The sequence below is a fragment of the Pseudorca crassidens genome, chromosome 1 (assembly GCF_039906515.1).
Source record: "Pseudorca crassidens isolate mPseCra1 chromosome 1, mPseCra1.hap1, whole genome shotgun sequence".
NCBI classification, from domain to species: domain Eukaryota; kingdom Metazoa; phylum Chordata; class Mammalia; order Artiodactyla; family Delphinidae; genus Pseudorca; species Pseudorca crassidens.
The window spans coordinates 146232119-146359982 of record NC_090296.1 but is presented as its reverse complement, the minus strand read 5'-3'; the positions used below and the strand labels follow the sequence as shown (position 1 = coordinate 146359982).

The 127864-nt window shown below is 48.2% G+C and overlaps 2 protein-coding genes across 4 annotated transcripts; both read right to left on the bottom strand.

Moving 5' to 3' along the window:
• Positions 1-20728: 20728 nt before the first annotated feature.
• Positions 20729-73506, bottom strand: SLC28A1 (solute carrier family 28 member 1). The gene is given in 24 exon segments (XM_067729977.1): positions 20729-20801; positions 21076-21169; positions 21172-21186; positions 21348-21446; positions 22189-22253; positions 25151-25161; positions 25368-25416; positions 25418-25525; positions 25646-25819; positions 26883-27001; positions 33330-33455; positions 36067-36147; positions 37546-37626; positions 47727-47795; positions 49420-49533; positions 50198-50351; positions 57571-57698; positions 57700-57761; positions 60531-60622; positions 61339-61341; positions 62787-62854; positions 62857-62877; positions 63443-63544; positions 73435-73506. Coding segments are annotated over 24 exon segments (1980 nt in total).
• ALPK3 (alpha kinase 3) lies at positions 71384-124887 on the bottom strand. Of its 3 annotated transcripts, XM_067697818.1 has the most exons (14): positions 124673-124882; positions 119488-119526; positions 115839-115960; positions 105403-105520; positions 103589-104816; positions 86425-88516; positions 85626-85773; positions 85123-85250; positions 84938-84973; positions 82443-82723; positions 81796-81884; positions 80768-80991; positions 78353-78401; positions 71384-77746 (listed from the first exon to the last, which is right to left on the bottom strand). In XM_067697818.1, exons 1-14 carry the CDS (start codon positions 124813-124815, stop codon positions 77410-77412), a joined length of 5034 nt encoding a protein of 1677 aa, XP_067553919.1. In that variant the 5' UTR covers positions 124816-124882; the 3' UTR covers positions 71384-77409. The 3 variants fall into 3 exon arrangements, with proteins under 3 accessions (XP_067553919.1, XP_067553910.1, XP_067553927.1); XM_067697809.1 differs by lacking the exon at positions 119488-119526 and having other exon boundaries at positions 124673-124887; XM_067697826.1 differs by lacking the exon at positions 80768-80991 and having other exon boundaries at positions 77655-77746; positions 124673-124887.
• Between the last annotated feature and the right edge of the window lie 2977 nt (positions 124888-127864).

The following is a 127864-nucleotide window of genomic DNA, read 5'->3' as shown; positions in this document are numbered from 1 at the left end:
ACTATGCTGGGACTTTTCGGCTTTAACCACTTCCGCTTTTTTTTTTTTTTTTTTTTTTTTTGTGGTACGCGGACCTCTCACTGCTGTGGCCTCTCCCGTTGCGGAGCACAGGCTCCGGACGCGCAGGCTCAGCGGCCATGGCTCACGGGCCCAGCCGCTCCGCAGCACATGGGATCCTCCCAGACCGGGGCACGAACCCGCGTCCCCTGCATCAGCAGGCGGACTCTCAACCACTGCGCCACCAGAGAAGCCCCACTCCTGCTTTTGATTAAGCCTCTTTGGGTCTAAATTTTGGTCTCTTGCAATTAAAAATGTCCTATCTGGGCTACAAAGTAATAACATTAAAAAGTATATAGGAAGGAACATTCCAGGCAGAGGTAAGAGAAAGCACAGAGTACAAAGGCCCTGAAGTGAGAGGCAGGAGCAGGGTAGGTTCAGGAACTAGCCCCTTCTAAGCTGTTGGCCACTTTTCTGAAGCTCCTTACGATCATTTCCTTTTGAGCCTTCACAAGCACTCTGAGATGAGTATTACCATTCCTATTTTATAGATGAGGAAACTAAAACTCACACAGGGGAGGTGACCTGCTCCAGGTCACAGAATAAGGACACCAACCCAGGCCTCTCTGACTGAGATCCATGCTGTTGACCTTCATCTCACGTGTTTCTGTCCCAAATACGATCTAACGGGACCTCCGTCCCTTCTTTTCCATCCCACTCCTCTGACCAGCTGGTTTCTAGTTGGGTTCAGCCCATGGAGGCACAGAAGAGGTTAGAATGCAGGAGGAAGGGGAAAGCCAGTCTGGCTCTGGCAGCATCACGGCAGTGGCTGCAGCTGGGTTGGTGGCAACAGTAGCTGGCGGTGAGCATCGGGGCGGCACCTCTAGCAGCTCAGCAGCAAGGTGTGTGTCCTCCTGGGCCTGGCAGCTTCCTGATCCCTTTGGAAACACCCTCGTCATGCTTCTGTGTCTCCCGCTCTTCCAACACCTTTTAGCCAATTCCTCTCATCAACACTGCTTTGCCTGAGATATCTCAAGTGGTTTGTATTTTGCTGGCTGGCCATGGATTGATGTAATCATTGATGGGGTGACTGTTATGAACAGTCTCACTGGCAGAAGGTGTTACTGCCAGCTGCTGCCGGGGTAGTCCGCTGGGCTCAACAAACAGCAGATAAGGCAGGGATGGCAGGGATGGGGTCTGATCTTGCTCTGCCTGCCTTCAGAGCTTTTAACTACCAAGCCATAGCAACTTCTCATTAAGGCAGGGAAGCCTGTCTGCCTCCTACTGAGCCAAACATCAAGGGCTTGAGTTAACTCTGGAGAATTATGTCCCAGGCTGGCCATGGACTTAAGGTGACTCTAGAGAGAAAAGTTTTCAGAGAGAATCAGAATTTTAGTTCCAGACTCAAGATCACCTAGGCCAGGACCAACAGGTTGTGATGAAATAGCCTGCCCAAGAGTCAGAACTGCATTCACCCCTGACTGCCACCAGCTCCTGTGTGACCTGACTTGAGAAAGTCCCCCTCCCCCTCCAGTCCCCACCTATGAAAGGAGGAGCTGAGCCATGGCAGACACGGTGTGTTTCCTCCCCAACACACCGTGAAGGGCCTGGGGAGCCGTTCTCCTCTCACCTGCTTCCCAGGCCCTTCCCAGCCCATGGCGTGATGCTTGATGGGTTCCAGCCAATCGCAGTCACTCCTTTCCCCGTGTCAGGGATTGGTTTAGTCATGAGCACGCGACACACCCCTGGTCAATGGGATGTAGGGGGTCTCTGGGGGATGGTGCGGAGAGGGGTTTCTGGGAAGGTTTTCCTCACTCTGAAAATAAAGATACGAGAGAGACACCTGACTGCTTTCTGCCTACAGAATGGGTGGGCAAGAAAGGGATGCCTGGTGCTGTTTCAGCAACCTGACCACCGTGAGGGAGAGCTGCCAACACCTGAGGGTGGCAGAGTGGAAAGATGGACAGAACCTGTGTCCTCGCTATCCTGAGTGTAATCCCATAACCGCCCAACATCTGAACTCCTTGTTAGGTGGCGTAAAACAGTTTCGTTGTGTAAGCTATTTTTAGTTGGGCCTTCTGTTATCTGCAGCCCAAAGCCTTCCACCTGACATATGAGGCCACCCGATGAACTTCCCTGTCCTTTTTAGATCTAACATTTTGTGATCCAGCTCCTCTTTTCAAAGGGGCAAGAGGGGACTTGTCCAAGGCCACACCATGCGTGTGGTGGAGCCAGGACCCCAAGCTGCTGCATTCTCTCCTACCATATACCCCTTTACCCCTTTGCATGAGCCCTTCACGCAGTGATGGACATCAGTTCTTGTTTCAAAGAAATGCTTCATTGTGTCACTCATAACTTCTCTGAGTTGAAGGGGAGTATGGGACTGGATAAAGATGACCCTAGAGGACTTCCCTGGTGGCGCAGTGGTTAAGAATCTGCCTGCCAATGCAGGGGACATGGGTTTGAGCCCTGGTCCGGGAAGATCCCACATGCCGCGGAGCAGCTCAGCCCGTGCGCCACAACTACTGAGCCTGTGCTCTATAGCCTGCGAGCCACAACTACTGAGCCCACATGCCACAACTACTGAAGCTCGCACACCTAGAGCCTGTGCTCCACAACAAGAGAAGCCACCACAATGAGAAGCCTGCATACCGCAATGAAGAATAGCCCCAGCCTGCGGCAACTAGAGAAAGCCCAAGTGCAGCAACGAAGACCCAACACAGCCAAAAATAAATAAATAATAAATAAATTAAAATAAATTAAAAAAACAAAACAAAAAGGAATGGAGGGCCCAGAGACAACACAGATGGACAGAGAAAAATGCCTTAGAATGATTAATATCCTCAGAGACATAGGGAATGGTATTACACCCATGAAACAGAAACAAGATGTTAAAAACAAAGAAAATCTAATCATAAGGAAGAAATTTGAAAATTAAAATCATAGCAGCAGGAAAAAAGTTGAGAGAGAAGTTGGAAGATAAGTTTAAGGACAATTTCCAGAAAACAAACAAAATCACAAACAAAGAGACCACAGAAGAAAGGTAAGAAAAGTAGACGATAAATCCAGAGGGTCCAACAGTCAAATAATAGTTCCAGAAAAAAGAATAGAGGAAGTGAAAGAAAATTATCAAGGAATGATTTAAAAAAACTTCCCAGAGGACTTCCCTGGTGGCACTGTGGTTAAGAACCCGCCTGCCAATGCAAGGGACATGGGTTCGATCTCTGGTCCGGGAAGATCCCACATGCTGCAGAGCAACCAAGCCTGTGCGCCACAACTACTGAACCCGTGCTCTAGAGCCCGTGAGCCACAACTACTGAAGCCCATGTGCCTAGAGCCCGTGCTTGGCGACGAGAGAAGCCACCGCAATGAGAAGTCGGCGCACCGCAATGAAGAGTAGCCCCCGCTCACCTCAATTAGAGAACACCCGCAGCAACAAAGACCCAATGCAGCCAAAAATAAATAAATAAATTTAAAAACAAAACAAAACAAAACTTCCCAGAGCTTAATGACACAAAATTGCAGATTGAAAGGCCCACCTTGAAAAGATACACATACCCCCAATGTTCATAGCAGCATTATTTACAATTGCCAAGATATGGAAGTACCCTTATCAATAAATGAATGGATAAGGAAGATGTGAGACCTAGTATTCCACTGTGTGTGACGCACACACAGTGGAATACTAGTCAGCCATAAACAAGAATGACATTTTGCCATTTGCAGCAAAATGGATGGAGTTGGAGGGTATGATGCTAAGTGAAATAAGTCAGACAAAGACAAATACTGTGTGATATCACTTATATGTGGAACCTAAAAAATACAACAAACTAGTGAATATAACAAAAAAGCAGACACAAATATAGAGAACAAACTAGTGGTTACCAGTGGAGAGAGGGAAGGGGGGAAGGGCAATATAGGGGTAGGGGAATTAGAGATATAAATTCTTAGGTATAAAATAAGCTACAAGGATATATTGCACAATACAGGGAATATAGCCAATATTTTATAATAATTATAAATGGAGTATAACCTTTAAAAATTGTGAATCACTATATTGTACACATGTAACTTATATAATATTATATATCAATTAAAAAAAGGCCCACCTAATTCCCAGCACAATGAATGGAAAAAGATTCATTATGACATTAGAACACCAAGGATAAAGAAATGATTCTAAAAGCCTCCAGGAAGGAAAAAGCCATTCATATAGAGATGATCAAAAATCAGCATGAATGGCATCAGCTTTCTCAGCCTCAACACTGGGAGCCAGAATACAGCTGGATAAAGTCTTCAAAACTGTAAGAGAAAATTATTTCCAAACTTAAATTCCATTCCCTGCCAAACTAGCAACCTAGCGTAATGATAGAAGAGAGACATTTTCAGGTAAGCGATGTCTCAGAAAATGTTATCTCCTGTGTATGCATTCTCCACCAAAATGAGAAAGACAAGAAAATAGTTGATCCACACCAGAGGGAGGTGTAGGAAAGTCCCAGGTGACGGCTGTACAGCAGGCTGGAGTCAGTGGATGGAAGGCTCCAAAAGGAATATCTCCAGGAAAAAAGTGAATCAGGGACTTCCCTGGTGGCACAGTGGTTAAGAACCCACCTGCCAATGCAGGGGACATGGGCTCGAGCCCTGGTCCGGGAAGATCCCACATGCTGCAGAGCAACTAAGCCTCTGTGCTGCAACTACAGAGCCTGTGCTCTAGAGCCCAAGAGCCACACCTACTGAGTCCGCATGCTGCAACTACTGAAGCCCGCGAGCCTAGGGCCTGTGCTCCGCAACAAGAGAAGCCACCACAATGAGAAACCCGCGCACCACAACGAAGAGTAGCTCCCGCTCGTGGCAACCAGAGAAAGCCCATGTGCAGCAATGAAGACCCAACGCAGCCAAAAATAAAATTAATTAATTTAAAATAAAAGGTGAATCAGATATAGTGTCTGATGTTTGACCCTACAGAAACTAGGTCTCAAGGTCTTTGGCTTAAAAAAAAAAGTATTCTTTAAAAATTTAGGAAGAATTAATGATAACTGCAAAGAAAACTCAGCAACAAAGAGGAGGCAAACATTGTATTATATGAACTTGAAAATGTACACATTATAACATTTCTGATACTGAGATGCATCCTGCAAACTATGGAGTGTCACAGTTTAGTTTCTTCGTGGTACATAAATAATGGTGCATCTTACAATATTAGATTAGGAGAATTATAGTGATATCTCCAGAAGGATAAAAAGATGTGCAAGGAAGGAAATGTAATTATAGTGGTTCATGAATGAACAAGACATACAGCCATAATGAGGTAAATAAGCATTAATGGAATATGGTCTTTACCAAAAATTGTGATATTACCATATTGGGAGGATGAAAGAAGGAAAAGTAGGGCATGAGTGGTATAAAATAGTCAATGATTCATCCTCCATAACGGGGAGTAAAAATACAGCATCTAAAATCAATACTTCAAAAAAAAAAAGCAATATGAGTACATTATTTAAAAATATGTAGGTAACTACCAGAAGAAGCAACTGAGAGTCTGAAGGAGGGATTCAGGGATGGGGAAAGTGGGGTAGGGAATTGCTGGAATTTCTTTTCTGTTGTTGTTATAAACCTTATGGTACTGTCTGGCATTTAAATCATGTATATGGAGTACTCTGGTTTGGATGGAATGAAAAAAGGAAATGAGGGAAGGAGGGAATAAATCGGGAATTCTCCATGGATCCCGGCCTCGAATCAGGATGGCTGGGGACGATGCCCCTTTATGAAATCCGATTGATGGGAGGGGAAACTGAGCAATTGGAAGGGGCTCCCATTATGGGGAGATTGAACCCTCCTGTAGTGGGATGGTAGATCCTGCCAGGAGAATTTTGTTTTCAGGTCCTGCACTCCTTTAGAGGCGCTGACTTCCTCAAAAGAAGGAGGTGGCTCCCAGCAGCGGCTTCACCCAGGCCCTCCTGGGGTTCTGCTCTCTGCAGCCTTGGAGCCAGGGATCCAGGCTGGGGTGGGGTCATCACAGTCTGGCAGCACCGACCTGTTCTCTTACAGTGCCTTGGGCACCGGCCGGGAGGGAACAGCAGATGCACCCACTCCACCTGGTGGAGGAAGGGAGATTGCAGCCCGGAGTCCTGGATTTTTGCAAAAGTTTCCCTGTTGGGAAGAAGCACTACTTTGCTACTTGGTTGTTACAAACTAGTCCTCAATTTCATCTTCCTCTTAATTTAAACACTCTGTGACCAAACATCTTTGATTCCTACTCCGGAGCTGCTCCAGCTATCCACTACTGTATAATAAACCCTCCCAAACCTAGTCACACCAAACAACCACTGTCTGTTATGCTCTAGGATTCAGTGAGTCAGGAATTTGGATGGGGTTCCACAGGGTTGGCTTGTCTCTCTATTCCATGATGTCTGAGGCCTCAGCTGGGAAGATGCAAATGGATGGGGGCTGGAACCACCTGGAGGCTCCTTCACTTATATCTAGCGTTTTCGGCTGGATGACTTGAAGGCTGGGCTCAGCTGGGATGGCTGGCTTAGTGCCCCCATGTGACCCCTCTTTGTGGGTTGGGCTTCCTCAAGGCATGGTAGTCTCAGAGTCGTGAAACCTCTTACCTGGTAGATCAGGGTGCTAGGAGTGGATATCCCAGTGAACAAGGCCAAAGCTGCCTGTCCTTTTATGACCCAGTGCTATGGACTGAACGTTTGTGTCCCTTCGAAGTTCGTTTGTTGAAATCCTGATCTCCAATGTGATGGTATTTAGATGTGGGGCCTTTGGGAGGTAATTAGGTTTAGATGAGGTCATGAGAGTAGAATCCCATGATGGGTTTAGTGACCTTATAAGAAGACAAATGAGCGACCAGAGCATGCCCCCCAGCCTCAGTCAAGGGAGGACACTGCCAGAATGTGGCCATCTGTAAACAAGGAAGAGGGCTCTCACCATACGCCAGATCTGCCAGCACCTTGATCTTGAACTTCCCAGCCTCCAGAACTGTGAGAAATAAATGTGTGTTGCTTACGCCATCCAGTCTGTGCTATTTTGTTATAGCAGCCCAAGCTGACTGAGACACCCAGCCTCCGAAGTCCCACAGCATTGTTTCCCCCAGACTCTATTGGTCAAAGTGGTCACAAGCCTGCCCAGATGAAAGGAGAGGGGACATAGAGTGGCCTCTGAAAGGGAATGTGCAGCCATCTTTGTAAGCCGCCACAGAAGTCCAATACTATTAACCAGAACGAGAATAATTTAAAGTATTTTACACATATATCTGTTCATTGGGTAGATTAACGAGGAAGCCAAAGCATTACGATAGTTAAGAGTCTGGGATTAAAGTCAAACAGAACTGAGTTCAAAAAATTGAGCTGCGGGACACCACCTCACTCCTCTACACCTCAGTTCCCTCGCTGGCCAAATGGGGAGAGTAATATCTCCTTCATAGGTTGTGTTCGTTTTTGGTTTTGTTTTTGAGGATTACACAGGATGGCATATGCAAATAACTTATGCCACAGTAAGCATTCAGAAAAGGTTAGTCCCTTTTCTCTAGGTGATTTCAAAAGCTGAATTTCCATTATTTCTATTATCTCAAAACTTTTAAAAGATGTGCTACCATTGCAAGTCTTTACAGATATATAGAAAAAAATAGCTGCCTTTCCTCAGGGGACAACACCTCCATTCTTTGAGGGAATTGTCCAACCCCTTGTCTCCAACCATGCTGTCCAACAGGAGCTACCATCTTCTGCCTCCTGGGTCACAGTGATAGATCGGGGAGCGGACCAAAGAGCCAGACTGGACCCACCATTACACCCCCACCTTCCAGGCCTTAGTGGTTGCTCTGGAAGAGGGCCTATGACCCCAGAGGATCAAGCACACTCTTGAAGATTTGCCCTTTTTTTTCCCAACTAGCTATCAGGGAAGTGAGCTCCCATGTGAATCCATGATTTTCTGATGGCCAGGATCCCAGCCTTAGGGAGAAAGCCAGGTCAACAGCAGGAGGTCACTGTGTACACAGGAAGAAACAAATCCAAAGAAAAGCAGGGACTGAGAGGTACAGAGAGAGGCCTGGACCCACCCCTGAGCCCCGTGGCCTGGAGCTGTCCCCCTGCAACTTCCTGGTTAGAGAGCCCCTCATTTCCTTTTCTCCTAAACTATTTGATTTGTTTTCTGTCATTTACAACCAAAAGAATTCTGAGTAAAATACCACTCTGACTTATATAGTTTTTATTAAAAAGTTAAATTGTTCATAAACTCCAGTATTTTCGCTGCTATAGGGAAACAAATAAATGACTGTGACACACCTCCCAAGTGATAAAGCCCACGGGTGTGTTGAGAGCTGCTGGATTGAGCTTCCTGCAATCCATTCCAGTTTAGACAGATGAAATTGATTCACTGAGTGATGAAACTTTTCAGTTGGAGGGCCACCTCCCTTCCCAAACGAGCCACCAGATTTTCTCACCTATGGGTTCTGTTCTCACCAGTATGACCCTGGTCCCTGCCTCCGGCATTGGCCACACTCTGGCTCAGAGCAGCTGACACTGCAAAACCCAGCTTGCCCCAGGCCCCAACAAAGGAGATTAGAGGAGATTAGAGATATTTGCCCTCCGGGCACTGGTAAGAAAAGATCCCTTGAGAGCTGTGTGCTTTGATACAGTTTATTTCTCCTCTAATTGAGGAGTTGGCTTTGAAAAAAAAACAGTTCCGGTTAGAATATAAATAAGTGATGCCTCTAAAAGTAGAAAAGAATCTTATTGAGAAACTAACTTTCAGGAGATAAAAGCAATCTTTAGTTTACAAAGTGAGTTTCCCATCCCAACCCTAAATGACTTATCTTTTTTTCTTGGAAAGAAAAACAAAATTTTTGCTTGGGAAAACATGTGTCCTTTGTCAGTTGGAGCTGAATGACAGAAGCAGTCCGTGTGGTAGCTTCCCAAGCCTCGTCAGACTCACTCACATTGGTTTAAGCACATGCAGTCACTGGATGCAAAGTGTGTACTGACCTCTGGGAGAGCTGTAGCATTCTGGGTGCCGGTCGGGATCCGTCAGTTATTACCTATCTTACTTACAGATGAGAAATGAGTCCCATTTTGGGAATTCCCTGCTGGTCCAGTGGTTAGGACTCAGTGCTTTCACTGCCGGGCCAGGTTTAATCCCTCGTTGGGGAACTAAGATGCCCGCAAGCCACGAGGTGTGGCCAAGAAAAAAAGAAAAGAAAAAAGAGCCCCACCTTGAAAAGACATGGAAGGTGACTGTTTGGAGAGAAGTCAGATGGCAGCATAAACTTGTATGAGAATTTAAAATCTCTTCCAAACAGTCCTTGTGAGTTTACCTCTTCCTTGTTCTTTTAAGCTCTATACACAATTTGCAACACTTGGCGGGCAGGAGGGGAGCTGGTTGAGGAGTGGGGAGAAATGCCCTTCTTCTAGCTCCATCCTGCTATTCTCCAAGAGGAGGGAATGCAGGTCTATTTGGTTTGAGTCTACCTTATGGATCAGGCCACGTTTACTAGTGGGCTAGGTCACTGTACAGTCACAGGTTCTGTACAGCTGATTGGCCTCTTTTCCACTGCCTGCTTCCCAAAGCCTGAGGCGCAGAGTTGGTATGACCCTACCACGACCCTTTCTTTCTTTCTTTCTTTTTCTTTCTTTCTCTCTCTTCCTTCCTTCCCTCCCTCCTTCCTTCCTTCTTTCTTTTTTCTTTCTTTCTTTCTTCCTTCCTTTCTGTCTTTCCTTTCTCTCTTTCTCTTTCTTTCTTTCTTCCTTCCTTCCTTCCTCCTTCCCTCCCTCCCTTCTTCCTTCCTTCCTTCCTTCCTTTCTCTCTCTCTCTCTCTCTCTCTCTCTCTCTCTCGTGCTCTCCTGTCATGAAGCTGAATTGGAAAACTTTACAGTAGTTTGGCCACGTAGCTCTCTCTCCATTTCCTCTCACATGTGTATCAGGACTCTCTCTTTCTTCTTTTCTCTCTTTCTTCTTTTAAGTCTTGGTGGCCAGTGAGCGTTATATTTCAGACTTGGACTTTATTGGTGGGAGTGGTCATTTTTCAGGCTCCAGTGGACTGCACCCACCCCACACTGCCAGAGAACCAGCCAGGGTTGATGGCTGGTTCTCATTCGTTGTTTCCCATTTGTTCATCAAGAAGCCCACAGAGCAGGAAACCTGCTCTTTCTACCTGCCTGTCTTGCTCTTCTTGTCCATTGGCAGGGTGTGTGTGACAGAGATCCCACATAATATGTACAAGATAGATAGACATTCTTCTTCACTCACATAAAGTCTGCATTGTCACGGCAGCCTTGCTCTACAAAGACCTCTGGGGCTCAAGCTCCTTCTAACTGCTGAGTGCCCTGTCCCTAGAGTGTTGCCTTTGTCTCCATTGCCTAAGTGGGCTCACCTTCCCATCTGTGTTCCAGCTGGCATGGAGCAAAATTATGAAATGTACCAGGGATATGGAGGATGCGTCCCTTCATCTAAGGCAGTGCTCAGCAAACTACAGACTGCACGTAGGCCATGTTTCTGAAAACCCAGTTTTATTGGAACATAGCCACTCTCATTTGTTTAATATTGTCGAATGACTGCTTTCAAACTACAAGGGCAGAGTTGAGTAGTTGCAAAAGATATAATATGGGCCAAAATATTTACTATCTGGCCCTTTAAGAAAAATTTTGCTGGCCCCTTCTCTAAGGGCATGATCTGGAAGCTGCCTGCTGGACTTCTCACACTCCATTGATTAGACCTTAGTCACATGGCCACACCTAGCTGCAAGGAAGACTGAGAAATGTAGTCTTTAAGGTAGGCCATTGGCTCAGTTAGATATGTAGTTATTACTAAAGGGAAAAAGGGGAGAATGACTATTGGAGGACAACCAACCATCTTTCCTACGCTGGGTCACGTGTCCTTCGGTCAGATTTTGGTGCCTGTTATTTTGAAAGTCTTGTAAGCCGGGTTCCTGATATTCACTTATAACCGTGCTGATTTCTTCTGTCATCTCTGCCTTCTCTTCCTCATTGGGATATTTTACTACAGCAGAACTAGAGTTCCATTCTGACTTTCCACTCAGAGCCATCTTCTTGAATGCCTGTACTTTCAAGTGTGGAATAAGTGCCTGGCTATGTCAGCCCCTCCTTCACTTCCACTCACATAGTCCCTGTTGGCATGGTTACTCCCACTTCACCATTCCACATCTTCATCAGAACTTGGTCCAAAGCAGCAATTTCCCTCCACTGTCTGGAATGGAAATCACTTCCCAGGCAAGTCAGGAACTTGTTGTACCCTTGATTGTGGGTAAGTAGGAGTTATAATAGATGTCCCAATAGATGAGGTCCCATCCACACCATTCTTATCCTATCTCTGGTCCCCTTTGCGATCTAGGCCAAGACTTTCTTCCATTCTCTCCATCCATGACAACTCCTCCTGGTGTTTCACTCTCAACATGTAAGCCATCAGCTTTGAGGATTTCTGAAGCAGGCATGTAGCTTCTTAACACTCTTCCTTCCTAATAGGTCTGCCTCTTTTAAATACCTCCCCAAGGCTACATCTAGTCTTTAGTCCCAACACACCATCTTGGTTACACCCATATTTACCACCCTGTGCTCTGGCTTCAACCTTGGATTTGCTCGTGACTCATGAACTGTCTGTATATGAGTACAGAACAACTACGGATCAGATCTGGGGCAATTTTTGAAACTATTATATGCTGTGTGAGTAACAACTAAAAGAACTCAGGGTTCCCAGCTCACAGAAAGGAAGACTGGATGGTTGCCATCTTCTAACAGTTGAAGGGGCTGTCTTGTGGAAGAGGAAGTAGAACATTTCCACAAGGTTTCTATAAAATTTGACTATTTTTTTAATGCTATTTTATTTTATTATTGTTTTGTTTTTGTTTGTTTGGTTTTTGGCCATACCACACGGCATTCAGGATCTTAATTTCCTGGCCAAGGATTGAACCCATGCCCCCTGCAGTGGAAGCACGGAGTCTTAACCACTGGACCGACAGGGAAGTCCCAAAATTTGACTTTTTAAAACCAATGAGCGGGCTTCCCTGGTGGTACAGTGGTTAAGAATCCGCCTGCCAATGCAGGGGACACGGGTTTGAGCCCTGGTCCGGGAAGATCCCACATGCCACGGAACAACTAAGCCCATGCATCACAACCACTGAGCCTGAGCTCTAGAGCCCACAAGCCACAACTACTGAGTCCACGTGCCACAACTACTGAGCCCACGTGCCACAACTACTGAAGCCCGCGTGCCTAGAGCCTGTGCTCTGCAACAAGAGAAGCCACGACAATGAGAGGTCCGTGCACCACAACGAAGAGTAGCCCCTACTCGCCGCAACTGGAAAACGCCCACACACAGCAACGAAGACCCAACACAGCCAAAAATAAAAACAAATAAATAAATTTATATAAATAAATAAATAAATAAAACCAATGAGCAAGTATTACTTTGGTAAAAAAAAAAAAAAAAAAAGACGCACACACGAGATTGGACTTGTTCTGAGTATCCGAGAATGGCAAAACTGGGATCAAAAGCAAACCCTTTTTGATGCAAAATCAAAAAGAACCTTCTAAGAAGTGGAGCTGTCCAGTATGAAATGGGTTGCACAGAGAGGTAATGAGATTCTTGTTTGGATGGTATTCAAGGAAATGATGATGACCACTTGATTCCAAGCAGAATGGGGAGTTTGACAATGTGGTTCTCCTAGGCAGCATTCTCTTGCTTGCAGAGTAAAAGGAACCTTCTCACATTAGCTCAGGTTAGAGGGGATTCTGGAAAGAATTCAGCTCTCATTGAATCAGAGGAAAAATTGAGCAACTAGGCTGTAGGAAGGGTGGGAATGAGATCAGCTCCAAGCCAGGCCCACTGTGGTGACTCAGCTTTCAGCTCTGTTTCTTTTCCTTTCTTTTTCTTTTTTTTTTCAGTTTGAACTCTTTCCCAAGAATCTGAAAGACCATTGGCAAGACTGTAGCTTTGCTTCTCCTGAGTCAGGTATTCAGTACTTGTTCAATCAACGATAGTCATGGGGGTGGAGTCTTGTGATTCAAACATAAAAGCATGATGACAGAGATCATCCATGCAGTGGGTATAAAAATTCTCAGAAAAGTTGGGAGGGGCAAACACCCTCAAAATGATATATAGGGTCCTGTCCAAACTCAGGGCTCACTAATTCTGAGTCAAAAGTAATTTCAAGCAGATGATGTTCTTCATGGGGTTGTAAAGAGGCCAGGACTAATTCATATTCAGCTGAAGGCACATTATTGAAATAAAGTGAGGGGTCGGGAGAGATGAGATCAGCGCCGTGGGAAGAATTGGTGGAAAGGGAGTAAATGTGGCTCATTGATCAACTCACAGACTTGGTGGGCTGCCTACCGGGACGTGCATTGTCTAGGACAGAGCTACACACAGGCTGACTTACAAGTTACAGAGCACTTGTGTCAAGGCAGGGTTTTTTCCCCATGTACTTTTAAAAATATACTTGTAACTTTTAGAATAGTTTTAGATTTACTGAAGGGCTGCATAAATAATACAGAGCTCTTATAAATCCCTCACCCATTTACCATGGTATACTGTCACAGCTAATGGACCGCTATTAATATGTTTTTAACTACACTCCATACTATATTTGGATTTCATTAGTTTTTCCCTAATGTCATTTTTCCATTCCAGGATCACATCCAAGATACCTGTATTCGTTTCTTAGGGCTTCTGGAACAAATTACCACAAATTTGGTAGCTTAAAACAACAGAAATGTATTCTCTCCAGAGTTCTGGAGGCCAGAAGTCCTAAGCGTGTAGGCCACACTCCCTCTAAGGGCTCCAAGGAAGAAGCCTTCCTGCCTCTTCCAGCTTCTGGTGTCCCCAGGTGCTCCTTGGCTTGTCACCATGGGGTGGGCTACATCTTGGAGCTGATAGTGCTGATCTCTGCCTCCATCTTTATATGGCCTTATTTGTGCATCTCCGTGCCTGTGTGGCTCAAATTTCCCTCTCCTTTCTCTTATAAAGACACCCAGTCATTGAATTTAGGGCTCACACTAAATCCAGGATAATCTCATCTTGAGATCCTTAACCTAATTACATCTGTAAAATCCTATTGCCAACTAAGGTTACATTCACAGGTACTGGGGGCTCGCACTTGGACATAGCTTTTTTTTTTTTTAACGTCTTTATTGGAGTATAATTGCTTTACAATGGTGTGTTAGTCTCTGCTGTATAACAAAGTGAATCAGCTATACATATACATATATCCCCATATCTCCTCCCTCTTGCATCTCCCTCCCACCCTCCCTATCCCACACCTCTAGGTGGTCACAAAGCACTGAGCTGATCTCCCTGTGCTATGCGGCTGCTTCCCACTAGCTATCTATTTTACATTTGGTATTATATATAAGTACATGCCACTCTCTCACTTCATCCCAGTTTACCCTTCCCCCTCCCTGTGTCCTCAAGTCCATTCTCTATGGACATAGCTTTGGGGGGGACAAAATTCAACCCACTACGATACACATTTTTTAAAATTTATTTTATTTATTTTTGGCTGCGTTGGGTCTTCGTTGCTGCCTGCGGGCTTTCCCTAGTTGTGGCGAGCGGGGGCTACTCTTCGTTGGGGTGCGCGGGCTTCTCATTGCAGTGGCTTCTTTTGTTGCGGAGCATGGGCTCTAGAGTGCAGCCTCAGTAGTTGTGGCGCATGGGCTTAGTTGCTTCGCGGCATGTGGGATCTTCCTGGACCAGGGCTCGAACCCGTGTTCCTTGTATCTGCAGGCAGATTCTTAACCACTGCGCCATCAGGGAAGCCCTACAATACACATTTAGTCATCATGTCTCCTTAGGCTTCTTGGGGTTGTGACAGTTTCTCAAACCTTCCTTGCTTCTAATGACCCTGCCGGTTTTGAAAATTATTGAGGATCAATATTTTGTAGACTGTCTCAATTTGTCTGCCTGATGTTTTTCTCATGGTTAGACTGGGGTTATGGGCTTCAGGGAGGAGGACCACAGAGGTGAAGTCCCCTTCTCAACACAACATATCAAGGGTATGTGTTATCAACTGGACTTACCACTGATGAGGTTAACCATGGCCACCTGGCTAAGGAAGTGTTTACCAGACTTCTCTACAGCAAAGTTCCTTTCTTGTTCCCCCATTTCCATACTGTACTCTTTGGAAGAAAGTTACTAAGCACAGCACACACTTACGAGATGGGGAGTTATGCTTCACTCCTTGAGTGGGGAGCATTTGCATAAATTATTTGGAATTCTGCTATTGTCCTTGCAATTTTGTATGCATTCTTTCATATGAAAGGCAGGTTTCATAGATTCCAACCAGAGTTCCATGGCCTTTTCCCAATTCCCCTTAGAGAATCTGAAATGCAGGACAAATCATCTGAGGAAACAATTCTCTGAAGAGTTTTCATTAACAGAAAATGCTATAGGACAGAGCTATTCACAGCATGGACTGGTGTGGTCCACATCTGCTTCTAGATCTATAATAATGTAAATATCAATATTGAAAGTGACATGCAGAAACTGCATAGCAATTTGACAGAGTAATCTTATGTGTGTTGAATGTAACAATAAAGATGCCTTTATTATTATTTTCCCAGTAATTCACTTGTATTGTCCTTTATACAAGTATTGGTCCAGGACGAATTGGGGGGGAAACAGTCTTCAGCACAGAGTGGACCCCACTGGGTGTGGCCTAACACAGGCTCTGGTGTTCTGGGCTGCTCCCTTCTTCACACCCGCTCTGCATGTACCCATCACTCCCAGACATCAGAATGAAGCCCGGACCCACCAATGGGCTCCTGTCTGGGCCTCATCCCACTGAGCTTATGACAGTGACCTTCCCTACAGGGCATATTGTTCTTACCTCCCCGCATCGCCCCGGCAGGACAGCCCCTCTGCGGTGCCCCCAGGGGCAGCATCTCTGGTTGCTCTGAGCCTGTCTGTGGTCAGCTCCGTGGGCAGCCACAGCCAGCCCTGCCTGGGAAAGAGCCAGCCCTGCTCTCACCATGCTCTGGGCATCCAGCCCTTTCCATGAGTGAAGCCCTTTCAATTCCTTTTGCTCATGGTCAGGCACATGCAGGGGGCAGCAGAGGGCAGCAGGAGGGGGACAGGAGTCTCCAATCCAGAAAGGGCTTCCAATGTAGACTTTTACTAATCTCTCCAAATGAGGTCATTCATATAGTCATGTGACTGAAAGGAGTCCATGACCAGGCCATCCCGCCAGGGCTTAATTTAAAATGATAAATACAGATGGCCGATAGGCACATGAAAAGATGCTCAACATCACTAATTATTAGAGAAATGCAAATCAAAACTACAATGAAGTACCACCACACACCAGTCAGAATGGCCATCATTAAAAAGTCTACAAACAGTCTTCCCTGGTGGCGCAGTGGTTAAGAATCCACCTGCCAATGCAGGGGACACGGGTTCGAGCCCTGGTCTGGGAAGATCCCACATGCCGCGCAGCAACTAAGCCCATGCGCCACAACTACTGAGACTGTGCTCTAGAGCCTGCGAGCCACAACTGCTGAGCCCGCGTGCCACAACTACTGAAGCCCGTACACCTAGAGCCTGTGCTCCACAACAAGAGAAGCCACCGCAATGAGAAGCCCATGCACTGCAATGAAGAGTAGCCCCCACTCGCCGCAACTAGAGAAAGCCCACATGCAGCAGCGAAGACCCAACACAGCCAAAAATAAAAATAAAATAAAATAAAATAAATAAATTTGTTTTTAAAAAAAAGTCTACAAACAGCAAATTCTGGAGAGGGTGTGGAGAAAAGGGAACCTTCTTACACTGTTGGTGGGGATGTAAATTGGTAGAACCACTATGGAGAACAGTATGGAGGTTCCTCAAAAAAACTAAAAATAGAGCTACCATATGATCCTGCAATTCTACTCCTGGGCATAAACCCAGACAAAACTATAATTCGAAAAGATACATGTACCCCTATGTTCACTGCAGCACTATTTACAATAACCACACATGGAAACAACCTAAATGTCCATCAACAGATGAATGGATAAAGAAGAGGTGGCATATATATACAATGGAATACTATTCAGCCATAAAATATAAAGAAATAATGCCATTCGCAGCAACATGGATGGACCTAGAGATTATCATAGTGAGTGAAGTCAGAAAGAGTAAAACAAAAAGTACGTCACAAATACCATGATATCACCTATATGTGGAATCTAAAATATGACACAAATGAACTTATTTATGAAACAGAAACAGACTCACAGACATAGAAAACAAGGGAGAGGAGGAGTAGGGGAAGGATGGATTGGGAGTTTGGGATTAGCAGATGCAAACTATTATATATATATGTAGAGCTGAATCACTATGCTGTACACCAGAAACTAACACAACATTGTAAATCAACTATACTTCAATAAAATAATTTTTTTAAAAATGATGAATATATCTTTTATGTTGATGGTTATTACACTAAATATAGAACAACACAGAATCTATGTATTTCAAGAAAACTAATTTATGTAAAAACACACAGTCACATTCAAATATTTGATATATCCCTGGTGGTCTAGTGACTAGGATTTGGCGCTTTCAAATATGAAATAAAAATATTCAAATATGAATAAAAATGGCTGTTTAAACGATTGAACTGGGCTTTCCTTGAAAAAAACATCTTTTCATTATCTAGTGGATAACCTGATACTACAGTGTATTCTGTGTTAATATATACAACAGTTTAAATGGCAATTTGTATAATCCTATTCTGGCATTATTTTCACTTTCTAATCTACTAAGAGCCTCAAAAAATCCATTGGTCAGGCCACATATGGGTGCCCCACAAGCCCTGCTGGAGTCATTTTCCCCTTCCCTCCTCTCAAGCAATCCTTGCCAGGAGCCACCTCCATCCAGTCTTTGTTGGGGCTTCCCTCCCAAGTTGACCCTCTTTTTTTTTTTTTTTTTTTTTTCAGTACTTGGGCCTTTTCAGTACTGTTGTGGCCTCTTCCGTTGCGGAGCACAGGCTCTGGACGCGTAGGCTCAGCGGCCATGGCTCACGGGCCCAGCCGCTCCGAGGCATGTGGGATCCTCCCAGACCGGGGCACGAACCAGTGTCCCCTGCATCGGCAGGCGGACTCTCCACCACTGCGCCACCAGGGAAGCCTTGACCCTCTTCCTGAAGGAAGTTTCCAGTTCTTTAGCTCATTACAGAGTCTGGTTCACTGCTTGTCCCCTTGCCTAGCTCAGAGTCCAGCACATAGTAGGTGTTACAGACTGAATTGTGTGCCCCCTAAATTCATATGTTAAAGCCCTAATCCCCAATGTGACAGTATTTGGAGATGGGGCCTTTGGGATGTAAGTAGGATTAGAAGAAGTCAGGAGGGTGGTGGGATTATTGCCTTTATAAAAAGAAACACCAGGGCTTCCCTGGTGGCACAGTGGTTGAGAGTCCGCCTGCCAACGCAGGGGACACGGGTTTGTGCCCCGTTCCGGGAGGATCCCACATGCCGCGGAGCGGCTGGGCCCGTGAGCTATGGCCGCTGAGCCTGCACATCTGGAGCCTGTGCTCCGCAACGGGAGAGGCCACAACAGTGAGAGGCCCGCGTACCACAAAAAAAAAAAAAGAAACACCAAGAGAGCTGCTTTCTCTTTTTGCCATATAAAAGGACACAGTGAGAGGGTGGCCTTCTGTAAGCCAGGAAGAGAGACCTCACCAGAAACCGACCATACTGGCACCCTAATCTTGGACTTCCAGCCTCCAAAACTGTGACAAAATAAATTTCTGTTGTTTAAGCTGCCCGGTCTGTGGTACTTTGTTATGGTGGCCCAAGCCAAGTAATAAAGTAGGTACTCAATATATATCCCTTGATTGAATAAATAAACAATACATAAACCCGGAGTGGACAAACCACTTACACAGGATTCATTCTTTGCAAGGATCCCTCTTTGCTCCAACCCCCTTTGATTTCTAGTCTTTGACAAAAACCTTAGACCTTCACAGGCCAGCGAGACAAAATCAATGGCAGTTCGGGTTCTTAGGGTCTGTTTCTTAGCACAGGAGCGGCAAATAGTGTGCCACCTAGAAAAGGCACCTAGAATTACTTGGAGGTGGGCTCATCCAGCACTGAGCTGATATGGATTCTGAAGCCCCTTCTGGATTCAGTGCAAGGAGTCCTGTGATTGATTAGCAATGCCTGTCACGGCTGTGGGTGGGGTGAGTGGCGGTATCTGGGCCAATCCCGACTCAGAAGCTACAAGGCAAGAGCCTAGCGATGGGGTATGGGAGTCAGGCCAAGACTCTGCTGTGCAGAGCTAAGGGCAAGGACTCGGGCCCTGAGGAAGGGACCCGGGGCTAGCCTGTGGGGGTCACAAGGAGCAAGACCAGTGCCCAGTAGAGCCCAGATCCTTGACCGAGCAGGGTAACTGCTGACCAGGCTCCATATTCCCTCTGCCTCAGGCCCCAGCTGAGAAGCATTATCCAACAGAGGTGGGTGAGGGAACAGGGGCCCTGTGGCCTCAGGGACAGGTGCACTGCAGTTCCCCGCAGCCAAAGCTGCTGGGGAAATGAGGATAGAGGTGGGAGGAGCATAGGGCAGGATGTGCTGGGTGACAGGAACTCCAGAAACAAAGGCTTACAGGCAGGGAAAACACATCAGATGCCTGACCTACTGGAGCAGAGGGATTGGGCTGGGGAGAAAAGGCAAGCAGAGGGGGTCAGAGCAAGTCACACAACCGAGCTCCTTGAACGTTAGCAGCCTAGCAGAGAGATGAAACACCACAGCTTGTGGAACTGGATGGCGAGGATTCTGCCTCTTCCTCTTCCCAGCTGTGCCACTTTAGGCAAGTTACTTAACCTCTCTGGGACTCTGGTTCCTCAACTAGGGATAATAATAGTATCTGACTCACAGGGTTGTTGTAGGGACTGAGTTACAAAGTATGAAGCACTGAGAACAGTGCACTGACACACAGTGCTCTGTTACATTTGCAAGTGTTACAGTTATGTAGAGTAAAGCAGTCTGAACATTAACCAATATTTCCCCAATTGTTTTCCATGGAATCCTCAACTAAGAGATACTTCTATCAACAAGATTCTTATAGCCAAATTTGAAAAATGTCTCCTATTATACCCACGTCAAACTGATGAGTCCACAGTAAACAAAAAACAAACAAACAATAAACCCCTAACTTTCTTTAGCTTAGTGTTTCCCAAACGCAGTGGATCATGGAAACTTCTGCATACCTTGTGGGACAGTGTTCCACAGGACACCAGTGTGGGAAGTGCTATGGAGGAAGGCCGTGGGGAGTCTCTGGACGTAGAGGAAGGGGTCTCCAGGAGAAGCTGCCTGGCAGGGGCTAAACCACAGCAAGATTCCAGCGCCTAGAGAGGAGGAGGAAGGAATCAGCTGAAATGCCAGGGCTGAAGGCCCTGGAGCAGAAGGGAAGGGTGAATGGGGGAGACCCAGGGCAGGGGGTATAGGGAAGAGCAGGGAGCTGTTTGGATATAGAGAGGAGAGAAGAGGCAGAGGTGACCCTGAGAATTCCACTTGGGGAGGTAGGAAATGGGAGAGCAGAAAGGTGGTGACGAGTGGGGGGGCAACCCTCATTTACTTATGTACTCACTCTGCCCACTCACCCTGTCACCCTTCCCAATTTATGACTGAGGTGGGTCTAAGCCCTGCGGCTTCCCCAAGGGGGTGGGCCTGGAGAGAGAGAGATGGGGACAGCTGCTTCCTGGGGAAGAATAGCCTCCAGAAGACATAGAGATGTTCTGTCCCCGCTATGCACAGATGGTGTGATTATAAAATCAACAGCAGTTGTCCAGGGCCTCTAGGGTGGACTCCGGGTCGGTGCTGAAAAGAAGTAAAGGCTGCAGTCTGAGCTCTAGGCCTGGCTCTGCTAGCCACTAAAGGCTGTGCAACTTTGGGGAAGTTGCTCCATGTCTCTGGTCCAAACTTCATCTCTAAGTTTGGTCCTCAAGCCCCACTTCCTCCTCCCTGGGTCACATCAGCCACAGCCATGACATTTCTATCCCTTGCCCTGGTGCCAAAGGCCTCCGCCGGGAAATCAGGCCTCCTGCACCCCATCACTGTCAGGGTCCCTCTGCCCCACGGCCCAGGTTCTCACCTCTGGAAGTCCTGGCGGCAGCACCGGTACACCTCAAAACTGCTGCTGCTGAGGGTCGTGTTCAGGAGGGACACACAGTCGACCTCAGCCCCCCGGGCATGTACAGGATCCCTGTGCAGGGAAAGCAGCTGGTGGGAAGGCCCAGCCCCTCACTACCCTCCAACCTCACCCAAGGACTTCCAGAGAGGCCAGAGCCCCAGTGCCTGGCCCTGGACCAGGGCCAGCTGGAGAATCAGGGCTCTGAGTCCTGAGCCCACCAGGCCTGCACTCACCTGCCACGCAGGCATTCACCAGAGACACACAGGCCCCCGTGCAGAGCACCCGGAGCATGATCTGGGAGAAGTTGCTCTTCTGCTGGGGGGCCATGGAGGCTGCAAGAGGACAGGAGTGCTCAGGGCCAGGACTCAGCATGCCCCTCTGCCTGTATCTGTGCCTCCGGCTGCATCTGCTGACACCCCTTTCTCTTCTGGGTGGCCAGAGGGACAGACGCTGTCCTCCTGACGCTTTTGAGTTTGGGAGTCCTCCTTGGCCTGAGTCGGGCCCCTAGGTAGCACTCCACGCCCCCCCACATGCCATCAGTGGCAACTGTAGGAAGAGAACGTGAGTTTGGAGTCAGGCAGACCTGGGATTAAACACAGGTTCAGCCACTTATTAGCTGAGTGACTTGGGCCATCATTCACTTTTGCAAGACTCAGCAAAACGGGATGGTTACACCACCAGGCAGGGAACTGCAGGGGGTGGAAATGTTTTTTGTAAAGAGCTGAGAGCTGTGCAGAGCCTTCTCCCCTAGGCCCCTCCAGGCCTGCCTGTCCCTTGTGGGTACGGGAACTAAAGCCTCAGAGGGCAGGTCACCACCGCACCTCCCGACCCTCCCCAGAGCTCTGAGCCAGGCTTGGCCTACAAGGCCAAGGTGCTAACCTCCTGGGCTACCCCAGCAGCAGAGAAATCATGAAATGCCAGGGCTGGGAGGAAGCTCCACGGCCGCCTTGTTCAGGCTCTGCCTTAGACTAATGGGAGAACTGAGGCCTACAGATCCCCAAGAAATATCTCAGAGCCAGGACTAGTGTCCATCCCCGACTGTCCAGGATACCGAGAGGCCCCTATAGGACTCACTCAGGCCTCCCAGCGTGATCCCAATGGAGCTGAAGTTGGCAAATCCACAGAGGGCAGACGTATCTCTGCTCTGACCTGAGAAGACAGAAGATGAGCGGGGAGGGGCTTCCCTTAGATGGGACGGGAGTTTGCTCAAACCACCCCGTACCCTGGCCTTAATTTCACCCTCTGCCTATGTGCCTTTGACCTTTGAAACACTCGGTGCTGCCCTCTCCCAGCCATCCACACCTACCTCTAAGTCAACTCAAGCTGCACAACCTCACAAACATAGCCCCCTCCTCATCTGCCCTTGAATCTCCTTAATTACCAGCCTTTCTGGGTATGATTCAGCCTGGCCCAGTCTTCTCACTTTGGCCCTACTAAGCTCTGTACCCAGGAACAGTGGGCGAACGGCCCTTCCCGACATGCTGCAGCCCCGCACCTTTGTTTACGGAGAATGCGCTCAGGCTGAGGTCCTTTGAGGTGCGGTGATGCCCGAAGAGCAGGATGGTGGCCCAGTGGAGAGAGGGAGGGATTCAGAGCCCAGTCGGCTTGGATTCCAGGCTTGTCACGGCCTATTTCAGGTTGAGCAAGTCGATAGCCTCCTAAGTTTTAGTTTCTCCATCAGGAATGTAGGAGTAATAGTAGCTGCCTGGAGAGACTGTCATAAAGATCATCTAATGTACAGGAAGTACCAGGCACAGGGGAGGTATTTAAGCAAGGTAATTCTCCTTCCCTTTTGCTCTGAACAGTTGTGTAATTCCTTAGAAGTGTTAAGAGCCAAAACGGAACAATTTGGAAAAAAAGATTGGCTTAGACCCATACCTCACACCATATAAAAAATTAATTCTAAATCACAGAAGCAGATTAATATTTTAAACATCAAATAATAGGAAATACAGAATAATTATTATTGTTACAAAATAATATTATTACTCTCATTTTGGAGAGGAGCAAACTGAGGCTCACAGAAGTGACTGAGGAACTTCACACAGCAAAAATGCAGCTGTGTCAGAATTTGAACTCAGTTTTGTCTGACTCCAAAGCTCATGATTTTAACTACTTCACCATATTGTTTCAGGAATTTAACCCTTGCCAGATTTTTGGAATGGAGATAACTTTCTAAATTTAGATATTATAGCAGAAATGCAAAGATTTGGTGTAAATTTTGTGTTTAAAAAAATCTCTGAACACAGAATGAAGGGGAGAAAAAAAGACTAGGAAAAATATATGTAGAAAATGTAACAGAAAAGGGTTAATATCTTTATAACACACAGAGTTTATACAAATTGATGAAAAAATATTAAGGTACCTGCATTCTGCTTACTCACTTACAATCACCCCCCCAATCTGCCCAAGTAATCTTAAAATGTCAAAAGTCAAATCTTCAGTAACTTCCTACTGCTCCTCGGCCTGTGTCACTCTCTTTTACAATTACCACCTGTTCTAACCTCACTGCTCTCCTCTCAGTTCTCCAAACAAGTGCTTTTCAACCTCAAGGCCTTTGCACGTGCCTCTTTCTTTGCCTGGAATGCTCTTCCCAATTTCTCCTGGCCCCTCCTCCTCCCTGCAATTCTTGGCCTAATAACCACATCTCAGGGAGGCCTTTTCTGACCAGCTCAGTCAAGGAAGACCCCCTCCCTGTTTCCTCTTATTGTTTCCATCAGAGAACTTACCACAAATTGTGGTTTTAAAATTTTTTATTCCTTTGCTTTCTTGCGTTTTGCTCGTGTCTTTCACTACGTGTAAGTTCCATGTCACCAGGGACCATGTCTGTCGAATTCCCCTTTTTATCCCTGGTACCCAGCAGAGGGCCTGGCACTTCAGAGGTCTCAACAAATACTTGCTGAAGGAATGAAGTTCATTTAAAAAGATCCCGAAGGCACATACCACCCACTATCTCTAGAGAAGGGAGTGATACTGGAGCTGAAAATGAGGAGTGAGGGGAAACCTGGGCTTTTTACTCCATACAAACTTTTTTTTTTTAAACTAAAGAGTACATTCCTTTACAATTAAAAAAAAATTTAAAAGGCAAGAGAACATTTTTTATTAAAAGTTCCTAGTAACCCAGTAACAAATGAAAACAATGAACTATTATTTGCCCCTTAACGTATCAAAACTTTTTTTTTTTTTTTTAAGAGGCTACTCAGCCCTGTTCAGTGTGTGGTAAAATCAATGATCACAGGCACAGCTGGGGCGGTTTCAGTTGTTACAACGCCTCGGGAAAGATACTGGCAGCAACCACACGAGGATCCGTGCCATGTGATTCAGTCATCCCACATCTGGGAAAGCTCCTGAGGAAATGCTCGGAGAGGAGGGAGAAGTCCTGTGCAAAAAGCTATTCATTTCAGCGTTGTGTATAATAGCCAAATAATGGAATTATATATTATATTGTTATATTTATTATAATATAATTAATTATAATTATATTATATATTATAATAGCTGTAATTTTGGGATGATAAGATGATGGGTAATTTTGTCATTCTCAATCATGTTACATACAGCTGTTATTATTTTAGAGAGTTTCATTTTAGAAAGCTTTTATAGTTTTTTTCTTTTTTTTAATGTCTTAACATGGACTTCCCTGGTGGTCCAGTGGCTAAGACTCCGCACTCCCAATGCAGGGGACCCAGTTTGATCCCTGGTCCGGGAACTAGATCCCACATGCCTCAACTAAGACTTTGCATGCTAATTCGCATGCCACAACTAAAAGATCCCACATGCTGCAACTAAAGAAAAAGATCCCGCGTGCTGCAACTAAATAAATAAATAGATAGATAAACAAATAAGTCTTAACAGAAGAAACAAACCCCTGAACTGAATCCAATATATTGAAGATGAATGTGGTGGTGAGGTCTCCCCGTTTTACTCTCTTAGCTCATGAGATGCTGCCATCCATTCCTTCGGGGTAGGTGTGGCAGGTTCTACACTTGTTTTCCAACAGAAGAGGCAAGGTGCAGCGGCTGGCCCAGGGCCGCACAGGATGGTGGCCTGTCTACAGCTGGAGCTCAGATACCTCCAACGGGGCTCTTTCTCAACCTCAGCCTCCTAAGAGGCCTTGAGAAAGATGGCCTCTGAAGCTGTCTTGTTGCCCAGGGCAACGGGATGTGGGAGGTTGAGCAGCCCCTCAGTGTGTCTCAGCCGGGCCCACGGGGGAGCCGCTGCATCACGCCCTGCCCCAGGGAGGGGACAGGGACACTCACAGAGATCCACTGCTTCCTGGAACCGGCCCACTCCTTGGCGCCCGTCGTTCAGAAACAGCTTCATTCCCAGCAGCTCAGCCACCACCGGGCAGCCCTCCCAGGCCACTCCCATCAAGAAGGCCACTGACCACAGGATGTAGGAGCAGATGAGCCTAGGTATGAGGCAAGAGGAGTGGCTGGGACTGGGGTTGGCCTGGGCTCTGTGGGTGTCCACCCACCATCACCCACCGACCAGGACCACCACCTCCACAGGCTGCGGGGGTGGCCGGAACTGTACCTGGAAGCTGAGCCCCTGGACGTCCATCACGTCTCCCAGCCAGGAGAGGGCAGCATTGATGAAGGCCAGCACAGCCAGAAAACCAATCAGGTTGGCTGCGATGTTGGTCACGACCCTCACGGACATGGCAGCCCCACTGCTAGCTGCTTCTAAGAGGTTTTGAGCATCTCTGTTGATGGGATCAAGAGCCATCATTATTGGCCTATCTCCACAAACAGCAGGGCTCCCCACCCTACAGGCTCAAAGAGGAACCTTGGACAGAGCATTTCAGAGCCAGTGGTCCTTGTTTTCCCTCTGAGGCCAGAGACAGAAAGAGCCTGGCCCAAGCACTAGGATAAGACCCAGACTCCTAGCCCAGATGCTGTCCGAGACAGAAACCACTAGCCACGTGTGACTTTTGAGCACTTGAAAGGAGGCTGATCTGAATTGAAATGTGTTGCAAATATACACACCAGATTTCAGAGATTGAGTCCAAAAAAAAAGAAAGAATATGAAATACCTCATTAATAATTTTTATATTGATTACATGTTAAAATGACAATACTTAGGATATATTTAGTTAAATAAAACATTTTATTAAAATCACCTGCTTCTTTTTTACTTATTAAAAGATGACTACTAGAAGATTTTAATTATAGATGTGACTCATATTTCTCTAGGGCAGTGCTGCTCTAGACCTTCAGGAAGTTGTGCGGTTGGGGATGCCCGTTGTATCCACAAGCACATTTGTCAAAAGTCGTGTCTTTCAACATTTTTTAAGAATTAAATGTTACACAAAGGTTGCTAAGACTATGATAAAGAGATGTTAGGAGGTGAGAGAAATCAAGGACAGTGCTCAACACATCAATGCGATTGACACTGGGGATCAGACCTCAAGGCATGTAGAGAAAGTGGTGTGGAACTTTTTAACGACCCTCCTCAACACACACACACACACACACACACACACACACACACCAGGCACATCCCCAAGAACCAGGTCACTTGCCCATGCCTTGACTAGTCCATGTTTCCTGCTGGTCAGAGACTGGAAAATAAGAAGCGAGAACTGGAGTCTATATCTTCACAAGTGAAGCTGCGACCAGGGCAGTGAGAGAGAGAGGAAGTGGGCTGCGCTTGGTGAAAGACAGAGATGGGCAGAGAAAATAGGACCTGCTGCTGCCCCCACCTCTGCTCCTGTCTCTGCCCCTCCCCCCCACTCCCCTCTCTGCAGACCCTCCTGCTGTGCTCACCTGTAGGTCAGTTTCACTCCTTCCTCACCCCTGAACTTGGACTCCTCCACCTCTGTGTAGAGGGCTAAGGCACAAGGGGCAGCCTTCACAGAGGCAGCAATTAAGGAGGCAGCATCGATCTGCAAGAGTGAGAATGAGGGTTATAGAGAGATGTCAGGAAAATGTGGAGGTCAAGAAGTGTGGCCCAGGGCAGCAGGAGGACATGGTACTCTACCCTGCTGGTATATCACCATCATCAGTACTGCTGTCACTGTCACTGTTAATAGTAATACATTTTATGTGTAGAGGGTTACAGGCTGTATGCACAGAAACTTCTATTCCCACACCTCCCCCAGGACTTCAGGAAGTTAGGCAGGGCAAGTACTGTTATCTCACTTGACAGACAAGGAAACTGAGGCCCCAAAGGGTTAAATATGACTTGCCCAAAATAAAGGAAGGGAAGGAATTAGACCCGTTGTGTCTTTCGGCTCCGAGTTCAAGGTTCTTCCTCCCTTTCTAGGCTGTCTCTCTTTGACCACTGATCTGAGGGCTGGTTCATCATTGGCTGAGGGGTTTGTGATGGTTTCAGACAAAGCTCACAGAACCTGAGAGTTGGAATGGATCCAAGATGTGACCTAACTTGACCTCATAGTAAAGGAAAGCCTTCCCTCTAGAGGATGCTTCCTGTCACTTACTGTGGCAGGGAACTCACCACCTCAAGGCAGCCCATCACCTCTACTCCTGCGGTCCGAGAGCTGTTTCTAAGGAAATCTGCCCCTACAACATACAACACCCACCCTTTGACCCTGGGTCGGTCTCCTGGAGCCACGCTATAGAAGCCCTCACAGCAAGATGCTGGAGCTGCCAGACCCCCGGGATTCTCCCTTCCTGAATTTTCATTCTCACTGTGGTCCCAAACCCCCTGCTTCCCTGTTCTCTTCACAGAGATGGAACACGTTTTCACCACTGTGTTATTTACCAAATGGGAGAATTAGAACCAACCCAAACATCTGACAATGGGGCGATGGCTATGCATTGTCAAGCTGCCATCAAAAACAATGGTTACCAAGGCTTCACAATACCGTGGAGAAATGCCTGCATACTTGCATATAGAGCATACCCACAATGATAGGGAAAAAACAAACTCCACAACTATGCATAAAAAGAAGACCAGAAAGAAATACACTGAAATGCCAACCAGTTGTCTGTCCCTGGCTAGTGGGGCCAGAGTGATTTTCTTTTCTTTCAGCTTTTCTGTATATCTCTAAATGTCCACATGATATATACTGTCTTTATAAGCAAAAAAGTAAAATAGACTTCTCCTTAAAGTTTGTAATAAATCAACTGCAGTTTTAAAATTTTAAATAAAAAGGAACTAAAGGAGGGGAGGTAAGTTTAAGCTACATGTTCAGGCGAATAAAACAGACGGCCAATGAAGCCCAAGGAAGTACCAGGAACTACTGATGAGGAACCAGGCCTCAGAGACCCTCTGAGGCTCTGAAAGCCTTGTAATATCCTCCTCCTTCTTCTTTTAAAGCCCCTTTGTTTCCTTTCAGCGGTAAGCAGAAACCACTTAAGATGTGTACCAGGTCCAGCACCCACCTGCCACGTGCCCCCATCACAGCCACTGGGTGTGCAGGCCTTGCTCCTCATGGAAATAGCCAGCCCCAGGCAGGTGTCCTCTCTGGACCTTCCAGGCCAAGCTTTGGGACTTTGCTGGCCTCCTCCTCAGCCACCCAGCTCCAGCGGGCACAATACCACATCTGGAATCTTGGGAATTTCCCTTCCACCAGCCAGGACCCTCCCCTTTCCTCCAGCTTGGAGGCTGCATCTGGTTTGTCAACTCGAGTCTCAGTGGGGAGCACACCTTGCACATTCATGGACACTGTCCTTTGAATGGACCAGTCGTGGCCACTGCCTCAAATGCCCCAGGCAGTCATTTCCTGCTCATCTTGGAAAGGGCTGAGTCCTGCACTGGCAGGGCTCCCGGGGGCACTGGGTCAGCCCACACACGGCCTCTCTGCTGCCAGTTATGCCTCAGGGCCATGACATTCTCCAGCGCTGCCTCCAGACACCAGGTCAGGAATGCCTTCTGTCCCAGCATGACAGGGCCCACTCCTGCCCAAGGCCCTCCTTCCTCTACCTAAAGGTGTCCTATGTGAAGAGGGATAGAGGGTAGGAGCCATCCATCTGAACTTTCAAAAAGGTCTTTACTGAGAAAAGAAATAAATCCAGACACTCCAAAGCATAAAATGGGCCAGTTTTAGAAGGCTGGACTTCTGACCCTAATATGTCAGAGAAAGAACAACCACTTTTTCAACACCATGTCAGGTGTTTTTCTGTTTTTTGTTTTTAAGATTTTTTTTGATGTGGACCGTTTTTAAAGTCTTTATTGAATTTGTTACAATATTGCTTCTGTTTTATGTTTTGGTTTTTTGGCCGTGAGGCATGTGGGATCTTAGCTCCCAGACCAGGGATCGAACTCTCACCCCCTGCATTGGAAGGCAAAGTCGTAACAACTGGACCACCAGGGAAGTCCCTTGCCAGGTATTTTCTGTTTATTATGGCATTTAATTCTTAGACTGCTGTGAGGTGGGCAGTAATTCCACCCATTTTACAGGTGTAGAAACTAAGCATGTGGTTGACTCTTACTTGGCCCTGCTTGGGCCTCCCAGACCCTGCCCCAGGGGCTCCCACTCTCGCACAATTGATTGAGAAACATCAGTGGCCATCCCCTCAACCCATCCTGTGTTCACAGCCCAAGGCACACATCTGGATCTCTACTCACAATGATCCCGAGCCAAAGGGGTGGGTAGGGAGACCAGTTTCTGGGGTTTTAGCAGAGAGGGCTCGTGCCTACCTTAGAGTGTTTGGGAAACACACTGAAAAGGGACATGTATGTGGAGGTCACAGTGAAAGGATTCAGTCAAGTAACACTTGGGACCTCAGACCAGGGAGAAGGTCTAGACCAGTGTCATCTGATACAAATATAGCACAACTGTGATTTAAGTTTTCTAGGAGCCAATTAAAAAAGTAAAAAGAAACAGATGAAATTAATTTCATTAATGTATTTAATTTAACCCAATATACCTAACATATTGTTTTCTACCCTTGTAATCAATGTAAAACTTATCAATAAAATATATTAATTGATTTTTTCCATACTAAGTTTCACAGCAGATCTCATTTCAGACCGACCACATTTCAAGGGCTTAATAGCCACTTAATAGCTAGTGGCTGCTGTGTTGGACAGCACAGGTCTAGAAATATCCACATTTTAGCAATAGGAGGGGTGCAGGGAAGAGCCAGCCAGAAGCTGAGCATCAAAGAGAAAGGAGGAGAGAGAAAGGGGGGATTCTCTTTGGAATTCAGGGTCTAAGGGCAGAGCCCAAAATACAGTGAGGAACTGCCTGCAAGAGGGCATGAAAAGAGAGAGGGGAGAGGGTGGGAAGGGCTGTGGGAGGAAGCCCCGGGGGCTGCTGTAGTGGCGGCCAAGAGCCAGGCGGGGGCAGAAGAGAGCTTCTCTGTGACCAGCCTGGAGGCTGATCCAGACGCCGAGGGAAGGAAGGTGGACTAGGTGCCTTTCACCAGGCCAGCTATGGTGGTAGCCTGGGGCTTCCGTACCAGAGGCTGTGGATGGAGACCCGCGACCACTAGGCTGATCCTGGTGGCCTCTGCACATTCTGTAGAGCTAAAGGGAAGTGGGTACCAGGCCCCTTCAGTGGGAAGGCCCGCCTGCCTGGGGCTGGGCCTGGACTCTGGCCTGGGACAGGGAAGGAAAGGAGGCTGAGCTGTAAGGCGATTGTGGAAAAGGGAGAGAGTTCTTCCAGTACTTTAGTCTTAAGTAATGGCAACGACGCTTATGCGATAGAAAGAATACCATTCTTTTAACTGGCTTGTGGAACCCAAAGCAAGGTTAAGACATTTAAAGGCTCTAAGTCCCGAAGATAGGAGGGCAACCCCTCCCCCAATACACCACCATGAAAAAAGTTTCAGGAACAAAGTTTCAAGTTTTCATTTTTGAAATATCAAATTCCTTCCAAAATCAATTGGTGGTGAGGTATGGGGGAGGGGTGTGGCATGCATCAGCTCTGATGGGCCCTTCCTAGGCCTTGGTAAGAAAAGGTGCAAACCAGATGACCTCTAAAATTCTAGGTGGAGGGTGCTGGGCGGAGAAGACAAAGCCTCAGAGTGCAAGGGGCCTTCTTGAAAAGTCACGAGGCAGCAGCCATCCTGCCCAGACAGCTCTGTGGGTATGCGGAGCTGAGCCTCCTGGTGTGGCCCAGGTGTCCTGAGGGAAGGAGGGACTGAGGGGCAGGTTAGCTCATCCCCTTGGCCATCCTCAAACACAGAGATGAGAAAGACAGGTGGAATTTGAGACCAATACTGGTCATTCTTTCATCCCCCGACCCATTCACACACAGCATCAGGAGAGCCTGGGCCCTGGGAGAGGCAGGCTGTCCTTCTCCAAACCAGTGCACGGAGGCCCACCTCACCCTAGGGACTGTGACCGTGCATTGCACGGATGAACTTACCCAGCTCATTCCCTTACTGCTCTACATTTATGTTTCTTGGGTTGTTTGCTATTACAAATAATGTTGGAATTTTGCATCTTTTGACCACTTGTGAAAATATTTCTGTATCATAATATTCCTAACTAGATCAAAGAGGAATATTTTTAAATTGACTGATAGGTGTTTTCCAAAAAGGTTAGAGCAAATTACACTCGAATAAAGAGTATGTGGGGCTTCCCTGGTGGCACAGTGGTTAAGAATCTGCCTGCCAATGCAGGGGACACGGGTTCGAGGCCTGGTCCGGGAAGATCCCACATGCCGCGGAACTAAGCCCGTGCGCCACAGCTACTGAGCCTGCGCTCTAGAGCCCACAAGCCACAACTACTGATCCCGAGTGCCACAACTACTGAAGCCCGCGTGCCTAGAGCCCGTGCTCTGCAACAAGAGAAGCCACTGTAATGAGAAGCCCGCGCACTGCAATGAAGAGTAGCCCCCGCTCGCCGCAACCGGAGAAAAGCCTGCACACAGTAACAAAGACCCAACGCAGCCAAAAAAAAAAAAAAGAGTATATGAATGCCCCTCAGCCTTGCCGTTTAGAGGCATGTAAAATTTTGCATATCCTTGAGAAGAAACATAAGTTATTATTGTTTTAATTTATCAGTGAGCTTGAATATCTGTTTATCATTTATGAACTTTTCTTTCTTGATCAATCATTAAACTTTTAAAAAATTGTGATTTTTTTCCTTTCAGAGGTTTTTCATTTTTATTAGTTAGCTCTGTCAACTTTTTCCTTTACACTTTCAGATTTCATGTCATGCTCAGAATTTTATAAGAAAAAGGCAAGTTGCAGAAAACTGAATTACCTCACCTTTAGTAAAAAAAAAAAAAAAGCAAGTATATTCAGTTATATGTACTTAAATGACTTTTTACACAGAAATATCTGGAATGACATATTTTAAGTCAGTGGTTCCCAAATTGAGCGAGTATCAGAATCACCTGGAAGGCTTGTTACAATACGGGACACTGGGCCCCATCCCCAGCATTCCTGATTCAGCAGGTCTACAGAGGGGCCCAAGAATTTGTATTCCTAACAAGTTCCCAGGTGAAGGTGTCGCTGCTGGCCCACTGAGGACACTTTGAGCGCTGCTGTTCTCATCTAGTAAGAGCAGTTATCCATGGGAAGTGGGAGTGAAGTGTTTTGTTTTTTCTACTTTATTCACTTCTGTAAGAAGCAAGAATTTCTTCGATATCTAAGGGGGAAAAATAAGATCTTGAAAGACTTGCATGTGAAAACACAAACAAGTACAGTGTTTTACACAAATGTAATGCATTATTACCAGGCACTTTGTAGGGGACACACTGAAGATTCATCTCTGCTTGCCATGCACTAGTGTTGTGATTGGTTTAAGGGCCTGATTCATACCACTGGAATTTGATTTAGAAACATACTGTGCTCAGAAAGCTACACAAGTAATCATTGAGGAGTAGAGGAAGGACTTGTGCCCAGAGAGGGTATAAAGGAGAGGAGGTGCGAGGACGGGGTACAGGAAGGGTAGGACAAAGCTCCAGGGGTGGCCTAGGTGGGGGACTGTGTGTCTGAGTTTTGGAGTCAGACAGGTCTGGGCTCAAATCCTGCCTTTGGGCATCTCACTTACTCTCTGAGTCTCAATTTCCTCATCCTTGAAATGTGGATATTAAAACACTTAGCGCTTTGCCTCAGTGAATACTGGAAACCTTTGTTGCCACTAGCCACTTAGAAGCCCAAACGGTCCAGCCCACCTGGCCTGCCTTACTCACGTGAAGCTTCTCCTCCCACCATCACAGCAGCCCTGGTTTAGGACGTAGCCCATGAGAGAAGACCCCAGATCGCTCTGGCCAGGAGCTGTGTGGGGCTCCCACAAAGGTGGGTTTCAGGTTCTTGGTTTTCAGCAAGCAGAAGGAGGGCTCTACATACCCCAAAGGAGATGCAGGCGTCCCGCAGGCTGCCGGCAATGGTGGCGTAGCCTCTGGTCATGACAACGTGGATTTCAGAGAGTGTCATGTCTGCCAAGTAGGGCCGGATCAGTAGAGGAGCCTCAGTCTGCAAACGGGAAAGAGGTCAAACAAGCAGCGCTGGTCAGGCTAGCACGGGCACTTGGGGCGTACCCCCTCCACCTGGGAGTGAGCAGGTCACAGCGAGGGCTGGGGACCCCAGGGGAAGAGACAGCAGGGTGGGGTGAGGACCAGAGTCCGTACTTGGCTGAGCCTCTCTGAACCTCAGCATCAGCCCAGCTCTGTGGAAGGACCCCCAGCCCTTCCTGTGGGCCTGATAACGCTCCCCTGTGTCAAGTGCCTCCCACGTCCAGGCACCCAGCTAAGCCCCTCACACACATCACTTACAACCTTCTAGGAAAGAAGTGGTCGTCTCCACATTCCAGGAGAGCAGAAGGTCAGAGAGGTTCAAAGAATTACCTCTGTTCGTGCAAAAGACCAGAAGCAGATGTAACTCCAAGCCTGACGTTTAGTGAAGCCATGGGAGTTGCCAGAGAGAAAGGAACTGGGGCATTCGATGGCATGTTTAGTTCAGGGCACGTGGGGAAGCCTGTAGCCATTCGTTTATTCATTCAATAAATAATTATAGTATATACTATGTTCCAGACTGTGCTATGGAATAGGGATAGAGATGGGGGAGGTGGAGGGCAGATGGACAAGGCAGGGTAAGCAGTGGACCTCAGCAGGCAGAGGCATGATCTGACTTGGGTTTTTAAAGGGCCACTCCAGGGGACTTCCCTGTCTGTCCAGTGGTTAAGACTCTGCGCTTCCAATGCAGGGGCGCAGGTTCGAACCCTAGCTGGGGAATTAAGATCTCACGTGCTGGGCTTCTCTGGTGGTGCAGTGGTTAAGAAACCGCCTGCCAATGCAGGGGACACGGGTTCGAGCCCTGGTCCAGGAAGATCCCACATGCCACAGAGCAACTAAGCCCATGTGCCACAACTACGGAGCCTGTGCTCTAGAGCCCATGAGCCACAACTACTGAAGCCCACATGCCTACAGCCCATGCTCTGCAGCAAGAGAAGCTACCACAATGAGAAGCTCACGCACTGCACCAAAGAGTAGACCCTGCTTGCTGCAACTAGAGAAAGCCGCGCACAGCAATGAAGACCCAAAGTAGCCAAAAATAAATAAATGTTAAAAAAAAAGATCCCACATGCCACACGGCCAATAAATAAATAAATTTTTTAAAAAATAGATAAATAAAGGGCTACTCCAGCCTGTGTGTGAAGGATGGGTAGGGGCAGCAATGGTGGCAGGGAGAACAGAGAGGAGGTTGTTGTCGTGTCCAGGTGAGAGACAAGTGTGGCTCACAGCAAAAAAAAAGCAAAAGGGCAGCAGGGCAGGTCTGGGATGTGATGTGGGGCAGAGCTGTCAGGACTTGCTGATGGACTGGATGCAGCTGGGAGCAAGGGAAGCAAAGGAAGGAAGGATGACTCCTCGATTTTTGTCTAACAACCTCATTGAAGACGTTGCCATTTACTGAGAAGGGAAAATCTTGGAGACGTGCATGCGTGTTGAGGGAGGGAATTAAGGGTTCTGCTTGTTTGGACTTGCCTAGTAAATTATCTAAGGATATCCAAGTGGAGGGTCAAGGGGGCAGTTATATATATATCAGACTGGAGTTTAGGGGAGAGGAAGTATTTAAGCCATGGGGCTGGGGCAATCCCCTGGGGACAGACTGTGGCCAGAGAAGAGAATAGGGCCCAGGCCTGCCAACACTGAGCTTGAAATGATACCACTAATCCTTGAAGGTTCCCCGTCCCCGTGAAAGTTAATTCACCTTTGGAGCTCTTTCGGTTATCGTGTCATATTCACCTAAGATTTGTCTTTTCTCAGCAAAAACCATTGATTAAATTTGCAGCATTTTATATAAAATAAATGCTGATACTGAAATATCTTTTTCTCTTTTGCCTCATTTTGAACAACTAAGGGATTTTGGACTATTTATCTCAGAGCACATCTGTCTTAATTGGCTTAAAAAAAAAAAAACCTTTGAAATCTACACATTTGCATTATAGCAAAAAAGATGCAAATATCCTCCAAAGTTTCCTAAACTGCCCAGTGAAATATGGCATACTTTGGCAAGTATGTTTTTTTGGTGACTTACATGTTGGGCAGATGGGCCGGGATTCTGGAACAGTCACCAGAGTCTTACCCCTAGGAGGGTCCGGCCTTCTGCAAGGGACTCAGGACTGATAGTCCCTTCAGAGTCACACTTAGATTGGAAAATACATTTTCAGAAAGAGGGAGGGGGAAAAAAAGACAAACTGATGTTGTGGAAGGAACCCTGTCCAGGAAGAAGAAGACTTGGATTCTAAGTTCTGGCTTATGTTGTGGGATCTTGGCAAGGCATTCCCAGCCCCGAGCCTCAGTTTCTGCCTGTATTAAGAGGAGAACATTGGACTCCATCTGTAGGACTTGTGAGTCTCTAAGCTGATGAAGACAGCCTAGACCTAGGGTGGGAAGAGGTACCAGGGAGATACTATCCTCCTTGGCACAACCCAGGCAAGGAGTGTATCCCCAAATGGAGCATCCCTAGGGCAGCAGCCTTTGGTGACCCTGGGAGAAGGTTTGATTGGCTCTTCTGCTGACTGAATCAGAGCTCTAGGGACCCAGGGCACCCGCCCTCCTTGAGGGAAGGAGGCTGCAATACTGACCTGGCTCACAAAGATGGTTCAAGCCACACTCAGGGTCTTCGTGGCCATGGGGCCCATGGTGGCCTGCATCAGCCAGGAGATCTAGAAGGAAGCAGGGTGCTCTTTGTGGATTGGTATCAGCAAGCCCCAGGGACAGAGAGAGTCAGGGGTGGAAGTACCTTAAAAGTCTTCCTTCCAACTCCCAACCCAGGTAGAACTCCCTTACCTACATTTCCCCAAAGGTCCATTCATCTTCTCCTTCCACACCTCCATTGATGGGGGCTTATCATCCATGAAAAAAGGATTCTCTGGTCAAATATATTTGAGAATTGCTGTACACACACACCTTGGAGATGACCAATACTTACCAGTTTATTAAAGGCTCTGAGAAGTCCTGCACAAAACTTGTTTAAATTTGTTTAGCCTGGTGTCTAGCTTAGCTTCATAAAATTATTTGACCAAGGGACTTCCCTAGCGGTCCAGTGGTTAAGACTCTGCGCTTCCACTGTAGGGGGCGCAGGTTTGATACCTGGTTGGGCCATATGGCGCGGCCAAAAATAAAATAAAATAAATAATTTGACCATGGGATCCCTTTACCTAGTAGCATTTATTAACTTGCTGTGAAACTAGAGTTTTGTGAAAGGCTTTGGGAAACACTGTATTAAAAAGTTCTTTCTTTTAATCAACATGAAATCTGCTTCCCTGGAATTTCTCTCCACTGCAGGTACCTCTCAGGCTGCCTTTTCCCTAACCTTCTATAAGTGTTTAGAATCCTACCCGTAACCTTCTTCACCCTGGCCTTCTCTTTTTTGGCCCTTCATCCCTACTTCCTTCAGCCATTCTACGGAATGTATGGTCTCAGGCCCTTTCAAACTGAACCCACTGATAGTTCAGTTTGTCATAGCCCCTTGGTTGAACACATTCTCCAGATTTGGGGATAATTGTCTCCCTTAGGCCATGCACTGTGCACTCTTAACATAACCACAGGCTGCACTTCTGGCAGCTGCCTGACGATACTGGTTTATTCTGAGCTCAATCAGCTAAAAACCTCAGAATCTCTTGTCCAATGCTGTCTGTCTCCTGCATCCTGGTTTTGTGCAGCAGATTTTATGAACATAAGCACAGGATTTGACATTTATATCAGCTAAGTCTGGCCCACGTGACCCACTGCTCTCAAGATCTTTTTGGTATAAATTATTTTTTCCCCTAACACTTCTCTTCAATGCAGCCCCAGTTCTGTAAACTTCCCTCCCCCAAAGACCCCACTGGATTTTGGTGCCATTTCTCCTTAGTAGCATGACAAGAGACTCTGTGAAAAGTTGTTTTGTTGGTAGTAGACTCTGAGAGAAGGCTGGGGAGCAGGGGATGCTGGAAGGTCCAGGCCCTCAGAGCAGGGGATTTGGGGAGGGTGTGGGCTTGGGAGCAAGGCATTCTGGGAGAGTGTGGTTCCTGTCAGCCTGTGATTCTGGGAGGGCCCAGGCTGGGACCTTGAGAACTCACCTTCAGGATCACCCACTGCATGAGGCTCACATAGTAGAGAACGGACATGGCACAGATGAAGAAAACAATGATGGGCAAAACCTGCCAGCAAAGAGCACAGACCCTGGGGTTAGAGGCAGAGAGGTGGCAGGGTACCACGCAGGGCCTCGGAGGCCCCAGACAGCCACTTCATCCAAGGGCTTGCCACTCAGAGCCCCAATGGGGTCAGGGAAGAAGCTCTGAATTCAGTGCATGAAATCGCATATGGCGCCTCTCTGGAGGCAGCTGTCCTCTCTGTTCCCCTCTAAACATTAACCATCCACCCAGGCACCCCTTGGGCTGTGGTAGAGAAGCAGGACTTGAGTCCACCACTTTTTATCACCTGCTTCTTTGTCTGTAAAGTGGGGAGGAAGTGACTACCTCTCAGGTTGTTGTGAGGGTTTTGGGAGCTGGCTCAGGGCCCAGCACCTTCCTAGCACAGGGTCCGTCCTCCACCCTGAGCTCAATCCTTGGCCCATGACGCTGGCCTTAACATCCCTCCTGTGCTTCGGGCCTGAATCAGAGGCCCTCATCTTTCTAGTGTTCTACTTCCACTCGGTGCCAGTGAGCTCCGAACGACACTCACTGTGGACCAGCCATCTGCATTTCCTCCTGTCACCCTCTTTCCTATTACCAGGCTTATGACTGCTTTTCACTTACTCCAAGCCTCTTCAATTTCTCCTTCAAAGCTTCCTCATGTCCATTTCCTTCTCCCCAGGGCCTCCCCTTCCCTGCCCCGCACTTCCTTGTTACAGTCTGACTTAGAATAACAAGGACTGGCAACAACTTAAATGTCCCTCAGTGGAGGACTAGTTTGATAACCTATGGTGTGGCTGTGCAGTGGTGCACTCAAAGTCAGGAAACAAGAGTGAGGAAACTCACTAGGAGTAGTTTGGGGATGATTTTCAAGATAGATTGTTAATGAAAAAAGAGGGCTTCCCTGGTGGCACAGTGGTTGAGAATCCGCCTGCCAACGCAGGGGACACGGGTTTGAGCTCTGGTCCAGGAAAATCCCACATGCTGCGGAGCAGTTAAGCCCACGCGCCACAACTACTTAGCCTGCACTCTAGAGCCCGTGAGCCACAACTACTGAGCCGGCACTCTAGAGCCCGTGAGCCACAACTACTGAGCCGGCACTCTAGAGCCCACAAGCCACAACTACTGAGCCCACATGCCACAACTACTGAAACCCGCACGCCTAGAGCCCGTGCTCCGCAACAAGAGAAACCACCATAATGAGAAGCCCACACACCGCAACGAAGAGTAGCCCCTGCTCGCCACAACTAGAGAAAGCCCGCGTGCAGCAACGAAGACCCAACTCAGCCAAGTAAATAAATAAATAAATAAATTTATTAAAAAATTTTAAAAATAAATGAAAAAAGAGAAGGTGTAGAACAGGGTGCATGGTGTGCTACTTTATGAGTAAAAAAGGTACAGGTAGCATTGCAGGTGCTCTTGTGTGGGCACAGACATCCTTAGACAGATACGCAAATGACCAGGAATGGCAGCTACCTTGGGGAAGGAACTGGATGACTTGGGGGTCAGGGGTGGGAGGGAGATTTACTTTTTACCAAATCCCCTTTTGTACAGTTGGAATGTGCTATCTGTTCCAAATAGCTTTAAAATAATAAGTTATGCAGAATTAGTAATAACATGGGAGCATTCTTATGCTAGAATGTTAAGTGGGGAAAATGGAATATTAAAAGCACAGAAGGAAGGCTGGGACGCATACACCCAAATAGTCAAGGTAGTTGCTTCTGTGTGCTGGGACTGTGGAAACTTTGTTTTCTTCTTTCTCCATTTCTAATTTCTCATCTGCTCCTATAATTTTCTATAAGAGGTGGACACTTCTCAAGGGAGGAGCACAGGCACAGGAGAGCTTTGGGGGCACCTCATCAGTGCAGTTTTGGACTTGCTGGGTTTGAGATGCCTGTGGGTTTGAGTGGACTGTGGACTGGGAAGGTGGGCAGAAGGGCCGGCAGCTCTGAGGAGAGTTCTGGGCCAGGGCTCGGTTGAGGGCAGGTTGAAGCCACGGGGCAGATGCAGTTCACTGAGGAAACTGCCCTGGAAGAGAAGAGCAGTGGCTGAGGACAGGGCCCTGGGGTGAGCATCCCTGAAGGGTGAGAGAAGGAGGAGGAGCACGTGGTGGAGACAAAGAAGAAACCGAGTGGTTGAAGGACTTCCAGGAAGGGGTGCGATGGAAATTGAGGGCAGCTTTTCTAGAAGGGATGGTCCATCAGCTGTGCCAGATGCATCAGAGAACTCAGTAAGGACTGAGATGGATGCTTGGCTCCTAGCGATTCAGGGCTCCCTGGTGACCTAGGTGAGAGCAGTGTCAGGAGGGATGGGCACAGAGGCCGGGTATCAGCGAACCAAGGAGGGAGTGGGACCCGAGGAAGTATAGAGACAACAGGAGAAGCTTAGCTGTGCTGGAAGGAAGAGGGGCTGCCGAGAGGGGTGAGGGGTGGAGGAAGAGGTGTTTTCATTGTTCAGAAGGAGGGTGTAGAGCAATCAAGTTCAAGCTCTGGTTCAAAATGAATCGGGACTACAGAGTGGTCCCTGATGAGAACAGAGACTCTGCCTAGGCAGCTCCCCTGGAGAAGAGAAACAAGCCCTGCTGAGGTTGTTTTCCCTTTCCCGTCCCAGATGAATGCCGCGGGTTCTGTCTGGATCTGCTCCACTTGACATCCCTGTCACCAGCTTCACTTCATGGGAGTGTCACCTGACAGGGAATGCAGGCACTGGGTGGAGCAACTCTCTTCCTGCCCTGTGACTCCCCAGGCCGCCTGGTGCTGGACACACCCCCCAACACAAGGGTGGTGACAGCATCCTGCTCTCCCTGGGAGAAAAATGCAGAGAGGATCACGTACTGTCTAGACTGCCTGTTCAATTTATCACGCGAGGGACCGCTCGGCAGCCTGGCAGGTTAGCACAGATGGCTCAGGCCAGCAAGGAGAGGGCCCGGGGCAGCAGAACCCGACTGCAGAATCGGGACTTTCTCCTGGCAGCAACCAAGAGACATTTTCTAGCTGGGAGATGGGGATCTTTGGTGGAAGAGAAGCTGGGACATTTAATACTAAATAAGGGCCCTGAGGCCAATATGATCTGACAGTCCAGGAAATTCCCTTGGGCCCTGTAGCATGTGAGATGGCGGAAGACAGGGCAGGCAGCTGGCTGTGGGAAGGGGGAGGAAAGTGCCCTTAATTCCTACCACTCGTGCACTATGCAGTCCTGCTAGGAGCCAGGTACGCAACGTGTGGTGCCTCACGGATCCTCAAAGCAACTGAGGTCGACGTCAATCCACTTCACAGTGGGGACACTGAGGCTGTGAGATGTTGGTTACCTGCCCAAGGTTACACACCTGCAAAGAGACAACCACTAAGCAGGTTGCCAAGGACCTACCATGACCCTGAGGAGGTTTGCCCTAGTGCCAGTCCTGGAACCTCCTTTCTTTGTCTTCAGGAGAGGCATCCCCTCCCAGGCAGAGCCTCAGCCCAGGGTGTAGCAGCCTCGAGTAAGTCCTGACCACCACTTTGTGGAAACTCAGAGCAGGCCGGTCCTGCTAGTACCAGCACTCACCCTTACTCAAGGGAAAAGGAAAGCATAGCGCCTCTAAGCCAGTGGTTCCCAAAGGGTGGTCCCTGACCAGCAGCATCACTTGGGAATTTGTCAGAAATGCACATTCTGAGCCCCACCCCCAGAGTTTCAGATTCAGTAGATCTGGGGTGCACCTGAGAGTTTGTCCTTTCCCGTGGACACCACACTCTAAGAACCACTGCTGTAGAGTGTAGAGCAGACTCTCCGAGCAGACGCCATCTTCTTCCCAGGAAACAGGCTCTGAAGGCAGGGCTAAACCCACTCAGGGCCTGGTCCTGCCGCTTCCTCTCTATGGAGGGAGTTGAGCCAGGGCTGCTGACGCCCTCCTAAGGCTGTCCCAACAGCTCCCAAACCCCCAGCCCCCAAGGCCTAAGCCCTGTCACTAGCCCCAGGCCACAGTAAACCAAAAATACCCAAAGCTGGAAAATTCCTCGGAGGACACTGCTGCAATGTCCACCGACCTTGCAGAAGGAGGAAGGGACTTACTCCAAGGCCACAGAAGCTCCGCATGCCTCCTGATTTCCTGCTTATGCCATTCCCTTCACCCAGAGTGACCTCACCAGTCTGCCCCCATGCCTGTCTATCTCTGCCTGTCAAAGTCTCCTTCAGAGACCTCTGCAGATGCCACATTCTCATAAGATCTCTCCAGTTCCATCATCCCGTCCCCCTCCTTTCAGCACCCACCCCTTCTCCACTTCCCTTCCATTCCCTCCTCTGGAAATCACGCTCACTACGGTTACCAGTGACCCCTTAATGACTAAATCCAAGGGTACCTGTCAGTTCTTATCTTACTTGATGTGTTTTTTTTCTGGCCACATTTGGCGCTGATGACCACTGGGGACTGCAGAGGCTGCATCAGGCAGACACCCCGAAACCCTTGGGAGATGAAAACACTTTCTGCCTAGGGGTTCCTCGGGGAGAACATTTCATCAGCACTGCTGAGCTTCGTGAGTGGGTGTGTGTTCCAGAGGCTGGAGTGATAGTGAAGGAACGAGTGAGTGAGTGAGCATGTGCTCCCAGGTCGGCCAGACCCAGGAAGGTGTGGGAGTGGGGGGGGGGGGTGGGAGGCGATCGTGTGGGTGGAAAGTTACTAGAAGGGAGATGGAGCCAAGGTGGAATGACTAATCGAGACCATACAGCCAGGAGGTGGCTGCCACGTCGACCGTGCCAGAGGACATTGAGGGCTGAAGGAGTCCCAGGGAGATTCGGCTTCCTGGAGGAGCAATGAGCTGGACCGTGGCCCAGCAGGAAGCAGCTTGGATTCTGAAAATCTGAGTGAGCTCAGAGATTTCCCCAGGCTGACATGGGCCAAAGACCTTGGACTAGGGCCACATGATTCATGGAAAGGACGGAAAGAAAACTCTTGAGTCTTCCATTCGACTCAGCACTAACAAAGTTACCCCCAGCTTGAGGATAAGCCCCAAGCTCGGCAAGTGTGTGCGTGTGTGTGTGTGTGTGTGTGTGTGTGTGAGAGAGAGAGAGAGAGAGATAGGCAGGGGTGCAGGGTGTGAATGAAACTTTGTGATTAGTAAATCTTGTTGAGAAAGGGAGTTCTGTGGCCATGAGCATTTGTCTTAAGTCCTCCCTCATTCCGGCATGCCTTTGCTAAGGAGACCACTGGCTAATAATACACTGGCCAGGAATTTGTGCAGAGGAGGACAGGGCCTCCCCGGGGCCAGGGAATAGTTGGCGTTCGACTAGGAAATGCTAAGCCTGGTTAATGATAAACTCACCTCTCCTGTTTTTATTCTCTTGACTGAACATCCAATCTCAAAGTCTTTAGCAGCTATTCACTGGTTTTAAATTTATCATTGTTATTATTAGGGATGCTTTTTGTATTTGGAAGGGATACCTGATGTCACTGACTTCTACTTAGAGTATGAGGAAGAAAACATCACTTAATTGAAGTCCAACAACCTGGTTCTAGCCCTGCCTCTACCTTAACTCACTGCGCAGTTATGCCCAGGTCACTGCTCCTCTCTGGGGCATGGTTTGACCATCTGTAATATCAACAGGAGGCCCAAAGATCAATGAGCTCCCTCCTAGCCCAACGGTCTATGAATCCATGGTTCTGAAGGGTGATTCGGGGAGAGATGCAAGTAGCAGGTGTGTACATATTCTTCTAGAAAGGGAGGAGAGACACACAGCTAACACTGGCGAGGGGATGGACAGAGCAGCAAGCCAGGTGATACTTTCTTTGCTGAACTGGGAGAGAAGTTGAGTGGTGGCTCTGGTGGACGGCAGCTGCTTGGATGCCCCTTCCCTCACTTCTTTCGGTAAAAAATTTGACTTTCCTTTAGGAAACCACCCCTCCTCTACTCTCAGCCCAGAGGCTCCAGGTTTGGCCCATCAAAGTGAGGTATCTTCCCTGGCTACAGTTCAAGGATGGCATATACCCCAAGCCAGGCTAAAAAGAGCCTACTTTTGGATTTCCTGCTGGAGCTAGTGGAAAACAGGCTCTCTCTCTCTCTGCTAGGGTTGCTAAGTTGGTTGGATGTAAGCCTGGTACCTCTTTATCACAACCTCAAGAGAGCCTATCCAATACTAAGACTAAGACTAAAGCCAAGTCTAAGAACACAGAACCAAGATATAAGCAAGGCAAATCCCAGGTGATGTTGCATACCTGGATCCAGCAGGACCTGAAGCCTCTGGATTTCTCAGTTATCAGAATTAATCTTTCTGTTTGTTTGTTTTCTGTTTAATCTTTTCGTTTAAATCAATTTGAGCCGTGTTTCTGTCATTTACGACCAATGAACTCAGGAGCTAAGCACCCCGATCAGGAAGTATAGCCTAGACTCCCAAAGGCGGCCCCACGTTACAGCTGGGAAGGACTCCAGATCAAAGGGTCCATGCCATTGCTGTTTCTCCCAGGCAGGTATGCGATCTGCCACGTGTGCTCTGCTCCTATACTAGACCACAGATGCTCACCTAGAATAGAAGGGCACCCTGAAAACAGAGCTAATCCAGGTCCTACAGGGAGCTGTCTGCCTTGTTTTCTATAATGGGGGGTTAATAGTACCTGCCGGTCCTAGGCAATAATCCTTCAAATGGTGAGTTTCAGAGGGTGGCTTCCACTCAGTCAGAGCAACTGACTCCCTGGCTTTGGGTGGGAACATGAGACTCCGGTCACTCCAACTTCAGTATCCCCTGCCCTGGCCTTAGTGATTGATTGGGTCAAGAATGGTCACATGACCCAAGGCAGACCAATCCAAAACCCACCCTGGGATTTTTTAACTTGAGCAGGCAGAGAAGAATTTCCCCCGTGCTGGGTGACACGCATGTAAGAATGAGTATCTGGTGTTGCTGGGGGCCAGGAGAAGATCTGGTATGAAAGAATGAAGCTAACACCCTGGGATGAGCAGAGATTCAAGGCTGAGGGCCACGAGCCTGGCAGCTCTGGGGCCCTGGTTCCAGCTGGCACCAGTTCTACCTTGCCTTCCAGCTTGTGAGCCAAGAAACAGTCCTCCCTCTCTCCCCCCTTTAGAGCAAGTTTCAAATGGGTTTCTGTCCCTTTCAAATGAACCAAAGATATACTGTTTTCTTCTAAACCAAGGGAAAAACAAAGATCCAAGGTCGGAGGCCCCTTCGTTACCACTGTCTACCAAGGAAAGGGCTCTGATATCAAGGCACAGAAGTGAATAGGCAAGAGCATCGGGCTTATTCCAATCTTGATTCCAACCCTCTCCAGCGTTATGAGCTTGGCACAAGCAACAACCACTCTGAGCCTCAGTATCCTCACCTGAAAAAGGGGGATAATGATATTCTTTTCCCCATAGGGTTGTAAAGGTGAAGTGAGTGCCTGGCATAGAGTCCTTGCTCCATAACTAGTAGCTGTTACTATGACTTCCTTCTCCCTAAGCTTTTCTTCACTGTTCCACCAGAATCTCAGGTCAGAGGCGGACACAATTGTTTCTAGGGGCCCTGGATCCTGCTGCAAAGCCTGTGTGTAGCTTTTGGCTCTAGAAGGTTGGGAAGCTCTGGCCTCTGCTGGGGAGGTTTGGAGAAAGAAGAGCTCAGCCCTGGTTTTGGGCCAAAGGACAAGCTGCTCAGGACCACACAGTCATGGGAACGGTGGCCCAGCCAGGGGGAGGCTGGCTGGGTGGGAGCCCAACCCACAGCCAGGGCCTCAAAGAGCCAGACGTTCCCAGCAGGCAGAGAGACTTCCCACTTGCACAGAAGAACCAGCATTTATCCATCTCATTCATTCAGCAAAAAGCAGCGTACCAGGCACTGGGCAGGGCTTTGCTGGGCTCAGGGTCAGTTAACTGACACCAGCATGAGTAAGACCCAGGCTGTGTCCTCAAACAGCTAAAAGTGACAGCTGCAATGTGTGGAGCTAAGTGACGAGCTTCATGGAGCTGGTCTCTCAGCTGCACACCCCCACTTCGCTCCCCACGGTGGCCTCCCTTCTGGACTGTGGCAGTCTGGTGGTCCCTGCGTCATCACCTGGGTGTGAGGCAGCCTCCTCCCTGGTCCCTTTTTCCAAGCATCCTGGTTACAACCCTTCCTACCTACTATTGAAATCACAACTGTCCCAAAGCTCCAATCAAGTCCCTCCCTGCTCAAAAATCTTCAATAGCTCCTCATTTCCTGGGGACCAAATCCAGGTGCCTCAGCCTGGCATTTAAGACTCTTCAAGAGACAGCCCCACCACACCTGCAGTTTATCCTCCAATCCATCCTTTCCTTCAAATAGCTTACATGCCCGTCGAACTGATCTACACCCTGTCCCTTAGACAGCCCAGAACTCTCTCACCTCCACGCCTTTGCCCAGCCATTTCTTCTTCCTGACTATCTCTGTGCCTCCAATTTTTTCCTGTCCTAAGGCTCCAGTTCAAATGCCACTTCCTTAAGGGGGCATCCTCACTGTCCTTATTTTTTAAAATGTCTCCCTAAATGGACTCCCCAGACACTTTCCTTCGTGCCAGTTACACCTGAACCTGGCTGCCTGGGGAGGTCGAATCACAGAGTGTTGTAGTTTGCCTTGTAAAGTGTGAGAAGCCACCGCCACTGTTTCTCTGTCTGGTGGACATAAGAAGCCACCCTGGAGCAGGACTTCACTGTTTTTCCCTGAAACCTTGGTGGCCCCTACTTGGAAATGCAAATGTAAAGGGAGCAGCCCTTCCCCGCCTCTGCCCTACAAGAATGGTGTTAGGGAACTTTTGGAGGGGCTGACAGAGGCCTACACAGAAGTGATCCTCTCCCTACACTGAAGTGATCTCAGAAAAACATGATGGACAAATTTGTCCTGAGAGGACAGGAACCTGGTCCCTCCCCATTTCCTCCTAGGGCTGACATTATTGGAACCCCTTGGATGGAGTGGATGTTTCCCAGAGAGTTGCTGGCGCAAACAGAGACCAAAGCTCCCAGAGGACCTCACCATGATTCAGGGTTGGGGGTGGGCTGGAGGTGTCTGGACTCGTGAACTGGCTTGACACCCAGAAGTCCATGCCAAACCCATGGCTTGGGCTGGAAGCCTCTGGGCCCCAACTCCCCCAAGCAGGGTGGGGAGGCTCTGGGAACGATGGCTGAGTAATGGCGAAAAGCAGAAATCTCTGGAACCTACGCGTGGGATCCTGCACGGCAGCCCCATGGTTACTGTGGTCCAGGACGTGCTGGAGTGGGCAGCACCAACTCCCATCTGTGCTGCTATGGTAACAGGGCAGAAACTGGGGCGAGCTACTGGGTAAGTGGGGCCCACGTCTCCGTCTCTCTCTACCTGGCATTAAGCCTGGAGCGGCCGCAGGGTCCTGAGACAATGTGGATGTGAGGCAGGCAGAGGAGCTACACTCGAGATCTTACTAAAGGAGGCACTTGGGTGCTTGGGCGGTCAGTCGGGGAAAGAAGAAATATAACCACAGTTCCACCCCAGAACAGTGAAGCAGTCACCCCATCCCATACTCAGCACAGCCTGCCTTGTTTTAAATTACAGTTAGGGCTCTACCAGTACACAACAAAGTCTTTCAGTCTTTATCTCAATTTCCCCTATAATATTTTGCACTGCAGAAGGCACACATTTTTGTTGGAAGGAGGGAAGGAAAGAGGGAAAGAAGGAGGGAGGGACTGTAGGTCTAGGAGAGTCCAGAGGAGCGACTTAGAGCTTGCAGCTGGACTAATAAGGGCAGGCTTCCTGGCAGAGGTAACCTGTGAAGGGCTTTGAAGGAGGAGTACCCTGAGAGGATCTTTGGAGCGTAAGCGTTCCTGGAAACTGTGCTTTACAGTTCTAGGTCCCTGCAGCATGTCAGGGGCTAAGGTTATAGCAGGTGCTATCCCCATGTCCTCACCCTCTCTTCTTGTCCTCAGCCTCCCAGCAATTCTATGATTTGGGGATTCATTTTTTTTTGGAAAAGAATACAGATATATCTTACTTTTGCAAGTTTTACAAAATATACTGAAAACATACCCCCAGGTGAGTGCATTGCCGGGGCCCCTCTCAGGACCCCGAGGCTTAAGTCTCATTAGCTTCCAGTAGCAGGGCTCTGCCTGCAGGAGCCCTCCCCCTCCGCCTGGGCTGGAAGGGGAGGGCAGAGGCTGTTAAAGGCTTTACGGGCCAAGAGTCAAGCTGACCTGAAATGCAAAGGCATCCTTGACCAGAGCCTCCCCCGACAAGAAGCTGGACCTGTATCTCAGGAAGATCTGAAAGGAGAAAACAAAACATGGAGGCTGCAGGACTAGTCCGCCCAGGTCATGGGCTTTACAGGGGCCAGGGCACCACGTGTGTCATTAAAGCCACACTCATGGGCGCCTGCTCCTTCCAAGCACGTCCTCCAGAAGAGACACATTTTCAATAAATTGTAAAGAAATACTCAGAGATGAGAGTTGTTAGGACAAGAACGATAAAGAAGAGACAAAGGAGGAAGCAAACAGTGAGCTGCCTGGAGAAGGCTGTCAAAGGTGGTGCCCGCTGTGTCTGCTCACTCCCCTCCCCACCGATGTCACCATCCCGGGCTCCTGGCCTTGGTGTTGCAATCTGGCTATGCTTCTACAAGAGACCTGTATTTAGGACCAGAACAAGCACTGTGACTGCAGGGCCAAGTCACTTCAGTTGTCCAGGCCTCAGTGCTCTCATCTATAAAATGAGGGGTGTGCCCAGAGCAGCCACTGTCTTTTCCTGCACGACACCCATGCAGATACCCTTGGCGTGCCCCTCCTTCTCCCTGTAGAGAGCACATGGAAATTTGAGATGGTGAGAGAGGGGTGAGTATAGGATCAACCTTGCGTCCTTGATAATTTATATTTTAAAAAGTAAATCATGGGACTTCCCTGGTGGTCCAGTGGGTAAGATTCCGCACTCCCAAAGCAGGGGACCCGGGTTCGATCCCTGGTCAGGAAACTAGATCCCACATGGCGCACTAAGAGTTTGCATGCCGCAACTAAGAGTCTGCATGCTGCAACTAAGAAGTCTGCATGCCATAACTAAAGATGCTGCATGCTGCAACTAAGACCCTGCACAACATAAATAAATAAATAAAAGATAAATAAATATGAAACATACTTATAAAGAAAAAAGTAAACCATTATTGCCCAATGATGTGAAGTAACTTAATGACACTCAAGAATGGTTAAAATGAAAACAAAAAGGTTAAAATGCTAAATTTTGTGTTATGTGTACTCATCACAATAAAAAAATGGAATTAAAAAAGTATAACTTCAACAAAATGATTTTTTTTTTTTTTTTTTTTGGCGGTACGCGGGCCTCTCACTGCTGTGGCCTCTCCCGTCGTGGAGCACAGGCTCCGGACGTGCAAGCCCAGCCGCTCCGCAGCATGTGGGATCTTCCCGGACCGGGGCATGAACCTGCGTCCCCTGCATCGGCAGGCGGACTCTCAACCACTGAGCCACCAGGGAAGCCCAAACTGAATATTATTTTTAAACACACATATACACATACAAAGTAAATCATTTGCAATTTTTAAAGCACTTTTGACTATTATAAGTTCCTTTTGTTATGACCACTGAGGGCCACATGCCTTGTGGGCTTTCCCACAAGGAACCTACCTGTTTTGAGATTCTCTTCCACATCAGACCCAGCCTCTGAAAGGACTGCTCTGTCTGGGCAGGTGGCACCAGGCCTGAGAGAAGTAGCAGCTGCAATGTTCAGCCCCCAGCTGCCCAGCTGGTCTGGGCCCCATACACACCCACCATCCTGGTCACGGTCCCTCTCTATGTCCTCACAGCCCACCTCCCTCCAGCAGAGAGGCTTCTCCTCCATTCCCTGGAAACCCAACACGCCCTGGGCAACTGCACCCCATGTACACACCTGGAGCTGGTCGCCCAGCCACTGAAATGCAATAAATCCTGGTTCTGTTCTGATGACGAAGAGTCCAAGTGCAAACTGTAGTACAAGACCCCAGGACACAGCCCGCCAGGATACCTGCCACCCGATAGAAAGGTCCTGGTGAGCTCAGCTCCTCGGGAGTTCCACAGGGAACAGTTGGGTGAGGGCAGAGGGCACAGCACTGCTAAGGGGCTATGGGAGATTTGGCCAGTCTGTAGGATGAGGGCTGGACCCAGCCAGAGCTCTGGGCCAGTTGCCAATGGTTACATTCCCCATGAAGTTCAGAATAGGCCACACTTGGCAGCAATGCACCTGGGAAGTGGGCAGGGGTAGGGCAAGATCTAACCAAGGACCAGCCTGGAGTGTGCCATGGCACTTGGTCCTGGGTCATCACGGGGTAGGTGGAGCTGGAGTTGTGGCATCAGTGTCCGGCTTCCATGTAACTTTTGTCTGTCTGGATCCTCCCCCATCCCTCCTATATAGTCAGGGCTCCCAGCCACTCTGACCCCACTCTCTCTCCCTCAGTGCACTCTCCCCACCCCCAGCAGAAGGGAGCTGGACTCCGAAGGGCTGCTGCTACCTCTCAGCATTTAATGACTCCTTAGCAGTGATCCCTACACCCAGGTGTGCATCAGGATCTCTGGGAGGCTTGGCTGGAGTCTGGGGGAAGGTGTTAACCACACTGTGAAATGGTGGTGGGGGGGGACCTGATATCAGAGAGGGAAGGGGCTGCAGCCCACTCTGGACCTGATAGCTAAGCACTCATTGCGCAGTGATGCTTTGAGAAGGCAAAGAGGAGGCAGATGAACATGCAGATTCCTCCGAAGGACACCAGTTGCTCAGGCCGCTGAGAAGTGTCCAGAACCAGCCATAGGATCAGGGCCAGGAAAGCAGCAAGGGCTAGAAAGGGCTCCCTGCGGGAGAGGGGCAGAAAGTCATCACTGTCAGCATCTCCTCACCCCCACACAATAGCACCCAGGGCCCCAGAGAAAGGGTACTCAGGGCTGGTGAGGGCAGAGAGAGAACGCTGTGTAACCTCAGACAGGCCACATAGCCTCTCTGAGTCTAGTTTCCTCATTGGGTAAACAAAGCCAAAGACACCCCATTTCTCAAGGTTGCCGAGAGGACTAAATCAGAGGATGTGTGCACTCAGCTTAGCATGGTGCCGAGCACATGGCCCCATCGAGAGGCAGGAATTCTCAAAGCTGCAATGATGCTCAGCTCAGCCCAGCCTCTGACCTTGCCAGGGTGAGGTGGGGCCTGTGTGGGCTAGAACTCAGCACCATGGACCATGGGCTCTGCTCCCCCAAAGCCCAGAAGCAGTAGTGTCAGTCTGGAATGCAGAGTTGAGCACCTGAGAGCTAGGGCTGGATGCAACTTTTACAGCAACACCTCCCTCCCTGGGGCTGGGATTTGCTTGTCCAGGAGGCAGCCTGAAATGTTCAAGAGCCCAGGTCTGGGTACTGGGTGAACAAGGTCTAGCCCCGACCCAGTCTCCAACTCACTGGGTACTATAACCACAGATAAGGTTCACTGAGCACCTATTATGTGCCAGGAACTATGCTGGGTGCTGAGAGACTTCCAGTAACTGTCCTCATCTTAGAGATGAAGAAACGGAGGCCCAGGAAGTTAAATGACTTGCCCACAGCTGCCCATCTAGAAAGTAGAAAAGCTGAGATCTTAGCCCAGGCACTCTGGCAGCAAATCTATTCCCTTAACTAGTTCTGTACACCGTCACCAGCCGGAAAGAGGAGGACCCAGGACCTGAAATCCATCAGGCTAACCCCAGAGTTGACTGTTTATTTTTGGTGTGTTTCCCAAACTCCTATCATCCCAGTTCCATTGGCACGATTTCTGCCCTGTCTCTGTGCCACCTGTACTATTTTCCTTGAAGTTAACTCATTTTATAAAAACTGAAATGCATGTTTGGGGTTTTATTTTTTTTTTGGAAGGGGGTTGTTTTTAATAGCTTTATTAGAGATATGTTTTTTTAACTTTTTATTTTATATTGGCATATAGCCGATTAACAGTGTTGTGATAGTTTCAGGTGCACAGCAGAGCGACTCAGCCATACATATACATGTATCCTTTCTCCCCCAGACTCCCCTTCCATCCAGGCTGCCACATAACATTGAGCAGAGTTCCCTGTGCTACGCAGTAGGTCCTTGTTGGTTATCCTTTTTAAATATAGCAGTGTGTACATGTCAATCCCAAACTCCTTAACTATCCCTTCCCTCCACCCTTCCCCACCTGGTATTAGAGGTATGATTGACATAATAAATAGAACATGTTGAAAGTGTATAATTTGATAGTTTCGACATATGTATACACCATGAAACCATCACCACTATCACAGTGAGCGTATTATATCCATCACCCTCAAAAGCTTCTTCATACTCCTTTGTAATTCCTTCCCTCATCCCCAGGCAGCAAATGATCTGTTTTCTGTCCCTAGGTGAGTTTGCAATTTCTAGGATTTCATAGGAATGGAATCATACAGTACATATTTTTTTGTCTGACTTCTTTCACTTAGCGTAATTATTTTATTTTGAGATTCATCCATGTTTTTGCATGCATTCATTTCTTTGTATTGCTGAGTAGTATTCCATTGTGTGGATATACCACAGTTGGCTTATACATTCACCTGTTGATGAACATTTAGGTTGTTTCCGGTTTGGGGCTATTGCGGATAAAGGTGCTATGAATATTCAAACATTCATGTGCAAGTCTTTATGTGGAAGTACGCTTTCTTTTCTCACTATAAGTGGAATGGGTGACTCATATGGTAGATCTAACTTTTTAGGAGACTGCCAAACTGTTTTCCAAAGTCATTTTACATTTTTCCATTCCCACCAGCAGTATGTAAACGTTCCAGTTCCTCCGCATCTTTGCCAACATGGTTGGTATGGTTACTCATTTGAATTCTAGTCATTCTAGCAGACATACAGCAGTATCTCTTTGTGGTTTTAATTTGCATTTCCCTAATGACTAACGATGTTGAGCATTTTTCCATGTGTTTATTTGCCACTTATATATCTTCTTTAACTAAACATCTGTTAAAATATTGAGCCCACCCTTAAACTGGGTTTTCTTATTTTTCAGTTTTGAGAGTTCTTAATACATTCTGGATGCAAGTCCTTTGTTAGGTATGTGACTTTCAAAGCTTCTCTCCTAATCATAGCTTACGTTTTTTATTCTCTTAACCAAGTTTTTTGAAGAGCAAAAGTCCTGAATTCTGATGAAGTTTAATTTATCATTTAAAAAAATGGATTGTGATTTTGGTTCTGTATCTAAAAAATTTACTTAACTCAAGGTCACAAAGATTTTCTCCTACGTTTTCTTACAGTAGTTTTATAGCTTCAGGCTTTACATTTAGGTTTATGATCTATTTTCAGTTAATTTTTTAATATAATGTGAGGCATAGATCAAAGTTCCTTTGTTTCTCTCTCCTCCTCCTATTCTTCTCCTCCTTCTTATTCTACATATGGATATCCTATTGTTCTAGAAGAATTTGTTGAGATGATTATTATTTCTTCACTGAATTGTCTTAGCACCCCTGTCAAAAATCAATTGGTTATATATACGTAGGTCTATTTCTGTACTCTCTATTCTATTCCATTGATCTATTTGTCTGTCTTGATGCCAATACCACATTGTCTTGATTACTGTAGCTTTATAATAAGTCTTAAAGACAGGTAGTGTAAATTCATCAACTTTGTTCATCTTTTTCAAAGTCGTTTTGGTTATTCTAGGTTCTTCGCATTTCCATATGAATTCTAGAATCATGTTTTGATTCCTATCCCAAAAGTCTGCTAGAATTTTGATTGAATACTCTTAGAATCTATAGATTAATTTGAGGAGAATTGATATATTAAAAATATTGACTCTTTCAATCCATGAACTTGATATTTTGCTCCATTTATTTGTCTTTAATTTCTCTCAGCAATGTTTTGTAGTTTTCCATGCACAGGTTTGCAGGTCTTTTGTCAGATTTATCCTTAAGTATTACATATGTTTTATGCTATTCTAAATAACATTTATAATTTTAATTTATGATTGTTTGTTGTTAGTATATAGAAATACTTTTGTTTTTTGTATGTTGAGCTTGTATCCTTCAAACTTGCTAAACCCACTTATTAGTTACACTAGTTTTTTGGTAGATTCCATAGGATTTTCTATGTAGACAATCCTGTTGTCTGTGAATAAAGACAGCTTTTCTTCTTCCTTTCTAATCTACATGCCTTTTATTTCTTTTTCCTACCCGACTGCACAAGCTAGAACCTCCAGTACAATGCTGAATAAAAGTGGTGAGAATGGACATTCCTACCTTGTTCTTGATTTCAGTGGGTAAGCACTCAGTCTTTCCTGGTTAAGTATGAGGTTAGCTGTAGATTTTTGGTAGCTGGTCTTTATCAGATTGGGGACGTTCCCTTCTATTCCTAGTTTGCTCAGAATTTTTATCAGAAACGGGAGTGGAATTTTGTCAAATGCTTTCTCTGATTATGATGTGCTTTGGTGTGGTTTTCTTCGTGTTTCTTGTGCTGTAGGTTTGTAGAGTTTCTTGGATGTCTGGGTTTATAATTTTCATCAGATTTGGAATTTCTTGGATATAATTTCTTCAAGTATTTTTTCTTCCCTCCTTCTCCTTTGGAGATTTCAATTACTTGTCTGTCTGCCTACTTAATGTGCCATGGTTAACTGATGCTCTGTTTGACTCTTTCAAGTTTTTAAAAAATTTGTTAGGTAGAGCCTGAGCAGCGTTTATTCTGTGGTTAATTTTTCCCTATTACTGACCCAAGATCTTTCTTAGTACTCTAAACAATATCTGGTGAATCATGAGGTTTTCCATTCTGACTACTGAGAGCAAACACTACTCCTAACCCCGTGTGATCTCTGGGCACTGTTCTCTAATCCTTTTCAGTGGTTCTTCTCTAGGCCTTGCATAGTTTCCTCATACGCATTCACTGATCAGAACTCAGTTGAATACTGGAGGAGAACCCTCTGCAGATCCCGGGAACAGATCTCTCCCCTCTGGTACTCTGCATTGTGAACTCTAGTCACCTTGGCTTTCCTGAAGTCCAAGCTCTGTCTTTTCAACTCAGGAAATCTACTGGCCCCACCTTAATGCCTCTTTCCTGCACTGCGGCCTGGAAACCCCTCAATGCAGTAAGTTGGGGCAATCATAGAGCTCATCTCATTTGTTTCCTATTTCTCAAGGATCACTGTCCTTTGTTGCCTGATGCCCAATTTCTTAAGAGCCATATACTATTTGTTCTGGATTTTTAGTTGCTTCAAGCGAGAGGATAAACCTGGTCTCTGTTACTCCATCTTGACCTGATTTTGGAAGCCAAAATCAAATGCATGTATTTTAAAAACAGTTTATTGAGACAAAATTCACATACTATACAATTTTCCCATTTAAAGAGTATGGTTCAGGGCTTCCCTGGTGGTGCAGTGGTTAAGAATCCGCCTGCCAATGCAGGGGACACGGGTTTGAGCCCTGGTCCAGGAAGATCCCACAGGCCGCAGAGCAACTAAGCCTGTGTGCCACAGCTACTGAGCCTGCGCTCTAGAGCCCACGAGCCACAACTACTGAAGCCCGCGTGCCACAACTACTGAAGCCCATGCACCTAGAGCCCAGGCTCTGCAACAAGAGAAGCCACCGCAATGAGAAGCCTGAACACCGCAACGAAGAGTAGCCCCTGCTCGCTGCAACTAGAGAGAAAGCCTGGGTGCAGCAACAAAGACCCAACGCAGCCAAAAATGAAAATTAATTAATTAATTTTTTAAAAAAGAGTATGGTTCAATGGTTTTTAGTATATTTACAGGGTTGTACAACCGTCACTGCAATCAACTTTAGAACATTTTCATCAGCCCAAAGAGAAACCCCACACCTCTACTCACCACCCCCATCTTCCCATCCCCCTCCAGCCCTAGTCAGTCACTAATCGGCACTTCCCTGGTGGTGCTGTGGTTAAGACTCCGAGCTCCCAATGCAGGGGGCTGGGGTTCAATCCCTGGTCAGGGAACTAGATCCCACATGCATGAGCAACTAAGAGTTCATATGCCACAACTAAGGAGCCCATGAGCCGCAACTAAGGAGCACACCTCCCGCAACTAAGACCCAGCACAACCAAATAAATAAATAAATATTTTTTAAAAAATCACTACTCTACTCTCTGTCTCTATAGATTTTCCTATTCTGGACATTTCATATAAATGGAATCCTACAGTATATGGTTCTTTGTGACTGGTGTCTTTTACTTAGCATAATGTTTTCAAGCTTTGTCATTATTGTAGCATTTATCAGTACTACCTTCTTTTTATGACCAAATAATATTCCATTATATGTATAGACACAATTTATTCAGCCATTTAATGGTTGATGGGCATTTGGATTGTTTCCACTTTGGCTATTACGAATAATGATGCTATGATCATTTGCATATAAGTTTTTGGATATATGTTTTCATTTCTCTTAGGTATATACCTAAGAGCGGAAATGCTGGGTATGGTAACTCCACGTATAACATTTTGAGGAACTGACATTGTTTTCTATTGCAGCTGCATCATCTTACATTTCTTTCAGGAGTGTTATGAGGGTTTCAAATTTTTTCGCATCTTTGCCAACTCTTGCTATCATTTATCTTTTTTGTTATAGCCATCCTAGTAGATGGGAAGTGGTATCTTGCTGTGATTTTTTTTTTTTTGGTATATAATTTGCAAATATTTTCTCCCATTCTGTGGGTTGTCTTTTCACTTTGTTGATGGTGTCCTCTGAATCAAAACATTTTAGTTTTTATATAGTCTAGTTTATCTGCATGTATTTTTCTTTTTTTCCTTGGCCATGCCATACAGCTTGCAGGATCTCAGTTCCCCAACTGGGGACTGAACCTGGGGCCATGGCGGTGAAAGCACCAAATCCTAACCACTAGACCACCAAGGAACTCCCTACCTGCATATGTTTTTTTAAAGGAAACTTTATAACAATACCTCAAATGGAAAACCAGTATCAGTGATTTGTCATAAACAGAAGATGACTGTAAAAATAAATCCTTTTATAAATCTATTTAATAAATAGAAGGTAAATGTAAAAACAAATCTATGTATAAATAAAACTAAAACTTTGTTTATAGGCTGGCTCAAAGCATTTTGCTGTGGTGCGGGGGTCTTACTTTGGGAAACACCATTATGCCCTGCACCTGCCTGGCTTACTCATTGATTATCTTTGGGCACCAGTTTCTTCATCAACAAAAAAAGAGTACCTTTTTTAAGCCATAGAAACATTTTTTTCCAGCTAATTTTTTCTTTTTTTTGCAAACCTGTTTATAAAACAGATAAAATAGAGCTGTCTGCTTGAAATGGAGACTGGGAGGCAGGGTGTCTGATGTTCCCCTCTCCAATCTCCCTCACCTGCCCTATGGTACCTCCAAGGTTTCCAGAGCTCTAAGGAACCCAGTTTAAAAACCAGGGGATCCCAAACTGTTGTTCAGGAACATGGCCGGCTACATCAGAATCCCCTGGTGGCTAACTAAAAACATTAACTAAAGGGAAAAGAATTTCAATAAGAATAGATACATGTATATGTTTAACTGAATCACTTTGCTGTACACCTGAAACTATCATAGCATTGTTAATCAACTATACTCCAATATAAAATAAAAAGTTAAAAAAAATATTGATTCCTGGACCTCAATTCAGACTGCTGAATCAGACTCCAGGGGTGGTCCCCTGCGGCTGTATGTCTCATGCATGCTCCAGGTGATCTGATAGGAGGCACTGATATGGGTCCTCCCTGCTTGAATGGGCTGGGATATCTGAATTTAGGAAACTGTTGATTCCTGTCCTCAGGTATCATAGGCACCTGTTTTAACTGGAGCAGAGAATCAGGTGGGAACTGGCAAAATGCCACAAAGATGGCACAAAGATGCGTCTGAAGCCACCCAGCAACACCTGCTCCGGGGCTCCCAGGAGGCGGGCAAGTAACATGTGCTCTCCATGGCCCAGGAGCCCTCTGGTGCGACAAGGACAAAGGACCTCCCCACCCAGCCCTGGCTGTGACCCCGCAGCTGACTCAGCGGCCCTCTGCCAATGTGCCTGCCCACCCCCATACTCCCCTGGGGCCTCACTTACCTCTTAAACCAGAGGTTCGGGCTGGGATGCCCCAGAGGCTTGACACACCTCAGCAGCTTTGGCCCCAGCAGCCTCTTCAGCAGGCTGTGGGCCAGGAAGACGAGGTCCACATGGGTGAGGACACCTCACCACACAGGTGAGGGCCCTCTGGAAATCCAGGAGGCAGGCCATCAGCAGGAAGGCAGCAAATGCTGGGAGTAGGTGGAGGATGAAACAGAGACGGGGTCATCCATAATGACACTGGCGTCTGCAGGACCCCGCAGCCCTATCCTCCAGCTCCACCTTATTCCAGCCAGAGCTCTCTGAGCCTTAGTTTCTTCGTCTGGAAATGAGCACCATTGTCTCTGTTTTGTCAGAGGGTCATTATGAAGTTAATTGACAGAATGTGTGTAAAAGGGCTTTGAAAACTATAAAGTGCTGACCGAAGTGCTGAGGGAGATGTTTATGGAGGAGGCAAGACAGCATGAGTCTCTGAGCATCAACGGAGCGCCTGCTATGTTCCAGAGCCACACTAGGTTCCGAGGAGGACAGAGATGGATAAGTCAGTGGCTCCAGGAAGGCATTCACTTGTGTGTCAGGATCCCGTTCTGAATATTCATCAGTGACCATTTTTCTTCCTGGAATTTCCTTTTCCCCCTTTGCCCTTCTCCCCATTTGAGCTGCTAGGCCAGTCTGTGCTATACCTCAAGAGAGGAATATGATAGCAGATAGCAGAGGGGAACTATCTCTCCCTGGCTTATGAATTTCAAGAGCCAGAGCCTTTGAAGAATGGAAAGGACTTATAACATTTCCATTGGATAAAAAATGTGGGATGGAACATTTTGAGTAAGCGTAATCCCTCCCCCTCCCCCTCTGCTGCCAAACTAGTTAGAGGATACCCGTGGGTCCCAGAGAAGAGGACTCTGAGCCAGGGGAGGTGGCAAAAGCCCAGGCATATTTGTGGCATTGCAAGCAAAGGCTTCCTGCCCCAGGGAGGCAGCAAAATGTCACGGAGAGGAATACGCGTGGAATGCATGGGCAGGCAGAAGGCTTCTAAGGTTCCGCACACTTCAGCAGGCACCGAAGCAGAGGAAATGATCTCTATGAGTGGCCCAGACAGAAAGGAGACCAGAACAGGCCCACGATGGAGATGGGGGTGTCTCCATGGCTACTTGCAGTGGCAGAGAACCCAGGACCAGTTGGGGAAGTGGACAGGTTAGCAGACCCTTGAGAACTGATCGTGGATAATCACCCCCAGGGACTCCTGAAGAAAGAGGTGAAGGCATATTCCACACTGACAGACGTTCAGTTCCTATCCCTCACTTGGAACAATGAAATTGAAATAGAAACTTTATTTTCCATAAGTCAAGTTATGAAAAATAAAGTTACTTTTCTCTGACGCAGAAGTTTGTGGGCTGGGACACCTGTATGGGGGTTAGTTAGAAGCACACAGGTGAGGCTCTGCAGGGCAGCGCCAGGGATGCAGGCATAGGGCTGTGGGAAGTCAAAGGAGGGGGAGCTGGTGGGAGACAGGCACCAAGGTCAGCACGATTTATAGCACTGCCAGAATTACTCCTCACACCCATTTCACGGGTCGGTACTGTGGTGATCCCCATTTAGAGATGAGAAGTGAAGTGACTCACACAGGGAGGAAATTGGACTGGAATTCCAACCTGGGTCTGTCTGCGGCCAGCAGGGACCAGCACATTGTGTAGGAGAGAGGGCTGTGTGGACAAGTCCTCCAGGCAGGACACGGGAGAGACATGTATTAGGAAGTATTTTCATCCTTCTAGGATCCATTCACCTCTCCAGTGAAGTATTTTCATCCTTCTAGGATCCATCCACCGACTCTGCTCCTGGTGTCCTGCTGCTGCCCCCACCTGCACGCCTTCTCAGGCTGTCTCAGGACTCCTCTCCCTCTCTAATTCCTTCCGTGTGGCCGGTCCCCAGGTTTCCATCTGCGAACCACCTCTCAATTCGTTCTCCATGCACCCCTGGGAAACCTCTTCTCCTCCTGGAGGGCCTGGCAGCGGTTACCTCCAACACACTGTCCGAAACAACTCGCCATCCCCCTCCCTGCTGACATCCCCTCCTCCACCCCTGTTCCCTGGCTCACCCAGCATGGTCCAAGCAGAACCCTGAGGCATCCTGGATTCCAGGGCCTCCTTCATCCTGCACAGGTGATCAGCTCCCAAGTCTGGCTGGTGTGGCTTCTCAAAGATTTCTCAGATCCGCCCCCTTCCATCCTCCAGCACTTCATCTTCTCCCATCTGGAACGTGGTCCTGAACATCTCCTTCTCCCGTCTTTCCTGCCTGCCTCTTCTGGGTTTCCACAATGTGAATCCAAACTTGACACTTCCCGGTTTAAATCCTTCAATGGCTCTCTCTGGCCTTGGAGGTAAAATCCAAGTTTCTCCAACTCCCTCCCAATACCTGGCCCCTTCTCATCCCTCCAGCCTCATCCTCTGGCACTCCCGGTCTAGAACTTTACCCTCCAGCCACACTTGAATGTTTATCAGCTGCCTGCCCACATACTGCAGGTTTTCACCTTTGCTTGTGTGTTCCTCGCCTTCTCACTCCTATTGTCCTTCCCCTTTTACCTGGTTAACTCCTGTTCAATCTGTGAGACTGGAATGTTACCTCCTCCTGGAAGTCCTCCCTGATCACCCCCACATCCTTCCTTGGTGCTCCCAGATGGCTCTCGGCATCATGTGGAAATATTTGTTCCCCTCTCCCTTACTGATCAGAGAGTACCTTGGGAACAAGATCTGGTCTGGTTCAATTCTCATTCCCCAGCTTCTGGAACAAGAGCTGGCCCTGAGTTGGTGCTCAACAAACCTTTGTTGAGTTATTGGGTAAGTGAATGACCCTGCCCTGAGACATGGTTGGCTGGGGTGGAGGTGGCTGAAACCTGGGTGGTGGGAGCCATGGGGCTAAGCAGGAGTGTCTGTCTCCATGGTGGGGCTGGGCCCCAAGCTCACCAGTACATAGCAGGCCTGTGCAGATCCATCGAAGCAGCTGTGCGTGCTCCCTGCAGAAGCGTCTCACCCTCAGGGCTGGCTGCAGGCTCCTCCTGGGGAGAAGACCAGCAGGGTCTATGAGTGGCGCCCCTGACTCCCACCCCTGTGGAGATTCTCAACACCTCCAGGTAGAAGCCACTCAGGTACGTCCCCAGTAAAATGGCAACATGGGGCGAGCCAGGCACTGGCCTTGACATCCCACATGGTTACAGGGCAACCCTAGCCCAGAGCAAACTAAGGAATGGCTCAGGCCGTCCACTCCTTCCGGCCTCTGTCTGTACCAGCTGTGTCTCAGCCTGGAGGAGCACCACTACCCCAGTGATAATCCTGCCTCCAGGGTTTGGGAAGGAACCCACTGAGACAATAAGGAAGAACCTTACCAACATACAGAAATGCACAAACCACGATGGCTGCCTCCCCTCCCCTGTCCCATTTCCAACTGTCTGAGGAGCCACGTGGGGAGGCGCCCAGCTCTGCATTTACTCCTGTGGGACATTATCCTCCGAGTCAACAGCACCTCCCGGAGAGAGGAAGTGTGAACAGTCCACTGGCAGCCGTCACACAGCCCCACTGTCTTCCGGACCCGGTGCAAATGCCAATTCTTGTCGGGTCACTTGGTCACTTGTCTGTCCCTGGAGGAAAGGCTGGTACCTGAATACCTCTGAGGTCTCCCTGGCTGAGCACGTAGGAGATGCTCACTCACACTCATTCAGCCACCAGTCACTTTTTAAAGGAAACTCTCTCCCCTCTCTCTGTCCCCACCACCCACCTCCTAAGTAAGGCATTTTTCCTCAGTCTCATCCCAAGGCAGACAGATGGAATCCGCAACCCCACCTGGCTCAATGCTTGAGACCGAGCAGGACCCTATGGGCCTCTGGGCACAGAAGCCTATGTCCCCCGTTTCTTGTTTGTAGGGAACAGACTCCAGCCTCCATGACCTTCCCTGAGTCCCAAAGGGCAGATTCAAACAGTGGTTAATCAGGGAAGGGAAGGGATGCAGAGACAAGGGAGGAACAGCCAAGAAACAATAGTGCAGCCTTGGGGCAGGGTCCTTTGTCCCCTTCAAGGGAAACACATAACAATATCTTTGAGCTCTTTACAGAACTAAAACCCAACAGATGGGAAATGTCAGTGTTCTTCATTCCAGAAAAGACCACCTGAGCCCAGATTAAAGGAGCCATAGAAGCTCATCAAGAAGATTACCTGAGGGCTTCCCTGGTGGCGTAGTGGTTGAGAGTCCGCCTGCCGATGCAGGGGACACGGGTTCGTGCCCCGGTCCGGGAAGATCCCACATGCCGCGGAGCGGCTGGGCCCATGAACCATGGCCACTGAGCCTGCGCGTCCGGAGCTTGTGCTCCACAACGGGAGAGGCCGCAGCAGTGAGAGGCCCGCGTACCGCAAAAAAAAAAAAGATTACCTGAAACAAAAGTAAAGGGGTGCAGGCCCTGCACACACCCTAGTCTTGTCAGCCACCCCACCCTTGAACCATTGCTATAAAACTCCTCACCAAATGCTCCTGGGTGGGGACACACAGTTTTCGAGGGCGGGAGCCGGCTGTGTCTCCCTTTGCCTGGCAAAGCAATAAAGCTATGCTTTTCTACTTCACCCAAAACTCTGTCTCCGAGATTCGATTTGGCACTGGTGCGCAGAAGCCAAGTTTTGGGCAACACGCTCTCATCAGCTCAGGATCTGGCCAGTCAGGAACCACCCCCCCGCCCACCCCCAGTAGGCCTGGGTGTCAGGAGGCCAAGCTCTAGGTTCGATTTGCTGCCTGTGTGACCTGGGTCCATCTCTCTCCCTCTCTGGGCTTCAGCCTCCCCATGTGAAAGGAGGGGCCTGGCCCAGTCTAGGGGTTTTCAAACTAAGCTTCAAGGTTCCCTGAGGTGTCCCAGAGACCGAATGGGGTAGAAGGCAGATGGGGAGTAAAGAGGGGACCAGGCTGGTTCAGGGCCCCCATCCAACTTCAACCAGAGCAGCCCCTCAGTATAAATTGGGGTCCCCCATGGGATTTTCATTCTGGCCGCTTCAAAGCAGATTGGGAACCTCTGGCCTGGCTCACCTCTGAGGCCGAGGTCAGCAGGACTCATCTGTTGGCTAAAACACGTTTACTCCTTTCTTCAGCAAAGGTCCAGTGAGCCCCTTCCCTGTCAGGAGGCCAGGTTCCCCACAGGGGCCTCCTCCCCGGGCCAGCCCACATCCTTCCTGGAGACGACCTACCACCCTGAGGAGGGCTCTGGGCCAGCCTTGCTCCCGCTGTCCCTGACTTCTGCAGGGCTTGAGTCACTGTGCCAGGGTCCCGGCCTTCCTCCTAAAGCCACCAGAAATGGACCGGAGTGTGCCTCCCGCCTCACGCGAGAATTACAGCTGGGGGCCTGGAGTGCAGAGAGACCCAGGCTGCCACCAGTGTGCCCACAGTCGCCTCGGGAGTGGACTGGGGACTTATCCTTTAATTTCTTATTTTTTCGGCTGTGTGGCGAGGCATGTGGGATCCTAGTTCCCCAACCAAGGATCGAACCTGTGCCCCCCTCACCGCACCCCCCCCCCCCAGAGTGGAAGCACAGAGTCTTAACCACTGGATGGCCAGGGAAGTACCTTCCTCCTTATCATTTAGATCACAGCTGAAATGTCACTTCCTGAGTGAGCCCTTCCCTGACCTTTCTGACAAGGGCAGGCTCTACTGGCACATGATAAGTGTGCACAGATGTTTAATGAGTGATTAAGGGGGCTGCTCTGTGTGGAGGAGGTCAACACACTGCGGGGGGTCATAAGTGTTCAAGCAAAGAGGTGAGGAGGAGGTGGGGGCGGGAGGAAGATGATGAACAAAGGCCCCTCTCACCAGGAGGGGCCAAACCAGTGTGGGGGAGGGGACAGGCCAGGCTTTCCAACAGCTCAGCCCCCATGTTCTCCAAACCACCAGCCGCTGATGTGAGAGAGCTGGCCTCTCTTAGGCTCGGTGTGTGCCCCAGACCTTGCAGCTGAAAGACAAAGTCAGGGCCCAAAGCTGAAAGGGGAGGCTAGGCAGGACCCAGATGAGGGGCTGGGTGAAGGGCAGAGGATGGAAGGGAGGAGGCGGGGAGCGGGGAGCAGTGGCCTGGCATAGCCTCTCCCGTCCCAGAGCTCAACCCTCATTGTGCCAGGGGCCCCAGTGACAGAGGAAGGCCCCCGCTCCCTGCACTCCTAAACCTGTGAGAGGCAAGTCCTTGTAAATCTGGGAGGTCAGGCTGAAACAGGGCAAGGTCTGCCCACTTCATAGAGAAGGAAAGGAAGGAATTATGTATAGCATGTGTATATATATGAAAGGCGTTTTTCTGAAGACAGGGCTTAGCTTTCATCACTCACCGCAACAGGTTAAAACCACTGCCATTAAGTGATATTTTCATTGTATTACACTCTCCCATCTCTGAAAGATGGAGAGACAATATCCTGAAGACAACATTCCAGTCCCTGGATCCAACTATACCTGAAACCAGTACTACCCCTGGGCTTTTCAATTACAGGAGCCAATATAGTCCTTTTTTTTTTTCTTTTTCTTTCTTTCTTTCTTTTTTTTTTTTCTTTGCTGAAGCTCAGTTCATAGGCCTAAACTCATCTGTAAATAAGAGCCCTAACGACGACTCCATCTTTCTTCACTCCTGTCCCCCCTCTTTTTCTTCCCCTTGGGTAGCACCCTACCTTGCCCAAGCGCCAGACTGGCTAAGCTCACATACCCAGGAGAACACATGCAAGGGCACACATGAGCAGGTCCACGTAGGGAAGTACTCACACAGGCAGAGCCTGGGAAAGCCCAGCCACCCATGCACACACGCAAACACAGACACACAGCTGCACGGAGAGGGGCAGGCTCTTCTTCCTACTCACATATTTGTGGTCAACAAGTCCCTCTCAGGGAGATGGAAGCGCGTTTCCACGGGGACGGGCTGGATCCAACCTGCTTGCGTTTTGGCCTGTCTTCTCATCTCAGTGGAAATTCCTGGGCAGAGTCCAGAGTTGGAGTTGGCTGGGCCTCCCACCTGGCTTTGTCCAGCACGGTCTCCAGAGCCCAGGGCCACGGCCAGGGCAGGGACCCTGGCCTCTCTCAGGGAAAAGAGGAAACGGGGCAAGTGGGCCTCACTCTAGGCCTGGCCTGCGGAGCTCCTGCCTCATAACTGAATCTGCCTTCCTCCTCAATGACGCCTTCCTCTCCACTCTTTCCTGCTCCCAAACAGGCCCACCTCTTCCAGGAAGCTCAGCTTTATTACTCTCACTCTCCCCATATCCCCTCCTGGGGCCTCCTTTTCCACCTGCCATCAGTGCTACTCAGTTTTTTGGATCATGTGTTTTATCGTTCGTTTTGCATCTTACACAGTCTCCCTTTCCTCACTGGATCAGTAATTATAACAGCAACCTATTTTCCTGAGCTTGAAGATAAGGAAAGCAGTGTAGTGCCATAAATAATAAAAGTGTTTCAGGTCTAAGTGGTCTTGAAAACAAAACAAAATCGCAGCTTGCCCTTTGGTTCCATGGCTTTTTAACTGACACCTAAGCAACAGTGTGCAAAGTCAATGGACAAAGCCTTTAACATTTCAGTCCTCAAACTAAACATTAAACTTATCTGACAGGATTGACAACATCTCCTTAATAATTAATCATACACACTCAGGACAAAATCCTTTATGATGCATAAACACTTCCTGGTAACACAGAGGCGGAGTTACCAGCACAGGCTGGTTGTTTTGGAAGTTTGGGAACCATGATGGATGAAGGGTGGGAGGAACCCCTTCTCTTTAAAAACATTTTTTTTTGTCATTCTGATGACCAAAGTATTACACATGCATCAGCAAACATTTAAACATTATAGAAATATACAAAACACAGGAAGTTAAAAATCCCTCTAATCTGAGCCTTCCAGATATGACCACCACTGAGCTTGTGGAATTTTTCTCCAGACATTTTTCATAAGTGAATACTCTTTTGGGTTACTCATTTTACAAAAGAGGCTTATACTATACCAGCTTTTTTGCAATTTGCTCTTTTGGGTGGAGATCCACACTGTGCCCCGCTCACTCTGTTGGAGGCTTGTGTGCTGCCTTGATTATAAAGTAAACGTTTGTGGCATCATCTGGTTTATCCTGAGCAGAACACCTGCCACCATGGGCAGCCTCCACAGGGATGGGCTTGCAGCTGCCCTGGCAGGGGGCCTCATCAAGCCCCAGTGAAGGGCAGACGGGACTGTACCTGCTTCTCTGCCTCTGCCCACTTCTAACTTCTTCCTCCCCTCCTTGCCCGCTTTCCTGCTCCCTCTCCCCTCCCCTTTCCCCCTCCTCCATCCTCTCCTCTCTCCTCCCCCTCCTCTCTTGGTGCCCAGAGGGAAGCCAGGAGGCACAACACATCCAGGAGGAGCCAAACTTGTTCCAAAACATTCCCTACGCTGCACCTTAGAGCCTTGACATCTTCGTGTGCCCTGATCTCTCCAAAAAGGATTTAATAGGCTGTGTGTCTTAAAATGAGCCCTTAGAGCCCAAAGGTCTAGATTCAGTCCTGGCTCTGAAAGTTAACTGGTTTCCTCATCTGTAAAACGCGAGGTAATAGTACCTACCTCATAAATAAATATTGATGGGGATTAAATGAGCGAATGCAGGTGAGGTGTTTGGCAGAGAGGCGGGCACCATCAGGCTGGCCGGTGTCATCGCTGTCACAGGTCCCATCTCAGGGCTGTCTGGACACACTGCTCTCCTCCTCCAGGCCAGGAGACCCTGTGTTGCTCCCCTGCTCCTGCCCTGAAGGAGGGGCAGTCAACAGCGATCCTGGCCCCCCAGAAACCAAGTGCTCTTTTCAGGTGGAATTTGGCTGAGAGCCACAGGCTGGGCGGTTGGGAGGCTGGGTGGGTTGGGATGAGCCCCCAGGGAAAGAACAAGAGCTGGAGGACTTCATGGGTCCTGGCTGTGCCCCATCCAGCTGTGTGACCTTGGCGTGTCACTTGACTCCCTGTGGCCTGTTTCCTGAGGAGATGATCTCACTGGGGTGGTACAGTGAGGCCTGGAACTGAGCCAGGGCTGGGGTGCTAGGTCCAGAGCAGGGCGAGGCAAGGAATATATATATATATAATGACACAGACTTGTCACAGTTGCAGCATTTGAACTTGTTGTATAAAAAGGAAATCTGTAAATCTATAACTTGGCAACATTTTACAACGCTGTATATTAAAGATGGCTTTCTCAAGAAATCCAGAACCACACAGCCCTATGGTCAAACACTTGTGACATTTGTGCCTCTGCATTTAAAGGTGCTGTGATGGACAGATGGCGTGCCAGGGTTCGAGAAGAGTGGATGGATTGAAGTGCTTGCCTTTGCCTGTGCAAAATCAAGTGGCTGCCTCTGTTCCTATTTTACTGTAGATTTGATAGTGTCTGTTCCTGTTCCATTCTCCAGGGAGCTTCTCTGTAGACTAACAGCACCACCCACCAAGTGGTGGAGATGCTGGTGTCTGGGTAGTCGTGGTTTTCTGTTGGACATTTGAATGTGATAAACAATCCAGCATCACTGGGGAAATACTACATGTGGAATGTGCACGTTTCCAGGGGGCGAACATTGTCAGTCAAGAGGTTTGCAATGATTTCCTTCCTGCCAAAAATAAATGTGAAACTGCAAACAAAAAAAAAGGCCTGCACGTTGCTATATATATATATAGCAGTGTGTGTGTGTGTGTGTGTGTGTGTGTGTGTGTGTGTATCGTGTATCTTTCCCCCCTTCCAATCAAAACAAAACAGAAGCACTTAGAAGGATTTATAATGAGGAGGCTGCTCCACCTCTCCCATCCCTGTCCCACTCCTCAGAGGCAACCCCTTACCTGTTTCTGGCTTCAGTTCTCTGGGGCCACTCCTGTTTCAGGGGAATTCTTGGTCTGAGTGGTAGAGAGTCCCTTCTCCTTGCCATACTCTGATATAATGAAGAGGATATTTTTACAAGGGGTGAGTGAAACATTCAGAACTGTAAGAGGCAGACCTCGTCAGAAGGGACGTTCAACAGTCCCCTTATTTTCTTCTCACAGTTTTGCCTGCTCTCACCTCTTGGCTCTTCACAGATAAGGCCTTTTTCATCACACCTATTCATGAGTCCAAGCAGTGACTAAAAAGAGAGGCTCCTCCCTGGTCAAGTTCCGTGAGCATGAGCTTGTCATTCCTCTTTCCTAAACCTGCTTCTCTCTCTCTTACACCTGGGCGGTTAGCAGAAAGGACATTCAATACAATGGTTCCTTTCTCATTTGGGGCATTGGAAGATGGGATTCCTATAGTCCTAGAAGAAATATGCTAAACTAGAAAGAGTGTACAAATTCTGATGACACAGAGCAAAATACAAAAACCGAAGAAAGGGGACTTCTCTGGTGGCGCAGTGGTTAAAGAATCCACCTGCAAATGCAGGGAACACGGGTTTGAGTCCTGGTCCGGGAAGATCCCACATACCGCGGAGCAGCTAAGCCCGTGCTCCACAACTACTGAGTCTGCGTGCCTAGAGCCCGTGCTCCACAACAAGAGAATCCACTGCAATGAGAAGCCCGTGCACCGCAACGAAGAGTAGCCCCAGCTCGCCGCAACTAGAGAAAGCCCGCGCGCAGCAACGAAGACCCAACGCAGCCAAAAATAAATAAATTTATTTAAAAAAAAAAACTGAGGAAATATCTTAGACGCGTATGCCCTCTGCTTGTAACTCTTACACACTTTCCGTAAGAAGGGACCCTCACGAGACTGAGAGCACAGTGCTCTTCTAGCACCTATACAGCAAGTCCAGGTGTTCACAGAGGAAGGAAATACTCCAAACACCCAAAACGCCAAACTCCCCTGCCCCAGCTTACTTGCCGTGACTATCCCAGCGTCTCCTGCTAGAGTCCACCCCTTGACCCTTTCTATTCATTGGGAACAGATGGGCACAAACGGCCATTATCCAGTACAAGATGAAAGAATGGGTCTGGGGGTTCATCTATCTCAGCAACAGTGAAGGGCTGGTAAAGTAAGATGCCTGGTCCCATGCCCATGAGGGCCCATGGCCACCAGGCAGGGGGATTTTCCCCAAACAGCTAAGAGATCTCTCTTTCCAAATATTTAACTGGCTGCTACACTGTGAAGTGTATTTCCCTTGTCTCTGTTTTCGTTTTACCTTCTATCCCTCCTGCCTTTCCATCTCATATTAGCTTTTTATATAATGAGAGGTTGAGATGCTTCCTTTTTCAGTTTGAAGCAGGTTAAGATGTTCCACAAAGGTAGGTCTTAATTCACGTCATCCTGTGAAGGACGTGATTCAAGGATGATATCCGTGGCTTTTGTGGGTTTTATACCAAAGGCTATATCCTCCTCTGGGAGGCACAGTATTTCCTGCCAGCCATTGGCAGGGGCAGTGGGAGCTGTTAATTTGGATCTCCATTGCCTTGTTGGCCCAGAGCCTGACACGGAGTCACAGTTGATAAGCTGGTTAATTATATAGGCAAAGATAGTTCCTTGATTGTTCCATTTTTTCCCTCTGTCGGGGCAGTGGTCTGATGTAGCACCCACTTAGAGCAAAGCCAGCTATTTTTATAAAAGTTTCCGTGAGGAGGGCTGTAGGCCTCCTGGGAGGAGCCGCTCAAATGAATCTACCACAGACTAGTAGTGTCACAGGGGAGGTGCTGACAAATGGGCATCACAAGTTAAATACAACGGTCAGGAAGAACAAAAATGAACGCCTCTGAGGGTCACATCTAGACACTGAGACTCTCCAGGTGCTTGCTTCCCTCCACCCAGGTGGGCTTCCACCAGTAACATCGTGCCTCAGGACGCAAGGCACGGTCTCCTCTCCGACTGGCACCAACTCTCCTTCCTGCATGGGCCTGCCAAGCCTGTATCATGCCCCGCTGTGCGACACTGCTTTCCATGCCACTGTGCCTTAGGAGCAAGGTTCCCTCTTCCAAAGGCTGTGTCCCAGTCCCTTCACTTCTATGCCTGTTGGGGCTCGTGGAGAGCCTGACCCAGCCCAGGGGCTAATCACTGACCAGCCTGTGGGTCAGGAGGCAGTACTGATTGTTTCTCACGGGACGAGAGCTGGAAAGACGGTTTTCAGGGGTGGGGTGGAGATGTTGTTAGCCACCCCACCTTGAAGGAAGGGAGAAACACCAGCGTCTCCCAGCTTGGCAGGCAGGATGGATTCTGGGCCCACACTTAGACCTAATGGCTGTGAATTGTATTCTCTAGTCAGACTCCACGAAACCAGGGATACTGTGTCTCTGAGCAACTTCCTGCGTAAGACCCAGCACAAATTCCACAGGGGTTGATTTAATGGGCACTCAGCCACATAATCTGAATAATTTGACTCCAACTGCTCCAAGAATATACATTTTGCCCTGTTAGAAAACAAGAGCCCTAATGAAATTTCTCTGCCAGTGACAGTCTACACAGTAGGACACCTGATGCATCTCAAGCAGATTCCTTGGCCTGAGATGGGGATTCTCGTTCGAGTTATTTACTCCGTACATCATGCATGAAGGTCTTTCATCTTCACGCGTGATGCATCCCCTGAGGCTGAGTAGACGGTAGCTGCTATCTCTCGCTGCCCTTTGGAAATAATAGGAAAGAGCCGTCTCTGAACCACATCAGTTCTGAGGTCTGAGGACAGTGCCTCGTGGATTCCAGGACCTCTGGGTGTCAGTAGGGGATGCCTCTATTAGAAAAAGGAACAACAGGCACAAAATGGAGTCACTTGTCCGTAGGAGAGCAAACCAAGACTCTACTATAGTTTCAGCCACTCCCAGGACTGCAACCTTTAACCAATCAGTCTGGAATTACCTGATGAGCACAGTGAGGTCATCTCACCTGCATGATAGACTTCCCCTTTTCCCCCAAGGGAAGGTGACCTTGCCTGAAATAATCCGCTCTTTCCTTTATGACTTTATGGTCCCACCCTCCTTCTGCCTTTAAAAACCTTCCACTTTGTACACCTCCTCAGAGCTCCTTTCTATTGATACTTGCCAGATGCGATGCTGCCCAATTCGTGAATAAGGCCAATTAGATCTTTACTCAGCTGAATTTTCTTAACACTCCTACCTAGAGCTAGCTCCAATCACTCACGTGCATCTCAGTTCCAAGGGCTTAAGCAAAAAGCCCAAGCTCACATGGCTAGTAGAGGTGGATTTGAACTGAGGTGTGTCTGTTCTCAGCTCAAACAACCTTCTGATAATTTGGCTTCCCTTGAAGTTCTCCTTTCAGAAGAAGGGAAGAATTCCCTTGTCAGGTAAAGTGTCCAGTCTTCTGGATGGTTACATGTCTCATAAAAAATTAGCAAGGTGGGTTTTTAGTGTGAAAATTCCATTTCCTTGTACGTTTAATGAATGAAACAGGCTCCCTGAGTGTGATCAGCTCAGGGGTACTGACAACATCAAGGTACAAAACTGAGACCCAGACCCCGTCCCACACAACACTGTTGGTCTGCCAGTAACCAGAATCCACAGTCAACATAACCCAGGGGATAAGAGGCAGAATCAAATCAGGAAAAAGAAGAGTTACTCCCAGAAGAAACTTTATGAGCTAGCTAATATACATTGCCAAAAAATATAGGGGAAATTTATGGAAACTTTTTAAGGCTGTTTGACCAAGATAGCGGAACAGAATTTTGATTCAGGTTTTGTTTATTGATATGTTCTCACTCACCAGAGATTCTATAGAAGCTCATACAGCCAGATACAGTTCTTACCATTTGTGCAGGGGGAGGGGGGCTATAGATGAGGGTGGATAATACAAATCTGGACTGAATACTGACCCATGCTAAATTATAACAAAAGACCAAAATTCCAAGAAAGGCAGGAACTCACAGACTTTAGGAAACAAGAATGCTTTATTGGGTCCCTGACATGCATCCAGCCCATCTGCCCTCTGGCCTCTGACATGACCCAGAAGATGGTCTCACTCCCTGCCATGAGAAATTGGCGAGGCTCTGCTGGCTTTCCTCTCTAGGCCTGGAATTCTGGTTGGAAGAGCTCCTATGAAATGAACTTCCTGATCTTAGCAGCAGAGATAGACAGAAGGAACACAGTAGAGGAGTTATCATAATGGACGTGGGCGTGGAAACCAAACCTCTAGCTGTGGTTAATTAATCATTGGGCCCCAGGAATGAAAAAGACCAGACAGTGCCTAAGATATCAGCTAGTTACTACTGTAAGCAAAGGTTTCTGGTTGGGCAAAGAGGTCTGTCTCAGCTGCCAAGGTAGAGTCAAAATCTCCCACTTAATTTCCAGACTTTCAAGGGAGAGGAAGTCAAATATCTTTGAAGAAAAACCTTATTTTAACACTTAGATGCATATTGTTAACCCTCCCCAAAGGGATCTGTGTTCACTTATCTGGGAACGGAAAGGAAAGGAAAGTACTCAGACCTGGGGAGAGGGGTTTTGTAGGACACTGGCTCCAAGCCAAGTCCAATTTCTGGGTACAGTAGAAGAGCATGTGGTCTCCCAATCCACAGAGATGTTTAATAGACTAAATTTTGCGCCACAGTAGACCCAGTGGAATCTCAAAGCCAATGAAAGGTTATTTTGAGTGTACAGTTGGAATGGATATATTCTGAAACACGCATAACCCCCACGATGGCTCTGATTAGTGGGGTAAGAATGACTATAATAGGATAGGAGAAGCACAAGCCATCAGAATTCCCGCTCCCGACCGAAATGGTAAATCAAAAGTGCTTCCGTATTTGTGAGGGAATTGTAGAAATCAGTGTTACTATCAGATTTAAGAGTGAAGTCATAGTGATTCCTACCACAGCTCAGCCTGGCCAGGAGGTCTTTGGATTGTTGTAAACTTTAAAACGTGTTAACTCCAATTGCAGGTGCTGTTCCAGAAATGGTCTTCTTGCTAAAGCAAATTCATCCAGCTCTTGGCATTTGGTATGAACCCTTTGATCCAGTGAATTCATTTTTTCCCTTGATTTTCATGAGCAAAGAACATGAGAAGCAATTTGTCTTCAGCTGGCAGGGTAGCAGTACTCCACTGCTGTCCTGCTGAATGATATATATTATCTTAGCTGTTCAGCTCTGTGCCACAGACTGCCTCACAGGGACCTTGACCTCAGCAATGCAATGTTCCAGCACGCTGAAGGCATCATGCTGATAGGGTCTGGAGATCAACAGTTTCCCTAGATGCTTTGGTAAGACATATATATGTGAGTCAGAGGTGGGAGATAAAGCATGTGAAAATGCAAATGTCTGTTCCTTGAATAACGTTCCTGGGGATCAAGGGGTCTGTTGAGGTCAGAATAGTTCCTCCATTAATGTAGGACAAATTCCTACATTTTGAATTCCTTACCACGAAGGCCCAATTCCAGGCAAAATTGTCAGTTTGGGGCATCTTGCTCCAACCCGTTTACTGACTGACCCAGAAGACTGCCAGCTTTGGGCAGGGCGCAGAGCAAGTGAAGGCTCTCCAGCAGGAAAAGCCTTGAGCACAAATGATTCTGCCACGAGGCCACATGACCTGGCAGAGCCAGTGGTGCTTGAGGGGTCTGTCTGTGGCATATTGGGGAGGCACATGGAGATTGTGACAAGTCTTGATTTAAAAAATATGGCAGAAGGGGGTGGGATAGGAAGGGTAGGAGGGAGGGAGACGCAAGAGGGAAGAGATATGGGGACATACGTATATGTATAACTGATTCACTTTGTTATACAGCAGAAACTAACACAACAATGTAAAGTAATTATACTGTAATAAAGATGTTAAAAAATTAAAAATAAAAAAAAATTAACAATATGGCAGGAGAACCCAGAGTTTGGAATCAAGTGATACGCTGGCCAACAAGTAACTATTATCCTTTTGACACACAGCCCTCTGACTTGCCACTGGGCTCTGGGGAGTCTAATTGCTTGGCTTCAGCCTACCAGGTGGCCATGCTGGCCCTTATGAACAGGGGTTGTCAGATCCACCCAGCCAAAATCAGGCATGGCCACCATCATTAGGTGAATGCTCCAGGATAGGGTTCTGGAGGCACAGGCAAGCTGTGTGTGGGCATCACTCACTCTCCCATAATGCCTCCTCCTGCCCTATGGCTGAGCTCGCCTCAGTCTACACTTATGCTATGGCTTTAACAGGGCAGGCACTTATCTTGACCATTAGGGGCCCTTCTTCTGGATTTGGATTTGCTTTCCTTACCCATCATGCCTCTCCCATCAAAATCCATGGAATTGGGCTTCCCTGGTGGCGCAGTGGTTGAGAGTCCGCCTGCCGATGCAGGGGACACGGGTTCGTGCTCCGGTCCGGGAAGATCCCACATGCCGCGGAGCAGCTAGGCCCGTGAGCCGTGGCCACTGAGCCTGCGCGTCGGGAGCCCGTGCTCCGTAATGGGAGAGGCCACAACAGTGAGAGGCCCGCGTACCGCAAAAAAAAAAAAAAAAAAAAAAAAAATCCATGGAATTATCAACTGTTGTAAACAGCATTTCGGTATCCCCACACATTGCATTCAACCAGGGAATACACTTTATAGCAAAGTAATGGGTTGATGCCTATGGCCTTTGCTCATCTTGTCAGGATCCCCACAGTCTAGAAGCAGTTAGCTTGATAATATGGTGAAACGGTTTGTTGAAAACCCAGCTACGGCACCAGCTGAAAACAATACCTTGCAAGGCTGGGTAAGGCCTGCGAGATGTAGCATAAGCTCCAAACCGGCAACCAATTCATGGTGCTATTTCTCCTACAGGCCAGGAAGCAGGGTGAAGAGGGGCATGTTATCACGACATCTCAATGCATTTCTCATATCTGAGGTTTAGGACCAGACTGGTGTAGAGGTTTTAGTTCCCAAGAAAACACCTCTTCAAAAATTCATAGTAATGATTCAAGTGAATTAGAAGCCTAGGCACCTGGCCGTCTCAGGTTGCTTGTACCTCTGAGCCACACAGAGCTAGGATAGGAGTATATCTAGGATACGAGTAAATATAGTGACACGTAGGAGTAGCTGGGATGATTAACTCTATCAAGGGAAAATATGATTGCGGCTACTTAAAAGGGGGCAGGGTACAGATGGACGTGGGGGTTTCCTAAAGTGCTTCCTGGTACTGCCATGTCCAGTGGCTAATGCTTGCCACACAGGCAGGACCGCTTAGGAACTCGACTTTGGAACTGAAGATTTGGGTCACTCCAAAGGGCAAAAAAATCCCTAGTCATAAATACTAGTTCTCATGACCAGTTATAGAAATGGACCGTAGCCTTTACTCATACTTCCCTTCTTGTTGGGTTATATAATTTCCACAGGTTGCAGAATTTCAAAAGGAGATTGTGATAAAAGAGGAAAGAGTATCATTAGTGCCACTGGACTTTGGAGAATGGTAGCCCTGGTCATTACCCCTGGACTTAGTCATTGACTATTACCTTGAATGGTCTCCCCAAGCAGAGAGCGATTTGCTTTTTGTTGTATGTAAGAGAGTTGTAGTGCATCAGATGGGAAGAAAGGTGTGTGTGTGTGTTTGTGTGTGTGTGTGTGTCTGTGTGTATCTGTGTGTGTCAGGGTATCTTCTGTGGTTGCCTGCCAAGCCCTTTCTACCCTTCCACCCTCCACCATTCTTCTGGTAAGAATCCCCATCCTTTGGAAAACTACCTCTCTCCTAGTCCACGATGCCCGGAGCTCCAGGACAGGAATTTGAACTTGAGTGGAGGGAGATCCACTGGAGCCAACGGCAGCAGCTCCTGGGAGGCAAGCTCTGGAGCTACCCTGGCTCCTGCCCTTCTAAAGGCCAACTGTTCAGCTATTCCTTTGGTTCTGTGAACTACCCCCAACACCCTTCCCATGAAGGTCCAAGTCCATTTCTGTTGCTCAAAACCCAAGAAACCTAATGGAAAGCACCTCTTTTGAGACCACCTCATGCATCTGTGCCTCCCAGCAGTGGTCAGCTCAGGGTCTGGCATAAAGTAAGTCTGCTCAGTATGTCTGCCGAATGAATGGATGAATGAATAAACAAATCAACAATATTCCAGCTCTCAGTTCACCACGGCAATCTGGATATGCAGGCTGGGAGAGTTGGGAGCAAGAGGAAAAAGTGGGCAGAGTCACCTGAGCACAAGAGGAGGTAGAGAAGTCAGAAATGTCAAACGGAGGGGGGTAAAGGTCAGGCAAGGAAGGGCCTGGGTGATGGGGTGGGGCTGGGAATGAGAAGCCTCTGCAGCTTGGGAGGCAGGAAACAGTCAGTGAGTAGCTGAGAGGCAGGAGCTGGTCTTCCCCCGGGCTGGTCTTGCCCCAGTGGAGGCAGCCAAAGACACTGGGCGTTTCCCCAGAGCCCCAGCTCTGCTCTTCCTTCCTAGGTTCCTTCCTCTGCATTCCTCTTCCAAATGAATGAGCAATTCCAAAGGCCTAAGCGCCCTCGTAAGGGGCACAAGCCATCATTCCATTAGTACAAGCAGCACAGACTGTCTAGCTGCGGCCACAGAAGGCTGAGGCTGAATGCCAATCTAGGATCCAAAACATGGATTCACTTTTCCAGTGGGTCCAGGGACTGCAGGACGCCTTCAGAGAACCGCCTGGGGAGACGGGACCCTGACCCCATATACCTACAACCACACCAGATAAGGGCGAGCAAGATACACAGTTGCTGCCTTTATTGCATTCCAAGGGGAGCAGGCTAGCTCGAGACCCACCCCATCCCAGGCCTCAAGGAAGGGTTCTCAGGAAGGGCCCAGGGTGCTGGGCCGAGCACAGCAAATCCTTGGGAGCCTATATTGAGGCCCAGAGCTGGAGTCCCAGGATCAAGAGCTAATGGTTAGGGGCAGGGGGTCCTAATTCCCAGGCACAGAGACACTCCTCCACCCTGCACATGGGTGGACTGCATTCTTCCTACAGCTCCCAGGTGCACGCCCTCTGGAGAAGAGTCCCAGCCCTCTATCCCTGGTCAAGAGGGGATGTGAAATTCACTGTGACCCCACCTCGTTTCAGTATGAAGCACAAGGTCCCACAAAGTCAACACCTTCCGTCTGGCCACAGCTGCTGATGCAACCCTCATGCCAGCTCTCACCTCACGGGCAGAGGGCCTGGGAGAAGTAGGGGAGGAGTGTCCTGGGGTGGGCTGAGAGGCCAGAGGGTCTGCTCTTCACCTAGGTATGGTGGGTAGGGTGGGGGTCAGGCTAGGGAAGCCCTCGGGTAGGGGAACAAACAGAACTCAGTGAAAGGCAGGCAGCAGGCTGCAATTGGGTTCAAAGCCAGGGATGGGGGATGGGGTGCAAGGGAGCATGGTAGGCAGGTGATTGAGTGCCTGAGTGATGGGGGAAGGAAGAGCATGAACACACATCACCAAAGACCACTGCACAAGGATATGACAGTCTCTGGAAGGGCCCTGAGCACCATTCGGGCTCAGGGACAGGTTAGTTGCAAGATAAGCTGGGATGAATGAGGCAAAATGACTGGAAGGAAAAGACACCCTGAGAGTCACCAGGCCAGACACCGCAGAGGAAGTCTGGAGCCCTGAGGATAGGGAGGGATCAGGGCCAAGTGAAGGGAAAAGGGTAGGTGCTGGCCTGCGTGCCCCCAGAGTGCAACATTCACGGCAGGGCCTGGGGCGAGGGGTTGGTTGCAGAACTCATGCAGAGGACTCAGGGAGCCTCCAGCAGTGGCCAGTGTAAACTTCAAGGAGGGCTAGGCTGCAGGCCCCGGGAGGTAGGGCCTGGGAGCCGCGGGGACGATGGCACCAGGAGAGGCCACCGGGCTGGGTGTCAGGCACCAAGCATCTGATGAGGAGAGGCTGCGGGCAGAGGCCCCGAGGGGTGCCGCCTCTGCACCTGCTCCGGTCAGTCCCGTACTGGGAACGTCTCCATCGGTTCGAGCTGCTTCCTTGTCGGTCTGCTGCTGGGTGGAGGCCCCCAGCCTCCTGTGGGGGCTACCGCATGCCCTGGGCCTTGGAGCCTCCATCTCGGACGGGAGGCTGTCCGAGTAACTGGGTGGCGACTGCCTCTGAGGCCTGAGGGGTGGCCTTGGAGCTTGGGGCACTCTTCTGGGGACTGGGAGGGCCTTTCCTCTGGGGCTGAGGACTCAGCTGGGGGCCCCTCCTGCCGGCAGATGGACTCTTGGAGCCTTTGGCCTTGGCTTGGGGGTGGGCAGCCTCAGGGCCCTTGAGAGGTTTTAGCCCCAGCATCTCACAGAAGGTGTTGCACTGGTGGGAAGAGGCAAACTGGTCCAGCAGGGCAGGGAAACAGCTCTCCTTGAGGCCTTGGTATCTGCAGCCAAACAGTGAGAGCTGAGTAGGAGCCCCACCCAGAGAGAGAGTCCTTGGGGGGCAGACTGTGGGGTGGCCACAACCAGGGTGTGGTGCCCAAGGTCCATCCTACCTTACCTCGGGGTGCTGGGGAGTCCACCTGGGGCCACCTCAGACGGCAGCATCTGAAACCTCAACTCTAAACTGAGGTCTCATTACACCCTGGCCCATGGAATTCATCGGGTGGGACGTCACTCGGTGTGAGGACCATCTGCCTTATTAACATAAATAAGAGCAGACTCCAGCTCACCACTCTACTCACGGGGCCCTGCTTATCTGCACCCTGATGAGCTTTCACAAGTGAGAAGGAAGGGGAGCAGGTACACTGAGAGCCCAGGATGTAGGTGGTCCTGTGCATGGGCGTCAAGAGCTACTGGTCCAGGTCTGGGGTCAGGGGCACAGCAGGTGGGGATCAGTGGCCCCTGAGACATTACTACATGGCCATGGGTGCAAGTGAGACTCTCTGGTCACAGGCCTAGCACCTCAGGGATGGAGAACCAGAAGAACTTTGACATTTTCCACCCTGAGCAGACTCTCAGAGGGCATTCTGTCCCCAAGGAGCACTCACCCTCGCAGTTTGGTAGCAATCTGCACATCAGTCATTTTCCAGTTAACCCCTGAAAAGAGAGAGAGTGGGGAGTTGAGGGCATCCTGGGCTGGTTCTAGGGCCCCCATGTCTCCAAGATGGATATCACTTTAGATGGAAACTTGCCAGATTGCAGGGCACATCTTCAGGTACCCTCTCATTGGGCATCATCACCCTGGCCTGTCTCATGAGTGGTGTGGGTATCTCTGTATTATTAGTAGTAATAATATTCCCATTTTCACAGGTGAGGAGATAGGCTCAAAGTTAAGTGACTGCAGCAAAGTCACATTTATTCATTCATTTAATAACTGAATGCTGTCTGTGTGCAATGACCACCGTGAATCAAAGTTCAGTCTTTCTTACTCCTAGATCCAAAAGTCTTCCAGCTGTGCAATCCTGCCTCTACTGGATGAGATTAGGTCACAAACTGAGCTGGCCTCTGGCTTTGAGCTAAAACCTTCTCCTTCCTCATAACAGATTAGCCCATCTGGGCAAGAGGGAGAAAGGTGGAAATGTGAAGGTATTTCGGGGCTGGGCCAGCAGAAACGTTAACACTGGATAAGACTGGCTTCCACCTACTCATACAGTGCAGCAAGCAAGCACTCCAAGAAGCCCAGATGGGCTCCTAGGTTAAGACAGCCTTGAAGAACAGATCCAGGCAAGTGGTGACAAAGGAGGCATTTCCCACCCCGTCCAGGCCACCCCAGCATCTTAGCATTCATGCGTCAGGTCTGTGACTCTCCTTCCCTGTTTGTACACTGTCCGGTTGCCTTCCTCCAGGAACCTACCTCTCACTAACAGGCCTGAGTACCCGTGGATGATAGAGTGGCACAAATGTGGGCTTGAGAACCAGGCACACCTGCATTTACATTTCAGCTCTGTCACTTTGGAGCTGTGTGTGCTTGGCCAGTCACTTACTATCTCTAATCCTCAACAGTAAAAGTAGGGATAATGCTGCCCATCTTGCAGGGGAATTGAGAAGATCACAGTATGTGTAGGACTATAACTTAGTGTCTGAAACACAGTAGTTATGCAATAAATATTAATTTCTTTGTTATTTCTCTTTCAGCATTTATCACATTCCATTTTGCATTATAATAATGATGATCCCTTACACTTGCACAGAATTTTGGTTTGCAGAGGGCTTTCATAAATACAGTCTCATTTAATATTCTTAACAAGTCTGAGAGATAGGCAGGGAAGATATGGTTATTCCTAGAGAGGGAAAGGAAACAGAAGCTCGGAGAGATTAAATGACCTAACCTGTCTGAGCTTGTTTTCTTCTCTGTAAAACAGACACCCAGCTAGAAAATGATGAGACCTAGGCTTGAATTTCTTTGACTCTCAAGTCTTTCTACTATATTATGTTATCATCTCATTGTAGAAATTGGTATACTTATCATAGCTTCTTGAGGACAATGGCTATTCCTAATTCACCTTTTTATCTTCCCAATATTTAGTAATGTTGGAAGGAAGGAAGGAAGGAAGGAAGGAAGGAAAGAAGGAAGGAAAGAAAAATTTATGAGTTAACAAATAGAGTGAATGATAATGGTTTAATGTGTTACTAGCCCCCCTCCCTTCAATATATAGAGTTGTATATACAATATTTATTGTATTAATATTTATTCTTTAACCCCAATGCAAAGCACATTTAAGCCAGTTTTCTATCTCTGGCCCTTGGTTTTGTCACTTATTTACATCAGGGATAAAATGTAATAGTGTGTGATATTCGCAGCATTCCAGTCCTCTCACTGTAGAGAGGATTTTATCTTTTCCTCTCCCCTGCCCTGTCTGGTTACAGAGAGTAGGCCTGGAGAGGAGTGGTCAAAGAAGGAAGGAGAATTCATGCTTGCTGGCCTTCCTTTGTTGGGGAGAATCTGAGTAATGGGAGAAATAGAAATAAACTAAAAAGAAGCAAGAGAGACTAAGTTTGTTTACATAATAAAAAGCTACCAAAGACAGAGGGGGGAGCAGGGAAGGAGGAGACTGCAAAGCTATGTGTGCAGGGATGGAAGAGAGAGGTTAGGAAGTTAGAGAGTAAGAAAGTTCACAGCAGAGCTGCAGGGAAGAAGGAAAGGGAGATTTTGAAAACGCGGTTGCGGGTTTGAATTAGATCCCATGGAACGGTCTTTGAAGTAAATTCCTTTTTAATTTTAAGTGAAGCCTGGAGTGTACTCCTTTAAATACAACTGCAGTTATAGACTAGGCACCATGAGGCCCTGATATGTATTAGCACTGCATACAAAGTGGTTCCTGTCCAACGCACTTTACAAGGTTACTGTGAAAGCAAAGGAGAATATGTGCAAAAGTGCGCTGCACACGAGTAAACGAGAACTGTGACCCTGCCCCTCCGCATGCTCTCCTGCACATGTACATGCACACCTCACACCCTCATACCTGCCAAATCTGTGACAAGGAAGCTGCCATTTGTCCACAGATACAGCCAGTGCTGGAAGGTCTGGCATTTCTGCACAGCCTCGGAGCTGCTAGATGCTGCTGGAGCCGCAGCAAAGCCCCATTCCCGGGAACAGTAAGACTCCATGGGCTTGCCCAGGTCCTCCTCCAGGGTAGCATATGGGATATTGTTTGCAGGCCGGTAGATCAGATACAGTGGGATGATCCTAAACATAGTGTCACCCTGCAGTGAGCAGGAAGTATGGCCCCAGAGAGCTCCTCCCTCTACCTCAATTCTACACTCTTGGATCCAAAAGGAAGGCCCTTCCAAGAACAGAACTCTCAGCTCTGAGCCTGAAGGACAGCAAGGAAGGGGGGGTTCCACCCTGAGTTCAGGAAAGGAAATGGTGGCCTCCTCCATTCTCTGAGGTCAATGGGATTAGAACTGAACCCTGCTATAGCCCCAGGAGGCCTCTGTGCTTGAGTGAGGGACTAAGACCTGTAAGTGCCAAACAGAAAGGAATACCTCTGAGAGGATCCAACCAGACTGTGCTCAATGCCAGCTAGACCCTAATACTCAAGAGTTGAAGTTCCAAGTCTCAAAATGAAAACAGTTTCCATGTGTAGCTGACTCCTACAAAAATCCACACTGACCCTGCCCACCTACCACATTAGAATCCTGACCAGTTTGCCTGGAAGCTTTAGCCCACCCCATCACCCTCAGAGAGGCCCAGAACCTGCTGTGCCCAAACCCTGCGATCAGCAAAAACTGGGCAAAGGAGTGGGGAATTAGGGTGGGTGGGAGGAGACTGAAGACTAGAGCAGAAGCTTTTCTAAAGTGGGCAGTGAATCTTGAGGTCTTTATTTCTAGATTTTGTGGAACCACTGAGCTGAGCATGGGGTTAGCTGGGGGCCCATTTACACGTGACCATGATGCAGGAGGCCCCCAGGAGGCTGTGAAATCATGGTTCTCTGCAGAAGCTCAAGTCAACCCGTCTGCACACTGCACGGCCCCCTCCCTGTGCACTTACTCAGGCACGTCCCCAAAGCCAGGTGCAGCCCGGGCTTCAGCCGCAAAGATCTTGCAGTACTCTCGACTCATGTTCTGGATCTTGCACCCCTGTGGATCGAAGAGAAGCAACTCTGATCAGCAAGGAAGCATCCCGGTTCTCTATCTGCCTGGCTCTTAGTAGGAAGGCCATCTGCTAGAGGCTGCAGGGAGGATTCCAGCCCTGGGGGAGGTGGGGTTCATTCCTACCCTCCTCCCTACTCTGCACCTCATTTTTCTCATTTGTAAAACAAGAGGCTTTGGACTTATTTTCAAAGTGGTTTCCAAAGTGTGCTTCCTGGAGCCCTAGTGATAGATGGCAATGCCCCAGGGGCCCCACTGCAGGACAGCAAGGTACCGACCCCGCCCACAGTCACTCCCCTTTTAACTCCCAAATAAGGCTTCTGTGAAAGATATCTTTGAGGGCAGTGAAGAAAGTTTTCTGCTGAAAAATACAGTTTGAAAACTATGGCCCCAAAGATGTAGCCTGGACTACGTCTCAGGCTCTCGTCGAGGTAAAGTTGAGACTAAGGTGGCTTCCTCCTCCATACTGGGCTTCCCAGTAGGACCCAGGCTGGGAAGGGGAGGGATGAGAGAGTGGAAGGATGGGGCAGGGGGATGGGACAGTACCTGGATGGTGACGTCATAGTTTCTGCCCAGGAGAGAAGTCTCACTGCTGGGCCCAAACACAAGCAGGCTGGACACCTTGATGATGCACGTGAGGCCTGACTCGAAGATGGGTTCCAGCCCGTAGATGACCTTGGCCTGAGAGGCCTTCCGAAGGCCACACCCGTGTCCGCCACCTTGTAGCTCCTCGCTCACCAGGCGCCCAAAGAGCTTGTCCCCCCAGCAGCCAGTGTCAGCCAGACCCTTAGCAAACACCATGGGGGTCATCTCAATCTCTTCTCCAACTGAAGGGGAACAGGAGAAATGTGGAAAACTAGAAGCTCCCCCCCAACTGCTGTGGGACCCGTAGCACCCCACCACTCTGTCCATGACTTCTCTTTGGGTGTGCACTTGTGGGGGGCGCCCTATGAACTATGACCTCCTGAGGGCAGACACTGTATCTGGTAAAACCGCCGTCATTCAACAATGCTCACGTGTGCAGAGTAAGGGCTCAGCCAGTGTCTGTGGAAGGCAGGGGTTTTCTGAGGAAGCAGCAATCAATACAGAATATCAGAATTACTTTGTTTTAGAATTCAGTGTTTTGATCAAATGAATAAGTGACTCCATGTCAACCAACATGTTTGACTGAAACAAAAAGTTTGTGAGACAAATCCAGTAGCAGTGAGCACTCCTAGTGCTCAAATTGGGATCACTAAATACCATTTTCCACTAAAAGGAACCAGAACTCCCTAAAGAAATGGTTGATTCCGGGTCTAGGGCAGGAAGTGTCCTAGACTGACCTGAAACATCTCTGGACCAGAAAGCAAGTAAGGTATCATAAACAATTGGCAACTTGTCAAAAGGACACAAGAGCCAACCTGAAGAGGCTTCTACTGGCAAAAAATGAGACAATCTTACCAACAACAACAGCAAAATAATTGCAAAGTATTGAACGTTCAAAGGTGTTAAAAATCCATACTTTCATAATTATAAGTAAAAAAAACCCTTCCCTCTGGAAAAAAAAACCCTCATTCGTGACCTTTGGAGGATGTTAGGGCACCAACTCATTATTCTGAAATCTAATAAGAGCAAGGAGGAAAAGAAAGTATTTTTTCCTTCATTTTCTGTTGGACCTATATGTATCAGGATTACCAAATAACCATTTCTTCTTTTCCAAAAAATTTCAGCTAATGAATAAAGAAGAAATGACAGAATTAAAATACTCCATGTTGCAAACCTTAATGAAATAAAGGACTTAGGTGATAATCAGTGACTGCTAAAACCCTTAGCTGATGACAGGGGTTATATCAGATACAGTTTTTTAAAGTTTAAAAGGGATAGATCAGGCAGAAAACACCTGAATGAACCCAGTGATCATTCTTAACATTACTAAAACAGTCAGACATCACATGCCTCCAGATAGGATGCAAAGGAAATACACAGCACACCTGTGAAATGTCCACACACACCCCCCCAAAATTTGCACCTGAATTGGAGCAAGCATCTCAAGCTAATTACCAGTTTAGAGGAAGCACATCAATGAAGCGACATGTTAAATGGTGATATAATCAATAAAAATCCAAAATGTAAGAAATTCTTCAACAAATAAATGGCAAGGAGGGAAAACAAATGAGGGAGGAGGAACTATTATACATTTGATAGATTTAAGAGATTATGTTAGCCAAAAGCACTGAGTGGTTCCTAATTAAAATAAACCAACACTTATGAGAAAGTTGGGAAAATCTGATTGGATATTTGATGATAATTAAGTATTATTACTAAGTTTTTAGGCTTTTTTAGTTTTTAGGTGAGGTTATATTTGATTAAATCTGATTTGATAACTGAACAAAAGGCACTAGTTGAATGAATGAGTAAATAAGTGAATGAAGGAAAGAATTAAGGTATTAGTTGGCAAATGAAGCTCTAGAAACCTTTCCATCACCAGCCGCCTTCACGGTCCTAATCCTCTGTGTGTCTTCTGCAGGAGCAATACCTCTCTTCCCCTAATATTTGAGCCTTTAAAATGCTTATCAAACTTTGGGGTGTATCACAATCGCCAGGGCATCTACTGACATGCAATTGTGTCAGGCCCTACCCCAGAGATTGTGATTAAGAGTATCTGCAGTAGGGCTCAAGTAACTGCATTTTCAGCAAGCTCCCTGTGTGACTCTAATGCAGGAGTCCACAGACCACCGTGAGAAACTCCGGGGAGGGAGCTGGCAGGGTGACAAGTGGACAGTCCTGCTCTTGATCAAGGGCTCTGACATGGGCAAAGGGCACAGGCTGAATGAACTCCTTGTAGGATGTCCCCTTAGCCACCTCTTCCTCCCTCATCTTCTGAAACAGCTGTCTTCCCCCACCCTCCTCCACAAACCATATCCTAAACTAGGAGGCAAAGGGTGGCTGTATGTGGAGATAAACATGGCATTTAGAACAGATTCCAAGTCTTTAAAGAAGCCCCTGTAGATGGCAGGGTAGGGACACAGGCCCACCCATTCCTCCCCCTGAGGGGCACCTACCTTGACTTTCTTCTCTGGAGATGAATCCTGACAGCACTGTGTGGAGAAAGAGAAGAGAAAGCTGCTATCCTCAGGCAGGTCTGCCCAGAGACAGCTCCACCTCTGCAAAGACGACTGTTCCCTGCCCCACCCCCAGTGGGGGCCAGGCAGAGAACCCGGGGAGGGGGGGCAGAGCTCACACTCACCCTCGGGGCTGAGGCAGAAGTCAGTGGAGGCCGAGCCGTGCTCGTTGCTGATGGTGCATCGATACATGCCACAGTCTACGGGGGACGCCTGCACGATGGCCAGGGCCGCTGGCCCCTCGTCCCCTGCACTGCAGAGAGGAGATCCTCTCCGTGAGGCCATCACCATGGCACAGCCCAGGGCCACCCTGTGGTCCTGAGGCTTCGCAGATCCCGCTCTCAGAGAATGCTGTGAGCCCTGTCTCTGAGAGCTCTGGGAAGAGCTGGGCCTGCGTCACACAGGTCAGGCCTGCACTAGCTGTGTGACTTTGGGCAAGTGACTTAATATCTCTGAGCCTCAATGTTCTCCCCTTCACTATGGGAATACTAGAATCTCCCTCATAGGGTTCTTGTGAGGATTAAATGAGGAGGTAGATCCAAAGTGCTGGGACAATCTCCCCCCCAGTAGTGTTGCTACAATTTATTAGGGAGCCAGGACAGGTGGAGGTGGTACCCAGCTGGCTTACCTCCTGCCCACCTCGCCCACTGGGCGCTGATTCTTGGCCCATGTCAAGACTGAGTCACTAAGAATGTTGAAAAACTGGCACCAGAGCTTCAGGCTGCCCGAGGCATCAGGAAACTGCTCCACCCGAATCTTCCGGATCACCTGTGGGGCTGGAAGCAGGGGCACAGTTGAGAGGAACAAGCCACTTCCCCTCCATCGTGTGCCCTCTCTGGCCCTACCCCTGCTTCCCTGGGTGTCCGTGGTGGCACAGGCTGAGAGAAAACAGGATTCAAGCCTCCACACAGCCCCCACTTGAGTCCCACCTGTACCTCTGAGGCTTCTGCCCTGACTTCAAAGCGCACCTCTTAGCTAGAAAGAACATAGTACAGCACCTCCACTCCAGGCCAGGGAGAGCCTCACAGCTGAGGCCGCAGACAGCAGTCAAGAGAGGAACTTCAGCTTGCAGCCTAGGCTCCTAAACCTAAGACCCTGCGTTTGAATCCTGTCCGTACCACTCTGTACTCGCGGGACAAGTCTGCAAAAAGGCGATTACGGTGGTGATGATGATGATAGAGCTAGGATACTATTGAAGCCAGGCCCTGTGCTGAGTACTTGATTTATTCTATCCCATGTAACCCTCACAATGTTACAAAGTTGGTACTATTTCCAACTCCAAGCGGCCTTTCCGATTCCAAAGCCTGCGGGATTATTACCTAAGAATACCCTTTACAGAGGTACGCGAAACCTCTAGCAGGCAGGGTTACCCCAGCAGGGCCCTGCTCCGGGCAGCCCGCTCCTGGGAAGCCGTACCTGTTGCTCACCTTTTAGCAGGTCTTTGGCTCTCCTTGGCTTGGCCGGAGTGCCCTGCTTGCCTTCCTCCAGGGCCATCTCTGCTTCCAGGTTGCTGGCTCTGGGGCTGGAGCCCAGGGCCCCTGCTGCCGGCTCCTCCTCTGCCCGCGGCACCTCCAGCAGGTCTGCCTTTCTGCCCTGAGTAGGGGAGCGTTTCTCCCGCCCTGGACTCCCCGGGAGCCCCGGTGCAAGGCCCTTCCGGGGCCCCCGGGGGGAACCCGAGGGGCTCTCCCTTTCTTCGGGCTTGGTTGGCTCCCCATCTCCTGCTGCTCTGACCTTAGGGAGAAACCTCTTCCTCCGGGCCCCCAGAGCCAGTTCCTCAGGGGTAGCTGCGGGGAGATCTGTCAGAGCTTCCCCTGGGATCTCCTCCTCTCGGAAGCGTTCCTGGGCTCTGCTCTCTGCTGACAGCAGTCCCTGCCCAGGGGCTGCCTGTCCACCCACGCCCCCCAGCGGCCCACCCATGCCGCTCTCCTGGGAGGTCGGCAGGAGGCCAGGCCCCTCAAGGGAAACCTCTCCCTCACCTTCACTGGATCCTCCTGAGGCCACCCCGGGGCCTTCCTCCTCACCTACCACGATGGCAGGGACAGAGAGGGGGCTGGGGCCAGGGCACCGGGCAGCAGCCAGGGCCTGACAGCCAACCTGCACCTCGCGGTCCAGGAGGCCAGTGAGGCGGCGGGAGGTACAGGGGCTCAGCAGCAGAGTCTGCGCGCTCTGCACCAGACGGTTGTTCTCCACACGCTCCAGGATGCGCCGTGACGTCCGGGGACTCAGACCGGCCACTTCCACGGTGGGGGCCAGAGAGGGTGAGGGTGCCTGATCCCCAGCGGCAGCTTCCTCCTGGGCCCCTGGGCCCCTGCCACTCGTCTCTGAGCTGGATAGCTTCAGCAGCAGGAGCAAGTAGCTCTTCAGGGAGTCTATAAGGCCAGGGTCACAGGTCTGGGGGCCTGAAGTCCTCCCTTCCACACCGGGCACCTTGGCGCAGGCCCCCTCAGCGTCTGCTGCCCTGGTTCCTGGCGGGTGACTCTGGCTGGGGGCGCCCAGCCCCAGGTGCAGTGCGGGGGCAGAACTCAGCGAGGCCTTGTCCCCAGAGGGTAGGAAGGCAGCTGTGCTCATGTGCTGAGAAGCCGGGGTGCTGGGCAGCCGCTGCTGTGAGTTATCCGTCAGGCCGGCCCCAGGAAGAGAGGGCAGAGTGGGCACCTGGCGGCTCAGGCCCGCTGAAGGACAGCCACCCAGATCCACAGACAGCACTTCTCCCGGCTGTTCCTGCTTGGGGCCCTGGGACAGGCCCTCGTTGGCCTTGTCCTTAACTGGACCCGACTGCTCCGGCCCTTGATATCTCTCTCCTCCCACCTGCTCCAAACTGCCCTCAGGAGGCAGCTGTGCCCCGCGTGTGAGGCCCCCCGCCAGGGGACCTGGCACAGTTTCCTCACGGCTTCCGGAGGCCGTTCCTGCTGCCTCGTCAGATCTGAGCATAAACTCAGGTTTGTCTGGGACGGAGAACTCTTCTGGGGTCTGTTCAAAGCATTCAGTAACCTGAGGGGACCTAGGATCCTCTGAAGGTGGGCGTTTGGGGGCCCTGGACTGTGGGCTGATACCGGTCATGGACGCCTTCTCTGACCAACATTTCACAGCTGTGGGAATGCTCCCCTCTGACCATGTCCCCTTGCCTTCCTGCACCCTTCTGTCTGCCTGTGTCCTCTTATCTGCCTGGGTCCCCACCTTTCCTTGTGCCATCACATCCTCCTGGGAATTCCTGCCTGACTCTGACCTCTCACTTTCTTGTGTCACAACATCCACCTGTGTCTTCCTATCTGCCTGTGTCCTCTGGGTGGTTTGTGTTCCATCTCCCTGCGTCCTCCCATCCACCTGCATCTTCCTATCCATCTCTGTATTCTTCTTGCCTCCAGTGTTCTGATCAGCAGATGCTCTCCCATCCTCCTGGGTTTCTGTGTCCATGGGCTCAATGATGTCCTGACTTCTGGAGGTGCTGCAACCAGCGGAGACCATATCAGAGCTGCTGCTGGCCAATGTGGTAGGAGCCATGGTTGCCTGGGACTCCTGGACCTGAGAACACATGGACAGAAGCAAGAACTTAACTACACGTGCCTTAGGATCTCTTTCCAATCCAACATCCCAGCCTTCTCTGACCTCATCCAGAACTGCCATGATGAGAATCCTGCCACCTGGTTTCTCAGGCCTGCTGGGGGTGACAGAGTCCCAAGCCCACCCACCCAATCCCTGATCCCAGAGTCCACACCAGGGAATATCCAGAATCCAGGTCTAGCTCTGGCCCTCCCCACCTCTCCCCGAAGAAATTTTGCCTCTCCTGACAGCCCCTGATCACGTGCTACCCCACCCCTCAACCCTGCCATTCGGAGGAGAGTGTCCTCTCCCCAGGGCCTCCGAGCAGTCAATCTGTCCCTCTCTTGTGGCACTAACTGTCCTGGATAGAATTATGGGTGAAGTGGGAGAGTGCCAGGGGGTCTCCTTGATAGCATCAGGGACAGCATCATCATTAATGCTGAGTGAGCGGCAATTACAAAATGCCATCCAGAGAGGGTTAAAGTCATTACGAATGACACCTGTGCCAGGAGATCCGTGAACCATTATAACGTTACCCTTCCGAACAACCGCTATTTGCAAAACACCATGCTAGGCCCCTACTTATCACATATGTATTGCCTCGCTCCTCACAACAATACCAAATAATTTGCAAGAATCATCTCTATTTTAGAGATAAGAACACTGATGGTCAAAGAAGGAATATGGTTTGTCCATTATCAGAGAGTAAGCGGTAGAGTTTAGTTTAGAAGCCAGGTGTGTCTAGCTTCAAATCTCATGTTCTTCGTTGTTACACTATATGGTCACACATTTAAATATAATTAAAGGACCTTCTATCTAAACATCCTGGCATAAAACAGTAAATTGCCTCTTTTCATGTTGGATATAATCAAAACCAACTAAGTAAACAAGAAAAATCAAAGCAAATTCCATTGTTAGTGGAAATGGAGGCTAATAAAACCTACAGTCTCAAAAAAAAAAAAAAAAAAAGGGAAGGATTGCCAAAAGCAGATAGATGAAACTCTGGGAGGTTGCAAGAGCTGTAGGATCATGGAGGACTGGGTGGAAATCAAGCAGAAGACATACAAGGGAGACGTCCAACAGTCAGGAAAAGAACAGTGGAGCAGCCTACCGCAGGCAGTTCTCAAAAAACATGAGCAAAAATACAGGAAAATTGCTAAGAAAATAGATTTTGAACATACGAGAACTTAAGGAATAGTGTTCCGTGGCCCTGGAGGAAACTACTGGAGAACAAACTTTGGTCAACCAAAAGATGACTGGGGAAACCACAGCAGAAGAATTGATGGTGAACGCTGAACATATATTTAACCATAGAACCAAGACTAAAACCAAAAAAGTTTAGAGTGGCAGATCAGAATGTCAGTGTTTATGCCCTGACAATGCAGAAACGATACAACTAGCACAGAAGGGGAAGGGGGAAGAAGATGACAAGTGGAGTTAAATGCCTTAATTGTATCAGTTATACAAGCCAGGAATCAAAGGCATGACTCAAAGCTGAAAACCCAGGTAACAGAAATACAGCATATTCAATTATACAAAGATAGTCACTTAGAAATAAAACTTTGGGAAAATAGGAGATAGAAAATGAAAGGGAAAAAAGGTAGGGAGGAAGTGGAAGCACGATCACTGCTCATCATAAAAAAGTAAAACACACTGACTAAACAGATAAAATTATGGATGATACTACATAAAATTTAAATTATAAAGTACTATGTACAAATATTTCTAAGTATCAGAAGAACCACACACAAAACCAAAGCAAACGGAACGTATGAGACCTTAATATGTATTTAATTAAATTATATTTAAATTAAATATAAAATTTAAAGTTACTTTACTGCGTATGGAATTCTGAATGAATGGTATGAATACGAAAGAAATAGAAGAGTCTGGTGAATAACAGGAGCCATCAAATGTAAGTCTGACTGACCGAAGAATGTTAGTAAAAACGCTCCTCCAACTTCTCTGAGAACCAGTAAGACACGTACAAAAACACCTTGGAGCTGGGCTTCCCTGGTGGTGCAGTGGTTAAGAATCCACCTGCCAATGCACGGGACATGGGTTCAAGCCCTGGTCCAGGAAGATCCCACATGCCACGGAGCAACTAAGCCCATGCACCACAACTACTGAGCCTGCACTCTAGAACCTGCGAGCCACAACTACTGAGCCCGTGTGCCACAACTACTGAAGCCCGTGTGCCTAGAGCCCCTGCTCTGCAACAAGAGAGGTCACCGCAATGAGAAGCCCGTGCTCACCGCAATTACAGAAAAGCCCGCGCACAGCAACAAAAACCCAATGCAGCCAAAAATAAAATTTTAAAAATAATTTAAAAAAAAAAAAAACCTTGGAGCCAACAAACAGCATATATTAGAATCTTTTTTTAACTTCTGATATTCTAGGATTAAGAAATATATTTTTAATATTTATTTATTTATTTGGCTGCACTGGGTCTTAGTTGCAGCATGCGGGATCTTCGTTGCGGCATGCGGGATCTAGTTCCCTGACCAGGGATTGAACCTGGGCCCCCTGCATTGGGAGCGCAGAATCTTAACCACTGTACCACCAAGGAAGTCCCAGGATTAGAAAGTATTAATATGGACATGAGATCTATACATTTACAAAGAAAATGCTGACTTTACACACAAGGCTCATGTGAACAGAACTTTTGATTAAAGCTGTCTTCACTCCCCCTCACCCGCAGACTGATCAGTCCCTGAGTCCTACTGAACCTGCCTCTTCAGTATCTCAATATCCATTCCCTTCTCTCTGTCTCCACTGCCAACACCCTAATCTAAGCTGCCAACAATTCTATCTTGCCTGGACTATAGTAAAGCCTCCTAATTGGTATCCGTGACTCTAGTCTTTGCCTCTGCCAAATATGCAGCCCAAGTGATCTTTCTAAAATATAAATCTGGGCACTTCCCTGGTGGCACAGTGGTTAAGAATCTGCCTGCCAATGCGGGGGACATGGGTTCGAGCCCTGGTCCGGGAAGATCCCACATGCCACGGAGCAACTAAGCCCGTGCACCACAACTACTGAGCCTGCGTGCCACAACTACTGAAGCCTGCGTGCCTAGAGCCCCAGCTCCACAAGAGAAGCCACCGCAATGAGAAGCCCATGCACCGCAACAAAGAGTAATGCCCGCTCGCTGCAACTAGAGAAAGTCTGCGTTCAGCAACAAAGACCCAACGCAGCCAAAAATAAATAAATTAAAAATAATAATACAAAAATAAAAAATAAATCTGATTGTGACACTCCCCTCCTTAAAAGCCTCTCAGCAGCTTATCATCACTTACAGGCTAAAGCCTAAAAGCCCTAGCCTAAAAGAGCAAAAAGTTTAAGAATACTCCCTGCCCGGCAGGGTATGGGGAAACAGGCATCAGCACAGCCTCTATGGATAGTAATTTGGCATTATCTAGTAAAACTAAAAATACTTATACTCTTTGACCCAACAGTTCCACTCCTAGGAATTTACCCTATAGATATACTTTCATGTGCAAACTGACATATATACAAGGATACTCGTTGCCTCATAGTTTATAATAGCAAAAGGCTAGAAAATATCTAAATTACATCAATACAGGATTGATCCAATGAATTATGGTATATCCACACCCCAAATAAATAAAATAAATACCCAAATAAAAAAGCAAGGTATAGGACAGAAAGTATCATATGCCACCTTTATGTGGAAAATACAGAGACACATATGTGTAAATGTACAGAAGACAGCTCTGGAAGGATGCCCAAGATACCAGTTATGGCAACTTATTTCAGGAAGAGGGATGGGGTGGTGGTGGTAGGGAAAGGGTGAAGATTTAATATTCTCTAAATACTTTTTATACTTTTTGGATTTTATACCATGTGCCTATGACACATATTTAACAAAATCCAATTAAGAATGAAAATGCATAAGTAAATAGGCCCTTGTGTGATCAGTGAGGGCTGTCCTTCAGCAGAGAACCCAGGTCTGTCTCTCCAGCCTCATCTCTTGGGTCCCTCCATCCAACAACACTAACGTACCATGCTGATTACTGTGCTATTTTATAACCACTTTGTTTTTCTCTGCTGGACATTCTCAGCCTTCTCATTGCTCACCTGAAGAACTCCTCCTTCTTTTCCCTGAAGACCTCACTCAAGTTTCTTCTCGTTTTAGAAGACTTCTGAGTTCCCTTCTCCACCCCCCAAAACGTACGTGGCTTCTTATCCTATGTACCCATGGCAAATGTACCTAATTCTATTATTATACCCTCATTCTCTGTGGCAGTTATGCACGTGTCACCTGCTAATCTGTGAACTCTTCCCTTTCAAAGAGGGCCCAGCACAGGCCCAGGGTTAGACTTGGTGTGCAATAACTATAAAGACTGACCTATCTAAACACTATGTGGGGTGGGTGTGTGTGTCTGCATCTGGAACTGTATGGAGAAGTGAGGAGGAATGTCAATGTATTTCTTAAAAATAAAAAACTGTGTGAGCTGGGGTGAACCTATCTGGTTCTCTGTGGGCTTTTTCATTACAAAGAACATTAGCAGTTTTAATTTTCCATCCTGTCTTTCTGTCTTCTCTGTAAAATTTTTGAGATTAAGGAACCAGTCTGAATCACCTTTGCATCCTTCACAGACCGAGGCACATAGGAGGTTCACAGGAATGAGCCACTGAATGGCAAGTACTATGGCTTGTAATCCTCTAAGAGGAGAGAGTGCTGGTTTGGAGAAGCAGGATACAAAGCCAGGGGCTTAACAGGGATGGAGCAGGGCATTGTCAAGGACCTGGAATCTACTTCCTTGATGAAACCCAGACCCAGGGCTCATACTGAGGCTTCATCATCTTTAAATATTTGGTACAATTTTCCAGTGAAACCATTTGGCCCTAAAGATTTTGGGGAGGAGATTTAAAATTACAAACTCAATTTCCTTAACAGTCATAGTGTTATTCAAATTATCTTGTTTCATTTTTACATGAGTTTTGGTAGTTTTTTTTTTTTAAGAATTGTTCTATTTCATCTAAGTTGTTGCATTTGTGAGTGCATTTTTTCCCATAATAGTCCTTTATTATCCTTTTAATGCTTGCAGGTTCACTAGTGATATCTCCTTTCATTCTTTTTTTTTAAAGAGCTTTATTGAGGTATAATTGACAAAACAGTATACATTTAAAGTGTACAACTTGTGTTTTGATATATCTATATACTGTGAAATGATCACCACAATCAAGCTCCTCTTTCGTTCTGAATACAGGTAATTTGTGTCTTCTCTTTTTTTTTTTTCTTTGTGAGTCTTGCTAGAGGTTTATCAATATTATTGATCTTTTCAAATAACAAGATTTTGGTTTAATTTTTTTCCATAGTTTTTCTGTTTTCAATTTCATTTTTTACTCTTTTCTTATTTTCCCCTTCCTTCTGCTTGCTTTGGGTTAGTTTTGTTCTTCCTTTTCTAGTTTATCAATATGAGAGCTTAGAGTATTGATTTCAGACCTTCTTTTCTAATATAAATATTTAATGCTATAAATTTTCCTCAAGACACTGATTTAACAGCATCTAAAATTTTGATATGTTGTACTTTCACTTTCATTCAGTTCAAAATATTTCCCAATTGACCTTAAGATCTTCCTCTCTGATGCATAAAAGTGCGATATTTAATTTAAAAGTGTTTGGAGACTTTCCTATTATCCTCTGTCACTGATTTCTAGTTTAATTTCATTTTTGTCAGAGAACATACTTTGTATTATTTCAAATATTTTATATTTGTTAAGGTTTGTTTATGACCCAGGATATGATCTATTCTAGTGAATGTTTTATATGCACTTGAAATGAATGAGTATTCTGTTGTTGTTACGTGGAGTATGCTATGTGTCTATTAGATCCAGTTAGTTGATAAAGCTATTCAGTTCTTTTCTATTCTTACTGATTTTCTGTTTACTAGTTCAATTATTGAGTTATTGAGAGGCGTGTTAAAGTCTCCAACTATAATTGTTGATTTGTTTATTTCTCCTTTCAGTTCTGCCAGTTTTTCTTCATGTATTTTGAAGCTCTGTTGTTAGGGGCAAACTCATTTTCATTTTCTTGAATTGATTCTTTTATCATTATGTACTTCACTATTTTTCCCTGGTAATTTTCTTTGCTCTGAAGTCTGGTTTGTCTGATATTAATATGGCCAGTCCAGTTTTCAGTTGATTACTGTTTGCATTGTATATATTTTCTATAATTTTACTTTTAACCTACCTATATCATTGGAATTGCAGTCAATTTCTTTTAAAAAGTATAGAGTTGGGAATTTTTTTTTTTGATCCAGTCTCACAATCTCTGTCTTTTACTTCATGTGTTTAGACTACTTATATTTAATATAATTATTTATACGTTTGAATTTACATCAATTATTTTATTATTTGTTTTCTATTTGTTCCCTCCGTTATTTCTTCCTGTTTCCCCTTTCCAGTTTTCTTGTAGATTATTTGAAAATTTGTAGTATTCCACTTTAATTTACATATTGTGATGTTTACTATATTTCTTTGTATTTTAATTATTGTTCTAGGGCCTGCAATACATACACTTAACTTCCCACAGTCTACTTAGAGTCAACATCTTACCACTGCAAGTGAAATGTAGTAATCTTACCACCACATAGGTCCCTTTACCCTCTCCCTCTTTATACGTTACATTTACATACATTAAAAACTTTAGCAGACAATGTTATAATCTGTACTTTTTACCTTCAAACACTTTTTAAAGAATTCAAGAAGACCGCACACCACAACGAAGAGTAGCCCCTGCTCGCCGCAACTAGAGAAAGCCTGCGCACAGCAACGAAGACCCAACGCAGCCAAATAAATAAATAAATAATTTTTAAAAAAGAATTCAAGAAGAGAAGAATAATCTATTATGTTTACCCAGGTATTTACAAGATTCCTTGTATCATTTCTCTTTGTCTGAAAAATTTACTTTAGCAATTCTTTTAGAACAGGTCTGCTAGTACTGTATTCTCTTAGTTTCCCTTTATCTTGGAATGTCTTTATTTCACCTTCAATACTAAAAGATATGTTTGCTGAATGTAGAATTATAGATTGAAAAGCATTTTCTTTCAGCAGTTAAAAAATATTATTTCACTTCCTTTTTAACCTCCATTGTTTCTGATGAGAAATCTGCAGTCATTCAAGTTATTGTTCCCCTATAAATAGTGCGTCATTTTTTCTCTGACTACTTTCAAGATTTTATTGCTGTTGTTGTCTTCAGTTCTCAGCAATTTGACTATGCTGTTCCCTGGCATGGAATTCTGTGGGTGTTTCTTATTTGGGGTTTGCTGAACTTCTTGATCTGTAAGTTTGTGGGGTTTTTTTTGCCAAATTTGGGAAGTTTTCAGCCATTATTTCTTCATATATTTTCTCTGCACCATACTCTCTTCTCTCCTTCTGGGTATCCAATGACATGAATGTTAGACATTTTGATATTGCACCACAGATCCTTGAAGCTCTGTTCATGTCTTTTTCTCTCTGTTATTCAGATTGAATACTTTTGATTGACCTATCTTCAAAGTGCACTGACTTTTTCCCTATTGTCCTCATTCTGCTGTTGTGCCCAACAAGCAAGTCTTTTTTATTTCAGTTATTTTATTTTTCAGTTCTAAAATGAACAATTTGTTCTTTATATCTTGTATTTCTTTGCCAAGACTTTCTATCTTTCCACTTATTTCCAGAGTGTTCAACCTTACTTTTTGTCACTGCTTTAAAGTCAGATAATTCCAACATATCTGCCATCTTGACATTGGCATTCTTTAACTGCCTTTTCCCACGCAAGTTGAGATTTTCCTGATTTTCTCATATGCCAAATAATACTTACTATATCTGGCACATTTTGAATATTATGAGATTCTGGTTTCTTATATAAATCCTATGGAGAACGTTAATATTTTTGTCTTAGCAGACACTCTACTTGGTTGTGTTCAGGCTGCAAGTTCCATTCAACATTCTGAGGTTGTAGTTTCAGTGTCAGTTCCATTTTCAAAGTCTTTGCAGTGCTATTCAGATCTGTCCTGTATGTGTGCCACCCAGTGGCCAGTCTGGGACTTGGATGATGGCCTCTTAGTTCTTTTTTGATACAATGTTCAGAACCAGATCCATGCATGAACAGCGTGAGAATAAGCCCAGGAATTTATAAACAGCTTATGAAGTCACTTTCCCAAACTTCTTCCTGTGTATGATCTACCCTTTACTTTCTGGGTCCCTAGGATTCCCTTTTCCAGTCCTCCCTCAAAGTTTTAGACCCCTGTGGCCTCTGCTACTGCCACTACCAGGAGATTCCTCTCCTATTCCTCAAGCCTGTTCAAAAGGGCTTCTAAAGCTCTCTCTGTTCATCCTGATGCTTATTTCTGAGTTTCTGATTGCATTAAGACCAGGCCAGGTAATACTAGATTTTTTTAAGGGTAAATACTGCTGAATCAGTGGTACTTAATTCTGGTCTTATTCCTCAGTCTGTCTGCTACTATTTGCTTATCAAAGTCATCAAGTAGGGTTTCCCTGGTGGTGCAGTGGTTAAGAATCCGCCTGCCAATTCAGGGGACATGGGTTCAAGCCCTGGAAGAGTCCACATGCCGTGGAGGAACTAAGCCCCTGGGCCACAACTACTGAACCTGTGCTCTAGAGCCCGTGTGCCACAACTACCGAGGCTGCGCTCTGGAGCCAGCAAGCCGCAACTACCGAAGCCCACGCACCTAGAGCCCGTGCTCTGCAACAAGAGAAGCCACCGCAATGAGAAGCCCACACACTGCAACGAAGAGTAGCCCCCGCTCACCACAAGGAGACCCGCACGGCAACAAAGACCCAACGCAGCCAAAAATAAATACATAAAATAAATATATTTTTTTTAAAAAGTCATCAAGTAGCTGCACCATGCATTTAGCCCAAGTTTTTAGTTGCATTCAGTGGGAGATACAGGGTGGATGGTATTTACTCCATCTTATCCAGAACTGGAACTACCATAACCACGATAACTAATTTAACATTCGTTACTGTATTCTCTAGTTCTGGATTTCTAGTTGGTTCATTTTAAAGTCTCTGCCACTTTTTATAGTTTCTAGTTCTCTGCCGAAATCTTCACTCTTGCCTTTTTATCTTCTTGAATATAGAATGTATAGTTCTAGTTTTAATAGTTCATGTCTGATAATTCCAAAACTTGGAATATATCGTCTGCTGTTTTTGCTAGCTCTTTTTCATGTTTCTTTTTTTTTTTTTGCCATAATACGCAGCTTGCAGGATCTTAGTTCTCCAACCAGGGATTGACCCAGGGCCACAGCCGTGAAAGTGCTGAGTCCTAACCACTGGGCTGCTGGGCAAGTCCCCCTTTTCATGTTTTCCTCTCTTTGTGTGCCTAGTTATCTTCATTTAGGTGCTGAATATTATATTTGAAACATTTTTCAAAAATAATTTGTGGCTTTAGATGATGTTATCATCCTCCAGATGCTTGGGAGCAAGGTATCTTGAACCACCTTAATCTGATTTCAAGGATTGAGATATTTCTTGGTCACCCAGGTAACTCAGAGTTAAGCCTCAACCCCCATGAGGGTAATTTGCTTCTGGTTCCCTTAATCCTATGGTACAAACCTTCAGGGTTCCCAACCCAAAGACAAGGGGGTTTATCAGGGCTACCACCCTTGAGACCATGGGCTCCAATTCTGGTCTCCCAAGTCCCTTGAGGCTGTCTACAACACTGCTGAGTCTCTCATTCTCCCCTTCTGGAGTGGCAAACAACCCCAGGACAAAAGCTATGCCAAAGGCTGAGCTCACCATTCTGGATTTCCATCTCTTCCCAGATCCTGGGCAAGTGATTCTTCACTTTGTTAGCTCTCCAGTGCCTTCAAGCAGACATTTTAATATTTTGCTCAGCTTTATTAGTTGCCCTCAGTAGGAAAGTTGGTTGGAATTATCTAACCCAGCATTACTGGAAGCTGATATTCAAAAAATGTTAGTTCTCTCCCCTTTCTGTCTCACTCCCAAGACTGGGAGCGAGGATAGGCAGGGGACTTCCTTGGCAGTCCAGTGGTTGAGACTCTGTGCTTCCAATGCAGGGGGCATGGGTGTGATCCCTGGCCAGGGAAGTAAGATCCCATGTGCTGTGTGGTATGGTAAAAAAAAAAAAAAAAAAAAAAAAAAAAAATTTTTTAAGAAATTTTTTTTTTAATTTAAAAAAGATTAGGACAGGCAGGTGTGCATTCCTACCTACCACTTACCTTGCTTCATGCTATTTGTCCTTCCCAGAATGTCTTCCTTCCTCTCTTTAACCTATCTAATTTCTTTTTATCTGGGGATATTATGGGCATTCTTTTTTTTTTTTTTTTTTTGCGGTACGCGGGCCTCTCACTGTTGTGGCCTCTCCCGTTGCGGAGCACAGGCTCCGGACGCGCAGGCGCAGCGGCCATGGCTCACGGGCCCAGCCGCTCCGCGGCATGTGGGATCTTCCCGGACCGGGGCACGAACCCGCGTCCCCCGCATCGGCAGGCGGACTCTCAACCACTGCACCACCAGGGAAGCCCTGGGCATTCTTTTATATTAAAAAAATTATATTCGATGTTTTTCTACTATGGTATTTCCAGTAATAAACCCTATACATGCTGCCAACCGGCCTCTTCCCAGATGCCTTCTCTCGTGACTGCAGACCACCCCACTCTCCGTCCCTAGAAACCTACTGCAATAACATTCACCACAGCCTCTTTGCGCTTATGGTTTGGTACAAGTCTAATACCCTGGATTCATTAGATAATTTCTTAAGGCAACGATCATGTCTCTCCTCAAGCCCCCCTCCCTTCAACAGCTCTCAGAAAATACTTATATTCACGTAGTCTCTGAAAACCAAAGCACCCTAATTATGCAAGGAGAGTTTCCGCATATTGAGACGATCATCCTCAGGACATACAGGATGTAAAGTACTGTGAGGTCTCAAGGCGTTCAGCAGAGCCCTTTCATGTCTATACCACCCACTCTGAGGATTTGGGCAGATGGGGCATTCCACCATATCCCCAGGCTCCTGTACCTCAGCTCCAGAGATCTGAGCCAGTCTCAGAGAAGATCTCAGGTTAGGGCACTAAAAAGCAGCCTTTGAGGAAACTGAAGGCCATTCACCAAGTACCTTAAGCAAGATTGCTTCTGCCCAGGGAAAGAGCTCCCTGAATAGCATGGCTGGGCTCAAGGAGAGGGTCCCTGGACATTCTTAACAACCCAAGAGGCCTCAGTTTTAGCACCTGCTCCTCACCCATATATCCAAGACGAAAGCCTAACTTGAGCTGTCAGAGATGCCCCTTATTTCCAGGACAGGAAATCAAGACAGTATAGGGAAGCAGCAGCAGATCCCAGAAGCAGAGGCCTTTAAAATATCTAACGCTAACAAGAGGCATGCTGGACCCATATGGAGAAAATAACAGAGCTTAAAAAGAAATAAGAGGGAACGTCCAGTGGTTAGGACTCTGCGCTTTCATTGCCGAGGGCCTGGGTTCAATCCCTGGTCAGGGAGCTAAGATCCCGCGAGCTGCGCGGCTCGGGCCAAAACTTTTTTTTTAATTTAAAAATAAAAAAAGAAAGAAGGCTTGAATGATAGAAAAAAATACCATGCTCCTGGATAAGAAAGCTAAATATTAAGATATTGATATTTCCAAATTAATTCTTATGCAGTCTTATACTTAATGCAGTCTCAATCAAAATACCAATGGTATAGAGACAGAAAGCAGATTAGTGGTTGCCTGGTCGTGGGGGTGGGAACAAGGATTAACTGCAAAAAAGGAACAAGGATCTTTTCAGGGTGATGGAAATTTTTTTTTTTTTTTTTTTTTTGCGGTACGCGGGCCTCTCACTGCTGTGGCCCCTCCCACTGCGGAGCACAGGCTCCGGATGCGCAGGCTCATAGGCCATAGTTCACGGGCCCAGCCGCTCCGCGGCATGTGGGATCTTCCTGGACCGGGGCACGAACCCGCATCCCCTGCATCGGCAGGCGGACTCTCAACCACTCTGCCACCAGGGAAGCCCGATGGAAATGTTTTAAAACCGGATTGTGGTGATGGCTGTACAACTGTGAATTGTGTACACCGGTCTGTACATTTTAAATAGGTGACTATTATTGGTGTATAAATTATACCTCGATCAAGCTGTTTAAAAATAGAAACCTAACAAATTTTACTAAAAGACCATTCAAAATTCAAATCTGACTAGTCTTCCATGAAAGGATGTAATATGCTTTTGATCTTGTTAAAAATAATTCATCCCTTTTTGAAAATGTAGTTTTTTAAAATGGTGAATATAAGGACACAAGGTATAAAAAACAATGTTATCTGGGAGTTTGGAAAAATTCAAACAATGATTCTAAAGTTTTCCTACAGGAATAAACAAGAGAGAATAGCTGAAACATGTTTAAAAGAAGCATAAGAGGGTTGCTCTGCCAGAAATGAAAGCTACAACAATTAAAATGAGATCATCCTGTTGTAAGAGTCAACAAACAGATTAATGGATTATGATCGATTGTATATATGGGAACTAAACTAGGCTTTAGTGGGTATAAAATTAGTGTATAAAGAAAGAATCACAAACTAATAGGAAAAGGTTGAATTTGGGGGAATACTTATTAACCAAAAATTGAGCTAGAGACTGATACCATGCTATACACACAAATCAATTCCAGATTAATTTAAAAGTCAAATGAAGAAATTCAAACAAAAATTATAAAAATACAGATATATATTTAACTAACCTTGGAATAAGGAAGAAAAGCATAAACACTATTGAAGAAATGGTTAAAATACGCATATTGGGGCATCTTACATAACCACTAAAAATGAAGTTTTTCAGATAATTTTCAGGAACCATGAAAAACTGCTCATGAAATAATGAGAAGTAACAAAAGGAGAATATAAAACTGAATCAGAATAACAATGTAAATCAAATTTTTAAATAACAAAATACATATACAGAAAGATTGGTAGATATATCAAGATGTCTTTGGATGGTAGAATTATAGGTGAATTTTTACTTTTTCCTTTCAGCTTTTAGAATTTTCCCCCATATTTTTTACTATGGTCACGCATTTCTTTCATAATCAAAAAAGATTTTTTAAAAAAGATTTGGTAGAATGAGAATATGAAAAACCAATCAAATTCAGCTACTAAAAAGCAACAGCTTCAAAAATACATATAGCTGTTAAATGCATTTTTCACATGTATGATACATTTCACAATTTTTTTCAGTACTAAAAAAAAAAAAAAAGCCACAAAAGCTCTTTGCAGGAACAGCAGAACCTCTACAGACAGCCTCTCCTGTGCCTGCAGTGCCCCAGCCCATTCGTCCCACCTGCAAGAGGCAAGGAGGGCCTTGTCAGGAGGATACAGCCATTCTGGCTGTGGTATTCCCCACCGCTGTGGGCAGAGAAGCCAGATTCACTCACAGACTTGGCCGCCAGCCTGATCTCTTCCCAAATGTGCTCCCTAGGGGCCCATGAGGGCCATCCCTACCATATGCTCTGCTGTCCGCATGTGGAGCGGCCCCATCTGGGCTCCTAGGAACTCACCACTGCAGCTGCTGAAACCTCCTGAGACCAGGCATGAGAGGCTGAGAGTCATGAACAGATTCAGAGAGTCTGGTTTGAGGTTCACCCCACTCCAAAGACCTCTGAACTACCGTCCCCACAGACTAACCTCAGTACCCTCAGCACACACTGAAAGAAAACCATCTCCCCTGGCCACCCTTGAAACTGGTCTCTCCCTCCTGCCCATGAAAGCTCTCTGTGTGGGAAAGGCAGCCCCTCCAGGAAGCATCCTTTTCCCGCTGCCCTCCAGGAGGTACTGCAGCAGCTTGTCCCTCATGTTTCCCTTCACTGTTCCAAGAAGCCGTCTGTCTTCTGCCTTGACCCCTGTGAAACACTGCTTTCAGCTGCTCCTCCTGTCTCCTGGGACCCATGCTCCTGCTTCCTCTGCCCCAAGAAACAATTTCATCTTAGTTCCCGCCAAAATGCTGTCTCCACTTGGGGTTGCCAGATTTAGCAAAGAGAAATACAGGACACCCAGTTAAATCTGAATTTCAGACAGACAACCAATCATTTCTTAGTATAAGTATATCCCATCTATTTTATCCAACCCACCCCCAGTCTTGATACACTTTTTCCTTCTGCCCCACCATAAAACACTCCTTCTCTCTACACTCCTGTGAAATACTGCCTGCCCTCTGCCCCTGAAACATGAAACACTGACCAAACGGGATAAACTGTTTTCCTTCTGTTAATCCTCTCAATTCCGCTCCCCTCTTCCCTCTTCCCCTGCCCCCTACCCCCATCAAACTCCTAAATGCTGCCACCTGGATGCCCTCCCCTCCCCTGTCTCCACACAAAACCTCTGTCCTCTGTTGGCTACCTGATCCCCAGAAGAATGCCAGCACTCCTGTCCTCAGGGAAAACAGTTTGCCTCTACCTCCCACCACAGTAATGTCTCAGACCTACTGCCATTTATTTCGTTCTTAGCATGCACCAAGCCCTGGGCCAAGCACCCTGATTCTCACAGCAGCCCTTTGAAGTAGGCACTGTTTCTATTAAGGTTTTATGACTTGCCCAAGATCGCACAATGTTAAGGATAGTCAGATTTGCACATAGGTATACCTGACTCCGAAATCTTAGATAAAATCCCAGATCAAGTCAGAATTTTCTGGACAGTGGATATTTTTTCAATCTTCTACTAAGCACCCAGGTCAAGACCCACTGCACACTACAGACCACTCCTCAGTCTCCCCATTCTCTTTCCTCCCCAAAGAACATCCTCTTCCTCCGCCCCCCTCTGCGACATAGTCCCCTCGGCAGTGAACTTCCATGTTGTCAGAGGAGATGGTCACAGTCAGGCTGTGCCGCCCACACGCCTGGCATCTGGGGACTGCCTGGGGCGAGGCCCAGGCCTGTGGTCCCCTGCTCCTGGCCAGCACTCCACCTCACCCCACCCCCTTCTATAAATATCCCACTGCTCACTGGCTGCCCAGCTGCTGCAGCAACAGTTTCCATGAGGTCATCTTTCCCGAGCGGCCTCCGGGCACCCAACACCCACACTTACCTTTCCTGGAGTCCTGTGGCCTGCTTGCCCCTGCAAGGGGCTGTCCTGGGTGCTCTGTCTCCGCCGGGCGGGGGGTGTGGGCACTTGGGCAGAGGCCTGAGGCGGGGCCTTCCCTGAGCTCTGAGCCCCAGGTTCTGGATCTTGACTTGGGGAAGAATCAGGCTTGCAGCTGGTGGTGGGCTCCCCTTTGGACTTCGGAGGAGCAAATCTCTTCCTGTTGAAGGGCCTAGTCTGCTGGGGGGCTGAGGGCGTGGGCTGGCCAGGGACAGCAGGTTCCCTCTCACCTCCGGCTTTGCTGGATACCTTCCCTGAGGGCAGCTCTCCAGGTGTACTGCCCCGGGGGGTCTGAGCCCCCTCCTCCCCCTGAGGCTTGTCTGCCTGGGTACTCTCCAGATACATGTCCTTCAGGGAGAAATACACTTCCTGGTCTGGGCCTGGGACAGGGGCATTCTGGGCCTGGTCTTGAGTACCCACAGCAGAGGCTGGCTTCCTGGTGCCATCTGCTCCGGAGGATCCAGGCCCCTGTGCGGCCCTGCCCCTCGGCTGGGTCTGAACCTGCTCCATGTCCATGGGCCCCTGTGTCCCACAGGAGTCAGGCTTGTCTGAACTGGGGACACAGTTTTCAGAGGAACGGTGGCTTCGAGCTGCCCTCTCTACCTCTGGCTTCTGCACACCTTGCTTAGGTTCCTCATCTTTCTTTTTCTTCTTGGCCCCAGACTCCTTTTGGGGGGCTCTTTGAGGCCCCAGCTCCATGGCTTTACAGATGTATGTCAACAGGCCATGCTCCCCAGCTTCCCCGTTCTCAGGGGCAGCCTCGCCGTTGGTGGTCACCTCTCCGGAAGCAAAACTGTTGATCAGGCCCAAACCTGGGTGCTGACCAGGCTCCGTCTCTCCCTCCTGCCAAGCCACCGGTGTCCCGTTCTCGACCTCCCGGGTGGGGGACGAGGGGACTGGCACCTCGGCCCCACTCAGCCGCCGCTTCCGCTGGAAGCGGTCGGGGCTGAGCTTGCGCAGGGTGTCGGCCTCTTCCACGGCCTCCTTCCCGTGCTTCCAGCTCTTCTCGATCTCACGCATCTTTGCCGCAGCCTTGCGCTTCAGCTTGGCGAACCAGCGCTGGTGGATCTTGTATTCGGTCATGGTGCCCACCTCCAAGACCCCCGAGCAGGACACAATTCCCTTGGCATTCTGGGCAGAGGCCTGGTAGATGGCGGCATCTTCTTCTCGACACCTAGAGGCAGGAGCATGAGATGGGAGGTGAGAGCCCACAATCCTCGCAGCCAGAGCCTCGCAGAGTTGAGCGCCCCGCCCCACCCCCTGCCAGCCCTTTCCCGAGTGCCACGCCCCACCTCCGATAGCACCACCTCCAAAATTCCCCACTACAGCTGAGGAAACTGAGGCTGGCAAGAGGGTGGGAGCTGGCCAAGGTCATGCTCTTCCAGGACAGATTAGACTTGGGGCCCAGGAGAGCTCCCTTCAGAAGCAGGTGACCCACACAGCCCCTTGTGAAGGAAGGATGACACAGGAGCTTTTTTGGGAAGCTGACCTCATGGAAAATGTTGCTATGGGTCAGGACCCCCTCTGGTTACACTCAGCTCTCTGGCTGTCAGAGATACTCCCGCCCTGGCCTTAGGAGATCCCAGACACTGGCAGGCAGACACGCTTCAGCAGGTGGCTCAGCTTAGCCGCAGAACCCCGCCTCCACCCCCAGATCCTGTCTGGGCGTCTTCATCCAGCTGACTCCATTTCTAAGGGCAGACGTGGGCCATAGGACCTTCAGGAGGGCAGAGAGAGCAGAACAGGCCCCTCTCCCTCACCTGTAGAGCTGCAGTGTGTGGCGGTTGCCCTGATGAGTGATCTCGTATTTTGGCAAGCCACAGTAGCGGTCCAGCTCTGTGTCATCCTTGTACCAGGTCACCTCTGGCTCTGGGTATCCTAAGAGGGAAGCAGGAGATTGGGTTGCAGGGAGACCAGTTCCAACGTAGTGGGAGCAGAGAACAGGATGCCATGGCTTCCCCAGACCACCTGAAGAGACTGGACTGGCCTACCTGCCCCCGGGGCTTGTAGCAAGAAGAGGGCTATCATATGGCTCAGCTTATTTTTAGAAGCTAGGCCCTGTCAAAGCCTAAAACTGTTCCCCTTCAGCAGCTGGAAGGCAAATATAGAGGAGAAACTGCCTAGCTTCTGGTAAGAAGGGAGGCAAGGAGTCTCCAGAAAGCTTTGGCTGGTAGTAATAAGCTTCCTTTCTTCAGTGGCCTGTTCTACATCCTCAACAGTAGTAACAGCTCTATCCTCGGAGGTCTCTCACCAATACCCAATATCAACACCACTGCCAAGAGCCCTCCTTCTTTCATTCCAGCTTCCTGAGCTGTTAGTATTATTTGATGACACAGCTAAAACATCCATCCATCCATCCATTCATCCATCCACCCATCCACACCTACTTTCCCAACCATTCACTACTGTGAAACTGACTGAGGTATTTTCCCAGCCCCTCCTCTCTGGATTTCCAGCCCTACTCACAAAGAGTTTCCTACTGTAAAAGTCACATGTCCCTTCTTCCCTGGACACTTGGCTGATTTGTCCAGTAATGGACACATAATCAGTTAATCTAATCCAATTCTTTGATCTAGTATTTGGGAATTGGAACCTAGAGACGGTCTACCCTAGTGTCTGGAAATAACTTGGAAGGGGTACAGCCATGTTCTGCCACATGGACTGAGAAGCAGACAAAGCTGGTCGACGGTGAGATGGAAAATGAAGTTGATGTTCAGGATAGAATAAGAAAAAGGAGAGAGAGACTTCTCTGGTGGTCCAGTGGTTAGGAATCCACCTTCCAACGCAGGGGATGTGGGTTCGATCCCTGTTCAGGGAACTAAGATCCCACATGCCGCGGGGCAACTGAGCCTGCACACCACAACTAGAGAGAAGCCTGCACGCCGCAACGAAGACCCAGTGCAGCCAAAATTAAAAAAAGAAGACAGAGAGAGTCCCAATATCCTTCCAAATACTGGCTCCATTCCTTGCCTGGGCACAGCTACATTCCTACTTGTCAATTCCATAAGAAGCCCATCTAAGCCTTACCAAAAAATTCTGCTTCATTTCTTAAGCTGACTCCAATTAATTTGCAATGTTTATTAGACATTAAAGACTCCTAACATATATTCCCTTAGGTGTGTGCTGACTGCCAAGCAAGGGTTATGAAGATATAGGAGCTTGACAGACAGCTCTATGCTCTCAGGGAACCGACTGTACTATAGAGAAGATAAGACAGGTCTCCGCACAAGGGAGGGATGCACCTGTATCTGGGTACACATTCTCTGTCTTCCCTACTGTCTATGGATAAACTACCCCCATGCCTATCTAAAGACACCCTCACTGCATCTCATCTCCTCTTGCCTCATCAAGGACATCTCTCCAACAATCATTCCTCCTCTCCTGCATCATCAAGCTTTTCCTCTCTTATATCATTCCCATAAGTATACAAGCCTCTGTACTGTCTCCCTTCTTTTAAAAGAACTTTCTTTGACCCCACGTCCCCCATTAGCTCCTGCCCCCATCTCTCTATTCTCTCCTTTATAGAGAAATTCTTTGGAAGGGTTGTCTGTATTCACTGTCTTCACTCCGTCTCCTCCAATCAGGCTTTTGTACCCACCGCTGCGCCAGAATTGCTCTTGGCAAGGTCACCCATGAGTCACACATCGCCAAATCCACTAGCATTTCTTAAGCTTCGTCTACCCGATCTATCAGCATTGACCGTCCCTTCTTGAAACCTTTTCCTCTCTTGCTCCTGGATGCCACTCCTTCTGAGTGCCTTTCCTACTCCACTGGCCACTTTTCCTAATCTCTTTCTTCCACTGCTCCCCCACCATCACCACCTAAGACTATAAGTGTTAGATAGGCCAGGGCTCAGGACTCAGAACCATTCTCCATTCTCTAGCCATAAAACCTAGGGGATCTACTCCTGTCCTTCAGCCTTTAAATAGCTATATCTTCCTGACTCCCAAATTTGTATCTCTAGCCCAGAACTAGAACTGGTTCTTATTTCTGACTGCGTACCTGACATCTCCACTTGGAGGTCTAATAGGGATCAAACCTAACAAGTCCCCAACCAAGCTCCTTATTCCCCTCTCCAAGCCAAGTCCCACATATATCAGTAAAGGGCAAATTCATCCTTCTAATTTGGCTCAGGCCAGAAACCTGGAGGCAATCCCTTATTCTTTTCCTCACGTCCACTCCATCAGACGATTCTATGGGCCCTTCCTCCAGACTGTATCCAGGATCTGATCACTTCTTGCCATTCCCCGCTGCCAACCTGGTCCATCACCATCATCTGACACCTCAGTTTCTGCAACAACCTCCTTGCTGATCTCACTACTTCCATCCTGGCCTCTCTTCAGCCCATTCTCAGCACAGCCAGAGTGAACCTTTTAAAATGAAGTAAATAAAGTCAAGTGATAGCACTCCTCTGCTCAAAACACCCTAGTAGCTCCCATGTCATTAAGGCCCTCGTGACGTGGGCCGCGCTAGCGCACCGGCCTCAGCTCCTCCCGTTCTCTGCCTTGCCTGCGGTACCCCTGCCACACGGCCCTGCTGGCTGGCCTCTGAAAGCAGGTGAGAATCACATCTGGATTCCTCCCGCCTCTGTTCACACATTCCCTCCTTGGAGAGGCCTTTCCTACCAGCCCCTGTGAAACAGCGACTCTGTCTCCCTGGAAACTCTTAGCCCTCTTACTATGTTTCTTTTTCTTCATAGAATGCATTGCTGCCTGACATATTATACCCTGATGAGGTTGTTGGTTTACATCCATCTTCTCCAACTCCCTGGGGAAAGAACAGCTCCATGACTCATCCGTGTTATTCGTGCTATGTCCCCAGTTCCTAGAATAGTGCCTGGTATGGAATCAACACTCGTTAAATATTTATAGGTGAATGAATGAAGCAATGCACTAACGGCTCAGGGTACAGAGAAGGGAACGAGCACCTCTGGCTGGGGAATCAGGAAAGGCTTTATGGCATGAGCAGCATTTGAAATGGCTGTGAGGGTGGGTAGAATTTCAGAAAACGTGGGTTCAGTGCCTGTACTTCCCCCCTTCATAGCACTAATCACAATACTGTAACTGACTATCCCCTTGTCTGTCTCCCCTCCTAGACTTATGTCCCATGTGAGTCAGCATAATCTCTCCTTCACTTCTGTATCCCTACCACCTAAGATGGCACCTGGCACAGAGTAGTTACTTAATAAAAATAAAAATCTGCTGGATGAGTGAGTAAATGAGGAAGGGAATAAGTGAGCAAACAAGAGGTGAGTGGGAAGGGCATGCCTGACAAAGGAACCACAACAGCATAGTGTGGGGTGGAAAGCAGAGGACACACTGGGGAACTGTGCACAGGAGTAGGGAGCAAGGGAGGTGAGGCTGCAGCTGGGTCAGCTAGGAACAAACTCTGGGCAGCCCTGACTGTAAAGCGAGCCCCATGTTTCCACAGTGAGCTAAAGCCCCTGGTTACATCACCGTGCATGTCCTCACCATCCCATGGGGTGATCTCATTCCTACAAGGGCCAGGCTCAGAGCCTCCCTGCCCCATGATCTGCCCAGTCAGGCCTCAACCTCCAGGGCATCCGAGTCCAGTCAGGCTGTAGCGAGAGGGCAGGGATGGGGCAAGAAGGGAACGCTGAATGGAGCCCACAGCCACAAGGCTGGGGCTTCAGCCCCCATGCCACCTTTTGGTGCCTCTTCACTAGGTGGGGGCCAACCTGACAGCTTAGGGCTCCACGGCAACAACGGATTCTGGAAACAACTTTATTTGGGGAGAAAACATTTCTTTGTGCCCTGGGTAATAGAACTGTATTCTGAAACACACAAAAGCAGGGGAGGTCCTTCACTCCCAGCTGCACACACACGTGTGCCCGTATGTGTGCCCACAGGCTGGCATGCACGCATGCACACACACACACACACACACACACACTTGGCCCTGACCAGGAGAGCCCACAGCAGTACTGAAGCCTGAGGCCTTCCCTCTTCCCCTTCCTACACTGACACCTCTGCTCCACAGCCAGCATGCCTGAGTCCAGAACTCAGCTCGGAGACTTACAGCCTCATCCTAACTGTTCCCATTTTGGAGAAGCTCAGATTCAGGAGAAGAATAATGATGAATGTAAATTTAGAGGTTTCAAAGAGCTTTCAAATATAAAATTTCATTTGGTCTTCATAACAAACCTGTGAAAACAATTGTGAACATTTACTGAAGACTTACTATATGCCAGATACTGACCTGTACATTTTTCATGTATTATCTCATCTAATCCTCTCATAAATCCTATGAGGAATGTACTGTTATTAATCCTCAATTTAAGGAAGAGGAAATTAAAGCTCCTGCCCAAAGTCATCCAGCTGGTACACAGAAGAGCCAAAATTCAAATCCCTCTCTTCTATAAAACAGGTAAGGCAGATGTTTGAATCCCTTTTACACAATCCCTTCCTTTTACACAAAAGGAAGATGAGACTCAGAGAAATCAAGTAACTTACTCAGGGTCACACAGCTGGCACATGACAAAGCCCTTGGTGTCCTTTTCCTTATTCCACTGCTCTTTCCCTTGGGGACTCTGGGACTAATATGTAAGTTTCTGCCCCCAGCAGTCATTATTTTAGACTTATTTCTCTAAAAGTAGTTTCTTCAAGAACTTGGTTCTGTCTAAAGGCTAAGTCCCTCTGCCCAGTTGTCCTGACACACACACACACACACACACACACACACACACACACACACACACACACACACACACATACACAGGCTAAGATAGAATCTACAACAGAGTTGAGGAGAGTGGGGGAAAGGGGTCACCATGCTGGACAGAGATGGGCAGCCTCAAGGAGGACAGTTGTACTCTGGCCAGAGGGGCCCCTGGGGGAGACAGGAGCCAGAAGGTCCAATCAAGGCCTGCTATCCCCCATATGCCCACTCTGAGAGGGGAGAACCCCAGGGTCATATACCACTTCTCCAAGTCCTGAAGGGCTTCCCTCAGAGCTCAGCCAGCAGGGGCACTGGCACAGACTCCTCTTCCTCACCTGGACTAGATCCTGACCCACCACGAAAGCATCACCTACTCCTGGCAGGGCCCTGCTTAGACTGACTCATCACAACCTCATTCAAGGAGTGCTACCAGCAGGGTGGGAGGAAGTGAGGTCACTCCATCTCCATGGGATGAGCCAGGATCACCACACCAGTCTCATACAAAGGCCAGTCTGAGCCATACACCCATCCACGATCCTCCATTCCAGATGGGGGCAGAGGGGAGACCCAGTTTCTAGCCCTGTTTCCTTTGTTCTCTGATCTTTCTGCATAATGCTTTCCCCTCCCCCTGGCCCCTCTCTTACAGTCTACCTTTTCTCTTTGTTAATTGGGAAAGGCTTACTTACCAAGCATACTATGGCGATCACAGAGAATTCTTTCTTAATCTGGTACAAAAGACTCAGGTAACCTGAGATTTTTTTTATATACATGGGGATGAGGAGGGAGGAGGAGGGAACTAGGTACGACAGTGGACTAAGGTGTGGATGTTAGAGATAGCTAGAGCCCTAGAAATCTTACAGCCTTACTCAGCAGAGTCGTAGATCTCACCATGGCAGGTGCTCCTGAGCAGAAGACCATGGGCCTGGCTGGTCATCATGAGACATGGGTATTATGGCAATTGAGGGGATAAAACTTTGTTCCTTTGAGTTGGGCTTGAGACAGGGAAAAGCTTACTCCCATGATGACCTTGGGGGCATCCAGTAAAATACTCCAAGACTCTATAAGTCAGACTCATGTCGGCTTCAGCATGTTGCTCTCAGAGTCCATGGCTACAAAGGACAGATTGGAAGAAGGAAAGGAGGGAGGCCCCCACAGCAGCTGCTGTTGTCAAGGCACTGAAGCTGCAGCTGCAATGAACAGGCAATGTGGAAAGTGGAAAAGACACTGATTTTGTTGTCCACACAGTCAGGGTCACTGTGGTCATACTGGCAAATATGTACTGAGTGCCTTCTTCGTGCCTGCTCCAGAGGCACGATGTGTCAGGTGTGTGCTCTATCCCTCAGATCTCACGGTCTCACTGGGGAGAGAGATGGACCAAGAAGCTGTACTGTGAAAGACAGAGTAAGAGCTCTCTGTGGAAATGCTGGAGATGACCTCCTGGAAGATGAGCTGTTTGAGCTGGGCCTTGAAAGATGATAAGGAACTTGCCAGGCTTCTAGGTAAAAAGGCAGCATGAGCATACCATCTATTTTCACTCTCTCACCCAAAACCACTAACCTACACTAATGAGATGTTTTTATTTAAAAAAAAAATGTGTGTGTGTGTGTGTGTGTGTTTGTGTGTGTATATGTAGTATATATATAGCCACTAAAAAAGGGGAGAATAAGGGGAAGGAGAGCAACAGGAACAACAACATTTTGAAAGCTGGAAAGCAGATGGACAAGTAGAAACTGACTTAGCAGACCCAAGACAGCTTAACCCAATGAGAAACTGAGAACTACCCTTTGAACACCAGAAAATCCTCAAAGGGCATAGGAACTGGCAACCAGATATCTCTGGAACTGGGGGTAAAGGGAAAGAAGGAAAGGTAAAAAGAGGTGTGGAAAACAGTCAGATCTCTGGATCCCCTCACCCACTCCATACCACTGTGTAACTAACTGCTCCTTCCCCCCACGTCCAAAGATGCAGTTTAGTAACTGGAAAGGTAAAACTTTGCCCTGAGGGTAAGCCAGCTCGGTGGAGGGCATAAATATTCTATGGAAAAACGAATCTATAAAATAAATGTTTGGGCTTCCCTGGTGGCGCAGTGGTTAAGAATCCGCCTGCCAATGCAGGGGACACGGGTTCGAGCCCTGGTCCGGGAAGATCCCACATGCCAGGGAGCAACTAACCCCGTGTGCCACAACTACTGAGCCTGCACTCTAGAGCCCACAGCCACAAGTACTGAAGCCCACGCGCCTAGAGCTCGAGCTCCGCAACGAAGAGTAGCCCCCACTCGACGCAATTAGAGAAAGCCGCGCACAGCAACAAAGACCCAATGCAGCCAAAAATAAATAATAAATAAATTTATTTTAAAAAAGTAAATAAATAAATGCTTTATGCTGAGAGCCCACCCAATCCTCTCATCTGCATAGCTTCCAGAAAACTCAGGCAAGACACTAGAAGAATACTCACTAGGGAATCTGGCTAGTCCAAGAGAAAGGAACTAAAGAAACTCACTTTGTCAGTTCCCAACTCTAGTGGTGGCCAGGTCACCCTAGAGTGAAGACCCAAGGTTTCAGGCCCCTCCTACTTGCTCAGAACTTCCAATTCGCTTTTTAGTCTCCTGCTCTTACTCATTATCTGACAACCAAAGATTCCTAGATATCTGAGGAAAGCCTATAAGCAGGAGATTCAGGACCAAAACAATTAAAGAGAAAAAAAGCAAACTGGAAGAAACACAAACCATGCAGGAAACGTTTAGAAAACTATCATTACCAGTATCAGAGAGTTAAAAGAAAATACTACATTCATGAAAAGAACAGGATGTTCTAGAAAAGGATTAAAAAAGAGCTCTTATAAATAAAAAACCCAATAGAAAAGTTGAAATATAACACTGAGGAAATCTCAGAAAGAACAAAAGACAAATAGATGAAAGGGAAGAAAAGATAAGAAAATAAGAGAATGAGTCCAGGGGAGCAGATATGCACATAACAGGAGTTCCAGAAAGAAAGAACAGATAAAACAGGGGGAAGAAATCAACATCAAAATCATCTCAGATTTCTCAGAACTAAAGGCCATCAGTTTCCAGACTGAAAGCATCCAAGCATGCCCCTGGATGAAGACACCCGTAACAAGATACATCATTATGAAATATCAAAACACTCTTAAAAGCTTCCAGAGAGAAAACTGGTCTCATGCACAGAATCAGGAATCAAACTGTCTTCCTGCTCTGAACAGAAACACTGGAAGCAGGCAGTGTAGTAATGTTTTCAAAATTCTGAAGGAAAATTATTTTCAACTTAGAATTCTATACCTAGCCAAACTCTCCATCAAGAGTAAAGCAGGGAAAAAAGACATTTTCAGACAAAAGTTGTCTGACATTTACTTACCATGTACTCCTCCTAGGAAGCTACCAAAACAAGGATGTAAATCAAGAAAGAGACAAATGTGGAATACAAATAAACAAGAAGTCCATTACAGGAGGGGTAAAGGAAATCCACAGGATGATGATGAAGGGAGATCCTAGGATGACGACTGTGTACCAGACGCAGAGAACAACTAAGTCACACTGGAGCAGAATGACTCAAAGGAGAGATAGGTTGAGAGCTTGTCATCATAATGCCTCCTGCTCTTGTACCATCTTTGGGACCTGACGAAGCCACTGGAGGATGCAGCTCAATAAAGCCAGAGAGTAAGCCAAGAAAAAGGAAGACATGAGATCCAGGAAACTGAATCAAACCCAGAAGAAAGGCAAAGGAAAGACCCAGTAGAACAGCTGTGTATTAGGCCTAAAAGGCCACCAGTTCACATAGAATAGGGATGTCTCTAAGGAAAGTAACTGACAGGGTACCGATGGCATTGATCTTGTGGAAAGTTATTTTAAAAGGCTATTAGAGGGACTTGCCTGGTGTCGCAGTGGTTAAGAATCCACCTGCCAATGCAGGGGACACAGGTTCGAGCCCTGGTCTGGGAAGATCCCACATGCCACGGAGCAACTAAACCCGTGCGCCGCAACTACTGAGCCTGCGCTCTACAGGCCACGAGCCACAACTACTGAGCCCGCGTGCCACAACTACTGAAGCCCGCGTGCCCAGAGCCCATGCTCCACAACAAAAGAAGCCACCGCAATGAGAAGCCCGCACACCACAACCAATAGTATCCCCGGCTCACCACAACTAGAAAAAGCCCGTGTGCAGCAATGAAGACCCAATAAATAAATAAATAAAGGAGATGAGTGAGGGGAAGCAGAGAAGCACAGTAACATAGCAGATGCAGGCATAAGCAAGCAGCATCAGATGCTTCAGAGAGCAAAAGCAGCTTCTCCTCTTCACCAGGTTTGTGGGCTTTGGCAAGTCACCTAACCTATTCTAGTTTCCTCCTTTGTAAAATCTGACTAATAGCACTGACTTCACAGGGTTTTGTAAGAATTTGACAACAATGGAAACAGATACATGTTGCAAAAGGTGTTATGCTGTACAAAGTTAAGGGATGCAGGCGCATCTCTGCATCCCTCGGAAGTGTTCTCAGCTTTGAGCACAGAGGGTTCTGGGCAAGGTGAAAACTGCCCAGGGGAATCCAGTCTCAGAGAAGATGTTTAGCTGGTTGGGGCAGACAGCTTCCCCAGAATCAGGACATGTCGTAGCTGGAAACCACCAACGCCCTTGATTTACTGAAAAAAATGGGCTCTTGGAGGGAATCTTGACCTGGTGGTTGCAGAGCTGGGAGAGATAGGCACCCATTGGTGAGTCCTGCAGGCCCTGAAGCAGGTCGGGTTAGTGCAATGGAGCCACTGCTGGGAGGTTTGGGGGAGGGATATAATGCCCAGGGCCAGCTTCCCAGTACCCTCACCCCTTTATTCCCCCCTTCCAAGGAGTATGTCTCTGCTTCCTATTCTGCCAAACTGTTGCTTCAAATTCCACCACGGAGTTCAGTGAAATGCACACATGACAGTCTTCACTTCTAACACTTATACAGTACTTACTGTATGCCAGGTATTATTCCAAATGCTTTGCATGTATTCATACTATTATCGTCCCCACTTTGCAGGTGAGGTGTTCGGCATCACATAATTGGAAAGGGGACAAGCCAGCATTCCAAGCCAGGCAGTCTGTCTCCAGGGTCTGCGGTCAGAATCACTCTACATTATTGCCTCTCAGGCTTGAGACTCCCAAGTTACAAACTACTCAACTGTAAAATGGGGATATTTGAGGAGTAGCCTTGAAAACCTCTTTCGACTGGAGAGCTTCTTTCCTTGGAATAAGATTCATCAGTCGTGTATGTATGCCTGAGGGTGAGGAACCTTTACAGAAGACAGGTTTTGAAGAAGAGCAGGGTGTATATGTGGCTCCAGAATGGGAGGAGAAAGGGACCCCAGCCCACACAGGGAGATGAAACTGGAGAGAAAGCTAAGAAGACAAATGTCAACTTGCACAGTTTCGTGCACACAGCCAACCCCTCTACGTGCCTGTCCCCACAGCCCTCTTAGACCCCGACCTGTGCAGCACCCTGGCATGGATCATACAGACGGCCTCATTACCTGTGACGATGCAGGTGAATCTAACGTCGCTGTCCTCGGACACAGCCCGGGACTTGAGCGTGGTCTCAAATAGCGGCTGGGTCTCCTCTGTTAGCTGAGCAATGACGGAGCAGAAGGTGCTCCTAGGAAAGGCAAAGAACTATTCAGAGCAGCCTTTCTCCCACCTCCACCGCATTATGCCACACCCTGGTGCCCAAGGTAGCTTAAATCTTACCATGTCCATCCGTCATCTCGTGGCCATGGCTCCAGCACCTGGGCAAGTCTTTCCTCCAGAAAGCCTAGGCCTCTTGGCCAGGCTGGGAGCAGGGAAGTTACCAAGGGGCTGAATGGGATCCTGACCCAGACCCATTACAGTAGGCAGCATCTGACCAGAGACCAGACTCCTGAGCATGCCAGACCACCAGTCCTGGCATCCCCATTCCATCCTTATTGTGGAGTCTTGCTTCACACTCCACCTTTCAGGGAAGCTCGTGCATGGGGGATACACACACATGGATAGGCCCAGCCTCAGAGATGGAGACCCCAGCACAGCAGAGCCTCCATTCATGCCACAGAGGGAAAAGCCAGCCAACCCCATGTATACATAGGTCCTAGGAGCTCAGGGGCCTCTCCTAAAGCTTAGGCTCAGAAGAAAAGCCCCTGCATTTGTGAGCATAGATAGACCCATAGTAGACAAAGAATAAGCTGGTCAATGCCAGGGGTCTAGATCCAAGGGTGGCCTCTAGCTCCTAGGAGTATCAGAAAAGAAAGACTCAAATGAATTCTCACCCTAAAAAGGGCTATGGACTTCCAGTGGAAAGCCAGTCATGGCTCCCTTGCTCCCCCCTTAGATCCACATGCTCAAGTGAATACACAGCTGGCAGCTCCAGGACCAACCAGCAAGACCGCCAAATCACAAACAGATCCACCACTGCAAAAGCCAGGGCTTTCAGTTCCCTCGTGATAGCCCATCTTCCAGAACTCAGGGGCATTTGTGCGCTCACTGAGTCCAGCACAGACTCACCAGCACTGCTCAGCACTTACAGTCCTCTCCTGCCTGCACACACGAGCAAACCACCATGCCAAACCCTTCCATGGGCCAGCAGAGACACAATACATCCCTAGGCGTGACGTGTAACCACATAGCCAGGTTGTGTGGGGCACAAGCCGTGCCCAGCCCTCCTCCCCCTCCCAACTCACACGCCCTCTTGTGAGCAGCAGGGAGGACTGCAAGGGGTAATGTGAAGGGGAGCAGGAGAAACTGCTGTGGGAGAAGACAAATCACTCAGAGCTGCCTTTCTCTGAGCCTCAGAGGAACGGGTAGTCGCCCGCGGGCAGTGTGTGTCTGCCTGTAATCTCTCCACCAGGGGCAGGTAAGAGTCTGTGGGAACACAAGCAAATAGAAGCTAAACCCTACTTTGTGGGGAGGGCTCCACATTCAATTTACCATTTCTGTGGTTATCATTCTGGACTTGAGTTTGAGGAGAAAGGTCACATCCCAGGAAGAGTATCTGGGATCAAGTAAGACTTCTGGACTGAGGGGGTCCAGCCATGGTTTCTGTACAGGAATGCAGATGCCTGGGCCTTTGAGCAGTTGACAGGAGTCCTCCCCCACAAAGACTACCCAGAAAGGGGATCCCAACTTCTCACGTGCCTGAACGCTTGAGTTGGGACTGCAGTTAAGGCTGCCATAACACTCCCTGCCACGCTCTCACCTGGAACCTAAGTAACTTATTAGATGGTTGTAAGAACTGTCTTCTTACAACTTACTGTCCTTTCCTTTCCCTTTTAATCCATTCAAAATAGAAGGTCCTTCAGGATCTAGACTATCAACTCCCTGACACTCGGGAATTTCATCTGAAAACGTTTCTTGCTGCTCTCATGCTAGCAGCAGTTTCTGACTTTGGGGAATACCAGATCCCAACCAACAGTTTCTAAAGGAAAGTGCTATGCCAAAAGTAATCAGACTTCTACGATTTTGCAACTAATTCAAAACATACCTAATTATGTCCTCCCTACATGATCTGAATCCTACCCTACTCATGAACATGAGCCTGGATCTCATATTCAGCTTAGGCTCTTAGGGATGAAGCTGCTTGGGAAAAATCTAAGAAAATAAGCTACTGGTAAGTGAGAAAACAGGAAAATTATGCTTTAAGAAAATTTGCAGTGCTCACACTAGATATTCAACAACAGGTAGTTATGTTATTTCATTACTTTTTTTGAATAAGAAAGAATGTTTATCTTCTCAAACTTTCCAGACTAGGTCCTAACTATATTATTAACTATATTAACTGCTGAAAAGTATAGCTAGAAGAATGCCCTCTAGGAGAGTGGATCTGGGGTACATTTGGGGGGACAGGGAGAGTCACTGCATATACTATCATATTCTACTGAATGTCACCCACTTTCTGTTCCCATTTTCCAAACCACTCAGACATGGGATGGACTCTGAGTCTGCTGCTTCCTGCCCCCTGGAAAGCCAGGAAGTCCATGCATCTGAAAATGGTCTGGTCCCACCCTGACACCTCCAGGTCCTTCCAATTCTGTGACTTCATAAGGATATCACAGCCTAATCATGTGTCTCTATAGAACACCAGAATCACCACTGGTTTTCAACATGTTCAAAGGAACCTAACCCTGCCCTTAGGTTTGGTTATTTACCTTGCTTTAAGTAGACTTCCAAGACCCTCTCTCTTTTAGCACTTAGCAACTCTGCTTTGAATTCGTTGTGATACCCTCTCTTCTACCCCTTCAGACAGTGAGCCACCCAGAACAAAGGTCTCTCAGTATTCTTGCCTATCACAGGAAACGTACATGGTAGGCACTAATTATTAGCTATTCAGAAACCAGTTAGCTACGCAGAAATCTTTCTCTGTGTAAAGAAACTGTAGCCAACTCTCCCCAAATCTGCCAGAGTCGGGGATGAGGCCTAAGTGGTTGGAAGTAGCCAGGAAACGTTCCCATTTTGATCATAATTGTCAGTTCTGCCAGGGGTGGAGAGCTGTCCCCAGCTAAGGAGGCAAGAGGACAGTCATTCAACAGGCAAACCCGGCCCGTGGGCCTGCTCAGGCCCCGATCTGTCTCTGAAGCAGATTCAGAGAACAAGTTAATGCAGGAATACACTAACATGGTATTCCCTGACCTTACAGGGTTCACAGTCTGCAGAGGTGGAGAGGAGCCAAAGGAGAGGGAAATTGGGAGAAAGAGATGACAGAAGGAGAACTTATGGGACTGAGAAAAAAAATTTTTTTCAAGGAAGTATCCATGGTTAGAAGATAAACAATAAGGTGTCAAACCTAGATATGTGGTTACAAAAACCATGAAAGCCTAGGATGGGGGAGAAATGGGGCACATGACTGGTGGTTCTCTGTTCTGGTCCCATGGTGCCTCTCCCAGGGGCACAGAGATACAGCTGCAGGCATCTCAGGGACCCGGGCCTATTTCTGGGTCCCAGCACCCCTTTCGGATGGTGCATGCAGGCATCAACTCTGGCCCCTGTGAGACCCATGCTCACGTGAGTGCCCTCTCACACCCTCCCCAAACACCCTCCACCTTCCCCTCACCCCATGCAGCCTGGTTAGTGCAAAAGCAGTCACCCAGAGGCCCCTCAATGCCCACACCCAAGAAAAAAAGCAGTCAGAGAAATGTAATGCAATGGTGCGTTTACCTTCCAGAGCTGGGGTGAGACAACCAGTTGCTTGATAAGCTAAGCAAAAACAGCAAATGGAATCATTAGGCCAAAAAAGCAAGGAGAGGAGGAGGAGAAATCAACAACAGTGGGCAAAGTATTAATCGGCCACCATCTGGGGCCCAGGGGCTTTTCTATTAAAAGGGACCAGCTGTCTTAGTTGGCCAGCTCCAGTTAGCAAGTGGCCTCACCACCCGACACAATGTATCTGAAACCAAGAGCTCGTTAAATGCAACAGAGTCCAGGGAAATGGTTAGGCAGGAAGGAGGCCCCCAGGGGCTGAGCTTTGAGAAAGGTGTGTCCCAGGTCCTTGAATCACTTGTAGCTTCCTGGCACGGTTCCCCACTCCACAGCACGCCAGCTTGGGGGCAGCTCCTGCTTCAACCCTCGGCCTTTATGGGGAGAAGAGCCCCCGTTCCTGGAAATCCCCTCACAGGCTGGGAAGGAGACAGGTGGCTTGGAGAACACCCATTAACATGTTAAAGTACGGTTAAACAGACCACGCAAGGCAAACCAGCTGGGAGTGTGAAGAACAGGAGAAGAACAAAGCAGTTAATTCAACAGGAGCCAGGAGGCACCCAGTTCGGTCAGACCAGCCCAAGGCCCTTTACACTTAGAGGCCCTGATCATCCCTCCTGCCCCGGGGGCAGCTGAAAGCGGACACCAGCTAGGGGCTGTGTAGGCCACTGGGGGGTGAGGACTCACACAGAGCTGCCCCTTAGTGGAGATCCAGCCCACTTGACATGAGTCAACTTTTGCCTCTGCCTCCAGTTTTCCTAACACAAATATCTCCAGTGGAGTCTAGGGCCACCATCTCCCACCGCTCCCTGGGCGATCTCAGGGGCCACCCAACCACACTCACTCCCTTCAGTCTGTCCCCACCATAAGAATAGCTCTCCCTTCGTTATCAGCAGTCCAGTCTGCTCAATGGAACTCTGTCTGCATCTCTGACCACTGACAGCCTGTATCTTTATAAACAAAAAAAACCAAACTCATTCTCTACCCCAAAACATGGCTTCCACTCCAGGGCTCCTGGGTTTGTGGATACTACCAGCACTCTCCTGAAGCTGTAAATCCGCCATCTTGGACTCCTCCTTCTCCCTCCCAAGTCCAGTTAGTCCATAATTCTAGGCCCTTCTTTCTCCTTTTCTATTCCTGCTGCTGTGTTCTGATCTAGACCCTCGTGCCTCCATATTGGATGAGCACACAATCCCCTTCTCCTTCACCCGTCATCACACCACCTCTCTGGAAAAAAAAAAAAGCTACAATCCCCCCACTGTGTATTATATTGAGTCTCAACTCCTTGACTGGGCACTTAAGGCCCTCCCTCACCTACTCGCACCCCATCACACACGGTTCTCTACTTCCCAATACTCAGGTTCCACTGTAACCAGACCTGTCGCCTAACTGGCATGGACAGGTCCATTCCTGGCCTCTGAGACTTCACTTTTGTCCTCTCTGCTCAGAAAGCCCTCCCTCTTTCCTTCTGCTCACCTAAATCCTGCCTACCCAGCCTTCAAACCTAGCTCTTGTAGCTTCTGTAGCTCTTGGCACAGTGCTAGGCATACAGTGGGTCTTCAACCTCTGTTTTATGGAAGAAAGAGGGAGAAAGAGGGAGGAGGAGGGAGGGAGAGAAGGGAAGTATTTCTTTCAGTCTGGAAGGGTCCTGCCCCCCAGAGGGAGCTGCTGCTCCAGAATGCAGCTGCCTTTGCTCACAGCTTCAAAAACCCTCTGGAGGCCAAGAGGGCACACCTCCCGTGGTTTCAAGGCACTAGCCAACTCCATCCTTTCCTGACCATGAACTTCCTTTGCCTTTCTCCTCAGAGTGGAGAGATTTCTCCCTTGTTGGGTCTGGATTTCTTCCCTAGGAGGGAGAGGGAGAGAATCAGCTCTCTAATTCAGACAGAAAACGATAGGTTCCACCTGCAAGTGGGCAAGGGTCTGAACTGTGATAGTGACCCCTCCCTGGCTCTCTCTAGGGCTGGTTGTGATGCTCTGCTCCCTGGCTCCATCATCCTGCTTTCTCTAGGCCTCACCCTTACATAATTAGCCATGTCAGGAGGAGTCCTGGGCTGTGGAGGCACCTTGTCTTCAGAAGGTGCCTGTGCGCTGCTGACTGGGCCAGAGGTAGGTTCAGGGCTCTCACCCAGGAAGGGAACTCCCCATTTACTGACTGTGAGTGAGTCAGAATTAGAGGCATCAAATGTTGGGGTAGAAAGGCTAAAAGAGTTCTTAATGATACCTTCATTTTATAGAATGGACATTCAGGGCCCAGGAAGGAAAGGTCTCTTCATAAAGGAGAAAAGTAGGCCTGGGGGGAGAGGGGGCGACAGCGTGGGGGACCAGGACTGGCCCTGGAAGCTGGGGCCTCCCATTCTTCCTGGCTTTCATATATTCTGGGACATAAAAGGCCCTCAGAAAGTCCTGGCCTGTTGCCTCAGTTTCCCTGAAAGCCCTAGACAACCTGCCTGACCCAAGCAGAACAGAAGAGGTGTCACAAAGCTATAGCAAATATCATGGGCTCTGCTGCTCCTCCGAGCCCACTTGGACCAGAGTGTCCAAGAAACGAGTGGTCAGAGATTTCTGGAACTTCTAAGTGTCCCTCGGAAGCAAGTTAGTAATAACTGCAACCACCCGACTGTGGTTCCTTAACCTACTCTAGCTTACCCATGCCCCACCTTCCTATAGGGGTGAGGTCCTAGAGGCTGGATGCCCTAGGAGGGAGGGCCTACAATTTGGGGGGATTACTTGCATGTTGAACCTCTGACCCCAGGGGTACTGGAAATATCCTTGAGCTGACTACGGACTGGAAATCCCTCCAGGGTTGGAGGAAGGAAAGCTATGCACAGGAAGACAGGTTCTAGACCTGGGCCAAGGCTTCTGGTGGCTTGGCTCACAGCCCAGCTGTCCATCGGCTCCCAGGGGCAGCCTACCCTCCCAAGGTCCCATGAGAATGATGACTCACAAGCTCTGTGATAGCTGTGTATCAAGGTAGACCCGAAAACGCTGAAGTCAAGAGTGAGTGGGACGGAACCTGCCTCTTGATCAGAATTCTTGGATAGTCAGGGCTCATCTAGGCTGGAGCCAGGGTTAACTGGCAAAGTCCTCAAGGGACCCTCTTTCTCCTCCATCTCTTGGGCTCTCTTCCCACACCCACAGGCAGTCAGGTTGCTCTGAGAGACAGAAGACTATATGGTTGCCTGCTCTAACACAGGAATCAGGCCTTGATAGACGGCTGTGAACTGCCTCCGCCCCAAGTACCCAACACAGCCCCATTCACTTTCACAGTCTCCCCTCTTTGGCCAGAGGTTTTTCCAGAGGTAAGAGAAACCTAGCCTTCTTTGTCTCTCAGGACCGGGGACGGGGCGGGGGTCTGTGGCCAGGTGGCAGAGGCAAAACCACAGCCCACAGTCCTGGGCTAGAAAACCCTCTCTCCCACTGCCCCAGCCCTGCCCCTCCAAACACTTGATGAAAAGAGTCTCCATTTAAGAACATTCTCACTTAGGTCCAAAGGGACTGAAGCCAGACATTTCTAATCCACTTGCAGTTCTCAGGCTGACACACTGCTTTGCACTCATCACATGTGCAATTGTATCTACCATACAACTTCTCAGGTGGCAGCTGGAGAGTGGACATGTGTCCACTCTCCAGCCTTTTTCCTAACAGCCCAGATCCCCTGCCCTCCCAGTTCTGCCTGGTTTTCAAGCCACCCCAATGCTGTCTCTGAGAAGGGCCCTGCATCCCGCTTCTCCTTGTTCCACTGGTATTGACAAAGGCCAGACACAGGAGGCAAAGCCCAGACAAATCACTGTGACAAGTATGAGACAAGCGTGAGGCTCCTGGAAGGCAGTCGGCTTCACCATGGACTGGAGTAAATATACAAATGTCATTCCAGTTTTTCCATAGAGCCAGTGGCTAGGAGGAAGGGGCATTCTTTCTGGCAGCCAGGGACCTTGTCGAGTCTGACTCAATCACTAACACCAGCCCTCAGCCCTGTCCCAGACATGTGACACCATTTGACGAGTTTTATGCAGAAACCGGTTCCGGTTACATTTGAACTTTTCCAACTCCAAGGTCAACAGAACTCAGCCAATCCACGAGGAAGTGCCTGGGACTTTTCCTGAATGTCCTTGATGCCTGTTTTTGTGCTGTTTTAAGAACGGAGGACAAGAAGTCTCCAGACAGCTTCTCAGAGGACTGGCTGTTTTCTGTGTGACCTACGGTAAGACAAGTTCTGGGGCTGTGACACAACCACTAACCCAATAGCCAACCATCACAATTCCCTTTGGAATAGACTCCAGAGTTGGAGGGAAACGAAGCTGTCCAGAGGGGACAGGAAGTGTCCGTCTCCATGGTAATGAACGTGTTCCTGTGTGTCTGGGTGCCTTTGAGTGCCAAAATGCCCCTCTATTGTCTGCAAGTCTTTACACGGGTGGGTAGCCTAGCTCCCAAAACAAAGCATCCACACCTCTTTAATTCTTGGAAGAGAAGTAAAGGGCTCATCATTTCGGCCCCTTCCCTTGGCATCCCAGTCCCCCAGACTGGGCAGGGAAACTGGCTTCCTCAGAGCCACAAGCTCTGAATCTTCAGGCCGGGCCGACCAGCACCTCGAGCAATCCCTTCACCTCACCAGCTCCCACCGAGATCCCGGGGAAGACCAAAGTCCTGGGCCCAGGGGAAGACCCTTCTCTAAAGAGTTTATTTTTTCCGCTGAATCCGGAGCGAAGCAGCCCCCTTCAGGGCAGTGCCCCTAGCGCCCCCCACGTCTCCCTCTCCCCTGCCCACCCCCGAGAATGTTCTCCCCCTCCCTTCCAGCCGGCAAGAATGTCAGCCTCTCTGGCTTTCTTTATCGCGAGCTGTGGAATCCGAGGCCCGGGAGTAGCTGAGCGAGGGGCGAGAGTGAGGTAGGGGAGATAAGGAGAGCGTTCAGGCCCCTGTGAAATCACCCCAAAGTAGGGCCTTCCTCGTCCCCAGAGCCTCGCATTGCCGGAGGCTAGAGGCCCACGGGCCATGAGAGGTCAGGGGAGCCGTGAGGGGCCGTGAAGGCCGGTCCGGCCTGACCATGTCCCCAGGCCTCGGGCCGGCGCTCCAAGGGCCCATCCGAAGGCCTCCGCCCTCCCCACACGCCGCCCCGGCCCGGCCAGGCCCCCAGGGCGCGACTCACCTCGTCTCGGGCCGCACGCTGAGCAGGTAGCTGCGGCTGGCGGGGCTGGGGATCCACATGGGCCCGTCGTCCTCGCCGTCGCCCCCCGCCCCGGACCGTCCGCCCGAGCCCCAGCCGCGGCCGGGGGCCCTCCGTGACCCCATGCTGCTGCCGGCCCGCGCCCGCCGCCGGCCCCTGCCCTTTCTCCAGGCCCCCGCCCGCCAGGACCGCGCCGCCGGCCGCCGCTCCCGCCCGCGGCAGACGCGCGCCCCTATTTATAGCCGCGGGCCAGGCCGTCGTCACCTGCTGCTGTCCCTCCCCCGGCCCGGCCAGCGCGGCCTCCGAGGCGCCGGGGGGCGCCGGGCCGCGGGGGCCTCGCCAGCCCCAACAGGCCGTGCGCGAGGGTCCGTCGATTCCTTCCCTCAGCCCACCGCCCGACGTGTGTGGAGCGCCCCCTCCGCGCCAGCAGCCGCCCTGGCGTCGGGGCCAGCCGCCCGGGGAGGCCTCCCGGAGCTAGAGGGGAAAGGGGGGTGCGGTTCTTGAAAGGCGACCAAGCATATGCCCTTCACCAGGTCCCTAGGACCCAGGCTTCCTGCCAACCTTTTTTTTCCTGCTCGCGCCCCCGTTTCGCAGGTGTGGAAGCTCGGGCTTTTCGGCCTTTGCCAAGGGGAAGGTGCAGAAGTACCCAAGGAGCTGCGTGGGGTGTGCGACCCAAAGCCCTGGAACGCGAAAGAAGCGGGGGGCAGGGGGCGCGAGGGGGCGGAAAAGCTGCTCGGAACCTGGGGTGCTGGATCCAGTGGGAGACCAGGGAGCCAGGGACCCGCCCCTCTTGCTGGTAGCAGCCCTGACTGACCCTGGCCTTGCCAGCGGCTGTTGATCCAGCACTTAGACAAACCCAAACCCACATACCTGCATAAGTGACCTCAGTTCTGGAGGAGGCCAGTACTCCTCAGAATGTTCCTCTCCATTATCTAGTAGATTAGGGGTTCAGTAAACACCTCTAGAATAATTGAACCTCCTTCTCCACCCTGTTCAGTCTCGATTTCCCAGCACCCGAGGGGGAAATGGGCTGAGTCCTAATGCCCAGAAAAACAATCATTCAACAATTTCTGAGAGCAAAATTCTAATCACTGTGTAAACCTGGTTGTAAATATTGGGAATGACCACAGTCTGTTTACCCATTCTTTCGTTTCCTACAACCTTGAGAGCATCCAGAAAGTACCTGGAGCTGGATGGTTATAATTATTAGAAAGTTGGAGGGCTTCCCTGGTGGCGCAGTGGTTGAGAATCTGCTTGCCAATGCAGGGGACACGGGTTCGAGCCCTGGTCTGGGAAGATCCCACATGCCGCAGAGCAATTAAGCCCATGCGCCACAACTACAGAGCCTGCGCCCTAGAGCCTATGAGCCACAAATACTGATCCCGAGTGCCACAACTACTGAAGCTCACGCACCTAGAGCCCGTGCTCCACAACAAGAGAAGCCACCGCAATGAGAAGCCTGTGTACTACAACAAAGAGTAGCCCCTGCTCGCTGCAGCTAGAGAAAGCCCGCGTGCAGCAACAAAGACCCAATGCAGCCAGAAAGAAAGAAAGAAAGTTGGAGCAAAGGAGTACAACCCCTCTGTTCTAGAAGCTACACTCACATCCCCACTCCTTTTGGAAATGGCTCTTCCTTCACTTTCACTGTGTGGTTCCGATGGCAACTGCCTTGATCCTACATGTTCCCTTCCCCCCACTCCCCACACCCTCCCTTCTGACTCAAGCCAGTCTATTCATGGTACCCATCTCCCTGACTACAGAAGCAAGCATCAGACCCAAGCTGTGTCAGTCAAGGTTCTTCACCAATATGTTTTCACCTGGAATTGGGAAAGAAAACCTGTCCCTCTGTGGTGGAAAGCTGTGAGCTGCAAGGTCCCAGCTTTTAGCAGCCATGTTTCTTGCTGTGTGGAGGAGGCCAGTCTGCAGTGAGGAAGAAGGAAGCTGACACAGAGAGAAGCAAAGGCAAGGGGTACAGCGTCCTGATGGCTTTCAGGTGCCTTGTTGCAAGTGTTCCTGTGATCCACCTTTGTCCATGGTCTTCCAGCAGTTTGGCAGTTCAACCATTTCCTGGAGTCCATACCCCAAAAGTTCTCCCTTTGCTCAAGCTGATTCAAGTTAGGCTTCTATTAGTGGAATCTAAGAGTCCTAACCAATACTAAAGCCTCATCTCCTAATGAGCCCGAATTTGCCAAATTTGACCACATGCCCCCATTCATCCTTGTTCTTGGCTCTCTGGAGGTGGGCATATTAAAATCTCTTCTGTTGTCTACAGGACAGTCCTGCACATATCTGAAAGCCTGCTTGGAGTTTTGGTTCATTTGTTGAAGTGATTACCCATGTATCGGGCTAGAGCACATGTGCTAGAGGCAAGGGTCACAGGATCTGTGCCTTCAAGAATCTTATGGTCTCATGGGGGAGACAGGAATATAAGCAAAACACAATGTAAGGTGAAATGTACAATTATAAAGCCATGCATAGGGGAGCATAAAGTATAGAAGAAAGAGTGGTTAGTTCTGTCTGGGGATTTGGTTAGGACAGTTTACAAGGAAGAAACTAAAGCTGAAGAAGGGTTTTGATAATTGCGTAGGCAATTATCACAAATAGACTCACAAATAGACTCTTGTGGGTGGGGGCAGGTGGACAGAATATTCCAGATGAGGGAATAGTATGCACAAAGATATGGAGGTGTGAAGCAGCTTGGCATTCATGTCACTCAAGTGTAAAGGATTTGAGCAAACAGAGAGAGAAGTGGATTAGGCAGAGGCCAGATCCTGAAGGCCTCGCCTAGTACAACGAAGAACCTAGAATTCCCTTTCAGGCCATTTCTCACGACAGTGGATATGGTGCTGCTAGTTATGCCAGTGACTCTCCAATTTATCAATTTCCTTTTGAAAATGTTACACACATACCCCCACAGAGGTCAAACCAGAGCAGCCCACGATTGAATTAGCACCTCTCTGGGTCTGGGCTCCACACAATTAGCAACAACTTTTCTTTTTCTCCTTTGGCTGCCTTGGGTCTTCCTTGCTCCTGCGGGCTTTCTCTAGTTGCGGCGAGCGGGGGCTACTCTTCGTTGTGGTGCACCGCCTTCTCATTACAGTGGCTTCTCTTGTTGTGGAGCACGGGCTCTAGGTGCGCGAGCTTCAGTAGTTGTGGCACGTGGGCTCAGTAGTT

Excerpts from the sequence above, each read along its gene's own strand:
- ALPK3 (XM_067697818.1), bottom strand. The coding sequence starts at position 124,815 with ATGGGGTCACGGAGGGCCCCCGGCCGCGGCTGGGGCTCGGGCGGACGG. Across the intron at positions 105,521-115,838 it reads ATTCACCTGCATCGTCACAG|GATACCCAGAGCCAGAGGTG; the intron begins GTAATGAGGCCG and ends CTTCCCTCTTAG. Across the intron at positions 84,974-85,122 it reads CTTCTGCCTCAGCCCCGAGG|TGCTGTCAGGATTCATCTCC; the intron begins GTGAGTGTGAGC and ends TTCTCCACACAG.